Genomic DNA, 110,101 nt, shown 5'->3' with positions numbered 1-110,101 from the left:
CTATTAGTTAGGTGCTTTTGTTTGTTTCTGAATAATTTATTATTGTGTGGGGAATTTTGTAGGCACAGGGAGTGCGTTGCATGTGTAATTAAAATGGTTCGCTATTCTCTAACTTGGGCTGCGGTCCGCTCACTTGACTCAAGTCGGCCATGGCTAGGGGTGCTTTCCGTTAGCGGAGCCGAGTACTGGCGGGTGCAGGTCGGGCTTTGGGGTGGCCTTCGGCCGTACGACGTCAAAAGTAAGTTGACGCCACTCCCGCTGCCTGTTTAAGTTTTTAATGAAATATAGCGTTGGAAAAGATCTTAGGGGTTTTAACGGGGGTTCGGCCTCGTGGCTGCAGGCAGGAGCGCGTCGTGGTTCGGAGCCTACCTGGGCTGTTCAGGCCACCCAGGATGCCTTGTAAATAACTGGTAAACGAATTAACAGGACACTGCACTTTATTCAGTATCGATACACTTATTGGTCCCGGTACTGGCCGCGTCCGTTGTCTGACCGCTGCGACACGCGTATCTCTGAACGTAAACGGTGCGCGCGACCAGGATAGGTTGCAAAGTAATATCTACGAACTGATACAGTGGTTACTTATCCATATGAAGAATGTGGCGGATAGTCGCGGAGCTTCTGTATTGCAACAACTTAGGCGGACACGTTAACATGAAGAGTAGCACCTCTGTTCAAGATTGTTTGCAATCTAACATGCGGCGAAATAATAATGTCTCGAAAATACGTAGATACGGTAAGCTGGAGACGTACACGTTATAGTCTCTTTTGGAATTGAAAGTTATTCGGTTAGATTACACGTTATAAGTTACACGTTTAAGATGGTGAAAATTAAAAGGCGAAAGTTAGTCAGTAAGCATTCAACACTCGCTACAAAGAGTTTTCGATGATGACAATTAATTGGCTGTGAAGCCGAAACTGCGTACCACTATTACGCTGTCCTTAAACTGGACATGGAATTACGTATAAAAAGTAAAGTTCCCTGTTGGGATGAATTTAATAAGTTACGAGTCGCACGAAATATCGTGCGACTGGGTGGGGTCGGCGCCGAGCTGATTAAAGGATTTATAAAAACTTACACTATTGCTGATATGTAGATGAAGCGCGAAGGTTGATGGCCCGACGTTCGTGGAGCGACCGACCTCTGCGAGCTCCCGACGGTAACTCAGCGCGAGACGGCCCTGCGGCCTCGTGCCTAACCACGTGGAACGTGGGAAAACCGCTTATAATGCTTATAAGACAATTAGACATAATTTCCCTTACATGAATCCTCTTTTAAATTGTTATTAATTTAGTTGTTTTAATTTGACAGAATAATTATATAATTATTTAGGCACATTGCCACACCCAGCCGGGCGCTGACGTCGCTTTGGTGTTCGTCGCGGCGCACTTTCACACACTCGGCGGACATCACGCTCGGGCGTGTTCGGCGCACTTAAGAGTAAGTGTTGTGGTGGCATAACGACCTGTGCGAACCAGAGGGAGCACCGGAGGTCGGCGTCAAAGTGATCGAGAGTATCGGGATGTGGGTTGACGAAAAGGCAGAGGACACACAGTGAGCAATGGTAACTAGATGCTGTACTCATTTAACTTTAAATAGTTACAGTGAACAATAAATAACAGTTATTTAAAACAATAGTTGTGTAGTTAAGGTGTGTGTGGAGACTAAATACCACTCCGGATAAGACGTAAAAACAGGAAAGAAGCGGCAAGGTTCACGATTGCCGAAGTGTGGAAGAAGGCTTGAACGAACACTGAGATGAGACCTCTACAGATTGCTTAGTGAGCACAGGAGTGGGCACGTGCGTGTTAGTATAATATTGAATTAAGATGAATTCACTGCAAATGCTTAACAAAGTAAATAAATAAAATGAAAAATACTAACATATACCACTGAACGTATTACAATTACCTAATTTAAATAAGTTAGGTTTGACATTTCAAATGAAATAGGCTATAAATGTTAGTTGTTGTGCAGTAATGATATTGCGATGTCTTGAATCTCTGTTTCATTTGATTTCGAGATTCCAGAGCGATAAATCACTTTCCTTTGGTTTATAGAAAACAGTCTTCTTTTTGGCACAATATTTCATTTGAGTTGTTCTCTTCCCGGAATGGCCTGCTGACTATTTAAAAGACATCCGTATTATTCACATACAAATTGCTTACAGTTACTCATTGCAACAACTGAAAACAAACAAACATGATGAAACATTTAGTAAAAAGCATGCGCACTTATCCAAGAAGCAGCATGGGTTGCTTTTATTATACGGGCGAGAGAAAAAAATGTGTGCATAAAAATAAAAAATCCAGGGGGTAGGCGCTCCCGAACGTCCAACTTCGTTAAGGCTCGGCAGGCGCATCCTGTTGCTGCAAGTAAAATTCCTGTTATTAGACTTGTGGTTACCACACTGTGTCGGCCTGGCTACTTCCATCTGAGTGTGAGGCTGCTCTATCATAGAGCTGGCACGGACAAACGGCAACAATCTCAAAACGACCGAGCAACGTCCCCCACGTCTTCACCACTCTGTCGAAGACAGGCCCGCCTCAACGAAACAAACTTATATAGTGCAACAGTGTACACTTTTACAGTAAAATGTTTTTGAGAAGACGAATTGTTTTTAGTTTGATACATATATTGTTTTTTCAACGTTGTCGGCCATCTATTTGAAAGATAGTGTGTATAGTCATCTATGAGTATGTTTACGTTTTTCGTTTTGTGTTAAATAGATTAGTTGTGCCGACTGATAATGTTGGGGGTTTTTTGAAATGCGCACTAATTGTTTCTTTAACGGTGACACGACTCTAGCCTTAGCTTGTTGAACAAATATATCTGTTCCTATAGTTCACTATGGAATGTGTAGGTATGTATGAATAATGTAAGACAATCTTTTGTTAGTTTATTCTAATATTGCCAATATTAGATTTTATATGAATTAAGTAATATGTACTTGCCTACCTTCATACATACTCGCCGATTTGACTTACTAGTTTAATGTGGACATGCATACATTTTCGCTTTTACAGCTGCAGTTAGTCAGCTATATAGTTTCATTACATTATTATCAAGCAAATGTGCTGTTATAATTTATGGTCTTATCAGTAATATATAATTACGATTCTCTTTACAATTAAGAATAAATGAGAAAATAGACGTATATAATGTGTGTTATTTTTAGGATGTGAACACACAATATGTTTCAGGAATATAATGATAGGGGCCTGCCTAGTTGGGTGTATCTGTGTCAGTGAGGTAGGATGATAACTACGATACTTGCTGTTGTGTCTAGCGTGATACCTCCAAGCACAAGATCTCGATACCATAACAATATTGATGTCATCAACATGGTGTGCTGACGTCATTGCCACCCAACATTTTTGTGTGACAATCGTGGGAATATGGGGTTTGAACAGAGGGCATGCACTTGTTTGTTTTGCACAAAATATGTTTAGTTATTAAACTAACTTCTGGGTATCATATTCTATACTACAGCCCTTCGTATTCAAATCTTAAACACAATACCGAAGTAGATTTCCCAAGGTATTTATTGTATACTGAAATCCCACTTGGTTTAGTATATTTTGCAATATCACATTTGTATATTTTAATTGTTTAGCTAGGTATTGTTTTTCACTGTGATTAACACTTCTCAGGTATTGTAAAGTATCCTTGAGCCTACCTATTTCAATATAGAAGACGATACTGAAAATATATTCCATACTCTAATTTAATTTTCTGTGCAACAATATCTTTTGCAAAAAAAGGACGTGAATCCTCTCCCTGTCCAAAACAGGTAGTAATTACTTCAGCGCAGCCTTGTTTGTGAACCATCATTATCCCTACCTATTGCAATGTACAGGTATATAATTTTGTTTATTAGTTGACCTCCCCTCACCAAAATGTTTGTTCCCCCCCCCCCCCCCCCCCCACCCGCTTTAGCAATTGCAAAACTAACCTATATTAGTATGAGCCATTTTTACATTGCCTAATAAATTTTATGATTTACCTAAACAAAGAAAATATTCCACCTAACATCGCAAATGAAACAAATACAACACACACACCTCTCATCTAACACAGCAAACAAAATTCACATAGGTAAAAAAAAAAAAATCACAAACATTGAAATGCAAAAAAAAAAATCATTTTACCTATCTTTCTTGACTTTATGGCGATAATGGATTATTGTCAATATTTCTGTTGTACATATTAAATTTATGCCAAAAAAAATTAGGCAATTCCTCCATTTAATTAGTTTTATATCTGGAAACACACACAGTTGCTTTCTTGGTGACTACTATATTCATATTCATACATTTTTGTATACCTTTATATAATTTCAGTATAAATAAACATAACCTCGTTCTCTCATGACTACTACTTTCATTACTACGCATCTCCAATTAATTTCTTATTCTCTACTAAATACTTATTTTGTACTTATTAATCACTTTATTAAGATAGGTGGGAAATATACCAAGATCAGGTTTCAGATTTTAGAACAGTTGAGAGGATATTTCCACAACATTTCTGGAACGTGCAAATTCAGGGTAACTTAAGAGCACAATTACATACTGAAAAGTTTGAGCCTAGGAGAGGAAAATCATTAGAAGTCCATCTAAGTGATAATTTTGAACAAACTATATCTAAATCCAGAACTGAGTAATAAAGATTTTGTAGCAAATTGGGATCGACTGTGCAACCACCCTGTGCCCAGCACCAGCTATTTTACTACACAGACGCAACTGTCAAGTAAAATGTTCCTCATTACGTTACGTAAACCTCATTTGTTTGGAATTTAATAACGCTAAATTCAAGTTCTTGGTTTATAAGTTTGTACTTTAGACACATAAATAAATTAGTAAAACCACATTAAAAACCTGAAGTTTACGGTTGACTTAAAAACGTTAATTTAAAGAGCTTATTTAAAAAAAAACAGCGCGTGTAACTCAGAACACGGATCTAAGTGAAATTTCTTTTGCAATTCAAACCTTAACTCGTAAGTATATCGTAAGGGTTAAAACGGACACATGCCGTGCAGATTTCAGCTGCAGTTGATAGGTAGATAGTAGGTATGTATACAAGTTTATCAGAGTTCAGGGAAATTTTACAATAGAAAGGCTAAGCCAAGATAAAAATACCAGAGAAAATTTTCAAGCCTAATCACAAAAGAACATTTTCACAGAGAAATTATACAAATTTCCAAGGAGGTAATAAAATGAGGACAACAGGTTAATAAACGTGAAAAAAGTGTACAGATTAATAGTTTGGCGGTATCGGCAGCCGTACTTTAACAATTACCGAAAAAGACATAAACTGAGATATGTACAAAATGAGCAGGAGAACATGCTTATGACAAAGAATAGTTAATAGTAGAGTATGGTTGTGGCATGACAAACAATGACAAAACCATAAGGATGATAAGTATCAGCAAGAGAGACCATTTTATGTTTTTCTTGAACAACCATTACAAACAGCATGGATGACACACCTGAGGCGGCAAACTTTTTGAATCAATGTTACGTAATTCCAAACATAATGACAAACAAATGACTAATAACATGATAGCATTAGGCTACTGGAAGATGAAAAGGAATTTTTATAATATGAACAGGAAGACAATTTTGATGATAATCCTAACAGGTTGTGTCCAGAAATTAACTTGAATTTAAATGGAATAAGTGTGCCAGTTTTGTTTGATAATGAAGCAGAGATTAGTTACTTGAGTGCAAATTTGTGACATCAATTGAAAACACAGGTCATAAACTACCTACATTACCCATTGTACCACATGTCAAAATATTATGAGTTACAACTAGGGTGAGTGCTAAAGTAAATTGACAAACCATTTTAAAAGAAAATAGCAGCAGTAATAATAGATTTCGTACCAAAACATAGGATAATAATAATTTTGGATGTTGATTAAGATCAAGTTCTGATGCACGCATATCAAGAACTATAAAAACTATAGATTGTTCACAATTACTGATAGATTCGTATGGTTACCGAGAAAAGAAATCAACAGACACAACTCAGGACTGAATTTACTTAAAAGAGCAAAGGTTATAGTCAAGGAGAATGAAACTTTGCCTATAAAACTGTACTGCAAAAAGCTAATACATGGTTTGTGTAAGAAATGAGGATACTGTACCTACATTATGTCTAGATGCAAGGGAGTTGAATTGTACTACGGTGGAAAACTGGGAAAGTCTTAGACAGACGAGTCATATATTGCGATTGTATCTGGGTGTTAAATTTTTAAGGACATTAGATTTATCTGCTGGTTAGCCTAAACTAGCCAAAGGATGGGATTTAAATTATTTGGATACCTATGATGAGTTAAAGTATCTACTCCATTATTAAAAGCCTGTATGAAAATTTTCTCTCTGGTGCATTTAATTTAAGTGAAATATTAATTTGTATGAAGGTTGTCAGAATTTAAGTGTTGAAAACAAATTTTACAAGTAAATTAATTTTAACATTATTCCAAAATGTCACGATATCATACATTTATAAAATAAAAGTAATAATCCTTGAAAATTACTTTACTAAAATTAAGGCAATTAATACTCTTTCATTTACCAATGATAAATACATACAAATATAAGATACTTTTAAAGCAATGATTTGTACATAGTTAAATTATGTTAAATATTATGTAATTCCAATCTCTTTGACTCACTTTAGACTGGCCAGTATTTTGAAGCAATTAATTGATGATTTAACTAGCTTCAAAATTGTTAGTGTACCTCTAGCTGGCTCAGATGCATAAAACTCTTTAGCTTAACAGCATACCTCTACCTCTGGTTAGTCACTAGTGTTTATACATGCATCAATCAAAGTTTAGGGAATTTTTAGTTTAAATAATTAACCAAGAATAATAATACATACAATTATGATTTAGACATGACTTGTTTTCGTAGATCACGGTCATGAGGACTCACCAAGTCTTGGTGAAGATCTGTCCTCATAGTGCAACGTCCGATGGTAGGTGCGTTTATCCCAGCTTCGGAGTCTCCCGAGTGCAGATTGAATTGTGAATGATAAGGTCTGTGCTTTGGTCCATGGTATGGAGTTCCATGACGTCAGTTATGGGTGCTCGATGCGAAGTCTATGCATCTAGGATATTAGGAAGACTCACAAAGTTAGTGTATATTTCATAGCACTAATATTCTGATGACTAGATCAAGTCAATGTTACCCACACTACGGCACTCGATGAAGTTCATGACTGGATTCAAAATACTTTTAAGTCATTTTTTTTTCCTTAGCTTTACAACATTTATCAGTTTATATTTCACCATTTCATAATGATTATTCTTTGTGACTGATGAATTATAATCGAAGAAGCTGTTAACACATCTGTCACATCCAAGACTACATTCATTCCCCCAACTTTTTTTTAAAAGCATTTAATTCCAAACTAGAATAAATATTAATTTAGTTAAAACAAAATAACCAGCCATTAATCCTAGCCACCTTTATCATTGAAGTTTCTTTGGCCCTGACCATGTGACTTGTGGTAAAAACAAACATTAATTAACAATGATTCTATATAATCCCGTATAGCGTGATGCCGGAAACAGAGACTTCCTTTGCGCGACTCATGTGTGATGTCGTGCAGGTGCGGCGTGTGTGGACGCTGAGTCCAGCGAGAGCGAGACGACGGGGAGCTGTGGCGTCGACGGCGAGAATCAGCAGGCCTCGGAGAACCACGCGGAAGTGGAGGGTGTTTTAGCCGCTCCTCGCGAGTGTGTGGACTTCAAAGTCATTTACAACAAGACAAAGTACGATGTGAACTTTGCGTTAGACGACACCGTAGGGCAGCTGAAGCAGCACCTCCAGGATGTCCTTGGTAAGTAGCGAGCAGGGACCCGTGTCTGACTGACCTTGGGTTGAACATTTTTTAAATTTCATGTGTAAGTTTTTTTTTGTTACTTTCCAAAAGGTATAATGTTTCATTGACATGGTTGTGTCCTCTTCAGTAAGCCCACATGGATGAGGTTTTCGAAGGACAGCCATGCATGGCGTGTTAGGTAGTGAGTGATCTTAGGTAGAGCTGTTGGTGTCAGTTGTACAAGAGGGGCTTTGCCTTGAACACTCGGTAGCCTTTTTTGAAGGATGCCTTACAGGTGCTGGAGTGAGTTACGGTAGCCAGTGTTTGAACTATGGTAAATTTTCACTGACACATGGCACGTTGACTGCATCATTACAGGCTCACTGTGTATAGCTTAATCTTCATTTTTATTTATAAATCTGATAGTACAATTGATTTTTTTATTAAGTTTTAAAATTATTATGTTGAAATAAACAATAAACTAACAAACAGTTTGAACCGTAGCATAATAACATATTAGGAAGGTGCGTTTAGACTTGCCAGGTGCATGGTCTAGCTCAAGCTGCAATGAGTGTAGATGGCGTGGCGTGGCGAGCTTCCTGCTAGAGTGGTAGGTATAGTTCCAGTCGGCTGAACTAAGGAAGCGTTGGCCCTGCACTGGGTTGACGAAGGAAAGCTCTGTAATGATCCCAAGACAGCCCAGAGGCGTGGGTCTCACTTGTGGCTGTGTGGTGCTCGGCTGGACAGGAGGGTGGTGTGCAGGTGTGCCCAGGGCCATGCAGAAGGTGATGATCCGCGGCCTGGCCAAGGACGAGCGCACGCTGCGTGGTGTGGGTCTCACTCGTGGCTGTGTGGTGCTCGGCTGGACAGGAGGGTGGTGTGCAGGTGTGCCCAGGGCCATGCAGAAGGTGATGATCCGCGGCCTGGCCAAGGACGAGCGCACGCTGCGTGGTGTGGGTCTCACTCATGGCTGTGTGGTGCTCGGCTGGACAGGAGGGTGGTGTGCAGGTGTGCCCAGGGCCATGCAGAAGGTGATGATCCGCGGCCTGGCCAAGGACGAGCACACGCTGCGTGGTGTGGGTCTCACTCGTGGCTGTGTGGTGCTCGGCTGGACAGGAGGGTGGTGCGCAGGTGTGCCCAGGGCCATGCAGAAGGTGATGATCCGCGGCCTGGCCAAGGACGAGCGCACGCTGCGTGGCGTGGGTCTCACTCGTGGCTGTGTGGTGCTCGGCTGGACGGGAGGGTGGTGCGCAGGTGTGCCCAGGGCCATGCAGAAGGTGATGATCCGCGGCCTGGCCAAGGACGAACGCACGCTGCGTGGTGTGGGTCTCACTCGTGGCTGTGTGGTGCTCGGCTGGACGGGAGGGTGGTGCGCAGGTGTGCCCAGGGCCATGCAGAAGGTGATGATCCGCGGCCTGGCCAAGGGCGAGCGCACGCTGCGTGGTGTGGGTCTCACTCGTGGCTGTGTGGTGCTCGGCTGGACGGGAGGGTGGTGCGCAGGTGTGCCCAGGGCCATGCAGAAGGTGATGATCCGCGGCCTGGCCAAGGACGAGCGCACGCTGCGTGGTGTGGGTCTCACTCGTGGCTGTGTGGTGCTCGGCTGGACAGGAGGGTGGTGCGCAGGTGTGCCCAGGGCCATGCAGAAGGTGATGATCCGCGGCCTGGCCAAGGACGAGCGCACGCTGCGTGGCGTGGGTCTCACTCGTGGCTGTGTGGTGCTCGGCTGGACGGGAGGGTGGTGCGCAGGTGTGCCCAGGGCCATGCAGAAGGTGATGATCCGCGGCCTGGCCAAGGACGAGCGCACGCTGCGTGGTGTGGGTCTCACTCGTGGCTGTGTGGTGCTCGGCTGGACGGGAGGGTGGTGCGCAGGTGTGCCCAGGGCCATGCAGAAGGTGATGATCCGCGGCCTGGCCAAGGACGAGCGCACGCTGCGAGAGATGGGCGTGGTGAAGGGCGGCAAGGTGATGGTGGTGGGCTCCAAGCTGGACGACGTGCTAGCCGTCTCCACGGTCAGCAAGCAGGTACTGTTCTGAGTTGAGCCCTAGGTGGCTCAGCCATCTACCCAGAATGAAGACAGGTTCGAGCTTGCAGTGACATATCTCCTCCATGTATTATATAGGTGGAGAGAAAAATACACATGTTATTGTTTTGGCAGCTATTCAGAAGCAGTTAATAGACTGACGGACTATAATTTACTTTGAAATTAATATAAATATGAAAATATATTATATAAATTGGTAGAATATAAAATTAACAAATCTTATTCAATCTCAAGGGAGGGGTCCGTTCAGATTAGTTGTTTACTATGAGGGTGCACAGTTTTGTGTGTTAAAATTTGCTTAGTAGCAGTATTTAAATTTAAATGTTGGTAATTTTTTTTTGACAAAAGATTGGCTTGGTATGCATAATGTCTGATGAATGTCAATTATCGGTAATGCCGCTAAAGTAAGGTATTCTGATTAAGTTTTATGTTTATAGTTAGTAACGTTTGGTAGACGTTGGATAATTTCATTGGAACTGAGTAATAGAAGCAGAAATAATCTTAAAAGAGCTTAGCAAATGATAAAAACGTAAGTTATAACCCTGAGGTAAGAATTAGTAACTGTTTTTTAAACATATTTTTTATCTTGTGCACTATATAATATAATATTGTTTGAAATGCGAGACTCCAGACCGCGATGTCAGGTTTGGAGCTGGCAGGCGATCCTGCACAGCCACGGGCGTCACGCGCCGTGCCACGCGCGTCGTCGCTACCCCCTCCCCCCTCCGCCCAGCCCGGGATGGGGTCTTTGTTTCATTGATGTTCATCTCTGCCATCATAGACCTGCTTAGCACAATATATAATTTTTTTCCAGAGACGAGTATAAAAGTATCAGAGGTTATCTCTAGAAGTGTAATTTTTTGTCTACAAGAATCCTTTTGAACTATGGTAATGCCGACACAGATTTTCATTTTCTGCCAACTATTTTATACTGGCTTTCCCCAAACTGTTTATTTGTAAGTACCATAAATAAGAGGTGCATTTCAGTAGTCTTCATTAAATCAAGGTTGGAAATTTTCTACATGTTTATGATTAAATTGGATTAGCAGAGTTACAGCTTGAGTCAGAAATTCTTGTAGTCATGATTGTAAACATCTAAGTTCGCCACAACAAGAACTTTTTTATTGAAATTAATTTATTGGCTGTGTTTTGGATATGGCCTGGTAAATTTTATTAAGCTCTCATGTTTATGTTGGTGCTGGATGAAGTTTTTTTTTTCTTCATTGTGAGCTTTATTTGCATAGTTGTTTGTTTCCTTGATTGATTGCATGTTCAATAATACTCACTGAGTTGTTCTGAGTTTGTGAGTTGTTAAATCTCATTCTCCTTTAAAGAGTTCTGGGTCAAAGTATTCTGGTGAACTGGCTCTTAATCAATGTAATGTTTTCCAAAAATACATCTCCTACTGAAATAGAAAAAACTTTGAAGTATTTGCCTAAAATATTTAAATCCAGAATCACACATACCCATTCAGCTAGACTCAAATAATATTATTTTGTTAGATATTTCATTTTTTTTTTAAATTCTGAATACCTTACACTATACTTTCTGTGAAGAAAAATAAAATCTCGACGAACTCGCCACGGCCAAGAGTGTTTTGGCAGTGCATGATGAACCCTCTGTGAGATGTTAACCCACCCGGTGCAACTCGGTGATGGGCATACATGTGCCACAGGACATCCAGGATGAAAAGACGTCATCTGCCGTGAAAGAGCCCTTCTGCAAACAGAAGATGCACCGGAAGGTTCTCGACAAAGGCGTACCGGAAGATGCAATGCCTGGGATAAAGAACACAAAGGTACAATATGAGCTTCTTTTTCCTTTTGTTGACGAGAACGGATATATGTGTGGGCTCATTTATCATTTCCCATTGCAGTACCTAGCAGCCATGTGCTCTACCAATAAGATTGATACACTTATTTGGAATATGTTCAGTTTTATTATTTTCAGTAGAATTAATGTTATTCCATATTAATGAAAAATGTTCTAGTTTTGACCTAATAAGTTCTATGAAAAAGAGATAAAATTGAATCAGAATTTATAGCCTAATTAGTGATGTATTTAATAAGGGCAAGTGTTCTTCGGGAACTAGAAGTTAGATAGTCGACATGTTTGAAGATAAATTTATTTTGGAATTTATAATTATTACAAAATATTTTTGTTATGGTTTTTGGAATAAGGTATTTTGTAAATTATAATCATATTTGATAGAATGATATTTCTTGGCAAAATATGTTATTTTAGTTAAGTCACTGTTTAGATGAAATAGATTTGACTTGCACTAAAAATTAATTGAAATAATGTTAGATCAAATGTAAACAAAACTTAACCTTATTGAGTGATTCAACATTAAAATTATATAGTATTATTATATTATAATCTTTATTTTAAAAGGTTGAAAAAAAATTTTCTCAGTGGCAGGAATAGAAACCCAGTCCATTTAGATTAATAAGTGCACATTCTACCATTTAGCCATCTGGACAGTTTGTGTTATGGGAGGAGACTATGTATTATCAAAATTGTAATATTTTGCTAATCTATTCTAAAACTTTATATTACTTTTTACTTGAGTACTTTACCAAATACAGTAAACTCCCTATTATCCGCGGGCGGATGATCCGCGCATGCTATGAAATAATACAGCACATATTTAAATCTGTATTTTATTACAATTGAGCAAATTTGAACTCTACTGACGAGTGTATTGTGTGCAGTATACAGTAAAACGCCACAGGCCTTCTCCAAATTCACGCAGTATAGGCTGGCATGCGCTGCAATTTTTGTCTCTGTCGCACTTTGTTTCTAGTCTTATGGTTGAGCTCATTTATGTTAAATTACTAAAATGTATTGTATGATAATTATTCTTATTCAATTCCAATACTAAAATTTAAGCATCATTTAAAATTTTTTTGCTGTTAATTGTAACTTTTACTGTACATGTAGGTCTATATTTTAAAGTTGAAATAATTAATGTTTCCTTTTTTGTTTCCCATTTTCGTCTCTTTTACGGATTATCCGCGATCTTCACTATCCGCGGTGGCCTGCCACTTAATTTTGCGGATAATCGGGAGTGTACTGTATATTCCATAGTAGTTACACTATCATAACGTTTATTTCGGCACACCAACATGTGTGATGTGAAGCCTAATTTTTACAAAATTGACTTCGTACAGGTTTATGTTGCTACACATGGTTATGCCATCTTTGACTTACATTTCCGTTCGTCTATTTCCATTCCATTTTCATGAAATTACTGCTACCCAATGCCGTATACAGAGAGCTAAGACGTTTACACATAAAACAATTTATGTTTCTACTAAGTATAGAAAAATAATTCAGTATAAGATAAATAAATTTCACTGAAATTAATTGAATAGGTGTGATAACTGTACATTGAAGTGAAAAATGAGTGCATGTCACCACATGCAGTGCAACAGTAGTTTGTGTGAGTGCAGGATGCGTTGCCACCAGTGCCGTTGTCTGGCATGCTCAACAAGCATGGCGGCAAGGTGCGTCTCACATTCAAGATGGAGCAGGACCAGGTGTGGATTGGCACCAAAGAGCGCACGGACAAGATCGCCATGAGCTCCATCAAGGGTGTGGTGAGCGAGCCCATCCAGGAACACGAGGAGTACCACATCATGGTGAGTGCCTCCTCCCTCTCCTAGCACGGACAAGATCGCCATGAGCTCCATCAAGGGTGTGGTGAGCGAGCCCATCCAGGACCATGAGGAGTACCACATCATGGTGAGTGCCTCCTCCCTCTCCTAGCACAGACAAGATCCGCATGAGCTCCATCAAGGGTGTGGTGAGCAAGCCCATCCAGGACCATCAAGAGTACCACATCATGGTGAGTGCCTCCTCCCTCTCCTAGCACAGACAAGATCCGCATGAGCTCCATCAAGGGTGTGGTGAGCAAGCCCATCCAGGACCATCAGGAGTACCACATCATAGTGAGTGCCTCCTCCCTCTCCTAGCACGGACAAGATCCGCATGAGCTCCATCAAGGGTGTGGTGAGCAAGCCCATCCAGGACCATCAGGAGTACCACATCATGGTGAGTGCCTCCTCCCTCTCCTAGCACGGACAAGATCGCCATGAGCTCCATCAAGGGTGTGGTGAGCGAGCCCATCCAGGACCATGAGGAGTACCACATCATGGTGAGTGCCTCCTCCCTCTCCTAGCACAGACAAGATCCCCATGAGCTCCATCAAGGGTGTGGTGAGCGAGCCCATCCAGGACCATGAGGAGTACCACATCATGGTGAGTGCCTCCTCCCTCTCCTAGCACGGACAAGATCCCCATGAGCTCCATCAAGGGTGTGGTGAGCGAGCCCATCCAGGACCATGAGGAGTACCACATCATGGTGAGTGCCTCCTCCCTCTCCTAGTACGGACAAGATCGCCATGAGCTCCATCAAGGGTGTGGTGAGCGAGCCCATCCAGGACCATGAGGAGTACCACATCATGGTGAGTGCCTCCTCCCTCTCCTAGCACGGACAAGATCGCCATGAGCTCCATCAAGGGTGTGGTGAGCAAGCCCATCCAGGACCATCAGGAGTACCACATCATGGTGAGTGCCTCCTCCCTCTCCTAGCACAGACAAGATCCGCATGAGCTCCATCAAGGGTGTGGTGAGCAAGCCCATCCAGGACCATCAGGAGTACCACATCATGGTGAGTGCCTCCTCCCTCTCCTAGCACAGACAAGATCCGCATGAGCTCCATCAAGGGTGTGGTGAGCAAGCCCATCCAGGACCATCAGGAGTACCACATCATGGTGAGTGCCTCCTCCCTCTCCTAGCACGGACAAGATCGCCATGAGCTCCATCAAGGGTGTGGTGAGCGAGCCCATCCAGGACCATGAGGAGTACCACATCATGGTGAGTGCCTCCTCCCTCTCCTAGCACGGACAAGATCGCCATGAGCTCCATCAAGGGTGTGTTGAGCGAGCCCATCCAGGACCATGAGGAGTACCACATCATGGTGAGTGCCTCCTCCCTCTCCTAGCACGGACAAGATCGCCATGAGCTCCATCAAGGGTGTGGTGAGCAAGCCCATCCAGGACCATCAGGAGTACCACATCATGGTGAGTGCCTCCTCCCTCTCCTAGCACAGACAAGATCCGCATGAGCTCCATCAAGGGTGTGGTGAGCAAGCCCATCCAGGACCATCAGGAGTACCACATCATGGTGAGTGCCTCCTCCCTCTCCTAGCACAGACAAGATCCGCATGAGCTCCATCAAGGGTGTGGTGAGCAAGCCCATCCAGGACCATGAGGAGTACCACATCATGGTGAGTGCCTCCTCCCTCTCCTAGCACGGACAAGATCCCCATGAGCTCCATCAAGGGTGTGGTGAGCGAGCCCATCCAGGACCATGAGGAGTACCACATCATGGTGAGTGCCTCCTCCCTCTCCTAGCACGGACAAGATCGCCATGAGCTCCATCAAGGGTGTGGTGAGCGAGCCCATCCAGGACCATGAGGAGTACCACATCATGGTGAGTGCCTCCTCCCTCTCCTAGCACGGACAAGATCGCCATGAGCTCCATCAAGGGTGTGGTGAGCAAGCCCATCCAGGACCATCAGGAGTACCACATCATGGTGAGTGCCTCCTCCCTCTCCTAGCACAGACAAGATCCGCATGAGCTCCATCAAGGGTGTGGTGAGCAAGCCCATCCAGGACCATCAGGAGTACCACATCATGGTGAGTGCCTCCTCCCTCTCCTAGCACAGACAAGATCCCCATGAGCTCCATCAAGGGTGTGGTGAGCGAGCCCATCCAGGACCATGAGGAGTACCACATCATGGTGAGTGCCTCCTCCCTCTCCTAGCACGGACAAGATCCCCATGAGCTCCATCAAGGGTGTGGTGAGCGAGCCCATCCAGGACCATGAGGAGTACCACATCATGGTGAGTGCCTCCTCCCTCTCCTAGCACGGACAAGATCGCCATGAGCTCCATCAAGGGTGTGGTGAGCGAGCCCATCCAGGACCATGAGGAGTACCACATCATGGTGAGTGCCTCCTCCCTCTCCTAGCACGGACAAGATCGCCATGAGCTCCATCAAGGGTGTGGTGAGCAAGCCCATCCAGGACCATCAGGAGTACCACATCATGGTGAGTGCCTCCTCCCTCTCCTAGCACAGACAAGATCCGCATGAGCTCCATCAAGGGTGTGGTGAGCAAGCCCATCCAGGACCATCAGGAGTACCACATCATGGTGAGTGCCTCCTCCCTCTCCTAGCACAGACAAGATCCGCATGAGCTCCATCAAGGGTGTGGTGAGCAAGCCCATCCAGGACCATCAGGAGTACCACATCATGGTGAGTGCCTCCTCCCTCTCCTAGCACGGACAAGATCGCCATGAGCTCCATCAAGGGTGTGGTGAGCGAGCCCATCCAGGACCATGAGGAGTACCACATCATGGTGAGTGCCTCCTCCCTCTCCTAGCACGGACAAGATCGCCATGAGCTCCATCAAGGGTGTGTTGAGCGAGCCCATCCAGGACCATGAGGAGTACCACATCATGGTGAGTGCCTCCTCCCTCTCCTAGCACGGACAAGATCGCCATGAGCTCCATCAAGGGTGTGGTGAGCAAGCCCATCCAGGACCATCAGGAGTACCACATCATGGTGAGTGCCTCCTCCCTCTCCTAGCACAGACAAGATCCGCATGAGCTCCATCAAGGGTGTGGTGAGCAAGCCCATCCAGGACCATCAGGAGTACCACATCATGGTGAGTGCCTCCTCCCTCTCCTAGCACAGACAAGATCCGCATGAGCTCCATCAAGGGTGTGGTGAGCAAGCCCATCCAGGACCATGAGGAGTACCACATCATGGTGAGTGCCTCCTCCCTCTCCTAGCACGGACAAGATCCCCATGAGCTCCATCAAGGGTGTGGTGAGCGAGCCCATCCAGGACCATGAGGAGTACCACATCATGGTGAGTGCCTCCTCCCTCTCCTAGCACGGACAAGATCGCCATGAGCTCCATCAAGGGTGTGGTGAGCGAGCCCATCCAGGACCATGAGGAGTACCACATCATGGTGAGTGCCTCCTCCCTCTCCTAGCACGGACAAGATCGCCATGAGCTCCATCAAGGGTGTGGTGAGCTAGCCCATCCAGGACCATCAGGAGTACCACATCATGGTGAGTGCCTCCTCCCTCTCCTAGCACAGACAAGATCCGCATGAGCTCCATCAAGGGTGTGGTGAGCAAGCCCATCCAGGACCATCAGGAGTACCACATCATGGTGAGTGCCTCCTCCCTCTCCTAGCACAGACAAGATCCGCATGAGCTCCATCAAGGGTGTGGTGAGCAAGCCCATCCAGGACCATCAGGAGTACCACATCATGGTGAGTGCCTCCTCCCTCTCCTAGCACGGACAAGATCGCCATGAGCTCCATCAAGGGTGTGGTGAGCGAGCCCATCCAGGACCATGAGGAGTACCACATCATGGTGAGTGCCTCCTCCCTCTCCTAGCACGGACAAGATCGCCATGAGCTCCATCAGGGGTGTGGTGAGCGAGCCCATCCAGGACCATGAGGAGTACCACATCATGGTGAGTGCCTCCTCCCTCTCCTAGCACGGACAAGATCGCCATGAGCTCCATCAAGGGTGTGGTGAGCGAGCCCATCCAGGACCATGAGGAGTACCACATCATGGTGAGTGCCTCCTCCCTCTCCTAGCACGGACAAGATCGCCATGAGCTCCATCAAGGGTGTGGTGAGCAAGCCCATCCAGGACCATCAGGAGTACCACATCATGGTGAGTGCCTCCTCCCTCTCCTAGCACAGACAAGATCCGCATGAGCTCCATCAAGGGTGTGGTGAGCAAGCCCATCCAGGACCATCAGGAGTACCACATCATGGTGAGTGCCTCCTCCCTCTCCTAGCACAGACAAGATCCGCATGAGCTCCATCAAGGGTGTGGTGAGCAAGCCCATCCAGGACCATCAGGAGTACCACATCATGGTGAGTGCCTCCTCCCTCTCCTAGCACGGACAAGATCGCCATGAGCTCCATCAAGGGTGTGGTGAGCGAGCCCATCCGGGACCATGAGGAGTACCACATCATGGTGGGTGCCTCCTACCTCTCCTAGCACGGACAAGATCGCCATGAGCTCCATCAAGGGTGTGGTGAGCAAGCCCATCCGGGACCATGAGGAGTACCACATCATGGTGAGTGCCTCCTCCCTCTCCTAGCACGGACAAGATCGCCATGAGCTCCATCAAGGGTGTGGTGAGCAAGCCCATCTGGGACCATGAGGAGTACCACATCATGGTGAGTGCCTCCTCCCTCTCCTAGCACGGACAAGATCGCCATGAGCTCCATCAAGGGTGTGGTGAGCGAGCCCATCCGGGACCATGAGGAGTACCACATCATGGTGAGTGCCTCCTCCCTCTCCTAGCACGGACAAGATCGCCATGAGCTCCATCAAGGGTGTGGTGAGCGAGCCCATCCAGGAACACGAGGAGTACCACATCATGGTGAGTGCCTCCTCCCTCTCCTAGCACAGACAAGATCTCCATAATTAGCGTGGTGAGTGAGCCCATAATGATCTTAATGAGCACTTTGTCATAGTAACATGTTACTATGTAACGTAGTTAATGGTGTTTGTATGGTTTTCAAACCATATTTTAGAAATACTGTTAATCTTTAATGTAATTTACATATAACTTATGTAAAATATATGTACAAAAGGTATCGTACCTTACTTTTAGGTCATGTATTATGGTACCTTCGAATTTTTAATTTTTTCATTTAATTTCTTATAATTTATGTATACTCTAGTTTATGTGTTTAAATTTTTTTACCATAACTATTTGGCTTCAAAGGTGTTGCCAAAGTTATTTTCGTCATCGCGAGGTGTTGGTAGCTCGTGCTTGTTTTGTCAGTGCTGTTTTTCTCTCGACCCCTGGCATCTTTTTTTTTTTTTTTTTTTCACTTCAGTTCAGCATCTATTTCCATCCCTGCAACTCCATAATTTGCTTTTTGCACCAATCTTTCGTCTTCCCAATGCCGAAATCCCCCTCTGCATGCCTGCAGTGTATTTAGAGTGTCTACTGTGTTCTGACACAGGGTCTTCACAGCCTGTTTTCTCACCTATGGCTGTACAGCCCCTTTCTGGCCCTATAACTAATAAAGTGAAGTTGTGCGCATAATTCCGCAGTGACTTTGCTGTTACACTTGTGTATCATTCCGCTGTTCTGTGTCCTGGGCGTGTCTGCCATCATTACTGTTTTCACCATTGTGCTAGTTGTTTGCAATGTTCTCTATCATCTTCTGCGGTTTTTCGGTGCAGAAGTTGTGGTATGCATTGTAGTCACATAAGGCTGGAGTAATTCCCATCTAACTTCTTCTAAACATTCATGTAGTGATAATTACTTGTCTTCTATTTAAATTCTTCGGTTGGCTTGCATTAGTGCTAATTGCCAACATGCTTACTTATGGGTTCTATGCCGTCACCATGTTTTGATGATATAATATATACCCACATAATTGTGAGTTTTCCGTACCCTGGACGATGGCCAGTCTTCTACCTTCGTTCGGGTCCTGCGATGAGGGGCCATGCTTTCACCACATCCTGATTTTCAGTCACAGCTAAGAAAATAAATCAATTAATCTACAATCTACTGTTAAGTCTACATCAGAAGCCCTGCAACTGTCATGATTGGAACCAACTATTTTAAATCAATTGTGTATGAAATGTAACGCTAATCATTTTAAAAATATATTTTATGCATTTTAAATTATCTTTTTGTGTCTTACAGCACTTACACAGAATTTCTAAATATTTGTTTCGTATTTAAATGTTATGACCAGTAAAAAATGAATAGCATGATTTTGGCTTGTTTTTTATTGTAAAACCTGCTTTATGTAAAGTAATTCTTTCCACTAAGTTTCAGAAAGAAACTAAATGATTTCTATGTAGTATTGGTAACGTTACTTGATGTAAGCTTTTGGACATACGCCATTGCTAAGCACATGTATGTCTGTAGAAGAAAACTACAAAAAACCAAAAGACAAAAAACACAAATTAAGCAAAAATTGCTGTTGTCAACAGGATATATACACCACATAATATTCCATAACAGGAATATGGTCAACAAACACAGAAAAACAAAGAAAAATGGACTAAGAGAATGAAAAAAAAACCACAAATGATGAATTGAACCCCAAAAAAATTCAGCACAACAGTTGAAACGAAACAAAAACACAACAAAACGAAAAGATGAAACAAACACAATAGTTTTCCAAAACAGAAACAAGCCAGCACAACAGTTGAAACAAGACAAAAACACAACAAAATGAAAAGACGAAACCAACACAATAGTTTTCCAAAACAGAAACAAGTGACATTTCGGGAACTGCTATCTGCTCCCATCCTCAGGCAGAGACGCACATGGTACGAAAACACAGGTGAGACTCATCAAGTCTTGCACTCCCATTGCACAAATCTTTAAAAGATAATTGGTAACGTTCTCTCCACCTCAGTAATATATAGGTAGAGACCTGAAAAAATAGCATTTGCTATAAAGCGAAAAATAACGCGAATTTCGGCCTTTTATTTTGAATAATGCGAATTTCAGTCTTTTGTGCTAAAAACGCGAATTTTAGCATTTTGTTTGGTGTTCTATTTTTTTTATTTCAATTTGAGGGCCAGGGCGTGACGTAGGAAGGGCCGAGGGTTCCAAGAATCACGGGCGCTTCCAGGAATTCCAGCCGGCCTACGTGACTTGGACGGACCTCGGCTTGGTGGGTGAGGGGAAGGCGGGGGGAGGCGGCTGGGCTGGCGGAGGTGGGTGAGGAGGGGGAGGCTGCGCGCGCACCCGCTCGGCCTGTCGAGAGAGGGGTAGGCGAGGGGTGGCGGCCGGTAGGAGTGTGCGCGCGCACCCAGCTGGTTGGCATGGCAACCAAGGACGCGGCGTGGTCGCCTTGGCAACGGGCGACGCGGTGGTGGCCGGACGGTGACAGCTGTCGTGGCCATCAGTGGCGGCGGCGCGCACACGTGTTTAGGAAGGAAGGGGCTGACGGCTTCGTGATTATAGACGTGCGCGGCACGTCGCACGTCACATCTGTACTTGCCAACCTACATAGTGCAAAAAGGAGGAAATTGGCAGTTGACAATCTTGCAGTTAAAACTACTGAGGCTTTCTCAAAAGCCAACATTCCTTTGGAAAAGCTGGATGATCCTAATTTAAGAGAATGGATGAATGAGTTTATTGAAGGTAAGTTTAATTTCAAATCTGTGACAACTAGGCATGTAGTTCTGTAAAGGATTGAGAAAATAGGGAATTTTAATTGCATTTTCTTCACATGTTTGTTTTAGGGGCTGGAGACTTGCCTTGCGTTAGATCTCTTAGGGAAACATATGTTCCTGTGATAGCACAAGCACACTTCGATGAAATAAAACAATTAGCACAGCATAAATGTGTTGATATTCTGTGTGATGAGACTACAGATTCCAAAGGGAGATGTGTGTTTGTGGTGCTTTTAAGATTCAGTCAAACAGTTTAACAGATCCAGTGGTAAAGGTAGCTGCAGTAAACATTCTGGAGAAAGCAGATGCTACAACATGTTCCCAGGCCATTCTTGAGTGTATTAATAAATACAATGTCAATTTCATGGACATTCAAGCAATTGTCACAGACTCAGCACGTTACATGACGAAATGTGTCACATCGTTGCAGGTCCTTTTTGGAGAGCACGTTGCCCATGTTCAATGCTGGGCCCACAAACTAGCTTTGGTAGGCAATTGCTTTTCCATTGGACTGAAAGAAGTAAATGAGGCTGTAGTAAAGGTGAAAACTGCGTTTCTTAATACACGGAAAAGGAAACATCATTATTTGCAGTATCTATCAGAACATACAACTTAAGCTGCAAATTTGTTTCCAATGCCAGTAACAACACGCTGGAACTCGTGGTTCAGAGCAGTGTTTTATTTGGCAGAATATTTGGTTGACATTGTTAATTTCTTCAAGCTAGATGAAATGAAGGCTATCAACAATAGTGGTATTCACTATGTAGCTGGTGTTTCAGAAAAAGATGTGGCAATTGTTCTTGCTCAGTGCATATTTGTGAAAACTCACGCAGCTGATATTGTAAGCCTTCTCACAAAGCTTGAAGGATCGCAGTACCCGACAGCACATTCCCTTTACGGGTATTTGAGTGATTTACTGAAAGGCTTCGAGGGCACATCAAAAGGTGTATTTGACTCCCCTTTTGAAACTTTCATGTCAGAATCATCTCTTACGACAAGCGACAAAGCACAAGTGAAACATAAATGTCAAAACTCATCAGCTCTTGCAATGACCAAACTTCAAAGTCTGATGAACAGTGATCCAAGTGCACACATCTTCAAAGCCATTAGCAAGCTGTTTAGTCCCAAAAACATTTTGCTAAATGAAACAAAAAGTGTTTTGTCTGTTTTTGACAACATCCCTGCATTTAATGGTGTGGACAATTCAGTTAGGTACAAAGGCTACGAATTCCTTAAAGAAGCTGTTCAGGATGCTGTCAAACATGAAAATGAACCGGATGTAGCAAAATTGCTGATGGCTTTGGGAGTGGAACATGAAGTATTCACAAAGGCAGCACTTAAGGCCATTTGGCTGCCCACCAACAATGTTGACAGCGAACGCCTTCTTAGTCACTACAATTTGGTGGTTACTGACAGGAGACAAAATTTAAAAGAACAGAATATAGAAACATTTACCATGCTTTAATTTGATAGCTAATTTTGAGTGTTTGCAAGTAGATAAATAATGACAATATTTACTTAGCTGGTGAAATGGTTGCATCTGTACTCTGTGTGTGTTGTTTTATACTCATTGTTTTTAGTTTTGTGAATTCAACAGTTTTTCGAATGTAGTAATGATTTTTTATTGTATCAATTCTTCATCCTTAACGGAAAAAAAAAAAAAGGTAAATACCATACAAAAATAACACCTATTTTCAATGAAAATAACACCTATTTCCAAGAAAAATAACACATATTTCTTAAAAAAATAAAACCTACATTTTCAGGTCTCTATATATAGGTAATATGGTGGTAGTATTCAGCACACATCCAAACTCTTGTCTTGCAAGTCTTTATCAATAATTAATCTTAATAACATTCCTTTATTGCATTGCATGATAATTGGGAAGGAATAAGTGAATAAGAATTCACAGCTAACACTATGTGAATTCAGAGGAATTGTCCCGGAATATTTTTTACACTAGATATTTGGTTGATGAGCATCCGGGACATGATCTTTGGTTTGGGAGAAATGATAATGACTTGCAGGGAGAAGAGGAAGTTCAGTCCAAACAAACAACAGTTGGAGTTGTACTGCCAGGTGTACAGTCGCATAAGACTAGCGTACAATTCTCACCTTTCTCGTTGGAAAATACATTTTATATATATATATATATAAATTTTTTACATTGTTTTTACCACTTAGTACTCTCAGAAAATTAAAAAGTGATCCTTTCAAAAGCTACCTTTATTTTAAAGATTGTGACACTGAAGATTAGTGGCATGGATTGAGAATTATATAATAGAGATGTAGCGAGCCGTGAAAATAGCACGGCAGGTAGTAGCTGTTGCAGTCACTGGGATAGTGATAGTGAATGTGCTCCATCCTCTGTGGGAGGGTCAGCGCTGCGACTGCCTTCAGTGTTCATGCTTTTGTCAATTAGTCAATAAAGTCTTGGATTTTTTAAGGTTACACATAAAATTATGGATAATGTTTTAAGTAAGTTCCCACTCATCTTTCATTTAACCATCTTGCTTTTAATTAATTTAGAAATATTTTCAAACAAACATCTACAGGCAACAAATCTGTTTAATTTGGAACACTTAGTCTCGAGATTCTGGTTTGTGGACACAGTTTTCTGGAGTGGGGGAAGGTACGTGACCGGTCCCGTGCTGTTAGCGCCATCCAGAGGTAACACTAACCCTGACCTCGGTGCTTGAATGTACTGTACGTGGGGGGACTTCTCTGTCGCTTGCAGGGCATCCAGCTGGGGCCCACGGAGGCGTCGCGCTACTGGGTGTACTGGGTGCCCGCGCAGTACGTGGACGCCATCAAGGACGCCATCCTCGGCAAGTGGCAGTACTTCTGACGAGCGACACGCTGTTCCACCACCTACCAGTTGCACAGTTACTCGTTATTTCTCCTGTTAGTTGGGATTGCAATATTTCACAAGTGTGGTGCTTAAATATAATTTATTGAAATACATTTTGTACAACACTGCCTACTTTTTCAATGTTCTGTTATGTATATAATAAATTATTCACGTAAGAATTGTTTCATATGCATATAGTATTTAATAAATTGCAGTTTTTTTTTTTTAAATTTGCAAGTACTGTTTATATTGTTTAGTATTGAATTTGTTAATAATAAATCATTGGAAAGGAACAAGTTTATGTAGACCAAATAATTAGTTTAGAACGACAAAACCGCTGTGTTTCCACCAAGGTGGCGGCTGTGGCGTCTATGTCCCGCCAGAACTTCCAGCAGGGCTGCCAATAGTCGGTAGCCGGACAGCTGCAGCAGTGCACAGGGGTTGTCTGGTTTCATAACAGCTTCATTTCAATCAGCGTTACTATTAAACATATTACAGCTTTGATGACTATCCCCATTAACATTTTTAAACATAATTTACCAATAATGTGGAAACTTGAGAATACTTTATGATTTGATGAATTACACCTTTTTTTTTGTTGGAAAAAATCAGCTCATCATCAATTATATGGTTGTTGATAAAATAGATTTAATAATATAACATTAAAGTTTATAAGTATGGTAGAGGCACGATTTTATGGTGAATCGCGATAAAATGAAATAACACGGAAATTTGGTTATATACACGAAATAAAACGTAATATGTCGAAGTTCGCGAAATAATGTGAAATATGCATAAGTCCGCAACATAACCTTAATTTACGAGATGCGTACTGCCACAACTTAAGTTCCACCATAGACTACATGGTTGACGTGTGATGGTGAAGTGAACACATGAAACAATTTTAGTATATTTGGACGTTGCGATACCAATTTGACGCATTAGACCGCATGGAAGCGCTAGTGTAGCATGTTTTATTTGTGTTGAAATTATTTGTTTTAGTTACGTCAACATCTAAGGCTATCCAAAACTAATGTTTTGTTTATTGTTTAGTTCACGAAACCAGCAAACGGTACTATTTTCAGTTTATATTGTATGATTTCAAACGGTTTGAAACGTAGGCTTGGTGAATTTTGCTACGGCAAATCAATGTAAATTATTCTGAAACAAATATTTCATAATGCCGAAGAATAAAGTCTCGGCAAACGAGAGGGTTAAGGAGTTTGTTGGTGAAGGTTTTTACATGTGTGAAAGTAATTTGATGTGTAAATTTTGCAACTGCCGGCTCGAACATGAAAGACGTGATACTTTGGTGAAACATGTGTCGAGTGAAAAACATAAAAGGTGTAAAAAGAGTGGGATACCCACAAAAAGGCAAGTTTCTATTTCTGAGTCAGTAGTTACAATGAAAAAACGCCAAAAATGATTAAGAAGACTTTATCATAAAAACAACTGAAGCCTTTGTTTCAGCAAATATCCCGGTGGAGAAATTGGACAATCCTGCACTTAGAGCATGGTTTCAAGAGTGTGTGAAGGGTGGTGGTGACCTACCAACTGCAGATTGGCTACGAAAGAAGTACATCCCAATAGTAGCAGAAAATAAAAAAGAGACTATAAAATTATTAGCCAGTCACATTCCAATATGTGTTGTGGCTGACGAAACTACAGACAGGAATGGGCGCTGTGTGTTCAATATTATTTTCAGGACCCTTCAGCCTGGTGCATCACAATCATCACATCTTGCTGCGTCAGTTGTTTTGGATTCTGCAGATTCTGTATCATGTACTCATGCTGGTTTAGACACACTAACTAAATATGAAGTGGGTCATTCACAAGTGTGTAAATTTGTATCAGACTCTGCCAGGTACATGATTAAATGTGCCAGTACACTTCAAGGTGTGTTGGGTGATCGTGTGATACATGTGCAGTGCTGGGCGCACAAAATTTATTTAGTTGGAGTTGTTTGGCAGTCTAACCTTGAGCAACTCAACGATGTTATAGTGAAGGTAAAAAATTCGTTTCAGAACACAAGGAATCGCAAACATCAGTACTTAGAATTTCTGAACACCAAATACTCTCATGATCCTGCAATGTGTAAGCTCTTTCCACAACCTGTTCTTACCAGATGGAACACGTGGTTTGAGTCTGTTGTCTATCTCCGCATACATTTGCAGGATATCTTGGAATTCTTTGAAGAGTTGAGAGAACACAACAGTGGCATTAAATTCCTGAAAGAAATGTCTGCAGAGGAAGTGAATGTTGTGAAAGCTGAAGCTCTGTTTGTGGCACAAAACTGCTCTCCTCTAACAGAGTTGATAACTTCCCTAGAGGGCAATACGTTCCCAACTGCACATTTGTTGACAACAAAATTGAATGCTCTGCAGAACAAATTCAGTGTTTTGAGCAATGGTGGTGTTTCAGCTTCAGTAAATGATTTGATCTGTGAACTACGCACCGTGAAGCAGGCAGAATTGAAACAATGTTTGCAATTAACTGGCAAGAAATGTGAAACTAAACTTCTAGAACTGGTGCAAAATGATCCTTGCAGGGAAACATTTCAGGCAATTGATCACTTCTTTAACCCGCAAAATGTAAGTAGGGTGTGCATGAAACCTGAAAACGTACAAAAAGTAATCCTAAACCTACCTGCGATTTCTCATATTCCCAGCGAAGTTTTTATTGAAGCATATGCCACCTTAAAGCATATGATTACAGAAGAACTTGCAAAACCAGAAACAAAGACTGTCGATGTTGTGCAAGTTCTGTGTTGAATGAAAACCAACTACAGTGAATTTTCAACTGCTGGATTAAGAGCAATATGATTCCCAACTGCAAATGTTGATTGTGAACGTTCATTTTCGAAGTACTCTCTAGTAGTTTCTGACAGGCGAGCTAAACTTTCTCCAGAAAATGCAGAGCGGTTAACCATGCTAACATTTTAGTGTTATTAGCCAATATTAGTGTAAATAAAAATGAATGTAATTTGACATACCTTTCCAAAGGAGATGTTTTTTTGACAAAATTAACTGTACCATGTTACAGTTTAAGTTATTTTCAAAGTTTGGAGTTAATTAGTTTAAGATTCAAATTTCACCATTCTGTAAGTGTAACACGTCATTTATTATGTTAGTAATATTTTACAATGTGTTTCTATGAATTAAAAATAATTAATCTCTCGCATGAATATTTTTTTAATACATTAGATAAGTTATCATATCACGTATAAAAGTCATCCCTGATAAAACCGATAATACAGAAATCTGTTTTTTAAAAAAAACGAAATTTGCCTTACAATAACACCATAAAATCTTGCCCCCCCCCCCCCCCCCCCTCTCTGGGGGTCAGGGGGGGGGGCGCACCAGCCATTCCACTCGTAAGCCTTCTATCCTTTAAGAACAGAACCAAAGTTATAAAGTTAGGAAGTAATCAAGTTCCTAGCAGTCACAAAAGCGAAAGTAAAGTAATTAGTTTACCGGGATGAAAAACTGTGTAAAACTGAAAATAAAATGATGGGGGAACTGCATTTAGGGCACGTGCGTTGATGGTGTCACCGCAGGACCAGCCATCAGGTCTGAACCATTCCTCAACTTGTTAACAGAAGGTAAAAATCAACCACATTTGTTTTCTTAGTTTATTAAGAACTACAGCTTTTAATTAGGAATGGGTTATTTACACATTTAATGGATTCTAGATTAAAATTTGAGCCCTAGTTTTTAATTCCTTTCTGAAAGAAAATATGGAATTCAATCCAAGATAATTGTAGAGGAAAGTTAAATTAATATTGTATTTGGGAAATTAAGTTATTATATTATAGTGAGGTTGCAATAAATTTTGTACAGGTTACATAAACAGTAATGGTGAGAGAGAGAGAGGACTGCAGGCTATTTCCTTGTCAATCTTATCTTAACAGTTCCCTGCAATAATTAAATTTTGCAAAACATTCATCTTTTATGCACATACAGGTACATAACTCCTTAACTTAGTTTTTATGTTTGCTAACCTTGCAACTCCACATTAATTATGTTTAAATATATTATAACAATGTGGCTTATATATTGTAAGCAGTCAGACTGTTTACAGTTTTTATTTTATTATCTTTATTATTGTTCTAAACTAATTTGCATCATTTTGTGATAAATCATATTTAATTAAATGATTTTTGTATGTTAGGACAGCCATTTGACAGTCATATAACACAACACTACCTCTTACAATACCTATTTAGTTTAAGGGTCTTCTAAATTATTATTCCTTGAAGTTTTATTCATTTTGCCATAGCTCTGCACACATACATTTATATTTATTATTGTTTTTATTTTTATTCTTCACATTTTCAACTACCTTGCCATTGCAGAATGACTGGGAAAACCTTACAGCTCCTTGGTTGCTGTGAGCAACCAAATTCAACAGCTAATTATTTTTAGAAGAAAGCAGTAAGACACACACCATCAGGATTACAAACAAAAATTTTTTTTTTTTTAAGTTGGATTCTAATTTTCATTCTTACTATTCAAATTTAATATTCATATCCGAGAACAATTAGGTATTTGTATTCATATTTGAAATAAAAAAACTGATATTGGCATTTGCCTAGTTCAATTGTATTTCATAATGAAAACAGGTGAAACAACACATGAATGATTTTTTTAAATCTGTGCCATGGATCTGGATGAATGTATGCAGAATCTACCATGGGCAGGTTTATTTTAGTTAAGTTTCAGGGAACCGACACAACATTACAGGGTACCTTGCAATCCTTGCACACCTTTTCATGACAACATGGAGCGCTGCAGAAGTTTGTTATTGGCACTTCATTAAACAAATGTTTGTCACTTTTAGTAATTTATGAATAATAATAATAAATTCTGAATCAAACATACAATTACTATAACCTTTTTTCATCCATTCTGATGAACTCATGTATGTTTGCCCCTTCACTATGTTCTTTTGTGTTAGATTATGAATGACATTACTGTTCAGTGTGCCTAGCCTACCAAATGTGTATGCATGTGTATATAATAGATTTGCTTCAGGCATCATTTTTATAGTTTCTACATAAAGAATGTAAAAGCATATATAGTCTGAGAGAAATAATGAAAACATTACAAGAACAAACATTGCACCAAATACAGTTTAAAATTCAAAAAAAAAAGTGCAAGTGTAATTTTTAAGTTCCTTCAGCAACAGGGAAGTTAGAAGTGGAGCTAGTTGCTCCAGGCTAGCACCAGTACGTCTCGTGTCTACACGTCCGCAGCCCTATGGTTTATACTGATGTGTCGCTTTTGTTACATTTCCCCCCCATGGTATTAATAATTACTGCAATTGTGCTTTTGGATAGGGAAGTACTCTAATATACATAAATTATTTTCACAAGAGGTTATCCTGTTACTGGAAGAGGTTGGCAGTATAATAACAATAAATGACAACAACAATTAGCAACAAATTTAGTTTATTAGTAATCTGTGTGAATTTTTCAAACTGAATTTTTAACACTCTTTTTTTTTGTTGTAATATATGTTAAAAATTACATGTGTGTGCAAATTATATACCACCAAATGTTAAGGCATGATTACTGTGAGCATAACAAAATATAATCAATCATGTGATACCAAACATTTAAAAATCACATCATAACAATGAAATCTACAAACAGTTAATGCTCACTAATGAATTATTTTCCTTTACATAATATAAACTTTAAAATTTAGTAAATTTTTTCCTATATCAGCATATAAAATTTTTTGTTGTGTTCCAACAGTGAACACTGGCAATAACAGAATTTCAAGACTGTTTAAATACAATTGATTTAAATTTTGATAAAAACAATTTGCTTTCAAACTATTTTTTTTTTAAAAATCTACGCTTGACCCTGCGAGAGATTAAATTGTTAAATAAAAACATTTTCCAGAGCTTCTCTGAGAGTTCTCCAGAAAATTATAGTCATCTATAGCTGGTACGAGAAAACATGAGAAAACTGGCTCGTTACAACCACGCCTTAGTAACTAGAGCTATTCTACTTATTCAGGTACATGTGTATTGTGATTAAAGTAAAAACCAGTCAGTACGGACCGAGCGGCGCCCAGTCCTATCTATTATAGCATTATCGTCCTATTTATAATATTATAGTACAACTGTAACAATTGGCTGTGGAACATGAACGTCTCCAGACATAGCTGTAATGAACAGACCATTTCAAATGTACTTCTCGTCCCACGCGCGCCCACTGTGATAATGTTCGAACGTAAGCCAAAGGAAACATCTCGCCCGTACCCGACAGTTTAGAGTGGCCGGTCGGGCCAGCTCCTCAACCACTTAGCTTCGCTAAAGCATTCTGTCAAAAAAGTTACTCCTTATTGCACGCAACAAACAAAACTAAAGCAAGATTTGTAAGAAATCTTGGGTCAAATTCTGTGTCGTCATTTTACAAATCACGCATCATGCGCTATGCTGTATCACAGACTTGCACGTTACCGCACTGATTAAGGACTCGAAGTGTCACGGAACGGGCCCACGCCGCTCCCTACGTCTTACGTGTTCGGCAGCGCGACGACGGCCCGGGGCTGGCTCGGGAGACGTTTTCGAACATCGGCCGACCTCGCATCTATCTCCCAAGACATGAAGCATAAAGGTTGTGGCTCTCTGGTTAAAACAGACCACGGCTGACAGCAGTGATAGCAACGAGTATGAACACCGCACAGATCCCGGACTTGAGCCTTTTCTACTCACTCACTCCTGAAACAATCAGAATGTATTTCTTTAAGCACGTGTTTGTTTTAATGCAGCAATCTCATTGGCAATACAACATAAAAGATTTAGTAGAGAGGACATAGTGATATTCGTATTTCAAACCATAACACATATTAAGACGGATGTGGTATTTAATATTTAAGAATCAAAATTGATATCTAACATTTTAGCTGTGCATCATTCATAATATACTTCATCAGGGTGGCCACCAAACTTTATTGGCTATGTACATTTTCATGAGAGAAAATACTCGCAGATTTTTATTTGTGAATAGAAGCTTCCGTAAAATTGCCATTGCCCTTTTATAAATAATTTTTTTTTGATATGCAAGACCTATAAATTCTAACAAAATTAAATAAAGTACAATAAAAGAATAAAAAAGTGAAAAATATGTGAATGCAACCCTGTTGGTTATGCTCTCAAACACATTTTCAGCCAGCCAGTTAGTGAGAGAGCATGTTTTTAACATACATACTTTGCTTGTTAATATGTTTTATTTCGTGTAATATGTATTTTCAATGAACCTGAATAGTGTTTACTGTACCTTTGTGCATTAGATAAACCTTTGATTTGGCATATGTCATTCATGACATCTCAAAACAATGGCGAAGGGAATCCACACGCCCTGCCAGCTGCCTGCTGATGACCCAAAATATTAAAGTTGGCCATCTCGACACGTACAGAATCAGGTAGGGTCACGCCTGAGAACCTCCTAATGTACCAGGGCTTTAAATCTATTCAGGCAGGAGAGAGAAAAAAAAACCTTGATCTCTTCATGTAAATGGTAAGACAATATTTTTTTATCAGTATTAATAGAGCAATTAACGATTTGTAATAGGAAATAAATTTACTTACATTTTCCCCATGCAAAACCGTAACATAATTATTGATACACGAGAAAGGATAAACACCTCAACTTGATCACCGCGCAGTGAAATAAAGAACTCTTCTGAACAGCATTTGGGTAAAATTACATTTTTCACAAATTACAACTATGTTCCAATGTAGTAGCTTGTATGTACGAACTAAAACAGGAAAGAAGATTGTGGGCATTCATACCATAAAATTGGTTGGAAGCTGTATACGAAATTCAAACAATAGAAAATTACAAAAACCAAATTATTAGGTAAAATTAATATTTCGTAAAATGTCTCAATAAGCTAGGTGCCTTTTGTATGTATTATAATATTATAATGCCATATTGACGATGGGAATGCCCAAGGACGATGAAGGTATTTAACGGTTCGGTGATCAGCTGCCAATTTTCAATATGGCCTTGGTCGAATTAATAAAATTTGACGGAAACCACAGTAAAGCAGAACTGCTGCCAATAGTGGTTATTTGTTAATTTGAAATGAAGTTCTAATATCATCAAAAGTCTGGGTTTGACATAACAGACACATTGTCCTGGTGGCCACCCTGTTAATAACGGCAACTGACGAGCCCCTCCACTCCCGCCCGGAGCCACAAAGCCACAACCCTGAGCTTGTCCTGGTCTCCTCCACTACCTCAGCGACCCCGTCAAATCACAACCAGCCCAAATTATATTTGTTGCTTTTTGTGTTAACATCACACATATTTTTAGCCAAAATAAGCCAGTTATATTTCTTATGAGCCAAACCTGATATTTCACAGTTACAACACCATAGTACTAATAAAAAACGGTTTCCTTACTTAATAGCATAGATGATACTTAAATGAAAATTGATGGTAAAATCATACAAGAAGGCTTATTCTTAACGAGAGGTTATGTTTTTAACTATCACTACAATTGGTTTCATATTGTGCAAATGGTAACTCAAATTTTTAAATATCCGATTCATTAGTACTTGTTTCTAGCTACATTTTTTTAAAAACAAAAATATTGCAAAATGAAAAACAACCAGTAAACATCTCTTTCAGATAAATAAACCTTCCTGTATGAACATGCCAATGAAAATACATGGCATAGAGACATCATACAATACACAACACACAAAAACTTGAAACCAAATTTATAACTAACATTCCAAAACGTGATTTTTTAAAACTTTTAACTATGGTTGAAAACATCAAGGATTTTTGTTACGTCAATATAAATTTGAACAGTTTCTTAGACATGCTCGAGACACCGATGAACAACTATAATTTGAACACACTAAATGCACGTGAAACGCCTTTCCTCCGGGCCTAAGGGTAGGTTCCTTGGTTCCTTGCAGCCTCCCCAGTCGCGGCTGCCAGAGCTCACAGGACAATAGCGCGTGCAACAACCACTCTGTCTCATCTACCCTCAGGGCTGCAGTTGCCAGATATTTTCCACTAGATTGTACAAGTTTCGTTCTCACTGCCACGTCTTGCACTGGTGGACGCTGCTAGTAAGTGAGCCTTGCTGCTGTGTCCCTACTCTCGCAAACGTAAAATAAACTTATCAAGTAAAGTTGATACTAAAAATAAATATTTAAATTCTATTCATGTCCCAACAATTTGGATTGGGGAGGCCTGAAAACTGTCCACCATCACACCCATGATGAGTGCCATTCTACAGACACGTGCCCATCATCAGCGCAATGACAGTTCTAATCTACTTCTGATGACTTGACTCGCATGTTTGCCCCAGTAAGTTAACCGAGCGGCATCTCTGCTCGACGAAGCACAACTCGCTCCCGACGGTCAAGGACACCCGAGCACGGAGGAAAAGCGTGGCAGCTTACGTATATATCCAATCGAGGTATTACGTTCAAAGTGAGCTAGCAAGAAACTGCACAAATAACAATACTTACATCACACCGTGAGACACTGACACCACACCTCGCTCCGCCAACAAGTCCAAGCTTTAATGCAACACCTCGAATATTGTACTAGTGAAGTGCATCATCATTCAACACTTCATTTTTTTTTTGCCACATTTTAAATTTTTATTCATCTCTAAGTACAAGTATCTTGACATAGACACGACCACAATGAGTGCATCGCAAACTTGAAGCATGGAACGACATCCTCGCAATGTACCGGCGTTGCTTAAACACTGGCCACCGAGTCTAAACTAGCACGCAATAACTTTCGTAGCTGCAAAAATATTTTTTCAGCGTGCAAAGCCTTACTGGGAAAAAATCTTCAATTTTTTGCCATGCACATTCCATTGTTTTGAGAAAAACACTTTTTGTGGCTATACGTGAAACATTTCTAATTTCTTTAATATCATAATATTATTATTCACAAAATCAATTACGTTTCCTAAAAATAGTAGCCCATAAAATATAAGACATAAATCTTTTAAACAATAAAAGAACACATTTATACAGATAATTATAACTAAAAATAGCATTATAAAAAGTTGTCATTTACACAGATGATTAAACATGACTTGAGTTGCAATCACTCGTGGATGGGGCAATGCTGCAAGTGATTACACGTGAGCTGGCACTCCAAGAAAGTGAGAGACACATATACACCTACACAGACATGCACGTCTCCCACAGCTAGCCACTGTCTCACGATCAACAGCAACGACCCACAGAGACAAAGATGAAGGACAGCAAAGAGAAAGATGGCAAGGAAGCTAGGACGCTCTGTCGGGACCTGACCACTGACAATCATGCATAAATGCAATATTAAAAACAGCAGGAATGGTTTGCAATATACTGAACGCCATAGCAACTGACACACTGTCACAATTAAACCAGAACAAATGACACATGACATATACGTAACAGGTCAAATAGTTATTACATGGTTACCCTCAAATCCTGGCAGAGCGGCCTTAAGGCCAGGGTTCACGAAAGCAAAGAGAAACCACATGCACACACAAACATTTCAAGTTACTATGTATGCTTAATTTGTACAGCAAATTCTTGTACTTTCTCAGAAAAATTTGACATCTGCATATCATACACAATTTTTATTTGTATTTTTCTTAAAAGTTTTTGTTTCCCCTTCAGTTTGTCGAGATCCTCGTCCGGCTGACGTCCGAGGGCAGAAGCACACCAAACACTCGAGCGCGCACGAAGCGGCGGCGATCCAACGCCGGTCGCCGCCGAGCCAACGTACGCAAGTCGGCTCTCACAGAACCATCTTCGCTGCAAAGACACGTCCAGAGCTTGAAATCATTTGATTTTAAAAAAATTTGTACTAAGTTATGCCATACGTGTATCGTTAGAGCGAGATGGTTCGACGACGACGGAGAAGAGGAACACAGTACACCATCAGCAGTTATGAAAAACATTCCACAAACGCAAACCTCCGCTTGTCGGGCAGCTTGTCGCTGCAGGAGGCACAGCGACCTTCAGCGTAATACTAGTGTTCTGTAACATGAGGTAGTTCGGTATGTATAATTAAACTTATTACTATTGTACTTGTGAGCGGTGAAAAATTACCTGAGTCGATAACACAGCTAGAAACTAACATAAAGTTATAACTGCCATGTTGAAATAAAAGAGGAGATTCGAGAAACAGACGTCGTACGAAAAGGTTCGGTCGACTGTGTTCGCAAATTAAGGCAGTTTCTGATTTGTACTAAGGTGGGGAGGGTTGCTTGGAAACCCTCGATGGGACAGGAAACACACGACTTACTTAAAACACAAAATATAAAAATACATTGAACATGTCTTCGTATATACACACACTGTGATGTAAAATCTCTTTGCGAGAGTAATGTAATGTTTGCACAATGACTCCACACAAGACAAACACAAAAGTGCAATAGTGTGCATATGTGAGGTAGGTAACTGCACTTTTGCACCTGCCTCGTTGGCAGACTATAAATAAAAATCAATGAGGTAAATCATGGAGCAAGTGTTTGTGGAATCTTTCACATGTCAGTAACATCTAAACTAAAAACTATTGCAAACAGACAAACACCAGCCAATACCCTTAGAGAAAGCTTTAAGCTACTCGACAATGCCGTTGTAATACTGCATTGTAAGACCCATGTCAAAGAATTTGTACACGAACACACACACAGCCACAAGTAGTTGCAACCCACCAACAATGATACGCAAGAGCTTTGATGGAAACACAAATGAAGCATGGAGAAAACCAGAATAACTCGAGAAGGATTTAACAGTGGCTCTGTACAAATACATGGAGAATATTTCATTCCTTGCACGTTTGATGTATTTACATACATAATAATGTCTACACTTCTATCTTCAAAACAAAGTAATTAGTGTCGGGTTGATTCCAAAAACATTCCAATTCCAATTGCAGTTTCAATTCTCATATTTGGGATTACAGTTTTATATTTTAATCAAAATTCGGATTCCATACTCCTTAAGTCATGCTTACCCAACTCCTGAATTAAACACTCAAATACAAAACACATTTATTATTATTTTACAAATGTAATAACAGATTATGTTTTCATTCAAATAATGATTTATAAATAAAGAGCACTAGATATTTAGGTAATTACCTAGAGTCCCAAAATAAAATATTTTGTGTCAGCACTGTTTCTGTTTTGATATTAAAATTAAAATCATTGTAATTTTTTTGATAATATAGTTAACGAAAATGAAAGTAACTTAAATTACACTAGATTACATAAATTAGCAGGAACAAAAATGTAGTTGGTGATTTAATTTAAAGCAGGGAATAATCTCGCTATAACACCACTTAGAAAATGATAATTCTGTACAATAACTTTACTTAAAATAAAATGCTACGTTGATAATACTAACAATCAAAATTTTTAACTAAATTATATTACAATATTATCAATATTTAATAAATTGAGAATTTGAGCTTCCACTGTTATATAATTAAATAAAGTACTGCTTTCACCAAAAAGAGCACCCTAATGTCCAAATAAGAATCCATGGCTGGCTGGAGGGATTCCTTACTAACTGTACAATCCATGATTAATTGATAAAAAAAAACCCTGATAAATTAACAAAACTCATTAAATTGAACACAATTCCCATTAAAATTGACCATACACCCAATAAATTGAAAATCAGATTAAGAGAAAATTCTAATTGATTAATAAAATATGTAACACTATTGATATAATATGAATCTCTGGATTTTAAGACTTTAATGTTGGATTCTGAGTCTGCCCATACCATTGGGAGTAATGGAATCAGAATCGACCAAGCACTAAAAATGACCACACAAAATAGTAAGCATGGGTGCTTGTTTGTCCCAGCAAACGGATATCTAAATTTCAAACTTGATCTCACACATCAAACGGTATTAAAGCCAATACAAATTGAGCAGCCCCGGGAGGCATAGAAGCAGATCTGGTCTCCACAAGCCATTTTGTACTTTAAGGATAAGTCCCATAAGGGCATGTTTTTACCGAGAGAAATTCCAAACATACCAATGAGAAAAACAAAAATAGATATATAATAATTGAACAAAATTATATCAACTTTATCAAAATTTTGCAAATTTCTCTTGGCAAATAAGGTATGCAGATCAAAATTAAATAACGGGAATGGTGTGAATGAAGGCAAACACATGCATTTCTTGGGAACAACAGAATAATTGATAAATTATATTTAAAAAAAAGGGTGTGCAAGTTATATTACACATTGTGGTCATAATCAGAAGCTAATATGGTCTGAAAGGACATGCACACCAGGCCAGAGCAAGTTGCTGGACACAGGTGAGTACGAATGAGGGTCTTGCAGTGGCAATAGCAACACTGCAATGCTTTGTAAACATAGGGCGTGAGTATGTATATCAGAGTCATTAAAGCAAGTGCAAAATAGAGGTTCCCATGCATGTACGTAAGTCCCTAAAATTTCATCTTTCATAAATTAAATTACATACTTTTAGTAAAATCACAAGCCAAAAGAGAAAAACCCAACATTTGTGGATGTGTTGCAACAAATGATGTCTCTACATCATGCAGAGAGTAACTTTTAAATTAAAAGCCAGAACTACAGAAATGTACTTTAAATGAATATAAGTTTGCAGAGTTGTAAATGGCAGTGATTGTGCGGTGACGCGTGGCTGGTGCCGGTTGCGAACGGCAACCGCTCTCGCAAGAGCGCGGATGCCGACACGAGCCGCGCCTGGGAGCCTCGCCATCACGGACAATCACGGCACTCTGCACCCAGAGGAAAAACCATCAAAGTTCACAAATAACTTGATTCACAACCAAGAAAAACTGCCTAGTTCACACCACTTTGATAAAACAAACAAGAAATTCACTGACTCAAGAGGTTAAAATATTTTACTTGAGGGTTGGTTGGGCACTATGGCAAATAAAATTAAAACTTTTTGCTGCAACGAGTGTAAAACAACTCCACAAACATCTGAAGAACAACCAGTAACAATGACAAACTCTCCGGTAACAAGCTTCCGACCCAACGAGATGGCAGTATGCTCGACAAAGAGGTAAACATCACTTATACGATATAACACAAAAGTACAACAAATCTCAAAATAGCACTCACATTTAACACTCCGTACTCAAAACAGTTTTATAGTTCCAACAATAAATGAAGAAATCTCCTGTTTCTTGTTTTCCATCCAAGCAGTGTCAATTGTGACTATGCCGCAGCTCGAAATGTACGCAAGCAAATATTTTTTTTCCCCCCAAACAATTAACAAGCATGAACCAAAACCATTCGTTTTCAAGCTCCTTACATTAACTTTTTTGAAACGTAAGCAGGAAACGAAGACTCTCCACAGCAACAACATTACACAAAGATTCCTCACTTACAAGATCTGGATAATTATATCTGAGGCGGGCAAACAGCTCCTACCCACGCCTTGACACCGAGCCAACCGCGGAGAAGCAAAACGAAACAGCACGCACCGTGGTAGCTGCGTTCCTCTTCCAATCAACTGGGGTGGAAGCAATGTAAACCCAAGCCACAATTAGACAGCTTCTCGATACTGTAACTACGATTAAGAGTTCCTACACAAATTGCAATGACAGGGTCATTTGTACTTCTGTTAACACTGTATAGCACACCGGCAGCACAGGCTGACGCGAGTGCAGAAAATAATTAAATATGAATCTATTTTACCCGTTTAGTAGTCCAGCACAAAGTGCGTACAAAAATCAACATCTACGGTGAATGTTTAACACAAACTTAAAAAAACAATACTCACAAAATGTTAGTACGTAAATAAATTACATGATCAAAGTTGTGCTAAATACAACCACGACCTTAAAAACTACTGTTAAAACTAACCGTCTGCCCAAAACAATATTATAAGATTAAAACACATACATAAAAAACTTCATCTAATGAATTTTTTTTAACAAAAAATTGAATACACTAAGAAGTGCAAAAAGAAACCATACACCAATTTCCAACCCCACATGCAGGGAACTTATCTACAAGCGCACGTGCGATGTACTAAGGTACTTTTCTCCGGTCAACGGAGCATGGTTTGCACGGCGCAAAAAACAACTTCCGAACGCAAGCACTACTTGCAAAGGAAACTTGCACATGATATAAAATCTTATTAAACAACACAAAAACACACAAAACATTTGCCACAGTCAGTTTTGACAACTGAGTAACACCACGTGCACATGGAACACGCTAGATCCACTCCTTCACTACCTAATCAACAATAACAAAATATTCCATCAAGCAACAAAAATGTAATGAAAAGTAAAAACAATATTAAAATTTAAAGTAGTAATAAAAAGTTACTTGAAAACAAAAACACTTGTTCTAACCTAAATTTCATGACAACTTCCAACGTTCAATCTACCTGAGATTTGCATAGGAATAAATCTCCCAGCTTAATAAACAATCTTGTCTCGTGTAAGACATGGCATTTATATAGTAGGACAAAAATATTAAAATGGTACAAAATATGTGATAGAAATGCAGTTTTAAAGAAAGATTATGAATGAATAACGGTTTGCATCTCGTAGTTACCCAGAGAAATAATAACAAAAAAATTAATGTAATGTTCATCAGATCTGGTTCACACTGGTGATTTACAAATACTGTTAATTAATAAATAATGTGACAACTATATGCTTCAACTATTGACAAATATATATGTGTATATGAATATATGTATAGCTATACTAACTGGTACGGACAGGAGGGCACAGTTTACATTGACTAGGAGCAGACAGCAAATATAAAACATTTGAATGTAAAAAAACAACAGCACAACAAAATGTGACCTGGCACATGTAAAATGTGTCAGGTTAACAGTGATATAACGGACTATGGAACTGTATAATGTATAATGTACACTGCATTGTGCAGTTTGGCACGGACGAGACTATGTGTCGGTTAACTTAATCTGATACCTGAGATGTGTGACTAGCTAGCTAACGGGAAGGTAAAGTAACTATTATTTCCTTGTGACCTGTCCATCTCCATGCCAGGAGAGAAAGTCATGGTAGGAATGTGAAGCACTCATGTCACTCCACACCAAATTATTTCCCTTCTAATATATTGCATGCTTTTTAAATGTAACACCACGCAGAACACTTATAACATCAAGTAACGATTGATCCGTCAAACACACAAAAATCACATTCAACTGGTGACAAATTTTACGCAATGCTAAGTACAGACAGCAACAGTTATGTTTTAAGCAATCCCAGTCAACACTTTAGTAAAGAAAAAAACTTTCACATCCACACAATTTTACTACCTTTTGTCGTTATGTTTTTCCCTTCTGTAATTCTCCCGGCCTGCAATCGAACCGGGGAATGAACTAACCACCAGTTGCATGAGAGACAAATTCACAGAAGCATTTTCTCATAAATGACTCTGTTGATCAACCGAGTCATCATAATTATTAAAAAAAAAAGAAAAAAAAAACTTAAATTCTAACCGACAATCTTACGCTACAAGAGAGCTAGAAATGAAGATTGATGCAGACAACATGGAACACAAAAATGTCTTTAAAAAAAAAAAAAAAAGACCAAAGGCAACATAAAAATGTCATCGTACATAATAATAATAATAATAATAAACATTATCTCTTGTACATTAGTGTATAATATTCGTATTCTCTATCCGTATTACTGTATAGTATAGTATAGTATAGTATAAGATCGTGTGAGGTATTTCTGTTACTATCCTGGCGGTATGCGGTACGACTGGTACGACTGGTTACTGGTGGTTGTGGTTGTGGACCGGCGGCGGCTGGAAGGCCTTCATGCCGTACTCCTCCTTGTGCTCGCGCGCGATGTGGCGACGCACCGTGTTGTTGCGCGTGAACGTCCGGCTGCAGAACGGGCACGGCACGCGGATCCCCTGGTGCCGCTGCCGGATGTGGGCGCGCAGGTTGGTTTCGTACCCGTACAGGCGTTCGCAGAACGGGCACTGCAGCTTCTTACCTGGGGAAACGATCACCCGGTAGCAACGAGCTGCCGAAAATGCGCGATTTTGGAAATTCTAGGACGTTTCAAAGGATTTCAACTAACAAATTTCTGTTTTCCAGGCTCATTAAATGAAAGGAAAGTGATGGAAAAAAATTTCAAACCATAAGCATTATTCACCAAGAGTGTATGTTACGCATGATGATATCAACATTGCTGTTCTTCACATCAGCTTCCACGCATGGTGTTTTGAGATTGTGATTGTTTCCAACATCATTTGATGGGAACTTCCTTCACTAGCAGTTGACGGGTGACCAATTACCATACTTGTTACAAATTTTAAATACAATTAAATTGCATAAAAAACCATTTTTGCCCTATTTTTAATAATAAAAAATTTTTAACTCACCTGTAACATTTTACAAATCTGTGAGCTATTATTCTACCTTGACTAGATATAATAATAAAATTTAAATTCATAAGTTTTAGAAAAAAATACAAAAACTATTGCTATTGGTTGTCAGGAGTCTATTGAAAAAGCTAAGTTATCAAAAGTTACTAATAAGTGAAAATGTAATGTTAATCAAATAAATACATAGAGATAGTAATTTGAAATATAAGAAATAAATTTGGGATATAAAATTAAAACATAAATACAACGTTAACTATCCCATAGTCTCAAGGCCAATACATCAATCCTCACATTACCTAATATAGTAGAACTGTTATAATGTTTTCTTTAAAATTTCAATGAATGCAAAAAAAAGTTTTAAAACTTAACTTTTCCAATACTTATACCATCTGTGAAATTTAACCTGTTCAAAGGTTTACTTTACGACCGTTTTTGATTACAATCACTGCTGTACCATAGATACAGATTGTTCAAATGGGACAGTATGGAAAAACAAAATGTAAGTGTGCCAGAACACTGCTACATGTTAGTGTTGATTACTGATTAGCACAGTGTACTGTATATATCGAAGGTACATAACGTTAGCAGTTACGTGTCTGTTGGCACCCTTGTCTTGCCATTCTAGTGCTTGTTTCACATGTACGTATGTAGTCCTACAATATTTTAGTTTGCCAAATATTCCACAATGACAAGAATAAAAAAGAAGTGTTTTGTATTGCTGATAAAGAGTTTAATTTATTTCATTATCATAGTCACAAATCATGAGGCAGCAAGTATTCGAAGATACATAAAATAGAAGCTGGAAGCTCGATAAAATTTAAAAATTGTTGACTTGCTTAAGCAAAATCAAACATTGTGTGAATCTATCAGTGGTTTTAAATTGAATTTTTTTTCCACAGCTTGGTGAGTCCACTGGTTGAAACACTGACTAGAGCTAAATATTTCCTGCTTATGTTTTTTTCTTATGCCCCATTGAAAAACATAACAAGAGGTTTCTGCTGTCCTGCCGGCTGGGACACGCCCTCAGCACACAGACGTGCCCCAGGTTATCACACGCTCATGGAGTTTCAACACAACACCTAACACAAACTAATACATACTCTCCCGAATTAATGTGCATGCATTACATAGGGCTGAGCAAGCATTTAATCTCGCACTGTTGAAATATTTTCTAGGATCATTTAGTGGTTTAGTACAGAAATATGTTTACATAATTAGCTGGTAAAAATTAATTAATTTAAAAATAAACTTCTTCAGACAGTTTGAGACTACGTATCCACTGAAGAAAGTTCCTCACTGCCAAAGGAAACAAGACAAATTCATGTAGAACTTTCAGCAAGCAGCCAGCATCAAGACAATTTTCAGTAACCTGTTCCAGAAAATAAAATTTTTAATTTAAAAAGTATTTATTTTACTAACGACATTTCTTTCAAACAAAAAAAATACCACTGAGGGCATATTATATGCATTTTTGTGGCAAAAACATGCATTAACACACAATGACAATTAAGTTTTAGCAAAATGAGTGTGGGAAATACATTTTTATTGAAATATAAATTTAATTTAGAAGAAAGATGTTTTCTAAGACAATGCCATTCAAGGCAAATACAACCTTTTTTGTGCTAAAAGAAAAAAGAATGAACAAGGAAGCATGTTTAACTTTCAGCAAGCAGCCAGCATAAAGCAGGTACACTGTCAGAGGCTCCTTGTTTGATAATAACAATAATTAGTGAGCAAAATGTGTTATGAACTATGTTTTAGCAGTACACATGACAGCTTTTTACAATAAAGGCTAAAATATTTTATGGAGATAAAATTTTGTTTAAGTGGATCAGTGTCTAAGGAATAAAATTACACAAAAAAACTATTAAGTAATGTAGAACCTGATGGCTATGATGCATGGGGAGCTACGTAACTCAACTTCACTTACATGGCTATAAGTCTACATAAAATAAGTTCTGTCAGCTCTAGTTTGGTATTTTTGGAGAGTCACTTCACTGCAGAAGAAAGTTTGAGTGAGTGGAAGTGAAATGGGTGTACTTCAACGACCTTTTCTAGTAACTTCCAACTTCTCCGGTCAGAATTTTGTGGATTATAAAATAAATAAATTGTCAGCTATTTTGCTGTGTAAATAACTTATTCTCCCACTTGACTGGTCATCAGCTGAGTTACTTTTCCAGTACAATGGCATACATCATTTTATACTAGACATTTTGGTGTAAAACTGCACTGGTTTCCTATTAGATTTTATCTGCCTCAAATGTTGAAAATTATTCCTGGCACAGAGCAAACAGCCAATTTATTGGAAGTTTAAATGATAAACTTTGGTTATACTGACATTTAAATTTTTTTGGTAATATGATTTTACGAATACATTTTCAGGAACAAATAATAATAAAAAAAATAAATAAAAAAAAACTCAAATTTTGACACCAAAATATAATCAGAAAGAATCAGAAATAATTGCTATAATCACAATGAAAGCTTATATAAAAATATTATTTATTAATGCACAGTGTGTATTTTGTGTGCACTTTAATAAATACTGCCAATTATGTTCCTATAAGAAAAAAAAGACATTTAATTTAAAAATGTGGCTGCGATAGTTTCTGCAATGCAAGTGGGAGTGCGTGACGACATATGGTACCCCTCCTCACCCCTTTAAGGGGCCTCCCTAGTAGCATCAGAAGTTAGCGGAACACTATGTTATAAAATAATGATGGGACTTTATTAATCGACACTACGAATCTGAAAATTTTTCACCCACGAGAAGATACTACACAAATTGTCTGTATACGTTTACATTTTTGTTTTTTTCTATCAAAATATGAAATAACAAATCACCAACTTGTCCAACTTTGGGGCCATTTTATACTGCTTAGGAGAATGACAGAAAAAAAGTACAAGTCTAGAAAAAAAGATAATTTTTTTCTGAAGAAATTCATGTATTTAAAACATATAGTCATCCCTTTCAATTCCGAGATTTCTTTTCCGCAATTTATGCAAATCTTGAAAGTTTTCCACCGTCTCGAGCTGCCGCTCGGCGAAGCCAGCTCGCAGCCCACAGCTCAGGTAGCGCGGTGGGGGAACCCGGGCCCGGAGGGGAGACAACCCACAACCGCAACGGTAAAAGATAATCCAGTGACCGAAAGAAATTTTCAGAATTGCTTTTAGTGTGCCTCACCACAGTACCATGTGCTCGACTTACTCTGTGACTATATTCGTGTATCTCTAAAACATTGCTTTTGTTAAACTACAAATATCCTAAAGCTTACCATACTAGATCATGTATTACGAAATAAAGTATAGAAACTGATCAATCAACACATTGAAAGTTGTCGTACAAACTATTTATTGGTGGCTTTACAGTCTCGCTAGCTAATTCGACAAAATTTATATTTAACTTTTAACATGAAAATACACTTCATTGTTTTTCATTCTATTTTTAATAAAAATTCAAAAAACAATTACTATACTACCCAATATTTTTTTAAATTATTTTAGTTTTCCAAAATGATTTTACACATCTTACAACACCGGGGAAAAATTTTATACTGGTATTAACCAAATGGTTAACTATTTACAACAGTTTTGATACTTAAAAATGTAGGTTTATATAAAATGTATCTTAAATTAAAAGAAAAATCGTATTTTGAAAACTAAAAGTCATTTTGCTATGCTTTTTGGTTAGATAGATATCTGATTGTCTGCACTGTTTTAAAAATGTTCATGGAATGATAAATAAAAAATAAAAAACTAGGGAAGTTCTATATTAAATAAGCTAGTCAGAAGTATATAAATGTTCCTCCTGGCGCAGGAATCACGAGTAGGATTGAAGATGGGGTCAGTGACCGATCGCTCACATATGTAGTTATGGATGGTACGTTATTAATTACAAAATTCAAAAACCATTTGGAAGTTAAAAAGTATAATTAGTGGCAATGTTTAATAAAGATGACGTAAATTTTCAGATAAACTTATTTCTACAGCTCGATTAAATAATAAGGGCAGAAATAAATTTTTACAGCAATTATACAAAATTATTAAAATTTTACTAACCACAATTAATTTATCCAAAAAACAAAATTAAGTAAATATTGCCCACACATTACAACATCCACGAGAGAACCTTGCAAATTATTTTTGTTAGATGCATTATTTTGCATTCAAGTTCTTTATTTTTTAATACTTCACCTACTTATAATTGTTACATATTTGGCACATGGTCCGTCACTCCCAATTAAAGGGCCTGAATAAGTAGAACGCGTTTCTGATCAAATTGCATGCCTGTTACTTTACCTGCAACCCGGAGCGGTGTGAAATAAATTATTGTACACTCATGACGTTGGCAATAAACTTAAATATTTATGAGTTAAAACAAAACATAACTATAACGGATAATCAAAGAAATTGTGAAATTTTGAAAGCTTGTTCTGTTTTTATATAGTACACAAAGCAGTTAAACCATAAATTATTTGTTGTTGAAAAAAGAATAATCCTTAATAATCTTTCATGCTTTTTTTCATTTATTTTTATTACTAGATATTTCTGTTGAAGTAATACTTATATATATATATATAACAATATAGCAATCTAGAAAAAAAAATTGAGGTAGCCTTAACCCAAATATGTTATGATAGACGTTAGTTAACTAAGAATATAAATTCGCTTTAAAACCACAGCTTGTACACAAGTCGTAAAAAAAACATGGGTTCTACTTACAGGCCGTATTGAATGTAGTAGGTTTATGACAAATACAACAGCAATAAACATATGGCTGAGTCTGCTTCCATGTACACTTTTTTTTAAGTTATCACTTTTAAAGCTGGTAAAGTGTACCTATCAAGTAGCTTAGCATTACCCAAAGTGAATGTCGTGCTCCAGAAAATGTTCGAACTATGTAATATTTGTATCCCTGTTGCGTTACAGACCTGCAACTTTTTTCAGTGCGCGATGTCACTCTTATGTAAAAATATGTTGTGATTAGCGCAAACGTGTTCGAATGAATCTACATCGAGCTGCCAAAGAATACCTATCGATGTCGGCAACATACATAAGTACACAAACCAACGTTTACAAGTGTATTCATCAATAAGTATAAAACTGGCGGCGGGCCATGATGCAGTTGGTTCTTCGCGTACAGTCCACTGACGGGATAAGAAGCGTCAAAGATCTTATATGGCTATTCTGTAAACTTGTATGTCATTTCACTGCCTGCTTTAGACAAACAACATCCATTACTTTTAGCTTTGGCTTGAAAAGAATTACTCCGGCGCTTTCTTATTCGACTTATTTCAGCTCCTCGTGCGACCAGTGTGTATAATTTGTCCGCGGCCTTATCTTTGGGTGAAAGTTATTTGGAAGGGAAGTTGTATCAGTAATGTTCATCATGTATTATATTATATTACAATTTGACTTAGATACGCACATGTGTTTTTAAAATATATGTTTAATAACTTGCAATACAAAGAATGTGTTGAATTTCATGTATTGAATTTTTTTAACATTATGTACGAACATAATAATCACAATATTTCATGAGAAATTTTTAAAACATTTTACAAAGCAATCTCTAATTACTTCCACACCTCATGGTTCACCTTACTATTTTATTTCATGTTTCAGTTGATTCAAACTGTTTGGAATCATAATATGACAAACAATGAAGAATATTAGTTTCAGTCAATTTTATGAGAGGATTTACTTATTACATTAAATATACCTCAATTTTTACCTCAAAGGAAAAAGTTGTATATCATTAAATGATAAATATTTGTTTCCCATTAATATAGTTTGTGAACATAACTTATTGTGATAATACCTACATTAGTTAAATTGTGTTTTTGTAATGCTCTCCTATTGCAGTAAAATTCTTGGGCAAATTGAATAGCATATAGTCGATCTTTAACATAAGCTTTTAGAATACATAAATGTAATAAATTATGTTCTCGTGATTTTAACAATTAAATATTTCTTCGCATGAAAAAATTAACTAACTAAAAAAATATTTCAGTAAATTTATACTCAAGGACTAAAAATTTTTAATTTTTATTTTAAATAATATTGTATGTATGTATACTTTTCTGAAAAAAGTAGATTCAAGAAAACAATTTTTTTTTTTTTAAATTTTGTTATTGAACTTACTTGACAAGCAATATTGAACTTCAACTTTATACTTTCGGTATAGCACTTTTCGATTTATTTTCTTCAAACGGGAAATAAAAGTAATGAATAAATAACGTTTTCCTCTATAATTATTGCAGCAGTATACTGAAAAGTTTAACTTTCCTTTATTTGCATGACGCGGAGCTCCTAACTAGACAAAACTTTTGTTATTTATTTTGAACGCTATATTTATGTTTCCTTACAAACTTAAATGAACCTCTTAACATTTAATTTCATCAAAAGTTATACAGTATAAGTATCAAGTTAAAATATTTTTAAGTGAAGTTGTGGCTATTTTGTTGTTGAAAATGACACTCTTAAGTTTGAATAAAAGTGAGATATGATAAAATTATATTTGTAGTCAAAAACAGATAATTCATTTCAAATTCAATCTTTTGTTATATGCATATTGCCAAATAAATTTGACAATATATTAAATTCTATGCATTTGAATGTATTCGTATATTCTGCAGTATTAATTCCTATAAGCAAATACTTATTACGTACAATGTACTTTTAGTCCTGTCGTATAATTATACAAAAAAAAATTGTATCAAAAGTATTGTTTCTTCTATGCGGTTATGGTTGAAAAAAAAAAAGTAATTTATATTATTTTTAAATTCGGTTGTCAGTAAGAACACGTATTTAGTGTAATACGACATATATTATTCTGTTTATTAAAACATTACTATCGATAACTCTATTTTAGATTTATCTGTCTATGTTATATTTCAAATTGATTCTTTTTCTTCGGCTTATGACAGCAGCAAATTTTCTTTTATCGCATATGTAATGTTTTTATGTTTTGCATATTATAATTAATAGGGTTGTGCGAATGTTCGGTATACCGATACCGAAATCAAAATTTTGCTACTTTCATTTTCGATTTCGGTAAGAATTTCATCTGTCGAAGTTCGTTTTTAGCGAAATATTTCGAGCCAAACGAAAGTTCAATAGCTTACCGAAGTTCCGTTTGTTCTAGTTGAAAAAGAACTCGTAATTTAATAAAAATGTACAGTAGAATACCGGTACAATAACGTACCTTATTATAAAGTATATTTCACTTAACGAATTTTTTTTAAGTCCCCGCCAAAAATCGTATCTTCGCCATGCAAAACGGTTTCAGTTTAAAGTATCATATTTTCACTATAACGTAAAAATTCTACTAGTAGCGTGGCATTACTACACCAAAATTTACTTAAACTGGTAAATAAATTTCCAGCTAAATGATTAATGTAGTAGAACAAAGATACACAAATACCACCGCAACGTATTTTCTAACCTCTAAATTCTCAAAACAAAGTTTATGAAACAGTTGCGCGCACAACCATAGATTATACCGTACGTAGTATGCGACGTGAGCAACACAACACCATTCGATACATCGAAAGACGGAAGTTTGAGAGAAGTATTAATTAGTTAGACAAAAGTGTTACGCTACGCTAAAAATACTGTTTGATGTCTGTGCCGGGATTGTTTATTGTTATTGTTGAGTTTATTTTCAGGTTACGTTATTTAGACACCGCATTGTATTTGTGCTACAATATGAATGATCCTGGAGATAAAAAGAAACGAAAGCAATTCACGCTTAAGGAAAAAGTGGATATACTCAGAGAACTAAACAAGGGGAAAAAAGCAAGTCGCAGTTGCTAATACATATGGCATTGCGGCTCTCCTGTAGCAATTTTTTTATATATTTTTTTCTTTTTGTAAAGATATGTATGCATGTTTCAGTACTAAGTACAAAAACTTGAGGTACCTGTAAGTACTTAGCACTGAGATTCTACTGTAATGTCTTTATATGATTTGCTTGTTATTACTAATAATGTAATAACATATGCAAATCATATAAAGACATTAATTAGAAAAAAGATTTCCATTAAGATTAATTTACGTGGTGATGAAAAAAACTCACATTAATTAAAATACGGTAAAATCATAATTTGAACAAACATGGCAGATAAAGTAAACAAAATTCAACCGTGATTAGAGTAGGCCTAGGTATCAAAACAAAATCATGCAATATTTGAAAAATTACCTGATTCATTTGCTTTCAAACAGTAGTGTAGGTACTATATTCGTAAAACATACATTCCAGAACTGTTAGTATACTATTTAGTATTTACCGTATACACATAAACAAAGAACGTACCTACTTTTATTCGCGCACAGCCAAACAAAAACATTGTCGTCTGCTTTATTTAAATTTTACATACTCTGACTGGCATATAAAATCCTCATAATATACAGCCAATTAGACAAAAAGGTCAACAAGTCACTGCGTGTAATGACCACTTGGCAGCAACCATTTGTTATGTTTTGTTTTGACCATGTCCCTTGCCTGGTCTACAGCTTCCTGAGCTAGCCATGTGTGACAGTGGTGCAAGATGGCGGCCGTTCCGCAGTATTCACGTATTTTTTCATCAGTACCATGCACATGATAAATATATTATCATAGACTGCGACATTACGACTGTAAAGGAAATAGTCTGTGCGCTGAAAGATCTGGATTGATTCTTGAAATTTACGAGTGACATGGGGCTGTGTTGTGTGGTCTAGGGCGGATGTTGATTATATTAAATAATAATATTTATATTAGGCCTGTGCGAAGCTTCGACTTTGCGAATCGAATCGAAGCTTGTTTTGATATTCGATTCGGCTTCGCCAGTAATTTGCTATTTGTTTCATTTGAAGCTTCGAACGTGATGCGAAGCTTCGCGTGTATTGCGAAGCTTCTAAAAAAAAACGTCGGAAAATACCGTCGTGCGAGAAAGCGCTACCTCAGTGAGTTCCAATACAGCCTTAGTTTTCCCTGCAAATCATCAAACACGCTACGAATACGAATATTAATGGCCACGTAAATCAATTTTATTGAACAAATGAACATCAACAATCTCCAGTTGCAGCCACGGCCGTAGTTGCTACTTTGTTTTTAGTCGTGGTCGTGAGGTGTGAGGTTATGACGACAAAGAGTAAACATTCTCTTTACCACGTAAAATGGCTAGTTCAAGCCGAAGTTCTGATGAATCACTGGGTTTTTTGTTTAAAGGGTAAAAGAACAAGTCTTATTTGGGATTAATTCATTAAATTGGGAAGTTCGGCGGCAATGTGTAACAAATGCAATAAAATTTTCTCGACGCCACGAGGCAAGTTTATTCACACTACGCAAGGCCAAACAAATTGTATAAAGAAAATTATGTCTATTAGCATACATTTGCTTTTTGTTTTTCTCGGAAGTATTGCCCTACAGTATACTAAGTATTCAATACTTTTGAAATTATATAATCTTTCTTTTTATATGTAAATATCTGTTTGAACCTAACTATAAAATTAACTTGTTTAATTTTAGGAGTAAAGACGCAAATGATATTGTGACGGAATGACCACACTTTATTTAGAGGTTTCAATAATCCTTCTGCCTTTCAAAACAAAGATTCTGCCAAAAAAAACTATTTTTGTGTTTGTTAGCATTTGCGACTAAGAAATGCAAATACCTAATGAAACATTTTACAGTATATCATCATAACATAGAGACGTTTCGTTTAATTTAAAATGGATAATACGTTCTTCTGAAAGCAATTAAATATAAATAAAAAAAAAAGGTATTGTTAAATACCTCTCAACATATTTGATGATTCTGTGAAACAACACTGCAATACTTACAGTTAACCATTTTAACAGTTAGGTTAGTTTTATTTATAATAGAATAAAATGGTTTCAATTATTAGAATGATAAGATTATGTTAGGATAGTTACTGATGAGAGGGGCACATCAAAACAACAGTAATCAAAAATTTTCAAGTGCATTTTTTTCTTACATTTTTTCTAATTCTGTAAAATGGAATTGCAATAGTTTAAGTAGTTTCCTGGTAATTTATAATTTTTGGTTAGGTTAACTATATTTAAAATACCATTGTAACATCATGTGAATGGTTGGTTAGGTTAGTGTGGCTACAGTAAAAATAATGTAAAATTTTAGAGATGGCTAGGTTACTTAGCTACATTTAAAACTGTAAATTTGTCTGAAATGTTTGTTAGGTTAAGTTTTTGACATTTAAGTCATAAGAATGGTTGAGTTTGGTTTGTAGCATTTAATATGTTTTGTGGGACAATGAAGGAACACTAGCAAAAATTAATTTTTTTTAAATATTTTATTTTCAGTTTTCACCCCTCCCATAAATAATTGCCTAGGTTAGGTGAGCTACATAAAAAATACTGTGAATTGGTGTGGATTGTGAACGGTTGGTTAGGTTAGGTAAGCAACATTAAAAATACTTAATATAAGAAGTAAGAGAAATGATGTCAAGAAATATATTCGCAATTCGATTCGGCTTCGCGAATATTTTTAGTATTCGATTCGATATTCGCTTCGCATCCAAAAAACACTATTCGCACAGGCCTAATTTATATATATATATATATCAAAAGGTACCAAAATGATTTATGTAATAGAATTTATTACTGAAGAGCAAATTTTGGGGCACTTTTTTCTTTGTTAATTAAAAAATTTCGCTTAACTTTCGTTAAGAATATATTTATCTCATAGAAAAATTAATTTTCGTTTCACTTTCGCGAAACTTGATAAATTTTCTTTCACTTTCATTTCGTGTGGAAAAAGTCACTTTCGCACATCCCTAATAATTAATGAGTTAGTATTGTTGGCGGGTGAGGCTTTTTCACAAATGGACGCGTTCTTGGCGGCTAGCAGGTAGGACGCGTGTATTACGCAGGCTGGATAGGGAAGTACGACTGCGGCGAGCTCCATGATAGAAGCAACGGGAGTAGTAGCACTCGGCTATTTGTATAGGTTGGGATAGCTGTGCGAATGGTAGGAAAATGAGGAAAAAGGTCCCAAGCTCGACATCCCGACGATGAGACCGTTTACGAACTGTCGATGGATCATCAGGAAAGTCAACAACTTGTTCAGAAACTTGAGTCCCTCTTTCAAAATTCAGTTTAATACCTGGAGATGACTATACCTATTCGGTGTTCTACCAAGCGAAGCAAACTCTTAATTCATTGCTAGTTGATGTTTAATATATTTTGACGCAAAATAAAATTGTGAATTAGCTTACTTTGCTCATGCCAGGTTTTACAAGTTTTGTCAAAGTTAATTAAATGAATAAAAATTGTGTCCCTTTGCTGCTGGCTACCCGCAAGAAATTATCATGGTGAATAATAATAATTTTAAGTCGACATGTAATATAATATGATTTTAATGGGATTGTGTTTTGGTAATGGTGTAACTGTCTTGTGTATTTTATTACATTTACTTCACGTAACGAATTGTTTGAACGTAATGTTATTGTTTGTTTGTTTTAATATTTCGTTTTATTGAACAAAGATACATAGTTTGCCGCTTCGAGCGACTACAGAAATGACAATACAATTAGTTTACAATGTTCCAAACATTTTAGTTTCCTCTACTGTACATGGGGCGAATATGTTTTATGTTATGTTTACTGAAACCATTATACGCGCTAAGTGAGATGTTGCGATTGAGTAGAAGGGAAAATATGTCTTAAAACCCTGCGTAATGTTATGAATTCCATTCATTCGTTTACTCCGTGATCTGGAGGGTCTGTTGTTAAGACTGAATACATGTGCACTTCCTCTATGTAGAGTGGCTTCATTGAGATGAAAGCATAGCTCACGTTGATGAAATACTTATTAATTAAAAAATGAAAATGTTATTTTATGCTTCAATTTCTGTAAGTGTCGTACACAGATTAAAAATGTAATGCAGAGTTCCTCAGTTTTATGTATATTGAAATTTGCTCATGTGTAGAGTAGTTATTAAAAGCATAAAAAACATATATGACGAATTGTTGTGTATTATTTCCATTAAGCGTGACCATGAAAATGAATAAGATTTTATCATTATGTGAAATCTAAATTTGAAATGTTGGCGTTTAAATATTTATGAAAGCTTGTGAACTCTTAAAGCACTATTTATCTATTTAGGAAGTAGGTAGTTTCTTTGAATTTAGAAGGGTTTTTTAGTACAAACAACTAAATTAATTCAAAAATTTGTACTGCAAGCAAAAAATAATTTATTCCATTTTTATTTTAAAATCAGCCATTGTATTCTACCTTGCTTACACTCTATTATCGAAAAAGATTTTTTTTTGACAGAGATGAATACTGTAAATTAATACACAAAATATACATGTTTTCGAATGATACAATAACAGCTAGTGACAGTGACGAAACCAAAATTATTTTGATAGTTTGTATAGAAAATCCCCAACAGTAGTGGGGGTATATTTAGAAATTTCTTTGTAGATGGGTAGACTACTATTTCACAATAAAAAGGAGTTATCGTCAATTATCAAAGCAGCCATATTTCGTATCTTCTTTGACAGCCTAAATACAGCACCAAATGACGTACTTGGATAAAATTTAATTCCAGCTGCATGCGTAGATTCCGGGAGGAGGGGAGAATCTCAGGGTGGCCCGAACCTCCCTGAAATAAAAAAGTCCGTCTAAAGGGGCCCGCTTGCATTTGAAAAATCTTCACGTTATCCTGCGGGCCTCATGGGAATCCTACAGATTTTCACCCGTGATTCCAGCTATACACTTCACTGACACATTGAGCACAACAGTCAGTGCACACTGAGTTATTCCATACCACCCGCACTTGTCTTGGATAAAATCTGAACTCAGGTGGATTCAGCATGACTGACTAAGCCTGCAGTCTGAATCCACCTGTAGGCCGCTGTTGCAACAGCTAAGAAATTTACACTGCTCGTAAACAGTCTGTATGTAACTCGGAACGGGATTCCAGTTCATTTGTGTATACTTATTCATCATATTATGCAACGTTAAAGTCATTAAAAAAATATGCAAAAAATAAAATAAAATGATTAACATGTAATAAGTGCCAGAAAATAATAATATGCAGTAATATTAAGTGTAACTAAATACGACGTGAACCCTAGAATACAAAGTTGACGATGTGTCGTTTGTGGGAACACTTGTTTGTTCCTGACATTTTTTTTCTTTACAGAATTTTAAAGTGAGTTTGACATGCACTTCTCCAGGAAGTAAGTTAAAAATTTGTTTGTCATTATTGCGATTTCAAAAGTTGATTTGTGTCTAAGAGTAAAAATATTTAATATTATTTTCATCATTTTATTCCCAGTTTTATTACTCAATCTATTAGTAGGACGTGATTTCTCGTCGCGGTGCGGAAGACTTTAATGAATGAAAGCGTAACTGTTCGTGCAAAAACATTCATCACACAAATGTCAGTTCGAAAGTATAATGTTGGAAATTTTTTTAATGATATAATTTTTGCAAATTTTTTCTGAAAACACAAGCTAACGCATCGATTGTTGGTGACAGCATTTTTTGTAATGTATGTAAATCTCTTAATTATGTAGAACGTTAATTAAAAAAATAAAAATACATGTTTTAAACAGAATTGACTATTGTTTGCATTTCATGGATATGGACTGGATCGCAACACTAATTTAATGTTTCAAGTTAATAAACACTGTCAGGAAGCAAGCAAGGCAATGCGAGAACATTATTCTTTTGGTTGAATGTAGCGAAAGGGAAAAACAGTCACCTTTCTTGCCACGATCTTGTTTGTTGATAACGCAGGTATAAGCAGCAAATGGACTCCACACAATGACAACCCTCCCATTATTCCGCCCCCCTCGCTGAAACGCCCTCTCCCCCCTCCACCGCGGCGCAGGCGACAGGTTCAGGTATATCGCCCCGCCCAACCACTGGCTGTAGCACGTGGCCAGTGGCCCAACGCGCCAAAGATTTTTACTAGGGAGGCCCCTTAACACTCCTACACACCCTCCCCTTGTCCTACCTGCCCGTGAGATATCAACTTCCCCATGCCAGAACTCCAAACAGTGTTGTATAGTCCATTCTCGGTAAAATTAATTTTTTTAAGGCCCATGCGACAGCCATTTACTGTTTATAAATACTGCGTAGGTTATCATGCCATCAGACATAAAATAAAAATAAATAAATAAATATATATATATATATATATATATATATATATATAAAAAGTAAAAGGACTACGCACACTTTCTTCATTAGCTGCACACCAGTACTTCATAATTTCTGGGTTTAACGCAAATCCTATATATAGTTACTAGGGCTGGGACGAATCCACATTTTGGTCGAATCCGAATCCTTGTTCGAATCCACAGTGTTTGTCATCGAATCTCGAATCCCAGTCCCACACTAAACTTCACATGTTATTAAAAAAAATCACACATTTATTTTAAAAAATTACATAGGCCTATGTATTAAAAAAAATCACATGTGTATTTATAAAATTATAAAATAAGTGCTGGACGAACCTCAGTTCTCTGATTTCGAACCGAGCCGAACCGAACCTCATACAGAAATAATTGTTTTGAATTAAAATGAACCAATGACCAGCATTTTGGTCTTTAACTGAGTGGTGAGAAAGAAAGGTTCTCCAGCCATATGTAAAATTAAAACATATAGCTTAGCTTATATATATATATACCAACTTTTAATTCATGAAGTTACATCTAAATTTCAAAAATACTATCTTCCTTTTTCAGTGTACACTAACCTTCATTTAAAAAAAATATTATAAAGATGACGAACATTCAGCATAAGGCCACATAACATATTTTTGTGGTAGACATAACCTAACATTTTTAATAAGTAAAACTTTTTAATAGGACATCAAAAAAAAAAAAGGCGAATGTGAATTAAATTACCTATCTACATTACAAAACCCGCTGACTGCAGTTGCTGTTTTCTTGGAAGAATGCTGCTCGTCAGAAGAAACTTTAGACGTTTTTTTGGGGTGGTTCTGGGTCATCCGGGTCGTCATTATCTTTTCTCCATTTGGAAAACTTAAACGACGTTAGCCTGCTCATCGCAAATCACCTCAAGAACAATAATATTGTAAACGTAACGTAAAAAGTGTGGTTATAGAAATTTGCGGAAAAAAGAAAACACGAGAAATAATGATGGCTGCCGCGACTATGCTAGTCAACTTAGTACTGTACTGTAAAATTTACTGGACCAGTACTTTTAATACACAAGATTAAATTAATACTTTCATTACCTGACTATTACAACCAAAAAGGCCAAAGAAAATAAATACATCCCAGTAATTTAAAATACGTAATTTACGTAATCATTTCCTACCGCATTTGTCTTGTGTTAACTTGATCACGTTAGTTTTGCCGAAATACGAGAGTTCTCGTACATGCGCTTTAGTTTAACGTATGGGGTACGCAATCTTTGGTGATTTTACAACAATTCTCGTACACGCACTTTAGTTAAAGGTATAATATACAATACCTTTGGCATTTGTACGATAGTTTATATTACGTATTATGACAAATGCATACAAAATTCTCTAAAGTAAACAAAAAAACAAAGCGCGCCTATATGAAAAAATGCTATGCGAGTTATGCGACGATTAACAATTATTTTTTTATTTTGTCTGCGCTTGAAACTGTTGAGGCGACGATTATGTGATAAAAGTTGGTTTTTCGAATATATTTTAAGAGGTTTCGAACTGAACCAAACGTAAGGGTTCGGTTCGGTTCGAAATTTTCAAATTTCGCCCAGCACTACAATTTTCAATTACTACCTAAAACTCTTAAAAACCCACCTCGGATCCTACGAATCCTCGAATCCATAGGATTCGGTATATTCGACGAATCCAAGATTCGAAAATCCCATCCCTAATAGTTACGATCATCACTGACTTCATGAGAGTGTAACGCTGCAAGCTGTGTAATTTTTATTTCTCGACATGCATTACCATCAAATCAATGTGTTGTTTCAGAGTTGTGGTTGGCTTAGCACATGCACTCTGCACCTGACAGCAGATGACTAGGAGTCTCGCTCTGCCAGTGCTGCTGCTCGTCTGGTTGGCAAGTTCTCACCGTCACGTCCAATGGATGAATGTGAAGTAACGTTCCTAAAGTCTTGGGATCATACTGGACCGAGTGTAGCTTGTGCGAGGTTGCCGGTATGGTTGACTGGTCAGACCACGGTCGAAGCACGACACCAGGCGCCGGGAGCGTTCTACCGTCCGCAGTCGTGGTACGACCTCGCTCGAATACTCACCATCTTGTGTCTGGACTCCGCCTCCTTTCAGTGGTGACATCTTGACGCTTGATCCTCCGCAGTTCCAAGTATTAGTCTGGATAATTTCAGGTGCTGTCTCAGGACTTTTTTCTGAGTAAGGTGCAGCAATGCTTGCGTGCATCTCGTCTGGTCGTGTAGAGAGTTCCATGTTCACTCGCAAATCTGCAAAGCAACATCACCCTGGCTGACACAAACCTCCGTTGCCAATACATACAAGTGTACCAATTACCTATTGCCAACACTTTGTCTTCAAAGTAATACTTACTTAGCTCTATATACAAGTGCAAAAATTAGATAATTGTGACTGTTAAGTTGGGAGCTGGTATTTTTTATAGCCCATGCCAACATGTCAGTCAAATAATTCCTACCAACAGCGAGGTCAGCTCACAGGAACAAGTGTTGGAATAATACACATACGTTAAGAGCATGGAGTAAACAAAAGTGCAATTTTAAAATGCACAGATCACCATTAGCAGCTTAGCTGGGGCTGGCTATACAAATAATTTTCACTGTGTAATCTCTGATTAAAGAAGACTCATTTTCTATAGAAAACAAAACATTTATGCCATAAAACTGTTTCAACCAATATAGTGTATTTTGGTTTTTCTCCTAAATTGGTAGGACTGTTTATGTCGGTTGGAATGTTACGATTTCTGGCCATTACATACGTTTAAGGTCAACTATAATATAAACAAAGCATGCAAGCAAAACATTTGAGTTATAAAACAAAGCACATTAAAACTGTAGACTATTCAAAACTCATTACATAAAATTGTAAAAAAATCTATATAAATAAGTGCTGATAATGTGGAACTAGAAAGAGCAAATGCGCTTATTGTCTATGCTTTGATTTGAGAATAGCTTAAAAATATTTTTAAAAATTAATTTTTATGATAGTGTATCATCTAGTTGAAACCAGTTAAAACTGATGATCTAAAGTGCAACTCCGTTGTTACAACTCCTCACAGTTCCTGGGAACAGGGTTGTATCAGATGCGCAAAGTCATTATTATTTTCAACCAATTACCCCACCCCAACCCCTGCACATCAAAATATGCCATTTTTCACAAAAAGTCAGTTAAGGTCATCTCTGGCAAGAAAATGACAAGTTTTAAAAATTAAATATGTATTTAATTCAAAAGCACATGACTTCCGGAAATATATACCCATGAAATGCAACTACCTACAGTCACCAAAATAAGTATACAGTGTTTTCTCGCATAATCGTCGCACATTTTATTCTAAAATCAAGTTTGAAAAGTAGGGGTGCAACGATTATGCGGAAAAATTTTTTTTGTTAGATAAAATATTCATAAAAACAAAACCCGTACATGGAAAGTACATTTATTTACAAAGTGAAGTTTAAAAGAGCAAGCCAAACAATTTAATTTAATAAGTCATGCAACAAAAACCTTTCTTCAACTTTAAATAGAAAAACAAAATCTGTGATCCAAATGCAAGCCGAACGAACGCGTAACTACCATAGTAAACACCACAAGTGAGCGTGATATCAAACGTAGTTAACTCGGTTCCGCATAGAGTGCGCGCGTTGCATGCACTCGGTGAGATATCGATATTCGACTACGTGCGCGCGCTCTATACGGGAAGCAACATAACCAAACAGTAATGATTGCAACGAGCGCTGGCTACGTTTTTGTAAGCGGTAGCTGGCTGGCGGCAGCGGCTTCATGACGCACAAGTTCACCCCTCCCTCCCCTCGTTAACATTCTTCAAGGCTAGCTCATCTCTGCCAGACACACAAACCATCTAGTGTCCTCCCTTATAACACTCCAACTTCGCTCCCCTTTGAAAAACCTTCAGTGAGAAAATGCTCATTTCACCCTCCCTTCTCCCGTAAAATTGGGCTATTATGAATGGGGCACTAAAGCAGTGAGGGAGGGGTAAGACCGTTGTAAATATTTTCGGACCCCTCCCTCCCCATCAAACACGCCCAAAAAAAAGTATGCCAAATATGTCACTTTTCACACCAAGTTCGAGTTCAGTCATCTCTGGCAAGGAATACAAGCTTTCAGACTTAAATATAAATGTATTTTAATAGCAAGGGTCCTATGAAAAGGAATATACCGAATAAAATCAAGCTGCTGTCACCAAACAAAGCATACAACGGCCCAATGCGTGGTCGCTTCGTTATTGCTCGCGCGAGAGGCCAGACATGGAATGTTAGAAGAAAGATAAATGCGGGGGAGACAGACGGCAGCCAGTGTGTTTCCTGCGTGTGGAATAAATGGCGTAGCCTTTTTTTTTATGCTGGGTGCAGCGACCTTTTTCTGTCAACCCACGGGAAAAGATAATTGCTTGAGCTGTCAAAATAAACATTGCTGCGGCAGTTAAAACAAGTCGAGGCGGGCGTGCATCCAGTAGGTCGCTGTGTATTTCTACTCGAAAAACATAACATCTAAATTCATAACAAGATTCCTTATATCCTACACGTATTGCCGGATGTTTTCAGCCTGATCAATGCAAGTTCTTTAGCCACGTTTTGAATGAAAACAACTGGCGGGCCAGTGTTGTGCCCTGTTCTGCGGACACATAAAGAAAGCTTTTATCAATTTGCTGAAAGTTTTAATATATTTTTACTCTCCTTGTTAAAATGAAGCAGATAACGCGATTGTTAACAAGTTCAAGCAGCATCCGAGATCGACCGCAGCGCAGGGTATGGGGAGAGGGTGAGCAAGGGTGAGCAAGGGCGAGCGAGCGGCCGACTACATGTTCACACGCTGCGGCCAGAGGGTTTTTCCTGCATTGAAGGGACGTGGAATGGGGGTTGTCAAGCGCTGACAGCGGTCGACAGGAAGTGGGTATCTATTTTTAGATATGCGCTGCCTACGGCAGTACAGCACTGGGCAAGAGAAATGCAGTAACACGCTACTCACCACAAGAAACTTATTTTCCGTCCGATTTTCTTCAGATTTTCGGCAATTTTTTCACGGTTCCTCGAAATCGGGTTGTAATAGAGAGGTGGTCGCAACAAAAAGGTTTTACAGTAGTTTTATAAGGAAAAGATACCTACCCAAAGTGCTCGGCATCTAATAGCGGGACCAAAAACATCTTGCGACGTTTATGCGAGAGGTTTCTTTTTAATCCAAATTTTGACGCCCTAAAATATGGGTGCGACGATTACGTGCGTGCGACGATTATGAGATAAAATAGGGTAATTTTAATGAGCTCTAAGTAAATTTATCAATGATACAATACGGAAAATGAGAGAATTATCATTAAAATGTTAATTTATTACGATTGGGCGGTAACTACATCCCGGCCAGAAGGTTCGCCTGGCGTGGGGGTGGGGCAGCCTCCTTGCTATCTCATCTGTAGTGCCCGTGGTTCAGGAGCCAACGCAGTCAAATATGGCAGAGGTAACACAGTTTACAGGCCCAGCTAAGCTCTCCCAGTGGTTAAAGAAGTCAGAAGGGCTTGCAGTTACAGTAGGGGAAGTACCAACCATCACACAGCTGGGAATATGGAGAAATGGCAATAAAATTTAAATGATTGGAAATACAAAAAGATGTAGTAGTAACCTTTTTTTTGTTCATAATTAATTTGCAACAAGTTTTATTCAATAAACTTTTTTCAATGCAAGATTTCTTAGATACTTGTGACAAAAAAAGTCATGATACGTAAACATTTGTAAAATGAGAACCTACTCATGTAGGAATTCATGAAAAAGATAGGAGATAATAATTAATAATAAAATAACAATTACAAAATAGTATTTAAATTTTAGAGCATTACAATTTTTTTTTTAAATTATCGCAACCTCAAATTTGAACGGTCTAGTAATAACTGAAGCAAAGAGGGCAGCGTGTGCTGGCAGAACATGGCCGATGCCACGGAGCTGTTATCTGTGGTACGAGCTTCCAGAGGGGATGCCAACCGCATCACAAGCAATACGGCACTTGCCAAAGAGAAACGCAGTATTCGGTTCATTTCCTTTCAAACAATGGCTCCACGTACCTTCGGGACAACTGTTCCCCTGGTCGGGCGGCGCGGAGGAGTGGCGGCCCTCCAGCGAGGCCTTGGCGCTGCTCTCAGAGTCCACAGCAGCAGTTCTGTCGTAAGCAGGGTCGGGCCCCTCGTAGCGGCCCTCGGGCGCGGGCTCCGTCTCGGGGTGCAGGGGACGGTAGGCCAGCTCCGGCTCGGAGGGCGGGCGGGCCTTGCTGCCGTCCCGCAGCACGGAGGCGCGCATGCTGGCGTCCGGCACGGCCTCCGCCAGGCCGCGGTGGTGGCGCTTGCGCGGGCCGGCGTCGTAGAGCGCGGCCGAGGCGGGCATGCGCTGCTCGTAGGCGGGACGGTAGTGCGGGGGGTGCATGTACGGGGAGATGACGGGGCCGTAGCCCGGGCCCGACGAGGTGGACGGGTGCATCAGGGGCTCCGGGCCCTCGGGGGCTTCCTTCTTCACGCTGGAGATCTTGGCCTGCTTGCGGCCGGTGGGCGAGTCGAGCTGTGCGTCGTGGCCGACCGTGCCCTGCACCACGGCCAGCTTCTCGTGTTCCACCGACAGCCCCTTCACCTGCGGCCACACGCTCCTCTCACAACCCAAGCTAGAGCACTGTGTCATGCAGCCCCATTTACTTCGTAAACAGATGGAAACAATGTGTTACAAATACATAATAAATTGCATCCACTTGTAGTTAACTTATTATGAACCTACTTCTAGTTCAATGTTACGTTGTGTGTTGGCTATGCCATCTTTGCAAGGTGCTTCAAATAACAAAAATATTGAACAGCATTTTTTGACATGATGAGCCTAAGATTGAAGCTGCAGTTAATGGCCGGGAAAATAAGCACACCACTTGTGAAGCACAGTATGTCCTTGATTAACGGATCAGTTACGTTTTGATAACTGCCCGTTATCAAAAGTCCATTACTTCACGTTTCCTCATAAGGAGCAATTTTTAATGTCCTGGAATACATTCGTACACCTTCGAAAAATGTGTACATTTCCCATAATTTCTCAAAAATTACGTATCACAGAGAAATAATAAACAAGATAAAATTGATTTGATACAATTTATGGGACATATGCCATTGTAGTTTTGGACTGTTTGTCATGGAAAAACTTCAAGAACACAAATTAAGAAATGGAAATGAAATCATAAACCAACAGGGAACAAGCTTAAACCAGCAGAGGCGTGACAAACTACCTGCAGGCACTCGGCGGCCTTCAGGAAGCTGGACAGACTCTCCTGGGACACGTGCACCTCCCCCTTGTACATGAACTCGAGGAGCGCGGACATGTTGGCCGAGGACGTGCCGTCCAGGATCACCAGCACGCTCGGACACAGCGGGGCCCGTTCAAACAGGTCCTGGAAGTGCTTGCTACATGCTGCCAGGATCAGCCTGTGAGCCTTGAATGTGACGCCTGCAACCACGTGACGAGCATCGCTTGACACTGCAGCTCTTCAATTTACACCCAAAAACTATAACCTGAATTTTTTGGCAAGTAAGCATCTTCATTACTTTGCACACGTGTTTCATCGGCGTGCAACAACCCAGGCTCCTGCTCTCCCCATTTTAAAAATAAGTTTATTAAAGATTTATTGTGTTTTCTGATCATTCAATGCCATGTGAGGTTTATTTTTCAGAGTTATTTGTGTGTTTGAAACATGTTTCATGATCATACTTGACACTGTTTCATGATCATACTTGACACTGTTTCATGCTTCTTTGGTTTTTCTGATTGTTTGCTTGCTTCATAGTGAATAAACCACTTAATGTTGACTTATACTATTGTTTTTTTGTGTAGTCATTATATGTTTCTTCGAATATTTAAGTATTGTTTAATGTATTGCTTTAATCCATTAACGTGGGGATTCAGGGATTATTCTAAAAGTTTCTCGAACAATTGGAATGATGAAATGGTTTTATCATTTATATAAGTGTGAGAGAGAGACAGGCAGGGTCTGTGTTATTTCAGTTGAGAGGCTGTTGCTGTGTGTCCATTATTGGCCATTTTTGTGATTGGTTTGAAATTATGTCACTCTTGTTCCGAGAGGTTGCGTGAGGAGCGGGGGCTCAAACTTAACACAGAATGTACAGGCAGAGAACTTCATCATGTACTTGTTTTCATGGTCGGAAGATGGCGGCCATTGGGACTTTTGAATTTTCATTAAGTATTAATAAAAAAACTGAAGAAAAAAAAAGTAATAGTGGCCAGAGAGACTTAATTTTTAACAATCAATCGACAGAAACATTATTTTCTGGAACATAAATACTATTTCGATATTTTTCCAAACGCCTTCGAGCGTTCATGTATTTACAAGCTGGCCAATCCGAGCTCGCCGGAAGTGTGTTTAGAGGCTTGAAAAGAAACAAACAATAAATTCTTGTTTGTTTTTCTGTTTCCTTTTATGCTGCACCCACAACTTTACAATACTGCAATGTTACTACAAATTACTCATAAATGTTTGTGTGTGTACACAAACAATTCTACAATTTTTTTTCATTTATAAACTAAGAAAAGTTTTTAAAATTTACTACCAAATGTAAATTTCATTTTTTTTAAATCTATGTATTTTACAACCAACACTGACAAAATCTACTATGTTTAAATTAATCCCAATGAACAAACACAAACATTAACCTGTACAACCATGCACACAAATAAAATCACACTACAGACCCTGCCTTTGACACCTGTAAGTCTAAAATTATGCAAGGATGGGTGGCTAAAAGATAGGTTTCGACAGCAAATTACAGAAGCTGAGTCGAATGAGACGCACAAAGCAAATGCCGGCGCAACGTGATGTCTGGTTCTCAGGAAACCGTGTTTTGTACGAGCTTCACCGAGGGTCTCACTGCAGTCAGACACCGAGCTCTCTCTTCTTGCTGTTTGTGTGTGCGAGACCAGAGGGTTCCAACAATCATGACCAAATTAGTCTTGCGCTTACACAATTTCTCTAATAAAGAAAGGGTATTAGGCATATTATGTGCACATGGTTGGGAAAATAAATCTGAAAATTTGTACACTGGAAATTTCCCCGTATATGTCCTCCAATTATGGCTTTAAAATTTTGTTAGTGTATAAAACGTAACATAATTATGTGGTTCTAACAACCATGGTTGAAAAATATTAGTCATCCGAGAAAGCATATCACACACAGATACTTGGAAATGTGGGTAGCCAGTGAAAAAAAAAAAAAAAAATAAATAAATAAAACTTTGAATACTCGTTGCTTAGTTAAAATGTTGCTTATTGTTCATTTTTATTATTATTAAGTAGCATTACAAAATCCAAAAAGTGTATTTATATTACACAAATAATTTAACTGTAAACATGAACATTGGTATGCTATGTCAAATATTTGTAAGGAAACAATTATTTGTTATTTCAGAGTGAAAGGATTTGAGGTTGAACTGAATACAAAAAGTTTATTATTTGTATTCAAAAGTTTGAAAATTTGGATAGGGCCAATTCTCAGTTACTTCAGTATAATTCAATTATTAAACCTTTTCTTGATTCTAAAGACATTAAATTAAAATAATCAAAATCAAATTCTTAGTAACAGAATTGTTTTTCATGACAACATTCATGTCTTTTAGCAAAGTTAGTAAATATATGAAAATCTATTCTCACAGCAGAAAATAAATAAAACTATTAACAAGACGAACGTGCGAACGTGTTCTTACCTTCACAGAACAGAATGACATCTGTAAGGCTCTCGGACTTGAACAAGTTCCCGAACGCTGTGGCCAAGTTGCTGCCGAAGCTGTTCCACTTAAGACAAAACTGCTGCTGTGATTCCATTCCAAATGTCGATTGGAATGTATTAGCTGGAACAAGGACCAGTTCCCCACTCATTAGTCAACATATTCTCCATCACTAACACCTCTAAGAGCTTTGCATGCAATCTTGTCCTTGCTATTACTGCAGAAGCTACATATCCACACTCAGACCATCACGTGAAGTTGTTTACAAGTTACAAATACGTATGTTCCTGCTACACTGACACTACTACAATGCATAAAAATAGAAAGTGAGTTATATGGCCCACAAACTAGAACACGGCACTCTTAACTTCATTTGTTGGATTAACAGTGAACTTTTGTTGTGCGCAAATGCACGAACCCCGTTTGAGGTGAACTTACGCCATTAGTTGTCATAAGAAACCACAAGAATTGACAAAAACTATGAATACATAACATATGGAAGTCAGCACAAAGAATTTCCAGGAGCACACACGGACAATTGGGCTGACAAAAAAAGAGAGATGCAACAAATATATACATACATATGTATAAACATAGACAAGCATTAATCTCGGACAACACAGTGATGCGGCTGCACCGCTTCTGGGAACGACACGGTATATCAGCAGGTTTGAGTGGGGAGGATAAAGATGCAGACACAGAGGCAGCAAACCAGTGGAAGGAAGAAAAGTTGGAGAGTATTTTTAAAGTCAAACTCATTAGACAACATTTAGACATATCAGAAAATGCTGATGAAACTGCCTTTTTTTTACAATCTGCTTAACAGGACAACTGTATATAAAGGTAAAAATGCACTGGAGGAAAAAAAGCAAAGGAAAGGTTGTCTGTGTTGTTTTGTTGCAATGCCACAGGAACAAAAAAATTGAGGCCATTAAGCATTGGTAAACACAAGACTCCCAGATGCTTCAAGGGAGTTTCTAGTCTTCCTGCGGATTATGCTAGTAACACCCGTGCATGGATGACGAGAGAATGCTTCTCAAATTAGCTGGTGAAAACCAATGATATGAAAAAGGAAGGAAGAAAAATTCTTTTGTTAATTGGACAACTGCGCAGCACACAGTGTTGATGTTCAATTGGAAAACATCAAACTGATGTTTCTGCCACCAAACTGCACATCTCAGTCGCAGCCCCTTGATCAAGGCATTATTCTGATTGCCAAGGTACATGTTCGATAACGCCTTGTTGAGAGGTTGCTCATCAACATTAGGTCGGAAGTGCCCACCAACATCAATGTTCGTCAGGCAATTGAGATGATCACAGGTGGATGATGGAGTTCAACAAGAAACTATTGCCAAGTGCTAGAGAAAGTCTGGCATTGTGAACTATAATGCTGACGAGCTCACTGCAACTTCATCAGACCAGGATGCAAGCCACGCTACAGCACAAACATGCGAAAGCAATGACAGTGACTCTGAAGTATGGCATGAGGCGTCAGCCTCCATGCAGTTTGATGCTGTTTCATTCACTGACAGTGACATCATTAGTGAAGTCAATTGATTATAGTCATCAAATGCTGAACAAATTCATCTCTAAACACGAATAGGTTCCAGAAGAGATCAGAAAATCTTTCTAACACAAAGTACATTTTGTTCAACAGAGTATGATTCAAACTCAAAAACAAACTGACTTAACAGATTTATTTTAAAAATAAATAAACTTTCAAGTTTATTTATTTTAAAAATAAATAAACTTTTAAGTTTTTCAGAAACACCAATATTTAAACTGATGTTAAATGTACGCCAAATGATAATGTTGTATCTTAAAATAAGTCTATTTTTGATTTATTTTATGATTTGACTCTTTGTAATAACATGTATATATTTTTTCAGTACTATGTACAAAAACTTGCTTGCAAGCACCCAGGCATTCCAGCGAGCAGTCGGTGGTATCTTGCAAGAAGTGAACCACCAGATAGCAGCGAGTGATAAGTTAACACAGCCCTCGCATACCCGAGGCCAGAGTGCCACCACAGTTAACACATGCCCTTCATCGGCAAACACTCTGCATTTACCACCATAGCCAGTCAGTCATTTTGCTTCCTTTACAACTATAAATTGAATTAAAACAAATTTATTGTTTCGAGAGATTGCATGCTATGGATTATGTAACACATAAAAATGTCCAAAGTATACATTCTATAAAAAAAACCATAAATACTATCAGAGTTATTTATTCACACCAATGTAATAAAACATTTTAAAGCAACACACATACTAACAAATGTACTGTAGGCAGGGCTAGTTGAAAGGTGGTGTAGTGTAATGTTTCACATCTAACCAGACAAAATTTAGTGAATGGTTGAGTTCAAACTAACCAAAATATGGTACCTATAATTTGTGCCAGTCATTCTTTTTGGGGCACACACAATTGTGAACATAGGGAATCACCTTTACAATACAAAAGGTTATTTTGACAGTTTGCTTCACAAGTTCTAGTGCAAGAAACTTTAACAGCTCAATGCATGGCAAGTAAGCGACTGTGGACGCTTGGCAGTCGCTGCTCATCATGCGGTGCAACTTTCCAATGCAAAAAATCAATGAGAATCAACACAACCAAGTGCATTCACACATGCAGGTCTTGAGAAAACTGTCAGGTCATTTGTGAACTCTGCAGTCATGGTCATGCAGTACTGAACATCTCACACACGTGCACTGGGCCGGTCCACTTCTTTGCAAGACAAGCCCATGTATCGCATTCCACCGGAAACCAAACACAGATTCTGAGCCTCCGGGAAGAATGACACTCAAGCAATCGTGTGCGTACATCTTTGATGGTACTTCGAAAAATCTAAACCCCACAGAAATTAGAATATCACAATAAATATCACAAATTATGCCAGGTCCTGTGTAAACATTTTTTCATTTGTATTCAACTTACGATCATAACTAAGTGTTATATCACAAGTTATTGTCGTGTCGAGAATCATTCAATGTACCAAAATAAAACCGCAAGCATCATGTATGTACCACAGGATCACTGAATATGGGATCTTATCATTATGATCAAGAGATAAACTTGCATATGTGATATGGAACTTTTACCGTGATTTATAGTAGTGTTTCATGTGAATGTTGTTTGCTGTGTTAGGTGAGAAGTTTGTTGGGTGTGTGTCATTTGCGATGTTAGGTGAAATATTAGGTTAATCATACAATTTATTAAGTAATCTAAAACCAGCTCGTTTTTCTATAGGTTAGTTTTGAAAGAGTTGAAGTGATACAAACAAAACAAAAGTTTGGGTGAGGGTAGGTCAGGTAATAAAAACTATAGGTATATATAATTATATCGCGATATGGTAGGGATACTGATGCAGTTATCAACGAGGCTGTGCTGAAGTAATTACGACCTGTACGTTATTACGGCACAAATGAGGGGACTGGCATTTTGGATGGGAAAGATTCACTTGCTTGTTTTGCATAAAATTTTGTTGAGAAAATTAAATTAGAGTATGTACAGAATTTAATTTCAATATCGTGTTCTACACTACAATAGGTAGGCTGAAGTATACTTTATGACACCTAAAGAAGTTTAAATCATAGTAAAAAAAATTAAAATTTATATTATAAATGGAGTATCACAAAATATGGTAAACTGGGTGTAACTTTAGTAAAGAATACGATACTGTAAATATATGAACATTACTGTGTTACGTACTAGAAAAGGTAAATGAATATATAAAAAAAATATGTAAGCTATAGACTATTTCACAAACTAGTACGAATTAAGAAACCATCCCTTCAGAAACCATGCTTTTATATTTTTTTCTTTCCATTCTAAAAAGCAGTGACATCCGATCATTACCAATTTTATGTTTTAAATGTTAGGCTATAATTAACACTTGAACAGAAATAAGTTAAAACTTTTAATTTTTATAAGCTTTGTTATGTGACATATTCCGATGCTCTCATTTATATATATAATTGCTTTTTCCAAATAAAATTTGTTATATAGGTACTTGAATTAAAGGTGATACTCTACAATTAATCGAAAGTGTTTAATCAATTTTGTTAGTTCCATTAAACTTGTGATTTTAGTTAATTTTGTTAATGCACATATATTAAATGCTAAGCAATGTTTATTATTTTCAATTAATAAATTATATATAGGTATGTACCACGTATTATATATGAGCCTATGCTCATGCGGAACAAACATACAATGCAAATTAATAAAAAAATAAATTAATAAAATTGACTGCATAGAAACTAGCTTTCCTATATACAGTTACAATAGAACTGGCAGTTTACACAAAATAACCAGTAATTGCAAAATACAAGTCAATATTCAATGCTTAATCATTTATTCAGATGATGCCTATACAGTCAACAGTGATGTCACTGCCTTTCATCTAAACTGACATTGAACCAGGACACGGAAAAAAGTATTTACTACTTGGGCGATAACATTCTAACAAGCATGGTACGAAGAACTGAAAGCCTAAACTAAGTATTTGCGATCTTCAAAATGCTCACATTAACAAATCACACGATAAGTGACATGACATACTTCAACAACATATGTACAACTACGTCTTACTTTGCGACAGAGTTGCTGAAAGCAAGGCCAATAGAATCGTACTAGCCAAAATACGCTAGACGAATTTATATTTACATAACAGTTCCACATGCTAGTTTGATCTAAGCTACCGTCGACAATACACACAACGCATAACTGAAATAAAAACAATTCCTTTACCTCTGCTTAACTAAAGTGATACCCATCTTCGTATTGCAAACCGAACGCCTAAAATTAGCCAGTGCAGCAAATGCACTCACTTTTCAGGCTACTATAGAACTGAAACAAACATTCGAATATATCGACACATACTCTTCACACAACACGAAACAGCAACAATGACACGTTTAATTTCAAATCGCGATAAAAACCACCGAATAACCAATAAAAACTTTGTTCAAGGTAATCCTTGCACCAAATCATTCACACATGCAACCATCTTGACACGAACATGCAACGCGACTGAAACAACCTATGTCCACTGTATGGTGATTCTTGCAAATTCACAAACGCCACAAAATCACGAAAGTCGCGAATAAAATTGCACTTTAACGGCATCTAAATAAACCACAGATTGATCATGTAACCTTACAATGTTAGGATAATACCTGAGATAGGTCCGTTTCGTATTTAAAAATAACTTAATTCGCTAACCCGTGCATAAAAAGAAATGTTGGTGTAGTCTACTGCCAGAAACAGTTGTGTATCTGTTATGAAAGTTGATGCACCTGTTCACGCTATTTCTACTAATCAGAACCTTAAACTAGCAAATAAATACATTCAAAAATTTTTAAAATAAACATAATAATGACGTGTCACTATACAATTTATATCTATACTTAAGAAACACTAGAAAAATAGTCATTAATACTTACGAAGGAAATGGCAAACATTTGCACGCCAAAACTTTCATGCTACCCCTGGTGCCCAAAATGAAAACTAAACATACGTCATCAGTAGATTAGTTCAACGTTAGATGCCAGAGTACGCTAGCGTGGCGAGAAAAATTTCGCACGTCTATTTTTGCAGTCTGCTGTTCTGGTTGAGGAGGGCCATTTTGTGTATATTCAGAAGTTTTACACCATTATACGTCTCAAATATGATGAATGTTGTAACGAAATCTGGGAACTTAGCGCCCTACTTGAAGCAAGCTACGCAAGCTGTTCCTTCTCAAATCAAACCACTTACGAAACCAGTTGTAATATCATCGTCTTTAACGGTCCAACCACCCTCGATAAAATGTACGATACAAGGGTTATACTCAGCTTTACCGAAAGGTCAAACCAAAGTATTTTCTGGAATTGCTGGTAAGTAATTATAAAAGGAAATACCTGTTACTGTTGCAAGTTGTAGATTTTTGAGTACATGGTCTTGGTGTATTTTATGGCATAACCCAATTTGTTACATAAGGATTAGAAGGTGGTTCTCGAACAGTGTGTACTTGACCCTTATCCATGTTCAAGTACACACAACGAGGGGTGTTTAACTGAAGTAGCAGGTGATAAAGGAGTCTGATGTGTCTAAGTACCTGGGGGTGACCCTGCACAATAACCTAGGCAAAGAGGTTCAGTGGGTGGTAAAGGATAAAGCATACTCCATGCTAGTTAGGCCAATGATAGTGCATACAGCTGTAATTAGGAATCCAGGACTAGTGTCTGAGCTAAGAGAGCTGGAGAAGGAAGAAATGCATAGTCGAACTGAGATGGTTAAGGAGCTTCGGTGGGAAGCATTACAATGGCTGAGAAGGGTGGAAAGATTAGTCGGGTTGCGTAAGGTAATAAAGGGAGAGGGTGGCTAGGGGCAGCTGGGAATTAGGGAACACAGAGGTTGTTGTAAAGGGCGGAGAGGTCATAGGTGGAAGCTCCAAAGGGAATGGAGGCGAATGAAAAGAGGGAGTCACAGCTTCCTAGTGAGGGCAGGAAGGGTAGTGGATTGCTGTGGGTGAGAGATACAGGGGTTCTGAGGAAATGACTAAAAGAGTTGGGTGGGAAGAGAGAGAAAGGGAATGACTCCTTGCCACTTGGTAAAATCTCAATTGTGGGTGAAACAAATCAACAAATTATGTATTTGCAACCCTGCATACTTCACTTGTCCTTGTGGTGTACTAGATAAATTCAGAGGGATGTAGTTCTTGTACTCTATTTGCTGTAACAAAACACTTTTAAAAATTGCTAAATTTCTTTGCCTCGAAGTTAGGTGGGAAGTATACATTATTCGCTTCCATTTGTGACAGTCCTTGTGATGTCACTACTGAGGACTAATACTAATAAGTATATACTTATGGCAAAATCAGACAAGGCCTAGGTTAGCTTGATGCTGGAGTTTGTCTGACCCAGAAATACCTTGTTAGCGGCTTCAGGCATATAAGGCAATTCATAACTGAAGTTAATATTGGCTCGATTAGGGGAACCACATTAATAGTTTGTAAAATATTATATTTTAAATGTTTTTACAATGATTTTACATACTATTAAACAATCTGATGGTAATTATCAGTAATTGCATCCAAAAATAAGTAAATCAAAACCGAAAATACATTTTTTTAGTTCTTGGATTTTTTCCTAATAATTCTGTAAAACAGCCTTGCAATGAGTAAAATACTTTCCTGGCATGTAGTGTTGTAATTTGTGATTAAGTTAGAACAATGTAAAATGGAAATCTTTTGTTTAGGTTAGCTACATTTAAACTTCTGTAAATAATTGTGAACAGTTGCTTAAGTTAATACTTAACAGAAAGTGTTGAGGAATTGCACGTGTGCGTGTTGCAGCGGGCGTGCAGGTGCGACTGGCGCACACGGACGTCCAGGTGCCAGACTTCTCCGCGTACCGCAGGAAGCAGGTGGCTGACCCCGGTGTCCGGAACAGCGAGAGTGCAGACGAGCGCAGGGCGTTCTCCTACCTCATCGCTGGAGGTACTCACTCTCTCGTCCAGTGTTGGCTCGTTGCGATTGCAGCGGTCCAGCTTCCGTTTCCCTGAGCCGTTGCACGTTGTAGGAGGATGTTCACATGTTCGTTAATGGGCTAGTATTTGTGATGGTGTCTGTTGGATTTGCAAATGTGCTGGTGACTATTTCCCAATATATAAATTGTTCATAATAAATGCACAGATTCAGGTTTGCCATGACTGAAATGATATTTGTGAACAAGATTAATTCCAAGGTGTATATATGAGGTTAGCAGCAACTAATTTGAAAATGCTGCTGACAAAGAAACACATGGACAAATTTTTTTGGTCATTTATATCTTAAGGCCCTGTAACACTGTCAAACATTTAGTAAACTACATTTTGAAAGTTACATTAAGAGGTTAAAAATGTTTCTAATAATAGAGAATATTAATTGAATGCTTTTTTATTATTATTATGTTTATTTTGCAATTCAGAAATGTTGTTAGCCCTACTTAGGAATGTTATGCCCAAGCATGTAAACAATGTGGTGCCTGAAGTTTTTAAATTTAATTTTAGTTTGTGTAGTCTCAAAATTTTATCCAGCATTTATTTAAATTTGTATTCAGACATATATTTGTACTGTAAATTAATTATAACAGGAGTGTTTTCATTAAAATGGTATCCAGCAAGCACACTTCGTGGTCGGAAAACAACCAAAGTTCAAAAAATGTGTAAATGTAGGACAAACTTGCGACATTGAAATCCATTATTTTGGCTTTATTTTAAAAAGTTCTCTAGTTTATACCCATTCTCAAGGTATTCTACATGTCCTATAAATTATCCATTATGTGGTCAAAGTACGAGATAAGACATAGTTGCCAGAGCCAGGGTTAAGATGAGACTTATTATTGTTACAACCTATGTGAGGAGAACTGGGTTCGTAAGGGATAGTCCAATTAAGTTTTATTACAGTTTTATTAAGTAATATTTACATTAATAATAAATAATTGTACTGAAAAAATGTCTGATTACATCACTGGCACTTAAAAATGTTTATTCTCCAGTCACTCCTTGTCTGTCAAGTTCCACAGTTCGCACTCCTCACTGGAGCTGGGCTCAGCAGTGGTTCGCCCCTCACCACACGCCTGTCCACACACAGTCTCGCGCCACTCACTCGCACTCTCTCGGTCCCGTCGAACTCTTGTGTGTGGCTCTCTCCTCCCTCCCCTCTCTCTCTCCTCCCTCCCCTCTCTCTCTCCTCCCTCCCCTCTCTCTCTCCTCCCTCCCCTCTCTCTCTCCTCCCTCCCCTCTCTCTCCTCCCTCCCCTCTCTCTCTCCTCCCTCCCCTCTTTCTCTCCTCCCTCCCCTCTTTCTCTCCTCCCTCCCCTCTCTCTCTCCTCCCTCCCCTCTCTCTCTCCTCCCTCCCCTCTCTCTCTCCTCCCTCCCCTCTCTCTCTCCTCCCTCCCCCCTCTCTCTCTCCTCCCCTCTCTCTCCTTCCTCCCCTCTCTCTCTCCTCCCTCCCCCCTCTCTCTCCTCCCTCCCCTCTCTCTCTCCTCCCTCCTCTCTCTCTCCCCTCCCTCCCCCCTCTCTCCTCCCTCCCCTCTCTCTCTCCTCCCTCCCTCTCTCTCCTTCCTCCCCTCTCTCTCTCTCCTCCCTCCCCTCTCTCTCTCTCCTTCCTCCCTCCCCTCTCTCTCTCCTTCCTCCCCTCTCTCTCTCTCCTCCCTCCCCTCTCTCTCTCCTTCCTCCCCTCTCTCTCTCCTCCCTCCCCTCTTTCTCTCCTCCCTCCCCTCTCTCTCTCCTCCCTCCCCTCTCTCTCTCTCCTCCCTCCCCTCTCTCTCTCTCCTTCCTCCCCTCTCTCTCTCCTCCCTCCCCTCTCTCTCTCCTCCCTCCCCTCTCTCCTCTCTCCTCCCTCCCCTCTCTCTCTCACCCCCCCCCCCTCTTTGCCGATGTCGCATTACCCTTCGCTCTCGGAACTCTCGAACGACTACAGCCATGGCAGCTTATTTGTTTTTGTTGTCGCGGAACACTAGGGGAACAAGAGGAACGTCCAAGGAATAGTTTGGTATGCCATGACAAGTATTGTTTCGTATGTAAGATGCCTATGCCTCGGGAGCTGTTTCTTGTGAACAATTACACCTGAAAATGCTATTCTGGTTTAAATATCAGACTGTTAGGAAAGAAACAAAGTATTTGGGTAGTTTTGGAAATATGGAGCTTTTCTGAATTATATAAAATGAACTGACAGAGAAAATCTTGCTATTAAAATTACATATTTAACTTGTAGCTTCACAGCAATGACCAATGAGTTATTGTTTTTTCATGTTTGTTTTAAAATCTTGCAGGTGTAGTCATGTGTGAATCAGTGATGAATGTGTCTATGTGACTAAGTGCAGTTCTTAGCATTGTGAAATATATTTTATGTATGCAATAATATACACATGTCAAATTTAATGTGAAATCTTAAGAGCCGCAGGAAATGAAAATGCAATGGAAGGGAAAATGAAGTTTGCCACAACTCTGGCCACTCTGCCACTCTGCAGTCGCAAGTGTGGCCCACGGGCTGCTGCTGTTGCAGGGGGGGCCATCGCCAGCGCATACGCGGCCAAGTCGGTCGTCACGCAGTTCATCATGACGATGAGCGCCAGCGCGGATGTCCTCGCGCTGGCCAAGATAGAGATCAAGCTGAGCGACATCCCGGAGGGGAAGAGCGTCACGTTCAAGTGGCGGGGGAAGCCCCTCTTCATCAGGCACCGGTGCGTACACTCGAGAGACTAGGCCAGAGTGCTTGGTGGACTGGTTCGACACTGCTGAGAGCGTGGTGTGTTGTTGGCAGCACTGGGGAGGAGATCAGCAAGGAGGAGAGCGTGGATGTGAACAGCCTGCGAGACCCACAGCACGACAGTGAGCGGGTGAAGGTCCCACAGTGGTTGGTGGTCCTGGGAGTGTGTACGCACCTGGGCTGTGTGCCCATTGCCAACTCCGGTGAGTAAAGCCCTCTGCGATAGTGTCTCCAGTTATTGGCTGTGGTCCTAGCAGTTAAAAAGACTAAAGGAGGTATATAAACATAGAGAAGTAAGAATATTAAAAATATGAGGTGTTGACTTCAAGAAATGCAGCCGCAAGAAATGTATAGTACATTGAGCCTTGGAGCAGTTGAACTAGGTGGTGGAACTGATTGTTAATTGGCTAGTTCCCAGCGTCTTAATTCCAAGTTGTTGGAAGATGGAAGGGCCGTGCCTGGTGCCAGCCTTAGTGCCTCTCTGCTGAAAGTGCACTGTAGCAGTTAGGTATTTTAAAGTTGATATAAACGTAAGTCTCTTGTCCACGAACTGTGAACTACGAATAGCTATTCAAACACCCCACCGGGTTTCCTGTACCATGAATTTCTTGAGAAGCTCCAACCCATCCTTGAACTGCACAACATAGCGACAAAGCAGACATACTGCAGTCAGGACAACTGAAACAGCCACATTGCTCTACTGCTGGTTGCAGTACCAACACTTGCAAGGCATATTGACTACCAAGTCGACCTGTGAGACACCAGAGTGAGTCTCCCATCTCCCAGCAACTCGGAATCAAGATGCCAGGAACCACCTAGTCCAGCCCCCAGGGCGCAATATACTCTGAATATCTAATTAGATTCTGAGCACTTTGTGTGGGTATTTTTTCCGTATAAAACGATGTATTTTAAAGTAGAAATCTAATCTTTATTCGGACATCACCAATTTTTAATTAACGGAAATACGAAGTTGTCTGATGTGGAAATTTTCTTTTAAAGACGTTTTTAAACGTTATAACCGTTATCTGTTTGTCTGCATCGCCGCGGTGTATGTACCGCTTATAAAAATGTAACCAGCGCTAGTTGGCATCATTCGTGTTTGGTTATGTTGCTTCCCGTACAGAGCGCGCACATGTAGTCAAATATTTATATCTCGCCGATTGGATGCAACGCGTGCTCTCTCTGTCGAGTGCTGAGTTAAATACATTTGATGGTCCGCACTCTTTCATGGTATATGTGTGTACTACGACGATAGTTCACATTAAATTCAGGCTCGCATTCAGGTCACATTTTGTTTTTCTATTTAAAGTTGAAGAAAGGTTTTTGTTGCATGACCTATAAATTTAAATTGCTTGGCGTGCTGTTTTTAATACTTCACTTTTTAAATAAACATACTTTCTATGAATGAGTTTTGTTTTTATAAATAACGTTGCCTAACAATTTTTTTTTATCTCGCATAAACATTGCACCCCTACTTTTCAAACTTGATTTTAGTATAAAATGTGCGACGATTATGTGATAAAACACTGTAATTGAATGCTCTACTCTGTTTGCTGCCTAAGCTGTCATATTGTACTCTTGCTACGGTTGTGTGTGTATGTGAATACCTGTGAGGTGTGCAATGTTGCAGGCGATTTCAACGGCTACTACTGCCCATGTCACGGCTCACATTATGATGCATCGGGGCGCATTCGCAAGGGACCAGCACCCTTGAACCTCGAAGTCCCACCCTACGAGTTCATGGAAGAAGGGCTTTTGGTTGTTGGTTGAGATTCTTGGCAAGTGTAACCAGTAACTTAGTGCATTGTACATTTTCAAAATCAGAAAAATACATGTTGTAAATAGATTTCTTGCTGTGATTGTGTTATTTATGTATTTGTGTTTAAATGTAAATACATTCTGAATTTGTTTTGTAAGTTCTTCTGTAGTCTCACTCCATCACAGTTGATATCTGGAAGACAAAAACGTAACATTGAAGAAAGAATACTTTCTGTTGAACCCAGTTGTTTAAGATCCCCTCTCCAGGACTCCTTTTCAGGGTACTGTGGAATATCTTTATAACAATGTTGTTACAAAATTCACGGAAAGCACGTTTTGCACTGTACTGTACTTGTTGCAGTGCACACATGTATCCACACCACCCATCGGCCCAGCAGCCAACCACTGGGCCACGCTACCCTCTGCTTGTTACTGCAACTTGGGTTTGCATGGTTGGGATCACTGATTGTTGATGACTTGCTTAGTGTGTTTCCTCAGGTTGTGCTTTTAGGCTTGGTTTTGTGCACACTTGATGACATGCTTTTTCTTAGCATACGAACATGATGAAGAGTAGGGAGTAGGGTTGTGTGGGCTCCCGTCATTTGGGAATAGTCTTAGGATCACCAAGTTTTTTCCTCATTGGGCAGTGAAAACAATTTTTAAATCACTTATTAACATGGTTGGTCCGACATAGCAATCATGTAATCTGGTTAATTAATATTTCAGAAGAGAGATTCTAGCAGGTCACATGTGCATTTTTATATTAAACATGGTTAAACTGCTATCTGTCCAGACTTGAATACATATAAACAATTTAGAGGCACAGTATGTGTGTGTGTATACATATATATATATATATTATATATATCTGTGTATATACTTGATTTTTTTTTTTTTTTTTTCAGAGACATATCAGTTAATGTGAAATTATGGATAAGCAAAGGTCAAATAAATTAGACCCTACTGAAATGCTAACAGCAGGAATTATTTATGCTATTTTCCATACACCAGTCTTTTAGAAAATATGAATTAGCCATTTATATATTGCTGCTAAATTAAAGTGCATTTGTGTCTCCAAAATTAATGGGTTTATCTGTCAATACTGTTGGCTCTTCTTACTGCATTTAATAATTTTAAATTACTGTAACATGGAATTTCAGTTTAAATGGCTGATATATGGTAACAAGCGCTAACACACCACCTGCACTGCCACACACTTGCCCGAGGCCATCAAAGCACGGTTACACCTCTACACCTCTCCATCTAAGCTCTGAGACGCCGGCTTATCGGGACACGGGGCACACACACTGCATGCAGAGCTTCAGAAGAAACCACAATTTGAAAACTGCTAAAGATATCAGTAGTGTCGTGTTTACAAAAAGCTTTTCAAAATGCGTTGAGGGCGGGTAGGTAGTTCTGTTTAGGAGTGAAAATAGAATAACTTTTGAACATGAATCGCCTGGTACATGTTTTTCAAAGCTCCCACGGGCCTTTCAGTACACTGTATATTCATTTCTCCGCCATCTAACGTTACGATTACCGCCCAGATCCAAGTTTCTCTCTGCACGATGAGAAGACTACATCTCAGAGGACATACGTGCAAGATAAACACCAGCGAGCACACTTATCATTCATTCCACCTCGCTAACACAGTTACACTACTCACTGGGCAGGCCCCTAAACATAACGCTTGACTATCCAAGGCCCAGTTGTGTGCCAAGATAGGTTTTTCTTTCTTTTAGGCTGCTTTTCAAGATTTCACCTCTAAAGAAAACTAGCACTATGTGTTGCTTAAGACAAGAACATGACTGACTATAAATACATATATGAATTTTTTCTTAAGTGTACTATACCTTCTATCTTGACATTTTTGGTGTTTGAACTTTGTGGGTCTGCCACCTTAATGTGGTTCTTAAGGACAGGATGTTCAGTCATCTGACGGGCGCGGTATCCACGTACGGAGGTACATTACCTCTGGGTCCACCAGCTAAGAGGGGCCGACCCCTGGAGCAGGTGCATCCACTGGACTTGGAAGTCACGGTTCTCCGAAGAATGGAAGGACCTCGCGATACGTTATGGCGAACTTTTTTTGTTTGATTGTGACTTTGCAGCTACGAAAGCTCAGTGTCAGTATATTTATATTTAAGGGTCTTGAGTAGAGCAGACCTGCTCTGACTGCGTGGCTACAGACACAGAAGTTTTGTGGCGGCCAAGTTGAACTAACATGTTAAAACAATGTGAGATTTTGTTATTTAACTGATGTAGGTAAAATGGTGATAAATTTATTCTTGCATATTTGTTTATTCTGACAAACAATTCTTTGCAAAAAAAATTTTTTTCCATTTAATTAAATTTCTTTTAGCTATATTTTTAAATATTTATTTACATATTCTTCGTAAAAGATGATCACAAATACGATTGCTAAGGACGTTCAGTTTTAAATAAACAAATGATTCCTGTATAGGAAGGCTGACTTCTTTCCAGATGCTGAGTTGCCAGCTCACTTAACCGCCATAAACAGCTAAGCTTTAAATAAAGTTAATGGTGGTGTATAATTTACATATTTTTCAGCTGAGTGTGGTGTGTACCCTTATGACAAGTGACAACACTGAGGGAAATTTTGGGCGAACAAAAAAATTTCCGAGATCAGAAATTATTTAAGTTTACAAATATCAAAAATGTTAATACTTTTTGGAAGGAAAATTGTTTTTTTTATTTATTTTTTTTGCTTAAGCCCAAATTTAGTATATACATTGATAAGAAGAGTCAGGCAATTTTCAAGGACCAAAATATTAATACAAAAAAATCTCAGCACAACATATTTTTGTTGCATGACTTATTCATTTAAATTGTTTGGTGTGCTTTTGTATACTCCACTTTTTAATTAAATATACTTTCCATGCAATAGGTTTTGTTTTTATGAATATCTTTACCTCGACAATAATGCTTATTTTTTTGCATAAAAAATGAACCCCTATTTTTTAAACTTTGTTATAGTATAAAATGTGCAATGATTATGCAATAAAACGGTATAATTTCCTAGTCTTATTCATTATACAGCCATGCCCTGTGTAATAAATAAAATATTTGTTTTTAACTTTTTATGGTTAAACTTTTTTTTTATAAAATGTATTATATAATTGATTGGGAATTGGTTCAAAGTCAGATATGACTAACTGACCCATCACCAACATTTGCATATTGTACAAAACCATTAATGACATTTAAAAAATCTTTATTGTATGTTACACTTTTTTAAAAACTTTATAATATACTAGTACTACATGACATAAAAAAATAAATCACTTTATTATACTGGCAAGTTGGGTATGGGTAACCATTGCAAGAACTGTCAACAGAACAATTTGCATATTTTCAAATAAAACTTGCTGCACAGAACGGGCATACAATCACATATCATCAATACATGGAATAAGACATGCCACTACACAAAAAACAATTTAAGTAGATGTGTACCATTAAGCAAGAGTAGTTACTACAACCACTGTTCAATCCTAACAGATAATACGACAGGTACGTTAAGTATAACCACCTTAATAATTAGCTTACATAACAACAAAGACTAATATTATATTCTAAAAGCCAGATTGAAATGATAAAACAACAAACCTGGAAATCTAATACCTTCAATATAATGTATGGAGGATGAAACAGTTATAGAAAAGGCTTACATTTCAATGGCTTTGTATCCAAATAATTTTACCAAAGAAACTAAATCACCGCACACACGAGCCTCTATCTTCAGCACGAACAAGGTAGGTGTATACGTAGCTGATGTGCAAGCAAGACGGTAAAACATTACAGTACGTATGTGCAAATGTATGTACTCATTATGGTAGATTGCTAATAAATAATTGTACTTGCGCGCATGACGTCGGTGGCCAGACTACCGCTCAGGTGGCACGCGTTGCTGCTCTGCTTCCCAGTTCGTAACAATATGTGTGCAACTCCATGTGGAACTCACGTGCCTATACAAATTAACCTGTTTCCACATTAGCTAGCAGGTACATCTCATCCCATATCAGACAGGAAATTTCAGCAAAAGCCAAAAATGCAAATTTTTTATCTTGAACCATTGGGGGGGAAAAAAAACCAAGGAAGCCATCCATTATGGCATTTTTTCAGAAACACTAAATTTTTTAAATTCTCTTTGTTGTGATTAACTATAGTATGCTTATGACTATGAAAACAAGGGACTGAAAAGTATAAATATCTACACTAGAGTCCCGTTATAGCGAGGTGCCACGGTTCCGGGTTTGATCCTCGCTATAATCGTGTCCTGGCTATAACCGAATTTGACAGATTTTTGCCCCCAAAAAATAAAAATTAACCGAAAATAGTATAAAAATTGTGTTTAAACCTGTATAATTGGAAAATAACAGGTTATATTAATAAAATCTGAATTTCTGTGAGCAAATGTGTGAATTCTCTTTAAATCGATACCCCACAAGTACGGATGCGATCACCGATTGCGTCACAATAACCAGAATACCCTACCACGCCACGTAAGTATAGCATCTCAGCCCGCGGCCGACACAGCATTGTCCTGCTATCTATTGTCGACGCGGGCTGTCTGCTGGCGGCCATGTTGGTTCGGGATGTTGCTAACAGGTGGTGCTAGTGTAGCGCGACGATTTAATTCCTTACAAAAAAGCAGGAGTGCGGCAACGCACGTACGCCTCAAACTAAATAGTCGCTGGAAAACTATACCTTTTTCATTTAAAGATTCCTGTAAACTTTTTCAGAAAATAAATTTGGGATTAAACTCAAACCATCACCACCCCCTTCCTGGACAGATACCCCAACAACTGACCGAAACAAAAGTTACAAGAAAACTGTCCTAGCGATTCGGAAATAAATACGGTAGTGCCTACTATTTGTCAGATAGTAAAATAAATAACGTGACGTGTTTGTAAACGTGTCACGACTGAAATAATTACAAACAAGTTTATAAATATTTGTGTATTATTAACGTGATCAATTAGCAAAAAGTATAAAGACGGCTCTGACTTTTTTGGCCTAACATAGTTATAAACAATGTTATTATTCGTTAATGAAAATGTCCCAACAAATTAATTAAGAGCATTTATATTAAAAAAAGTGCACATTGTTATGTTTAATGGCGGGGAAAAAAATTGATTTTGTCTATTTTCTAAATACATAATAATAAATGCGTACAAGTATATGTATATTCAAAGGCTTGGTTTATTCGAGTCGAGCATACCTTGGCCTTGAAGCCAGCCAGTGATGCTGTGACTGTGAAGTTGCAGGCACGCCCTGAGTATGGGTGTTTGGATGATAGCCGGCTTACCTTGTAGCGACGTAGTCAGAAACTGAACAAAGGGACTGCACTCTTTGTAGCCTAGCGGTTACATTACACACGCACATATCCCCAGCACGTTCAGCATTTATTATACTGAGTTCACAGGAATATAATAATATTAATGAACAGATAACTAACGGAAGTTTGATAAAAGAAAGAAAGGACGGGATTCTATTTTTAAAGCCACGCACTTAGGTGGCGACTGCACGGCTGAAGAATGTGACAGGCGTCAACGGCAAGATGTCTAGTGGCGAGCGAGAGGGGTGGAGATAAAGCAGACAAATAACCAAAGCGCGCTTCACGGGATCACGCCGTAAATTCCTCAAAAAGACCTCGTTATAGCAGTGTTCTCGCTATAACTGGATTCTCCTGTATTTCTGTTCAAATGTTTGTTCGAATACTTATAGAAAAAAATTACGTCTTTATGCAGCTTACTTAATTTAAACTAATCTAACCAACCAACCTTTCATTTCAGTTTATATTGCTTTATTTTCCAGAATTTGCTACTCTACACATTGATCCAAAAAAAATTTCTGTGAATCGCATAATAATTGTAATTCAACCCATTTCACGAAAAAGATGAATTTTTAATAATAATGTATTTCCAATTTAGTGATTAAATAAAATTATATTTACATATTTAGACCCTATTTATTCATACATATTTGTTAACAAAATCCAGGTAAACTGTATTTTAGTTCATCAAAATTGTGAACACATTTTCTGCTAATACAAATTCAAAATTATATAAGATTTTTAATTTTGTTTTTGAGCTGCAATGTCTGTTTAGTCATAGATACATACAGCAAGTAAGCTGCTACTGTGTCACATGGTGTTAGAACGATTTAATTGCCGTTGAAATTATGATGTTTACTTTTTTTTAATGGTATACACAATGGGGTGTCAAAGTTTTGTGGTTTTGTAGTCTATGGTGATTGATGTTAATTTTTTCCCACTGCCTGTACGCGTGATGAAACAAATCCTAATAAAATTTTGTTTTCAAGTTTGAAATGTCACAAACATGTCTGTTTTAAATCATTTACACAATATTTCCGCTACTGTTTAGCAAGACAGTAACAAAGAACTTTGAATACTTATGATTTTAAACAGTTGATTATTGTTCATATATTTGGGCCAGAAAAATTAACATCTTGCTTTTTTTTTTTTGCTAGTTTCCAACATAAATTCTCCGAAGTTAATTTTATAAATTAATGCTGAATGTTGATACGTGACAAAACTCATGAGGTATGTAAATATTCGTAAGCCAATAAATACCGTATTGGCCCGAATATAAGGCGACCCCGAATATAAGGCGACCTGCAGTTTCAGGAGGCCAAACAAATGTAAAAATAATTTTTGGTAGAAATTAATGTGAAAATTCATTAGACATACATTTTGTGTTGATAAATGGTTTTTGCATTTATGTATAACAATTAATTTATATTTATCACATTACTTATTTAAAATAAGTTTGAATGGCCTACCCTAAAAGTCAAAAGAAAACAATTAGAAAATTTTTACATTTTTAAGTATTACACTAGAAATTTTTTCGTATGTTTACTCTAATGAAGCTGCATAATTGTCATCTTCAGAGCTGTTTATTTGTCTAGGGCTCATTCCCCGCCGTTCCACCGATGTGTGATTGTTCATTTTTCACAGTTTACTGTATCTACGAATTTAAAATTTTTACAATGGCTATTAATCCCTCTTAAAATACAGCATTTAACTTTCCGTTTGACTTAAGCTACATATTACCACAGAACAAGGCGTATTACTATTTAGTAGTGTGTTAAACGTAAAAAAAGCAAACAAAGAATGCATCTTGCCGGAACAAAACAAGTGGCTAGCTGACATGATGAAGCATACGGCCAAGAATAACTTCGGTTACGTGACCGCGTATATTTGCCATATTACTCTCTGACAGAGAGAGTCTGTTCTATGAATTTGAAAGAATAATCTATTATAATTATGAAAGGTTTTTACATAAATAAAGAGTGGATTATTAAAATAGCTTTTGAAGCAACGTACCAAATTCCTGTTAATATGGCGTCTTCGTGCGTGTTCGGCAATGTTCGTTTTACAACAAAGAAATATTGTGGAAAGACAGTTGGCAGCCGTGAATTTCCATACATTACATCCGAAATGTTTGTAAACGTAAACAATCGTTCTGAAAATAACTGTGATATTTTAGTACAAATATTACCGTTAAAAATCTGAAGATAAATTACCGTAAATGTTAACACGCGATTGTACACAAAGTACAAATATGAATTATGAAATAAAAGGTTGCCATTTTGAGATGCTTCAACATTCACGTTTTTACTCAAGAACAAATATTTTAATTTTCAACTTCAAACAATTGTGAATTACTGCAATATTAGGTGGATTTATCGTTTTTCTCCGTGTGAGGTAACAACGTTTTAGTTAATATAAAAAATTGTGAACGTTTTATTAAACAATGTTTCTACTGTAGCTTTCAGCTTGGAACTAATGTTTGCGGTTCTGACGTCTTGGGTGCGAAAATAAGGCGACTTCCAATTTTTGCATCTCTCGTTTATGTAAAAATGGTCGCCTTATATTCGGACCAATACGGTATTCTTTATTTCAAGTATTTGAGGTTGAATCAAATTCAAATAATAAACTATCTGAATTCAAATACTTGAACATTCCCACAGGCCTAATGATAATATAAATATGATTGCTATTAAAAACCTTTTGTGAAATCATTTGATAAAAGAACAATACTATTCATAAAGATTACAAAACTGATGGACAACCAAGGTAGAGTGTCGCCTGGACAAGGCACAGTGCTAACATTGCCATCAGAGATCACCTCGAGCTGTTAAGTATGTGAAAACAAACGTTACATTTTTTCCTGTAACATGACTGAATAATTTCCTGTTTGTTTGCACTGGACTTGGACTAGAAGACAGTGAAACCAGAACCATCCCTTGAGCACACAAGCTGTTCAATGTGCAGGTGTTCTAGTAAGTAAAGTAAAAAAAAAAGAGGCTCGTGGCACGAAGCTAAACAAAAAAATAACAAAATAGCAATATACTATATAGCAAACTCTTAACAACTCATATTTATGTACATATACAATATTTACCTGAAAATAATGCAATTCATTTTTTTTTACAAAAAATGCTGTATAAAAATGGGGGTCACATTATAAACACAAAATTGTATCTTGCCCCTGGGAAGCTACACGTTCTGAATTTTAAATGCATCACTTATGCCCGTTCAGAATACTCTTAGTAAAAATCTAAGACACTTCTTATAAACCATGTCACTTATGCCAACCTTGGCACAGGCGTGACACACTGGAAGGTACACGGTGGGTTTAGGGAGGGGGGGGGGGGGGGAGATTACATAGTGAGTTTGTCATGGAGTTCTTCCCGCTGTGATAGCTTCCCTCCTCTTTACCCTCCAGCCTGTGTAAATCACTCTACTGATGCAAAAGGTATGATAAAAGCACTATTCTCTAGTAAATAAGTATAAATTTACTAATCGAAATAATTCTCAAGGGCTATGTATGTTGTCATTTCCACTCCAATAAAAAATAATCCATAAATTTGGATTACATTAGATTCAGTGTCACGTTATGTTCAGGTAAATACGGTGTGAATGTGCTCAGTCTGGTGAATGCTGCACACGACACACGTCACGTATAATTGCTTAATTGTACAGAAGTTCTTATAACAAACACTCAACTTTCACCACTATTTTGTTCACCCTGTGATGGGAGCACTTTTGCAAAAAAAAAAAAAAAAAAAAAACTTTTTAAAAAAAAAATCTGTGTAAAAACAATAATTAACTGATAGAAAAATACAGTGTTGGCCAACGACCAAATTCCACTAGCTACTGTCGGCACACCTGCATCTACTATTCTAGAGTAGATGGTCTACATGTCCGATCACATATTGGTAACTATACGGTGCTACACAATTATAAATGCAGTAGTCACGAAAGGCACTAGCCGCATAAATCACAGCAGGAATGTACAGAACAGTAAACCACTTCACGCCTCCCACTGGAAAACTTACTTTTCAGCACATTAAGTATTTTTGACATTTAACTGATAACATATCCTGTTGGAAAATCAGCAAACTTAATTATTATTAACAAATGTTATTAAATGTTTGCCAGAAATAAAATTGTACTATGCATCTTCAGAATCTGTAGAAAATGAACTCAGGAAAGCAGTGTTGAATCAACAGTAGAGGGAAAGAAAAGCACTGCCGAGTACAGGAAAGCTAACGGAAAGTGCTGATAGGGCAGGCGAGGAGAAGCATGAAGCAGTTCTGCTGTCCATCTTACGAGACCAGTCTCGGTGTTCAGTCCACGACTACGCCCTCGTCCTCGCAACGTCTCTTGGCCGGCGGTTGTTCTGCCGTCCGGTCGCACTCCGTCAGGCTCTGCACCTTCCTCTGCACGGCTCTGTCCTGCGGGCAGCACAGGCAACACTGTGACACGCACGACTCTGCCGTCACTCTACCACGTCCGTATTTACCCTGCGTACGGGTCACACCTATCATTTCAGGCACGAACAATCTAACATTTCCACAGTAAATTTCCTTCAAATATGGGTAGCACCAATAATTTGTCTTCTACATAATTCTATAGATAATTGTCAAAGTCTTCGTGAATAGTATCTCCGCTTATGGGCACTTTAGAAATACAGCACTGGTGTTCATCTTTGGTCGTTTTTAGTCTGCTTTCTGTCATAGTTTATTACTGCGGGAGGGGGTACGGCAGTCCAGGCCACTTCTCTTTGATTCTCCTGTCCTACACTTCCTAACAAAAAGACAGAGAAAAAAACTAGTTTTTATACCCATATTTCTCTTCTCGTTTATTTTATTTTATCTTTAACGGTTCCTTTCCTCAAGAGAAAAAAGGGACGTAAGCTACTCATTCTTATAATACCTGTAATTAAAAACTAGCAAGCACATTTGCCAGCGACAAATCGTCCAGGGACTGGCGGAACAGAAACATTTCATTTCAAAACAACACCAGAAACGTCACAGAACGTTGCTCTTGAATGCTTGGGAAATTGCGAGCATAAACAATAATGTGGTGCCACAGAAAAAGCAACCACGATGGACACACGAAGAGCGTAAACTGACAATTAAAATGATGCGAGAGAGGGCTACATGTCCACACGCACATACCGTACACAAACTCTCCGGCTGGTTTATTCCAGACCCCCCGGAGGCCAACGACCGAACACCAGTGCAGCAGCCACCTCACGTGAGGGCCGGCAGGAGACTAACATAGCGGTGCTGTTGGTAGAGTTTTACATTTTAATTCAACAATAATACTGACATACTTCTTGTTTATCAGAAGAGCCGGTGTCACAATTAAAGAACACAAGCGAGCATACAGCAGCCACACACACGACTGTGCACACCTGCTGGGCAAAGTCAATTCACAATTTAAATTTTTCAATTTATTTCAACCAATTAAAATTTCATGCTGTATCTGACCATCTGACCAGCAATCTCTGAATACAGTTTTTCAAGATCTAAATTAATTTGGGCTATGTAAAATTTTTACCTTTATACGCACGAAACATCTTTTATTTAGAATAATTGCTTGTGAAGTAATATCAATTAAAATTATGCCTATTCAGAAAACGTTTGTAAATTTGCAGATACGCCGATTCAACTGTTGCCTTTTCACCGATTCTGAACCGATACCGGGGGGGATATACTAAAACCACGACGTCCGTCATGTTCACGATGCAATCCCAACTAACGTAATTGTACGGTGCTCACGTTGAGCCACGGGTGGCGCAGGACTTCCTCGATGCTTGGTCGAGCGGCCGGGTCGATGGTCAGCATCCTCCTGACCAGGTCGATGGCGCTCTTGGAGATGCCGGCCCACGCCTTCTGGGGGAACTGGTACGCGCCCCGCATGATGTCCTCCACCAGCTCGTGCTGGGCCGTGCGCTTGAAGGGGAAGCTGGCCGACAAACTGCAACCAGTGCATTTGTTTTGGAAGGTCTCACGTTCACGTTCTCGTTATTTAGGACATTTCAACCCTACTACCGTAACACTACTGTGACCGCACCCCCACTACACCCGATATGAGGGCCTGCCTGCACCCTTACCAGGCACACAGACTAATGCCACCTCAGGTCTTCCTCTCTTCAGCTGCCAAGTCTTCCTCACTAGCCAAACAGTCACCCAAACTTAACTGCATGCATCGTGAAACACAAACGCTGGTCAGCTTGCGCACTTTCACAGCCTCCCTGAGTGGCCAAGGAAAGATCTTGCAGCTTTCTGAATGAGCTGTGACAAATATCCTTCATCTGCAGCCTGGATACGCCAGATGGCTCCCAAGGTCGCGTTCTCCGGTCGGAAGCAGCCGGACATCTCCAGATGTCTGTCCCCCGGTGTCTGAGGGACGACAAACCACAGGCACTGGGGGAGATATTACCAATACAATAGCTCAGAGTGAGCGCATGCAGCATCACAACACATGCGCAAAGAAGACTGGCTGTCTCTGGCATTACTTCTCGTAACAAGATTCACCCCTACCTTCACAATTAAAAGTTCAAACAAATAAAACTATCGTCCCAGAAACATGAAACAGTAATTCTCAAAATTTTTCCCATATACATTAAATAAATCAAAATACAAGAAATATAAAATTCATTCAGTCACGTTCAAAGCACTCTCCATTAGATGTGATGCACTTGTAAATTTTTTTTTTCCCACTGTTTGAAGCACCTCTGGAACTCTTAAACTTTCATATCCACCAGTGCCCTTTGCAAAGCTGTTTTTACCGCCTCCACATCATCAAAACACTCTCCTTTTAGATTTTTCTTCATTCTCCAGAACAGGAAAACATCACTCGGAGTTAGGTCTGGCGAATACGGAGGGTGGGGAACGACAGCCCACCCCTGAGAGGCCAAATAGCGGTTCACTCGTAAGACTGTGTGTGCGGGGGCGTTGTCTTGATGAAGGAACCTGTCACTTGATCGCCACAGTTCCAGGAGTTTTCTTCGCACATCCTCTCACAAACATCTTTAAACTTCCCAGTAAAGCGCTGGTTAACAGTCTGTCCAGAGGGAAAAAATTCCCGGTGTACAATTCCACAAATAACAAAAAAGACAATGATCATCGTCTTAACATTCTAACCTAACTTGTCTCGCTTTTTTTTTGTTTGGGGGAGTGGGAGTCTTTCACTGGCTTGGTTTCTTGTTTCTTTGTAACACCAACTCTCATCACCTGTGATGACTTGGGCCAAAAAGTTTTCATCACTTTCAATATATTTTTTTTAAGTCCTTGCTCAAATTCAATTGGAGGTTCTTTGATCGTGTTTGAGAAGACGAGGAACAAATTAAGTGGCAACATGTCTCATTTGCAAATCCTTAGTCAATATCTGCTGGCAAGAGCTCCAACTCACTCCTGTCTCTTCTAAAATTTCATTGATTGTGAAACGACGATCGTTATTTTTTTTAAGTGGCTTTTTTCAACGTTTTCGTTTTGGGCTGTTGAAGGGCGCCCCGAACAAGCATAGTCTTCAACACTCATCTCATACCAAACCACTCAAAAACTTGTGTTCAGTTCATCACATCCTCCCTGTTGAAACATTTGGTAAGCTTCTATTGCTGATTTTTCAAGAGAGAAACCAAATTTCAAACACACTCTGTTTTTTTTTATCTGCCATAACGACTTCAAAGGCACAACACAAGAACAGTGAGAGAAAAACAATACTACTATCAAATGTTAACCTACAAACTGACGCCATCTGGCCATTAGTGAAGGTATCTGCTTACACAATCTAGCGGCAGAACTCTCTACTGCATCTATGAATGGCAGTGCGCTCTCAGTCCGGTTATTTTGGGTCTCCCCTCGTACAAAGTAAAATGATGCAAAAAAGAAATTATAACTCAACTATTTTTATATCTACAATATACACTTACAGAATGAAAATCAGTTTATGAGTTTGTAGAGCATTCCAAAACATCTAAAAACTAAAAATAGTTTTCTTAATTTGTGGACTAAAAATTTGAGATATGCAAGATAACTTGTAGTAAAAGCATTTAAATAATTGTCCAAAATGAACACTTCTCAACTCCACTCTGCTCCGCTCCGCTACCCTCACCCCAGGGGTGTGGCGACGCTCACTCACCAGACGTACAGCAGCACCCCCAGGCTCCAGATGTCCACGCGGCTGGTGTAGGAGCCGGTGCTGCGCACCTTCAGCACCTCGGGGGCCACATACATGGGGGAGCCACACACCGTGGCCATCACGGAGTTCTCGTCTCGCAGCTTCGCCAGCCCGAAGTCCGCCACCTTCACCACGCACTCCGCCTCCTCCGACGCCAGCAGGATGTTGTCCACCTGCGCCAGACAACCCGTGATGAAATGTGACGATGCTAATGAGGCCTGATGCGATGGCAAGTTGGGACCACCACCACTACCCTCTGGCACAGGGCAACATGCACCGTTCCTGCTTGCCGAACACCGGGTGGGAATGGATCCCAGCTCGTCTGGGTAGGAAGCAAGTGATCTGACCACTCAAAACTTAAAAATTAATGTATTGTGGATAGTATGTCCAGATGAGCCGTGGCCAAGAATGCACTTCTATATTTGTACCTTCCTAGTCTGCAATCTTTACTCGTGCCGGTATAATGGATTCTCTCCATTATTTGTTGCTAAGCAACGGACAAGTGTCACCTGATTTTCCAAAAGGACCAACCGACATCTTAGGAGGCCATCTTTGGTATTTGCCAACATAACTCACTGAACTTTGTAATTCAGTCAGCGAGCCCCACAAATTGAAAAAGGGGAACTATAAAACGTCCAGCAAGAGACACCTACCTTCAAGTCCCTGTGGGTTATCCCGCTGGCATGGAGGTACTGCAACGCCAGCGCTATCTGGTAGAAGTAGAACTTGACGAGGCGCTCCGAGGGCCGGTCCATCATCACCTTCCGGGCCAGGTCTCCGCCGTCCATCATCTCCATGAGGATGAACACAGCGTCGTCCGTCTCCACCACCTCCTCCACCTTGATGGTGAACGGCTGCGACCATGACAGCACAGCTCAGCTGTCGGGCTCCCCCCGGCTGTCTCCAGCGACCAGAGTGGTCACAACATGTTACTGATGCTGGCAACGGTTTGGGAATTATGTTTTATTATGTTTATATAGTTTATAATGGATATCTAGTAGGAAGGCAACTGCTGTTTTAGCTACAAAATAGTTTAGGGTAGTTCCTTAGAAATTTTGAAAGAATCTTTTAAACACACATACAAACCAGATGTGCAACTATCAGCCATCGGCGACTGGAAGTTTAACGGTGAATTGTACAAGATTGAGTGCTTGATTGAAGTTATAAAACCAGGCTAGATCTTTAATACATTTTAAATGTTACTGGTGGTTTTATTTGAAGTGTAAAGTAATTTAAAAACTTAGTCGAAGAAGATATTCTACAAACACAATGAAGATTTAAATTGTTACGTCAATACAAAGTATACCAATAAAACTTAACTACGCAGAATAATTGAGTTCTTGTCAAGAAACAATTGAAAAGCATTATTTTGAAAATTAGTGTATATTCAAATCAAGCTGCTGTTGACCAGAAGTCCTGATACTAATAAGATTATGTGTTTTTAAGAAACTACTAAAAGACTTTACCTCACTTCAAGGTGTATAATTTCTAAAGATGCGCTCACTGCGATGACCGATTTTTCATGAACAAGTTTTCGAATTTATATGGGTGTTCAGAGTCTACATATCAAAATTAACATAATGAACTGTGATTGCATGGATCTATGATTTTAACTATTTGTTTAAAACTTTTTTTTTTGGATTCTAACTGCTAGACTCCACCAGTTAGTCAGCCCTGGCACCCTCAGCTGAAACCTACCTGCTCGAAAGTGAGTTTACCATCATGACAACCAACTCAAAAGTTCTTACACCAAATTTTAACTACGGGAAACATTACTTTTTGACATAATAACTCAAGCTTTTTATTCTGGAATGATATAGAATTTCCATCCTCCATTAACAGCTGGTGATCATTCAAGGATACCTTCAATACGTTGCTATAGTCATTTCCTCATTGCCCACAGTTGTCTCATAGCGCTTATCCCCTGCTCATAGTCACTAAGAGGAAGTATGCCATGTTACGAATCAAAGTGAGCACTCTCAAAAGCTCGCAGACAACATAATAAAAAAAGCTGAAATATTTGTGTAACTCACATGATCCAAGGTCTTCAAAACTGTCACTTCCGACTCGAACCTGGAAGTACATCCTTTTGCCTCCCTGAGAGGTATTTTCTTGGGGATTATCTTCATGGCGAATCTCTCGTCAGTCTCCTGCGAAGCAAAGACATTCAGTTAGTCGCAACCATGGTTCACTTCCAAGGAGAGCTAACAAGTTAATGTTTATATAAATATCTTTCCAAACTCTTACATCAAGAAACTCTATTCTCTTCAGAAATACCTGCCCAATGTGAACATGAACGAGAAGTGTGCAAAGAGCTGGCGGGAGACACCCACCTTCCGGAACACGGAGTAGACGACGCCGTACGAGCCCTCGCCCACCTTCCTGGAGACCACGTACTCGTCCAGGATCCGGCCGGGCAGCAGGAATCCCTCCACCGTCGTGAGTCCGTCCATGAAGAGGAATGCTGCGGGAAGAACAAGCGTCGCTGGGAGACTTCGCACTCCTCAATGCCATAGTCTACTTGTTACCATCACATATCAAATTTTAATTAGTTAAGTTATTTCACCATTTTTTTTATTCTTAACTATGAAAAATAAACTGTTTATAGTCAATCCCATTAACCAGTGCACTGCTTTAACAGATTCTTCCATCCCGTCCAAACAAACATTTTTTCCATACCTCAATCAATTTTGCAAGATGACATAATTACATTACAAATAGAGAAATAAATATCAAAACACTTTTACCAAACTTACCATGTCAAATTTACCATAAAATCCCAATCATTACACAGTTTGTACTGTTATCGTTTTACTAAATGCAATGCAACCAATGTTGCCAGTCTTCAGTATAAAACCACTATATTTGATCAAACACTGAAACGATACATTATTGTGACCGAGTGAATGACTATCAAAAATTGATCTTTAAATCATTAAATCAATACACAGTTGATTTATTAGTTGTTTTTATGTTTAGTTACTGATAACAGATGGGTTTTCAACTACAAATGAATTTGTGGCTAAAGAACAGACTGGTTTTAAAACATATACATTATTAGTAAAAAATGTACCAATCTAGTTAGGTAATAAACATTTAACAACGTTCCATGGTTTTCCAGGTTTTGAAGATACTTTATTCTTAATTATTTAAGCCCTATTTTCCAAATTTTTTTATCTGCAGAAACCCTGACATTCTTTTTTTATAAAAAAAAGTTCAGTTCAGCTGACCATTGACCAGTATTTTTCCCGCAAATGATGAATGACTATTCGGCTGTCAAACTAAAAATGTAAAAAAAGAAACTTGACATAAAAGTACACTTGTTTAAGGTATAGGCCTATACCACAGAATAAACGAGTAGCAAAGCAAGGAGTCGCAGTCGCAGGCAGCGACGATGGAACCACGTGAAACAACTCACCGTGGTAGTTCTGGATGCCCACACAGATGTCGTCGTTGTTGCGCAGCTGCGTGGAGTTGCCCTTGCCGACGTGCGCGCCGTTCACGAACGTGCCGTTGAAGCTGAGGTCCTCCAGCAGGACCGCCATCTTGCTGTCCCGCTGCGTCCTGCAGATGCGGAAGTGCTGCTTGCTGATGATGGAGTACACCTTCTCCTGCACGTCTCCCTTGGAGAGCACGATGTCGCACGAGGGCGCACGCCCCACCGTCACCGTGTCCTTGATGAGCGCTGCGACACGCACGCCTGTTTCCTTCTATCAGGGTTACAACACAACACACACACACACACACAATTTCCCGAATCATCCAAAGGTCGTATCTTTTAATAAGATTTCACTGACGAAAACCCTGCAGTATTTTCATAAAAAACCAATAGCTACTGTTGCAAGTATACCAGAGACGAGATTACAAGGCAGGCCGGCGGACCGGATAACCAGCCATCTGGACCATTAGCCTGTGGGTGGGGTCTAAACCAATTAGCAACAGAACCTCACTACACCCTTCCCCGGAGAACTTTCTGCGGCTCTGGAGGGTGCAGCACATTCCCAGAGCCCAGCCTGCGTGAAGTGGCATAACTAGGATGCCATTGTTCTGGGAGCTCGGGTGTCAAGTCGATCCTAATGACGCGACACTTCGAAGGAGTGTGAAATCATTCCAGAAGAGGAGCTGAGGAGAGTAAAAACGACGATGCCGGCCTCGAGGCGGTAAAGTGAAGAGGACGAGTGACCCCTTAATGAGCGAAATGTGGACGACGAGCGACAGGCCTCGTGTGCATCGGATCGGGACTGTGCTGTGTGCGACCACAGAGTGAGTAGTGGGGGGCAGTGAGTTGGGACAGAGGTGCGCTCCAAGAGACGAGCAGAGTTCAGGTGGGGAGAGTAGACCGTGGCCATATTGATGCCAGTACACGGATGTCATGTTTATTTTCATCGCCTTTTGTACATGAGAAAATATTGCAGAATGCACTTTCTAGCAACTTGCTTTCAAAACCCATTAAATATTTCATAAAAAATTTCATTGAAATAAATTTTTTTCATTTTTGTTTTTGTGTCAAAAATTTTTTTTAAAGTATTTAATTTGATTTCACATGCTGTTCTTAGTTCAGGCACTTACCTAATCCCTCACACAACTTCCCTGCATATTAATAACAATTTTCTTTATCGTAAGGTTTTGCTAGTTAGTAAGTTTGGCACTGGAAAATTTGGGTACTAGGAATGAAACCAAGAATTCAACTTTTTAATCTATGGCCATTAGATCAAAAGTTATAGCCATTAACTGGTCATGCAAGAAATTTAATTTCCTATAAGATTTCAAAATTTATTATTGTGCGATTCATAGTGATTTAATGATTATTAGTAACCAAGTTAATTTGTGATACATAGTACAAAAACCTAATATTTTACAAAATTAAATGTGTGTCATATTTTTCCAATGACCGCTAACAATTGTCATGCTAAGGCTTCCAAAAAATACTAGTGTTTCCAAAAAAAAAATTCACTTTTTAAATAGTTTATAATGTCATTAGTTGTGTGATTTTTGCGCTAAAGCTAAGTTTCTGGAGTGTGAATTTTCTGTAAAGACTTAAGATTTTGTTATTTGTTTTTTTCTCACGAACACGAAGGTTTTATTAAGTTAGGTCAGCTACTTTGAAATACAGTAAAATTGTTCCATTTTATGATTTCTTTAAAGGTGCCTTTTTTTAAGCTCACAAGATTTTTAAAAACTTATTAATTGAAAGGGTTTTGAAATCATGAACAATTGTGTGTTATCATGTATTAAATACCAGTAAATATTGATGTAAAATGATTACAATACCAATGTTATAAAATTCTTAAGGCAATTTCAAGAATTAACACACAAATACTATCAGGTTAATAATTATCAGGTTAATAATTATTAGACGTCACAGCTTTTTAGAACGGAAAGAAAAAAAACCAGAAAACATGGTTTTCACAAACTACACACGTCCCTAAATTTACTCCCAAGCTATAGTTTCGTAATTCCTACTAGTTTGTAAAAAAAATAACAGTTTACAGCTTTATTATAATACCTATGTATTCACGCAATCGCAGACATTCATTGTTATTTACCAATGGGATTTTTTTAAATTTATTTTTGAGAACTTTACTCAATGTAGGTGGTGTTGTAAAATTTATTTATTTATTTATTTTCTAAGCACCCAATAGACTCAGTTGATGAGCAGTAGCTCTCTGAATATAGGGCTTGTCAACATGGTTACAAAATTTATGAAATACATGTAGGTTATGATTACATACACTATTTCTAATATATGTACAATATATACATTAGCTAGCATTAAAGTTATATTACAAATTTCTAATAATGGATATTATGTTAAACAATTAAAATAAGTATTAATGAGCAGAGTTTGTTAAACATTAGAACAATTAGATCAATCTGTCTATTTCTAGTCCTATTCACATCATAATTAAAATTCACTCACTTGCATTATTTTATACACTATGAATTATCTATACAGTCACAATTATTGAACTTTACATTCATGCAATTATTGTTCACATGAAACTTCATAGAGCAGACAAGAGTAATGGTTACGAGCTAAACACATTAATTTAAGTAGAAAATTTAATGTTGTACTTGCAAAGGCTCAAGATATATTCTTCAATTTCTTGTACACTATATAGATACTGGTTTTCAAAAATGTATTTAATTTTATTGTTAAATTTATGTATATCAGTTTCAGAAGTAACTTTTTTAGGTAAATTGTTGTACATTTTCAGACCAGAGTGAAATAGACTTTTCCAAGGGGTGAGCTGTTGAGTTATCCACAACTTGTATGCATTTCTTGTATTGTGTGTGTGTGTGTGTGTGTGTGTGTGTGTGTGTATGTCTTCATTATTATTATAGTTATTCAGATTTAGTTTAATCAATTAAGTTTAAATAATGAATATATTGCAGTTGTAAGGAATTAATAATGCTTGTATTTCATGTTTGTTTTTTATTAGAATAAGTATATAGTTGTATTACAAAATGTTTCTTTTGTTAAATTGCATTTAAAGTACGTACTATATTGAGTGACATTGTAACAAACGAATCATGCCGAAGCCGAAGTTAAGATTTAGTATATGCACATTTGGCACGGCGTCCACAACAGTACGGGCAAGGGGCAAGCAAAGTCGGTACCAAAGTGTAAGTCAGCTACGAGTAGAAATGAGTAGAAATATGTAAAAATAATGGTATAATATGTATTACAATACATTTCGCTTACCGTGAGACTTGATGTTCTTCCTATTACCATATAACTTTCCCCATCCTTTGTCAAAGTCCTGTGAAAACACAATGTCTTCAACAGCTGCAGGCTGCGTATCTCGTAATTCTTCTATCATTTTTAATTTTCGTTGTTTTACATCAACACCATTAAAGCACTCACAATCGAATCTTTAAATGACACCTCTTTCGAAACAAACAACAAAGAAATGAAGACTTAGCGCGGGAATACATCAAGATAGCCAACAAAAAGATTTTACAATGAAATGTTTGCAAATTAAACAGTAGTGAGTTTTTAAGGTTTCAGGAAGAAAATAAATTTTAAAATACTTAATATTCTTAAGAAGCCATGAAAATATTGTAATCAAAATAATTCCGCACACGTGCTATAACACAGTTTGGGCCATGGCAGTGTTGCCAACGTAGTAATTTCTAGCTATAAATCACGAATTTTACTCAACATTTGCCTGATCTTAAGACTAAAATTGAGAAACAATTAAAAATCATGTGTGATTGGTTTTGACGTCGTACCTCCTCTTTATTTAAGCTAAAACCTGGGTCACAGTTCTGTCCGCGGCGCAACATTCCGAACATGGCCGTTGTAGTGCCACTATTGGTAATTAGATGGCAGTTGTAAATATTAACAGACAAAGTATTATAGTTACTTTAATACGTGTTGTGGTTGTAAGTATTTATGAAAACTATTAAGGGTATGTGTGAATACGTTTTTTAGTCTTGTAAGTAACATTTTAAATGCAAAAAATCCAAAAGAATAATAATGTATAAAATTTCTATACGTACAAATTGTACTGTTACTATGTATATTTTCCAGCCCAAACGTGCGCATCCATCAAGGGAGTTGCGCGGGCGACGCGAGAGAGGACGGACGTGAGAAGAGGAGCTCCGCGCAGCCCAGGGATGTTAGACGTACCAACTTGTTGGTACATATACCATTTTTCAGGGTCTTGTACCATGTACCAAGTAGAAATTGTGCTGGTATGCAAAAATACCAACTTTGAACATCGACCATGCGCGATGCGCCATGCATTAACAATTAACATTAGGCGTGGACGAATAATTCGAATAGTTGCGTTTTAATAATTCCATCTGTATAGTATTAATAAAACAGCCTTTTAAGAGAAATTTTTAAGTGCTAATTTAATTGAAAGTATTCATACTAGGTGTAAACGTTTTTATGGCCATCTTATAATATCAGAAGCTAGTTCTCTAGAAATTCAAATGCAGATTGTGAAAGAGCTTTCAGCAAATACAATCTGGTAAAAACTAAAACCAGAAATAGACTTACTATCAAAAATATTGAAGGATCGATGTTGGCGTCACAATGTGTCAAGTCAAATAAAAACTGCTGCACAAAATTTGAGCCTGATAAGAAATCTATGAAACAAAATCTACAGGATCTTTGTCAGTGTAAGATCTTGGAGCGTACCAGTTTTTTTTTTCAGATACCAGCTTTTAATGACCTCTGTACCAGGTTCGTTGAGCCACTGTCTAACATCCCTGGCGCAGCCTGTGCACTTGTACACAGGCCAGAGGTGGTATAGAGAATATAGGCTAAGAGTGTAAGCACACAATACGCCCGGGGCGTAGCTGCCCCTACAGCCTAGCCGCAAACCTCGATTAATTTCAGGTTTGTTGGTCAGTGTAGAGGTGGGTTGGGACAGCAATTTTCGGTATCAGTCCAAACCTGATACTGTTACAGTAATGTACCTAGGTTCAAGTCTCTGATACTTCTGTATCAGACGGTCCCAGGAGGCAACAAAGCTCCGCGTACGCAGACCGTGCGACCGGAAGGAGAATCTGATACATTATTTATCACGCCCGGTAATTCTCTACCTCTGTTACTCTCATGCCCGCCTGATACAGCCAGTATCAATCAGTTCAACATTCACTGCAGTTCGTCCTGGCCGTGTATCACCATGTACATTGTTGCGGGCTGTCATGCTTTGTAGTTAGTATATTTATAGTGAAATAAGGAATGGATAAGTGCACGAAAAAGACTTCATTTGTGTGGAATTTTTTCACGGAAAATAATGAGTTTGCTAATTGTAATTTGTGTAAACAAAAACTGTGTTATAAATCATCATCGACTAATCTGAAGAAACATTTGAAACGTAAACATTGATATAGTATGCTCACTAATGTACCAATATGTTTTTTTTATTTTTAATTTTTGATAAAATCGTAATCTTTTAATGTATGAAAACACTAGTTACTAATTGTTTTCGAAAAAAGAAAGTCCATATGTTGATTACATCTGTTATTAGTGTCAACTGAGAATTTATTTGCATTTTCATAGCTGTTAGGTGCACAAATATAAATATTATATCTTGTATTAATGTACTTTTTAATATTAAAATTTCATTAGTTTTATTATTGAACGAGACGGTGCACGCACTGCGCACTGAGCGTTTTTTGAAGTAGGACAATAAACAAAACGACTTGTAACCAGGGCTGCCACTCTGATATTCATGAAAAACCTAGATAACCTACAAAAAAACCCAGACACATGGGTAAAAAAACCCAGATGCGTCTAAAATGCTATCGTTGAAAATGTTTGCGTACTAATTCAAAAATATAAACATAACTGGTTTTAATATAAAACAATTAATTACCTTACAAGACTGAAAACGGTTAAATACAACCAATACAAGAAAATTACACTGCAGCAAAATGGCTGTATAAGTAATTCTTGGACCAGCACATATCATAAAAAAACCTACAAATATATACATGACAAAACAAACACCATCACTGCATTCTTTAAACCGGTAATTGTTTTTATAAAACTGCATCATGCACGTTAGTCTTTATTCAGAGTCTGATTCTACAAGATTGGTTTGAAGGTTAATTGTTGCATTGGTTTTGTGTTCTGCAAGCCTCTTTGAAGAATGTGTCTAATTTAATATTCGACTTAGCTTCTTGAAAACTAGTTTTGTGTTTATATGTATTTTTGTGTGTGAAACACATTTATTTATTTATTTATTTATTTATTTATTTATTATGGCCTTCTATACAACCCAAGCAGATGGGAAGAAGTTGTCAATTTGCAGAACCACATTTCACATACATATATCATTAGAGAACCGCAATAAAATACTACATAAGTATTACATATGAAAACAAATACATATTTAAACAAATTCAAACAAATAGAAGTTGTCAGTTTAAAAGCACAATATATATAACAAACATCATTAAAAAACAACAATGAAACATATATATATATATGTTACACATATGATCATAGACAAATAAACAATTTATAAAAACACATTACATATAGCAAACATCACTAAAATACAAACAATACAGAAATACATATTTACATGATACAAAAATAAAATAAAATACTATTTATCAAAGAATTCTTCTAATGAGTAGACTTGTTTGCATTTATCAAACAGATATTGCAACAGATACAGTAGCTACTACCTTTATTATTGTTTTAGGTATAAAAATAATTAAAATTATAAAAAACCTAGAATTGTTGGAATTCATTATTTAAAAACCCAGAAACCCAAACACCATTGGAAAAACCCAGATCTGGGTGGAAAAACCCATGAGTGGCAGCCCTGCTTGTAACAATATCGCTTTGCGCCTCTCCTTCAAGGCTTCAACGCCTTCCCCTGCGCTTCCTCCCCTACATTCTTTCCCTTCTTTATCCCTTATTCGTCGTTCCTGCTCCCTCCCCTTTCACAAGCTCCGCCCAAGTGACCGTCATCTGCGATCGGGTACTGTATTCATTTGCCGTGGTGTTGTTCCAGCTGAATTCTGAACTGATACTAAAGTCTCTGATACTTTTCAAGTGTACTCGTTTGCCGTTCCTGATACAGGCGCGTATCAGTGCCAAAGTATCAGGTTGATACTTTTCGACCCACCTCTAGGTCAGTGGGTGCGAGTGTGTTGTAAGATGTCTACTGTACAGAGAGATAACAGTACAGAGATACAGATGGAAGGAATTAATGTGCCCTTGCCGAGTGAGGACGAGGCAGAGATGAGCAGCGATGACGGATTCATCACTGTCTCGAGCAAGAAGGTGAAAAGAGGGGAAAACCGCGACAGGCTGCGTCCCCCCCTCACCAACCCCGCCATCGCGCGCCAGCACGCTGAGCGTGCGCGTAAACAACCGCGGCGACAGGGTGGCGCCTCAGCCAGCCAGTCGGCTGCGAGTGCAAATACAGGCACGATCCCTGCGCCACAGAACCCTGCCCCTCAGGCAAAGAAAGTACAGGTAAAACCCCTGTTTGTATTTGTAGACCAAGGCCACAGCTACCCGGTCATCAAAGCTGCACTGGACGCAGCTCTCCATATGATATGGACGTGCGTAAGTCGAGGCCACGATCAATTAATGATCCACACTGCCACGATAGAGGACTACCATCGTGCAGTACAGGCATTAGAGCAGGCAGGTGTGCAGCACTCTGTTCTACTGCAGCCAGACGAGATCCCTAATAAATTCGTCTTTTGTCGGGTGCACAGCAGTATCGACAAAGAATTTATCCAGGCAGAGTTCGTAAAAATGGGCCTGCCCGTACAGAACTTCTGGTTCCTATGCAACAGGCAAACCAGGCGCCCAATAAATAAACTTGTGGTTGAGCTCCCGAAGGCCGTAAACTCAGATAGGATTTACGCCATAAAAACATTCTGTAACCTCAGCATTCGTGTCGAGGACTACCGCCACCCGAAAGGTCCCATGCAGTGTGGCAACTGTCAGCGTTTTGGGCATCCCACGAAAGGCTGCAGAGCATCTCCTGTGTGCCGCTGGTGCAGCAAGGGCCATAAAACAGAGAATTGCCCCGAGGGAGGGGACAGGAACAAGGCAAAGTGCGCGAGCTGCAAGGGCCCGCACTGCGCCAACTACAGAGGGTGCCAGGCTTACAAGCGTGAAAACTGGCGCTATCTCCCGCAGGAGGAACGCAAGGAAAGGGAGCTGCAGTCAAAGCGTGCAATTCGCGAAAACAAGCGAGCTGCAGCTGCGGCGCAAACACACTTTCAGTCACAACAAGCTGGCTCGTCCAGCTACCAGCCCCAGCCCCCCAGACAGGTATGGCGCGGCCCCAGCTGCCCTGCTCCTCAACAGTGGCAGAGCCCCAACCAGTACTCGGTGCTGGACGACAGGTACGAGTTGGAATACCCTGTTGTGGCCAACTCTTGGAGGCCCCGAGGGCAGCCACAGCCCCAGAGAGCCCCGAAAAAACACCATTCGGGACATAAAAATGGAAAGGGGAAGAGGGCCCCGGAGGAACAGCCTGCTCCAAGGCAGGTACAGTCTGCCCCGCAGCACCCCGCCCCCCCTCCACCCATCGCACCACGCACGAAGCCAATCCCAGTGGCGCCCCGGGTGAATCACGAGCACGAGGACACTGGAATGCAGATCGAGTCAGCGCCTGCAGTGTTGCCAACTGCTCCGCTGCAGCCCAGCTCCACTCGTAAGCCAGGTCCCGACCCTAAGGCATTTCTAAAGGTCGTGGGCCAGTCCAAAACATTTATTGAGGACCCAAACCTGTCCCAGGCCCTTGAGCCAATGTGCCAACTCATGGCCATCTGGTGCGAGGCGGCCATGTCCCTTGAGGAAAAGATACAAGCCACCATGAGCTTCGTGCAGACACTAGCGGCCAGCTTCAATGCCGCACACCCCTAATTTAGGTCCTGTCACGAACACTAATCCCGTAGACAGTAGTTTAGGTACCATCCTCTACTGGAATGCACGAGGAATTAGAAACAAAATAATCGAGTTTACAGATCATTTACTAAAATATAAGATTAAAATCGCGGCCATCAATGAGACTCACCTAATACCAACAGATAGATTAACGATATCAAACTATAATGTATACAGGCGCGACCGTGACACCAGAAGCGGAGGGGTGGCCTTAGTGGTCCACAGAAGCATTAGGCACACAGAATTTTATTTACCTGCATTTAATGAATTAGAAACTGTTGCAATAAATATTAAAATCAATAACCAACACATAGTACTTATTTCCATGTATGCACGGCCGGGTAGGTCTCTCACTTTGAATGAGCTGGACATATTATATGGCTCAGCTCCTGCATTTTTAGCAGTTTGCGATATTAATGCCAAGCATAAGGATTGGAACTGTCGGAGCAACACAGCCAATGGCTTCCTGCTGCAACGGCATGAGTCTAATAAAAATTATCAAGTTTATGCTCCCTCAGAGCCCACACACGATAGCGGAGCACTAAGGCAAACCCCCGACATACTAGATATCGTTTTAAATAAGAGAGTCCAAACGGGATTCGAACTCAGAGTCGTCCATGAACTGTCGTCTGACCACTTCCCAGTACATTTAATATTCGATGACGCGGACACTGACACCAATCCGCCGAGAAAAATCAAAGACTATAAAAAAGCTGACTGGCGAGGCTTTCAGACGCATCTATTAGATAACGTGCCCGCAGCCGATGCTGCCAACCTAGAAACTAAAGAAAGTATTGAAACAGCAGTAACAGAACTCACAGTAAAAATACAAACTGCAATAAACTCGTGCATCCCAGAAAAGGAGGTTAAGTTTAAGCAGGGAGAGCTGCCGGCATACATAAGGGACTTAATATCACAGAAAAGTAGACTAAGGCGCGAACATACTAGGCGTAGACAGCGTGACATTAAAGCGCGTATTAATGAATTACAAAGAATAATTTCCGATGAGATAACTCTGTGGAGGGACAGCCAATGGGAGGCGAAAGTCTCCCAGCTCCAGGTGCAAGATGGTAGCACCTGGAGTATGACAAAGCGGTTCCTCCACAAGACAGATAAAATTCCTCCATTACAAACCCATACTGGAGTCGCTTATACACCAATAGATAAAGCACAGGCATTCGCGGACACATTAGAAGAAGCATTTAAACCTAATATCGAGCCCTGCGACCCAATATTTAATGCAATGATATATAGGGAATTAAGAATAAAACTAAATCAGCCTTTAACTTCAGAGCCTTATCTAACTCAATCGCAGGAAGTTAAGCAGGCTATTAAACGTATGAAACCGCGTAAAGCTCCGGGAATAGATGGCATACAGGCAGTTGTCCTTAAGAAACTGCCTGATGAAATTTTAGAGTACTTAGCTGAATTAATAAATGCCATGTTTAAATTGCAATATTTCCCTTCACAATGGAAACAGGCCAACGTAATGGTATTTCATAAGCCTGGTAAAGATAAAACAATGCCACAAAACTATCGGCCAATTAGCTTACTAAGTATAATGTCAAAGGTAGCTGAGTACATAATTTTGCAACGACTCAATACTCATATTAAAGAACGCAACATATTGCCGAATGAACAATTCGGATTTCGCAGCGCGCATTCCACTACGCAACAACTAGTACGCATGACGGAAGAAATAGTAACAGCGTTTACATGGAACAGCTATAATGTAGCAACGTTTCTAGATGTAGAGAAAGCTTTTGATAGAGTCTTCCACGCAGGCTTAATCTATAAACTATACCAAGCCGATTTCCCCGACTGCTATATAAAATTATTAGCCTCGTATTTAGCCAATCGCTCGTTCAGAGTCACTACAGAGGGGGCACTGTCAGACGAGAAACGAATCAGAGCAGGCGTTCCGCAAGGTAGCATACTGGGGCCCGTTTTATTTAACATTTACATACACGACATGCCTAAACCTGAGCATCGCCTAGTACAGTTCGGCCTATACGCCGACGATACAGTATTGTTTAGTAGGTCACGCAACTTAAATCTTGCAACAGAAAGGCTTCAAACTGCGTTAAACTCACTAGAAAATTGGTGCACGAAATGGCGAATTAAAGTTAATCCTACAAAGTCCGAAGCCATTGTTTTTACGCGGAAACATCTCCCGCCACTAGAAAATAGGCCGCAATTAACGCTATTCAATGCAGAAATACCGCACAAAAATGTAGTAAAATATTTAGGTGTACATATGGATGGTAAATTACTATGGCGCGACCATATAGAAGCAAAAAGAAAGGCGGCATTTACGAGATTAATGACACTCTATCCAGTCATGAGTCGACGACGAGGTAGCTCAGTTAAAAACGGATTAACCATATATAACGCGCTAATTAAACCCATTATTACCTATGCGGCACCAGTGTGGGCAACAGCAGCAGAATCCCATCTGAAAAAGCTACAGAGAATACAGAACAAGAGCATTCGTATCGCGACTGAAGCACCTGTGTATTGTCCCGACAGGGCCATGCATAGGGAGCTAAAACTCGAATTGTTAAAGGACTATTATGTTAGGACTACTCAGAAATTCTATGATAAATGTAAATTAAGTGAAAATCCGTTTATTTCCTCCCTTGGCGACAAAGATCCGGATTTGCATCGGAAATATAAAATGCCGGTTTCAATCCTGGTTCACAGGCCCCCGTAGCTGCGCTGTGGTTGGCCGACTCGTCGGGCCAATGAAAATACTACTCGTGAATTAAAATGAAACTTCAAGTTAATTTATACTTAATTACAATAATAAATAGTTAGGCTACCAAACGTAGCGACAAAGAGTGTCGTACTGCATTAAACCTGCCCTCTGCCCTCGCATTCAGTGAAAGTAAACACCGATCGAGCTGGGGATGCCGATACGAGTGGCATGCTGCTTGCTGCCGGGCATGGTAGGCCTGTGGTGCGTCGCGACGATATAATTTAAAATTAGTGGTAGAAGTCGTGTCCTGTGATACGTGTTTGCCCGGATAGTTAGTGCAAATAAACACCGATCGAGCTGGGGTTGCCGATACGAGTGGCATGCTGCTTTCCGATGGGTACCACTGCTGCAGGGCATGGCTACTTAAAATTTTGAATATTTAAAACAATAATACGAGTGCTCTGTTCCCATTCGCCTGTGACTTTATATGTTGGCAGTTCTACCACTATATTTAAGTGCGTAGATATTAAGATACTAAATAAAGTAATATAATATATTAGGCTAAGAGAGAAAAATTAAAAATAATAAAAACAAAAAAAAATCAAATAAAATACCAAAAATATAATAGTTTAATTCATATTAAGTTATTAGCTTTAAGATATCTTAAATAATGTAGCCTACGCTCCGCACTAGCAGAGCGTACACATAGTGAAATATGTTCTGTTTGTGTATGTTTAGTAAGTAAGGTGTTCTAATTTTCTACTTTTAGTTTAGGTGCTACTGGAGGCGGAGTGGGTGGCCCGGTGTGGCCAGCCACCACCAGGGGCGCTCGCGTCCCTGGTCAGAAGATCCAGAACTGCAGAACAACAAACAATGCGGACATTTAAGTCCAAGCGCCCAAACCCCGCATGGTAGACTCTTTCTGCTCTGACCAACTCTTCTTCCTGAACCATCCTTCTTTCTCCCGTATTGAACCTGCCTGAAATTAATGCATGAAATTTGGCATCCCGCATGAAAGTGCCCAGGGTTTTCCCTGTGTCTATGCAGGTTTTACCTGGGCCCAACTTATCTAGTAGTTTAGTCTAGAGTTAAGAGTGAGGGGAGTTAGTCATGGCGCCAATCGCTGCCATGGCTGGCCAATCCCCTCCTAGCACACGATGCATGCGACCCTCTCCCTGCATGGCTAATCCCAGCATGACTAAGGCGTATAGGCTTCGGCCTGAGACGCACTTAGGTCCCTCCCTAACCCGGACCCCTCCCAAATACACTTAGTTTTAGTTAGGTTAAGAAAAAAAAAAAAAAAATCGCATCCATCAGTTCGAACAATGGTGCACGACTTGGCGTATAAAAGTAAATACAACGAAATCAGAGGTTATTGTATTTACTCGTAAAAATCTCCCGCCTGTAGAACACAGGCCGCAAATACGTTTGTTTGACGAACAAATACCGCATAAGGATGTAGTGAAATATCTAGGTGTTCACATGGATAGGAAACTACTCTGGCGCAATCACATTGACACTAGGCGAGCGCAAGCGCAGGCTAGGATCAGTGCACTATACCCAGTAATGAGTAGACGATGCGGCAGCAAGGTTAAAACCGGCCTACTGCTGTACAATGCACTAATACGCCCAATAATTACATATGCAGCCCCAGTCTGGGCAACAGCTGCCCCCACACACCTAATAAAACTGCAGCGGATTCAGAATAGGTGCATTCGAATCGCCACAGACGCCCCACGATACTGCCCTGTAGAAGCATTGCATCGTGAAACCGAGTCAGAGACTTTGCAAGACTTTTACACTCGTACAACACAAACTTTTTACGATAAATGCGTAAATAGTTTAAATCCGCATATTTCCTCACTCGGAAATTATGATCCCGACGAAACACAAAAATACAAACGCCCGAAATCCATCCTGGCGCATCGACCACCGTAGTGGCCCGTGATTGGCTGGAGGCTCCGGCCAATCACAGCGCACCTGCGCTCAGCCGAGGCCCGACCCCAACTCTGTGGTTGCGGACTGGCGAGAAAATTCTGCTTAAGAATCGCGCAGTTTTTACACTCGTATTTCTGGCAGCTCCAGACTTAGTATTAAGCATTTTAATTTCTTAAGACATAACTTTAAGTCCTAATATTAGCATTAAGTAATGAAATTCTGAACATGTGCCTGACCACGTCCTGGAGTGCAAATATGCAACATTGGACTAGCCAATGATTGACATGCTCAGGCTGGCAGCACATTGTGACTGAATTAAATCCCCCCCCCCCCCCCCCACCAGCGCACCCAGCGACACACATGCTTTTTGGCCCAGCGGGGCCCTAATGAATTTTTTTGGCCCATCGGGGCCCTAATTATTTTTTGGCCCAGCGGGGCCCTAATGAATACACCAACACACAAATTCCCCACTCTCATAGGAATGTTTATTCTTAATTATTAAGTGAGTAGACTCACTATCGAAGAATAGGTGTCCGACCATGTGCCCGACCACATCCTGCGGTGCAAATAAGCAACATTGGTCTAGACAATGATTGACATGCCCAGGCTGGCAGCACAATGTGTCGGGCATACATGGCCGTGGTAACTGGGGCAACCTGGGTGCTGCGGCCATATAAACTCATAGTTGTAAGATGTACCTTTCTTTCTTTCAGCTCACCTGGCTGGCTGGCAGCCTGGGGGAAACGACGAAGTCGCCCCCTAAAAACCAGTCATGACCAAAAACCCAAATGCGGACAAAAATGTCCAAGTGCCCGCCCTTGCTAAGTAGATATTTTCTACTCTTCCAACTCTTCTTCCTGAGCCATCCTTCTATTCCCGTAGCCAACCCGCATGTAATTAATGCATGAAATTTTGCATCCCGCATGTAAGTGCCCAGGGTTTTCCCTGTGTCTATGCAGGTTTTACCTGGGCCCAACTTATCTAGTTTTAGTCTAGAATAGTCAGTGAGGGGAGTTAGTCATGGCGCCAATCGCTGCCATGGCTGGCCAATCCCCCTCCTAGCACACGATGCATGTTCCCTTTTCTGCATGGTACCCCCTGCATGATTAGAGCGTATAGGCTTCGGCCTGAGACGCACTTAGAGTCTCTCCCTAACCCGGACCCCTCCCAAAACACTTAGTTTTAACTTAGGTTAGGAAAAAAAAAAAAAAAAAAAATCGCATCCATCTCGCGGGCTGGTGGCTGGAAGTTCCCTGCGATTTATTAGGTAACCAAAGGCTGACAGTGCGTGTGGGTTTTGTGTGCATTCTGGGGGTGGATTAGCAGCGCCAACTGCTATCGACCACGTCCCGCGGGTGGCGGATACGGGAGCCCAGCTCGAGAGTTGCAATCTCGCTGGGGTAGCTGTGAATAACCAATAGCAGTTCGCGTACCAATGGCCGGCCTGTGGAGTCGTTATCACGGCTGTCGGGGAGAAAGGTGGCCTGAATGTAGCTCGGCGCGCGGCAGAAAGCAGCTTCGTCGGCGAAGGCACCTCAGGGGAGCTCGATGTGCCCTGGATGCGAAGTGTAGACGAACTGCGGGCTGCCGCGCGCGCAACGGAACTGAACAGCATCGGAATTCTGAAGGAAGAGATGGCGGCGCCTTCAAGTTGGGGCCCTGTTGGAGCCAGTGGTAGCCTGGGCGGCGCGACCTTCAACCGACCCGGAAATTTGGGGGGCAAGAGGGTCCGACTTGCAAGATACTTCATTCGCCTGAACGACTTACCCCCACCCTGGCTTGAAAGGTCGTTGGCTGTTGACTGGAAGAAGGAAGATGAAGATGGCGCAATGTCAGGCTGCCTTTCGCTCCGAGAGCCAGCAGTTCGAGCCGGTTTACTGGCTCGTCTGCCCACTTTTGTCTTAACTGTGGCTGCCTGGGCAGCTGTGGCTGGGCTGACGTGAAGTCGCCCGCCCCTGGCTAATAATAACCCAGGAGCTCCCAACTTTAAATGCGGGCTGCAACCAACTCCACCAAGGTTGATTTTTCAGCCCCTCCAACTCTTCTTACCTGGACCCTTCTTCCTCTTGTCCAGTAGTTACCTGCTTGCATAATGCATGTTATTTGATCCCCGCATGAACCGGCCCAGGGTTTTCCCTGTGTCTATGCAGGTTTTACCTGGGTCACATTAGCTAGCTTTTAAGCTAGGCGACCAATGGGGCGTCAGTCATGGCGCCAATCGCAGC

General features: G+C 39.2%; 4 protein-coding genes across 9 annotated transcripts; 2 read left to right on the top strand and 2 right to left on the bottom strand.

Moving 5' to 3' along the window:
* The first annotated feature begins 6,686 nt into the window (after positions 1 to 6,686).
* On the top strand, positions 6,687 to 24,117 carry LOC134534373 (uncharacterized). The gene is made up of 6 exons (XM_063372829.1): positions 6,687 to 6,992; positions 7,625 to 7,855; positions 8,600 to 9,858; positions 11,554 to 11,676; positions 13,334 to 13,522; positions 23,876 to 24,117. Exons 1-6 carry the CDS (start codon positions 6,986 to 6,988, stop codon positions 23,984 to 23,986), a joined length of 1,920 nt encoding a protein of 639 aa, XP_063228899.1. The 5' UTR covers positions 6,687 to 6,985; the 3' UTR covers positions 23,987 to 24,117.
* A 5,304-nt stretch (positions 24,118 to 29,421) lies between these two features.
* Positions 29,422 to 70,830, bottom strand: LOC134534374 (zinc finger protein chinmo). Of its 5 annotated transcripts, none has more exons than XM_063372830.1 (7): positions 70,514 to 70,770; positions 70,086 to 70,184; positions 65,313 to 65,456; positions 62,828 to 63,045; positions 61,638 to 62,193; positions 57,643 to 57,825; positions 29,422 to 40,991 (listed from the first exon to the last, which is right to left on the bottom strand). In XM_063372830.1, exons 3-7 carry the CDS (start codon positions 65,428 to 65,430, stop codon positions 40,765 to 40,767), a joined length of 1,302 nt encoding a protein of 433 aa, XP_063228900.1. In that variant the 5' UTR covers positions 65,431 to 65,456; positions 70,086 to 70,184; positions 70,514 to 70,770; the 3' UTR covers positions 29,422 to 40,764. The 5 variants fall into 5 exon arrangements, with proteins under 5 accessions (XP_063228900.1, XP_063228901.1, XP_063228903.1 ...); XM_063372831.1 differs by having other exon boundaries at positions 70,560 to 70,770; XM_063372833.1 differs by lacking the exons at positions 70,086 to 70,184; positions 70,514 to 70,770 and adding an exon at positions 70,781 to 70,830.
* On the top strand, positions 70,822 to 77,415 carry LOC134534377 (cytochrome b-c1 complex subunit Rieske, mitochondrial). The gene is made up of 5 exons (XM_063372836.1): positions 70,822 to 71,212; positions 72,673 to 72,816; positions 75,366 to 75,543; positions 75,624 to 75,772; positions 77,200 to 77,415. Exons 1-5 carry the CDS (start codon positions 70,882 to 70,884, stop codon positions 77,337 to 77,339), a joined length of 942 nt encoding a protein of 313 aa, XP_063228906.1. The 5' UTR covers positions 70,822 to 70,881; the 3' UTR covers positions 77,340 to 77,415.
* Positions 77,416 to 80,545: 3,130 nt separating this feature from the next.
* LOC134534368 (ovarian-specific serine/threonine-protein kinase Lok-like) lies at positions 80,546 to 97,768 on the bottom strand. 2 transcript variants are annotated; one of them, XM_063372810.1, is made up of 8 exons: positions 97,559 to 97,768; positions 94,271 to 94,552; positions 93,186 to 93,316; positions 92,886 to 93,002; positions 91,506 to 91,706; positions 90,814 to 91,025; positions 88,449 to 88,647; positions 80,546 to 87,116 (listed from the first exon to the last, which is right to left on the bottom strand). In XM_063372810.1, the coding sequence occupies exons 1-8, from the start codon at positions 97,674 to 97,676 to the stop codon at positions 87,009 to 87,011; spliced, it is 1,368 nt and encodes a 455-aa protein (XP_063228880.1). In that variant the 5' UTR covers positions 97,677 to 97,768; the 3' UTR covers positions 80,546 to 87,008. The 2 variants fall into 2 exon arrangements, with proteins under 2 accessions (XP_063228880.1, XP_063228881.1); XM_063372811.1 differs by having other exon boundaries at positions 94,271 to 94,537; positions 97,559 to 97,754.
* Positions 97,769 to 110,101: the final 12,333 nt, after the last annotated feature.

The sequence above is a fragment of the Bacillus rossius genome, chromosome 7, assembly GCF_032445375.1.
Source record: "Bacillus rossius redtenbacheri isolate Brsri chromosome 7, Brsri_v3, whole genome shotgun sequence".
Classification (NCBI taxonomy): Eukaryota; Metazoa; Arthropoda; class Insecta; order Phasmatodea; family Bacillidae; genus Bacillus; species Bacillus rossius.
This window is presented reverse-complemented; position numbering and strand designations above follow the sequence as displayed.

What these genes read in the sequence shown, in the direction of transcription:
- LOC134534377 (XM_063372836.1), top strand. Translation starts at nt 70,882, where the DNA reads ATGCCAGAGTACGCTAGCGTGGCGAGAAAAATTTCGCACGTCTATTTT. An exon ending in CTCCTACCTCATCGCTGGAG is followed by an intron (nt 72,817 to 75,365) that starts GTACTCACTCTC and finishes CTGCTGTTGCAG; the next exon opens with GGGGGGCCATCGCCAGCGCA. An exon ending in TGTGCCCATTGCCAACTCCG is followed by an intron (nt 75,773 to 77,199) that starts GTGAGTAAAGCC and finishes GCAATGTTGCAG; the next exon opens with GCGATTTCAACGGCTACTAC.
- LOC134534368 (XM_063372810.1), bottom strand. Translation starts at nt 97,676, where the DNA reads ATGATAGAAGAATTACGAGATACGCAGCCTGCAGCTGTTGAAGACATT. An exon ending in GGGCATCCAGAACTACCACG is followed by an intron (nt 93,317 to 94,270) that starts GTGAGTTGTTTC and finishes TTCTTCCCGCAG; the next exon opens with CATTCCTCTTCATGGACGGA. An exon ending in TCTACTCCGTGTTCCGGAAG is followed by an intron (nt 93,003 to 93,185) that starts GTGGGTGTCTCC and finishes TTTGCTTCGCAG; the next exon opens with GAGACTGACGAGAGATTCGC.
- LOC134534374 (XM_063372833.1), bottom strand. Translation starts at nt 65,430, where the DNA reads ATGGAATCACAGCAGCAGTTTTGTCTTAAGTGGAACAGCTTCGGCAGC. An exon ending in TGTCATTCTGTTCTGTGAAG is followed by an intron (nt 63,046 to 65,312) that starts GTAAGAACACGT and finishes ACGTGGTTGCAG; the next exon opens with GCGTCACATTCAAGGCTCAC. An exon ending in GGGGAACAGTTGTCCCGAAG is followed by an intron (nt 57,826 to 61,637) that starts GTACGTGGAGCC and finishes GTTGCTTTGCAG; the next exon opens with ATTTGCGAGTGAACATGGAA.
- LOC134534373 (XM_063372829.1), top strand. An exon ending in TCTCCACGGTCAGCAAGCAG is followed by an intron (nt 9,859 to 11,553) that starts GTACTGTTCTGA and finishes CATGTGCCACAG; the next exon opens with GACATCCAGGATGAAAAGAC. An exon ending in CTGGGATAAAGAACACAAAG is followed by an intron (nt 11,677 to 13,333) that starts GTACAATATGAG and finishes GTGTGAGTGCAG; the next exon opens with GATGCGTTGCCACCAGTGCC.